The following is a 140,501-nucleotide window of genomic DNA, read 5'->3' as shown; positions in this document are numbered from 1 at the left end:
CCCTCAGGCCCACGTGGGCGCTGGACCAGAAGGCCCGCTGGCGTGCTCTGGAAGGCACCACGTGAACACTGCTCACAGCACGGCACACACTCAGGCTGGCACGCGTGTGGCACGCGTGCTGACATGCACTTGAGAATGGGAGCTTCCACACTCAGGCCTACGCTCCGCGCAACTCACGGGCTCGTCCCCTGTGGGCATTGTACCTTCTTTCTGTGTATTTTCACGTCAGGAAATATAAACAGCCCTACACTGTTTTCTTCTGACTCGTTCACTTTAAGTTGTTTCAGAAGCCACATTCTCAATGTGCCTGTGACATCGCTCCACTTCACAAAGGACAAACTACTGCATAGCCCTTATCTCATTTTGGATGAAAGCCGCATAGGAGCCTCCAAGTCAAGTATCAGCCTTCACGATGTAAGTGACAGGAAGATAGAAAACCGTGTGACGTAAACAAAGATTTCACAGACTGCTTTCAAAATCAGTGAGCTAAACGAAGTAACAAGATAAACTTTATGGCCCTGGCTCCAAAATGAAAGAGCTACGCAGTCAAGACAAGTGTTTTACCAAAACCTGAGAGGGCTTGCTTGAGCTCGTTCTTGTCGATCATGCCCGAGTTGTCCCTGTCGTAGGTGCGGAAGACGTTCTGCCAGTCCGTGATGTACTTCCAGACGCCGGTAAACTCGCTGAAGTTCACGCCGGCCTTGTTCTCTCTGTCAAACATGGCTGAGACGGAAGGGCGTGAATCAGCAAGAACCTAGAGCAGAGGCGCGCCCACACCCCCGGCGGGCCTGGCTTCTCCGGGACCCAGCCTGGTGTTCGGCCAGCGGGTCCCCAGGTGCTGGCGGTGACCCAGCCACAGCCCTAAATCGTGCTAGGTGGGCACGAGGCGTGCGAGCCGAACACCCTGGTGGAGCCACAATAAAAACGCTTTACACTGAAGGAGGTTCCTCAAAAGCATGACGGCGGCAGGGCGCACCCGCGCTCAGGAAGGAACTGGAGCCGCAGTGCAGAGCCGTCGAGGGGCCCACCCCAACCCTCCCAGCTCCGGGTCCCATTCCTGGAGCCTCCCCCTGTCCCCCAGCGGACCCGAGTCCCGAGTGGGGGCTCAGAAGAGTCCTCGGGCGAGGGAGGCCTCTACTCGGATGAGAACAGGACTATTGGCTTTAGATTATTTTAGTAAGGCCTGCCTTTCACTGAGAAAAAAATCAGCCTGATTCCAGGTCCAAATAAGAACGAACTTCTAACTACATTTACATACAACTGCAGGCACAATGGATAAAAACTCAGTGTGAAACACTGCTACAGAGAAAGTAATACACCGTTTGGTCTCTTTTCAGGTCATCTGAGTGTTCTTGGTTTGGTCACAAGCACATTCCACTGCAGAGACATTTCACATGAGAACTCGCATGCTTCCTCTAGTCAACAGGCATGCAAGACGTGACTGCGTGTGAAACGTAAGTATGTGAGATCATTAGACTGAGAAAGGAAGGACGGGTTGGACAGTCAACTCAAAGTCAAGACTCAGGGAAGGGCCAGGGCGGGTGGCAGTTCCGGAAGAGAAATCAGCTCAGAAGCACAGGCAGGACGGTGTTGCCCCTACTTACATATGATTGACCGGACGGTCACTGGATTAAACGGAGTCCAGGTGCCTGAAACAAAGAGCAGAAATTAAGAAAGAGAAGAAACTCTGAATCCCCAGTTGTAACCCCAGAAGCCAGAGAAAATAAGTCATTAGCTTTCAACATCAAGACCCTAGAGCCACGGTTCGTTCTCCGCAGGGGACGCCACCCCCAGGACGATGGGTCTGTCAGGTCCTATCCACACTGCCCGGGGAATCGCTCAGGTCCAGCCAGACATTCAAAGCTGCTCAGGAAGACCTGCACCTGGAAGCTCACTCTTGTTCACTTTATAACCAAGAGATGCTATTTTAATACTCACTGAACTTCCCAGGGCCACAGCACCAAGTAAGCTGAGAAGATGGCACTAAGCTGTGCTAAGAATGTCACCAGCTACCACTTCAGAAAGTCCCACCCCAAGGGCACCACCGCTCCCAGGACCGGGGCAGCTGCACACGTCGTGCAGCGACCCTGCTGGAAAGCACACCGTGAAACCATGCTTTACATTTTTCTCCTAAAATGACAGTCTGGGCAGCATACTATTTTCTCTGAAACTGTGAAAAGGCAGGACACACTGTTCCACAATTCACTGCAGAGCAGTAAAGGGGATGTTACCGAATATCTATCATAAAGGAGCCTGCTGACACCGATGGATTTGACGATTGGAACCATTTATCCACTGTGATGATGGACTGCTCACCAGGTACCCTTATGCCCAAGGATCTGTTTTCAGAGTGATTTGCACCTTTACCAATTTTTACACTCACTAAAAACAACGTAAAAACGTTTTTATGGGGCGGGAGAGCAGCGTCTCTCCCCATCCCCCCATTCTTCCCTCTCTACAGACGGTTTCAGCTCTGGGTGGCAGAGTCCCATCCCCTGGCCACACACGAGGCAGCACCCTTCCTGCCTGGCCGCGACCACTGGGCTCCGAGCACGTCCCCGACCTGGCCCACACGCGCTTCTCCCGACGCCCAGCATGGCCCCCCAAACACACGCACACCTTCACCTCAACCCCTGCCTCTCCTTACGCCTCCGTTTATACAAGGCTTCCTCAGAGGAGCCCTCCTGAGCGCCCCGCACCCAGGCCCCTCGGTCACTGCATCTGCTCCAGCGGCGCCCTGAGCCTGGCCCGCAGCGGGGACCCCTGGGCACTGGTGCGCATCTCTGCAGACTTTACAGGCGTTTGGGGGAGGGCAGGCAGGAGGATGTATATAAAGGTACCAGAAAAGGTCAGCATCGTTGGAAACCAGTGTACAAAGAAACTGTGCTACAGAGAAGCCAAGAGAGAGAGGGGGACTCCATGTGCACAGAAGGGTGTCGCTTCTTCACCGTTCCTGACTTTCTAGCTGCCCTGGCTGGTGTTTCCACAGGAGATAACCCACCAGGACCAGGAGCCCGAGAAACCAAACGCAGCCGCTGGACTCCTTCCCGCCTTGCCTCCGCCTCGGACGCAGGCTGTGACCTGACAGCCCTCAATGATCGCCCCGCTGAGCGGCCTGCGCCCACTGCCCATCCCGGCTGTGAGCGGGGCTGCGCCCCTGGCCACGCAGGCCACGGCCGAACGCGTTTTCCACAGAAGTGACACGAGTAAGATAGTCAGATGATGATGCAAACACAGGCACTTTTCGCGGTGAGGGCCAGGCAGAGGGAGGTGTGGACCAGAGGAACCGGCAGCCGAGCTGAAGGGCCGTGAGGCTCAGCAGAGTGGCAGGTCACCCCTGGCTGAGTCAGGGGTGGAGAGGAGACCCGCAGGCTGTCCAGCTTGGGAGGTGGAGGCAGGCTCCTGGTGCCTCCCCTGGCCCGCCCTTGTTACCCAAACGGGGCCTGACTCTCCAGGGAAACCAAGGGATAATCACAATAGCCAACAGTTAATTGACTGTTTAGCTCATGCCAAGCCCTGTGGCCTGGTTCTCAGACTAAACGTCAAAGCTTCACAGCCCCTAGTGAGGGCAACATTTAGTATTCCAGTTATACTAAGTGCTAAACACACTGGAGCGTCGGCCTGAAAATCTGCAGTTTTCTGTAAGAAAATGCACTGCAAGTGGACAAGCACGTCTAACAGAGCTGGAGATACAGGGCACACCGAGCAGCGCGGTTCCCTGCAGTGCCAGTGACCCTCACCCGGATTTTCCAGGCCAGCCCCAACTGCAGACACTCCCAGTAAACAGCATGTCTAGGAGTGTCACAACCAGCAGCTTGCCGAAGATTTCCTGTCAGACTTTTACTTAGAAATACAATATATGGTCCCTGTTCCTGTAAGTCTTGCCTCAATTTCATCTGAAAAGACCAAAGAAAACAGAAACATACACAGTATTTTCCATGTAAACTGAGTACACATAACTTTTTTCACCCATAATTTGGGTACGAGTGCGTCGCAGCTCCGTTGAGGGGTGGGTCAACGTCAGGACACTTAGCATTTTCCCCTGTAACCGTCAAGCACACAGATGATTTAAAGAATTTATATCTGATCCCTTCTCAAATGAGAAAAAACCCCACTCTGCTCTGTGATAGTATATTCTGTTTTTTTGCTCTCCAGAGAGTTTTGTTTCTTGAAATTGCAACCTGTTACCACAAACTTGGACTTCAGTGAGAGATAACGGGCTAAGTCGTCATGGCATCCAGCAAACGCACACTGAAATACCTGTTCATCTGGAATCTTTGGGGGAAAAAAACAGACTTTTTTTTACAGCACCACTGGCGATCTCCTTCCACTTTACTGCATCAGATCTGGGACTCCCAGCCCTTCTGGGAATTTCTTCCCGCAAGCGGAGCCAAGTAGGAAGGGGTGAGAGCAGTTCTACGGGCTCGCATGGAATCGGCCAGGACACTGGTGCCTCTTCAGGGTCACGAACTCTGTATCCCACCAGTCTCCCTCAACTACGGCCTCAAAGAGCCACGACTGGAAATACGGCCTTTCAAAAGGCCATCTGAACACCATCGACAGCCATAACAACACCTACAGCCTTCGAGCTGATAAACGCCACTTCTAGAAACTTGTTCTATGAAATCACTACAGTATCTACATCGAAGAAAATCAGAAACAACCTAAGTGTCTCACAGTGAAACTCTGTACACTCAGTTCTGATAGATGAGTGATGTCTCCGGTTCTGTACCAGGCGATGTGGGACCTGGTGGACATGGGCTGGGCCCGAGGCGGAGGGGCTAAGCCTCCAGTTGTCCCAGAGTGTGATCTGCCCAAGGCCAAGGTCGTGGAATAAAGCCAACCCTGTCTTCCTCTGCTTCCACCTGAAACACTGCTGCACAGGTTTCTGGGACGAGCAGATACAACAGGCTGTGTTGGGGGCCTCCAAGACCACCCCCAGGCTTGATGACTCGCTAGGACTCACAAAACTCACAGTCAGTTTATTACAGCAAGAGACAGAGAGTAAAATCAGCAGAGGGAAAAGGCACGGGGAAAAATCTGGGGGGACCAGGCACCCGCTTCCCGGAGAGTGCACAGGGCGCCCCTAATCCTCCACCGAAAGCTGAGACCACACCTCGCACGTGTTGTCAACCAGGGAAGCTCCAGGCAGCGAGGGAGCACGTGCCCGCCGCAGCTGCAGTGCAAGCATGAGCCGCCCAGGCAGAGGGGCAGCAAGTTCCAGGAGGCGGCCAGCAGCCACGCAGGCAGGCCCTCCTCGGGGACGTGCAGGCTCTGAGCACAGCAGGTGCAGGGTGAAGAAGGTAAAGGCCAGACCCTCCGCTGCCTCATAGGCTGGGCCTATGACGGAGTGACACTGAGGTGACCTGATGGGCAGTCAGCAGGGAACTGTCGGCTTATGTGGTCTGATCTCTCTCACTGCTAGTCAATATGGGATCCCCAGAAGAGATGAAATCTATTTTGCTAAAAATACCTCTAAAAGAATATATGACTTATTATTATTTAAAGTCCAGCTGAAAAACGCCTCCTCAAAATACATCAATGTTATGTCAACGTAAACCTACAGAAGCACAAAAAAAGAGGCTTGAGCAAAATTAATTTCCTGTAATTCCAAGGAACAATGCTGAAGTAAAGATTAAAAAAGAAAGCACCTAACTGAAGACAGTTTGCGACATGTCATTTCAAACGGCAGGCAAGACAGTCCTGTCTCTATTCACACCTCTTAACCGAGCAGTCATTCTCAGACGCGCTCCGGGGAGACAAGCTGCATAAAGGACTCAGTGTACAGGACCCACGAGTACTTCTTCAGGGCGGTTTCAGCTGGATTTTAACAGAGCGCGTCAGAGGCACAGATCTCACTGCAGAGAGAAACCATGCTACTTTGAACCTCCAGTTTTTCCACCAGTAACAAGCTAATTAAACTGATTTCCTGAAATAGCTTAATATTCTAGTCCTAATATGAAAAAAGAAGCCCAATCCTGGGGGAGAAATCAAAAGTCAAAAATAACTCCAATCGTATCAGCTATGGGAATTCGAGGACAGTGAAGAAAACTGACTTGTGTCCATCCTTGGTGACAGAGGTGACACGACACGACTGCAAACAAGAGGCCAGCTCGACCAGCTTCCTCCAAAAGCTGATGCCCGGTAGCCAGAGACTGCTGCAAAACGACTCCAGAGGAGCCAGGAGGAGGAAAAGGGCAGCATCCAGGAAAGGAAGGTGCCGCGGGTGCCTCGAGGAAAGGCAGGTGTCCTGGGTGGGAGGAGCAGAGCCCGGCAAGCGGTGGGAGCCACGGGGCACCTGTGCGTCCGGGGGCGCCAACGGGAAGACACAGGTGGGACAGCAGAGGGGTGGGGCGAGCGCCTAGCGGTGCAGGCGCACACCTGGATTCTGGTCCCGCTCTCAGCCTGAGGGCTCACCGCGCGCTCTGAGGCTGTGGAAGGACGAGAGATCTGTACCCATTCATAACCTGCCTTCCTGCAGAAAGGGCCGAAGGGAACGTACAAGATATTCACGGCACAGCAAGAGAAAGCAGACTCTGGTCATGCTGGATGGGAGGAGAAAAGCATACGAAAGTTAGGGGTCTCAGACTATCAGTAAAATTCACCTCTTCAAATTCTAAGCTCATGGGACTGGCGAGCCAGAAATTTAATTTAAAATTTTTAGCAGCTAATTTGAAGAGAAAATGTGACTGGTTACAAGATTCAGGTTAAGACAGACAAGACAAGACAGAACAGCCATCACAGTTGCTCCACACAAGAGGCACCACACCCCCAGGGAGGAGTGAGGCGGCCTCGTGGGGGGGAAGGGGGGCTGCCACGCCCGTCCCGCTCAGGGCTAGGCTACTACCCGCTTCACGGGGCAAGTTCTTACATCGCCCCAACAGAAGCTGAGGGAATCCCTCAGGGCAAATCAAGAAAAGTGACTCTACAGGGCCGCTGTGAGACGGTCCTGATACACACTTTTCGGTGGGCTTAAACCAGGTACCGATTTCCAAGCATCTTAGGAATGGAGGGCTGAACATCCTGTGGGCAATTCTGTTAAAATTCTCTCTCCAGGGCTTCCCTGGTGGCGCAGTGGTTGGGAGTCCGCCTGCCGGTGCAGGGGACACGGGTTCGTGCCCCGGTCCGGGAGGATCCCACATGCCGCGGAGCGGCTGGGCCCGTGAGCCATGGCCGCGGAGCCTGCGCGTCTGGAGACTGTGCTCCGCAACGGGAGAGGCCACAGCAGTGAGAGGCCCGCGTACCGCAAAAAAAAAAAAAAAAAAAAAAAAAAAAAATTCTCTCTCCAGCAGGCTCCTGATTCAAGGGCACAGAACCATCTGCTTTAACAACCAGCTCAACTGGAAGCAGTACTGACTCCCCCTAGGGAAAATATTACCTGTGTTCACCTGTAAATACCAATCCACCAGCAGTAACAAAGGGAACATCCGTGGTGTGCGCCACGCGCAGGGCTGTGAGGCAGCGTCCGCCTGCCACACCACCAGCTGCTCCCACTAGGCAAGGTGAGCCTTTCAACATCTTCATTACCTCTTAAAGTCAACCCCCTTCTGGCTTAAATGCCACACCTCTGGACGGCACCACAAACGTAAGAATCAGAAAAGACAGTGGCATCTGAGGGGTTAAAAAAAGGGCCACACAGCCAGGTATTTATGGAATCAAGGTCTTCAGTAGTACCTCCACGGATCAATCATGCTGAAGCCAGCAACAAGGCGACTCCACGGTGAGCTCCCAGCACCAGCACCAAGAGCTGTAACCCCCTCTAACCCATGTCTGAATGACTAGCATCCCCCACTGAGAAGCCCACCTCCCCGCGATCCGGCTGTCAGAGCCTCCAGTATCCTTAGTCGCTTCCCTATCGGTGTCTCTGGGGTCTTGATGCCCCCTCTCCAGAGGAGTCACAAGACGCAGTCACCTGTGAAATTCAACAGCCCTCGACAAACCTGAAGGATGTCTGCCCTACAAAGCCGGGCTCCCTGCGCTCCTGAAGCCGACACCCCAGCCTCCATTTCTCAGGCTTTCCCCGTGTCCATGCAGTTGCCCCACCCGCTCGGCAAGGACTCAGAGCGGCACCGACACAACCACCAGGAAACCACCCGACAAAACAAGCCAGAAGCTCCTCCACCACGGGCCAGAGATGATAACTAAGTCTTGGTGATTCGGGAAATAACTTAAGAAGAAAGTGATTCACTACGGGTGGTCAGCCTTGCGGTTTACAAGTCCAGACGGCCAGGTGCCACTCACCATTGGATAGCGCTTGTTGGAGCTCGTTGTCCGATATCACACCGCTCCTGTCTTTGTCAACCCTACAAAATTAAGGTCAGTTAAGCTAGCGATTCAAAGCGCAGGAAAAGCAAACGAGGGCAAAAGCAAAGGTTTGACTCTGCAGTCAACCCTAAATTAACTCTGGCCCTTCCTTCCCTGGGCCCTTCCCTTCGGCTGCTGGACCTCTCAGTCCCATGACCCGCTGGGGAAAAAGGAAGCGCGCCTCCTTCGCTGTCCAGGCACGCTCCCTGCCGAAACCCAAGCTGCCTCTCCACTTTCTCAGGTCTCCCTCCCTCGGCCTGGCTGAATTCCACCTGCACCAGGTTTTCTCCTTTTCACAAGCAGGAAAAGATTCTCTCAGATAACTAAATCGTTCCCTAATCATGAGTCACTCCACTTTGGGTCATTCGTTCGCTGGAAGGACGACCAGGGACGGAAGGCACTGCGGTGATGGTCACCTGCCCAAACAGCCGCGGCCCGGCTTCTTTCCCGGTTGCTGGCATTTCAGCAGCCGGGGAAGAGTCTGCGTTTCTGCTCCCCTAAACAAGCATCCCTGGGAGACCCTCCGCCCCGGAGCAACTCCGGGCACCGGCTGTGAGGGGAGAGGGATGGAAGCCGAGCCCCAGGGCGAGCGGGCTGCGACCCCCGGCTGGCTGCTCTGCACCTTGGGAGGGGCCTGGGGACTGCGGGAGACAAGGCGGGGGGCGGAGAGAAGGCCAAGGGTGGGGGGGGACGGAGCAGGGGCCGGCGTGGGAGAGGCCGAGGGGATCTAGGAAGGGGGCCGGACAGGACGCCAAGGATGGAGCGTGGGGGGACGGAGCAAGGGACAGGGGCCTGGGGGCACCAGGAAGGAGGCCGGACTGGAGGCCGGGGTCACGGGGCGGGGGAAGGCCCGGGGCTGAGACCAAGAAGAACGCAGTGGAGGCCCGCAAGCGCTTGCGCGGCCGGCCGCACCTCTGGAAGACGTTCCACAGGAAGCTCTGGTCCGGCAGCGCGGCGCCCGCGGAAGGGCCAGCCCCGGGGCCCGGGCGGTACGGGTAGGCGGCCATGGGCCGAGGCGCGACTGGGCTGAAGCGCTCCTGGGACACGGACGGCTCCGGGCGGCTCCACTTCCGCCTACGCCTAGACCGGGGCGGGGGCCCGGAGCACGCCACTTCCGGGGCGGTCACGAGAGCGAGCGCAGCCAATCCAGTCGCGGCCCTGTTGCCAGGCGACGCCCGTGCATCCGGCCAGCGTGTCTGGGTCCCGTGGGCATCGCGCAGCAGGTGGCCTAGGCCAGGGTACCCCTAGGGTCGCGGACGCGCGTTGGGAGCCGCTCCCTGCAGCGCAGAGTGGACCTGAAGGGCGGAGGCGGTTCCCTCGAGCATGGTCCATTCTTGCACCAAGAAGGTCGTGGAAGGACTGTGATGGAGGGGAAGAACGCGCCCGACATTCTTGTTTTTCTGGACTTACCGCCCGCCCCCGCTCGCGCATCTCAGCGTCCCTGCGCCCCGCTTCCCAGGAGCACATGAAGCCCCCCCTCCGACATCTGACAGCGCCCGCCGCTTCCCGGCTCGGCCTGCAGGTGCGTGGCCAAGCCCAAATAGCCCCTGCTGGCCATGGTGGGCGGCTAGCGTGTCCCTCTCGGCCAGTTGACGCCACCGCCTCTGTCTGGACACCGACTGAGCCGCAGGGAAGCCCAGCTTCATTCAGGGCGCTCCCGCCGCCTTCCAGCCTCTCAGGATTTTGAGCTCCTGATCCAATCATACGGACTCGTTTCATCCTCCTCCCCTACTTGGTTTGTGGAAGGGCCGAGCACCAAGGAAGCGCCTGACACTTCCTTCCTTGGACACGAATCCATTATTCAGCGCTTTGGCTCTGTATCTGACCTGCTGTTATTCTCCAGTTGTATTGTCCTCAGTCCCTTTTCTCTTCTAACCACCAAAGCATATGCTGCAGAGTTCTTTAAAACTCTTCAAAGAGATTAAGATACTCTGACTTGACACACAGATTATTATTCTACAAACCTCAACAATGTGGCTTTTTTCATGACTTAATGAATTCAAGTGTTTTCTAGTTTTATCCTCATAAAGCATTCACATCACTCGTTGACTAATCCTTTCTACAGTTTTCCACAGCTTTTTGATCTCTAGTTTCTGAAACCCATTTTTTCCTATCTCCCATCTCTGCCTCTTTTTTTGTTCTCTAGAAAGCTACAAAATTAGTAACTATGATTTTGCAACCCAATTTATAAGTTTTCCAGTACAGAGTGTACAGGGAAACTTCAGCAAGAAACTTCTCAGCGACTCCAGCTGGCCTCGGCTTCCCTCTCCTGACAGTGTCACGGGTTCCACCAACCCTTGATGGAGTCCAGCCTCGATTGCCGCAGCCAACACCATCTGTGGGGCCCAGGAGTGCTCCGTTCTGCTTTCCGTTTAGTTCCAGGGGTAGGAAATGATTCATTCAAGGGAAGAAGCATTTACTGAATCTACCCTAGTGTTTAAATATTACTATGTGTAATCCTCACACCAGCACCTCGTGGCAAGGTATCAAGGTCCACATTTTACTGATGAGAAAACTATGCTGGTCTAAGGTCAAAGAGGCAAGAAGAGATTGTAGCCCAGGTCTGTCTGTACTTTTCCTGCATCATCTCACCGGTGGCAAGGCTGACTCTTAAAAGGGAGATTAATTTAGGAAACGAAGATTGAAACAAAAAAAAAATCATCCCCCCTAATGTATACCCCTATATATGTACAAATGAGTCTAGGATTCATCAGAGACTGGCCTGGTGCTTTCGCAACTAGGCAGCCTCAGTCACCTCAGCCCTGATGCGTGAGAAACTGAGACTCTGAGAGGCTAATGGGAGTGCACACATGGGCCATGGCACCTGTGCTGTGCTCTAGGGCAGGGCTTAGCCTGCAGTCCTGGCCACAGACAGTTGCCATCTATTCTGGGCGCGGGGGGGTGGGGGAGGTGTTACCTGGAGTCCTGACACCACCTTACAAAGATGTACAGCAACAGTGGCGACCGCCTTCTTACAAGAGAAAAAGGCAGACCGTTTCCTGCCCCTGGTGCTGCTGACCCAGTCATTTAAAGTATTGATGTGCTTTTGCCACTATCTCCTCGCCTATCTTGGGATTCAGTTCCCTCCTAACCAGGTCTGTTCTAAGCTTTCCATTTATATAGTGCTTCTGCGTGGAGGAGAGGAGAAATGAACTGAAAGACAACACTCCCCTAATATTGGGCCAGCCTTTCCTTTGGTCTAATTTCTCTGAGCTAATTGGAAAATGCCTCTTATTATCCTTAGAATTTTTCTAAACATTGGCCCTAGACATAGGGTGCTAGCACTCCTAACACTTTTCAGTCCACCCTCTTGTTCATCTGTCTTTGGCACATAGTAGGCCCTCAATAAACATGTTAAATGAATGGACGACCAAGTACCTTATGTGCCCTCGTTCTGTCCTTTGTACGCTTGTGCACTCACACAATCTTGTGTTACCTGCCTCACCAGCTTCCCCTCTGAAGACACTCCGGCTCGTTACTCGTGTTTATCTTCTTATCAGGACCACTCTGGCATTTGGACTGGAGACTTTTCCTCTTTCAGTCACTTTCCCCTTTTACAGCCTGGTGTGGAATTCCAGGCACAGGCTGACTGAGCCCTGCTCTCCCCTTCCTTTCCAACCAATACTCTTGCCAGAATTCAGATGAAAGCGAATGACCTTCCGGTTTTGTTTTTCCCTCTGGCTTCTTACTGAGTAGCTGTCAATTTACTGAACATAGGATGTTTAGTATAATGAGAAACTACCAAACATCTACACTAGCGTTGGCCCACAGCACTTCCAATGAAGGAACTGCTCTTTATCAGCCATCCAAGTGTGGCTACTGAGCACCTGAAGTGGATCAAGGTGACTGGGGAGTGGAATTTTAATGAAAACAGCCATGTTGCTATGGCCGTTGCTATGGACAGTGCAGGTCTGAATATTTTACTGTATATCTTACCTTTCTGCTTCTTTTGATACATATTAGAAATTACATCTCTCTGGGCAGTATTCTATTTTGTTATTTTATTTTTTTAAGATTTTTTTGATGTGGCCCGGTGGTTCCGCACCTAGCGGAATTCCATAGGAACTTACATTTCCAGACTACCCACTCCCCAGTGGTTTTCTTAGTCTCAGAATGTTCATGAAAATAGTTTGAAGGTTTGTTTTTGGCTCAGAAGTCGCAGACAGACATGAGGAAACCACCCCCATCCATTATTCCTTTGCAACGATCAGCCCTCCTGTTACCCTCCCTTGCTTCAGGGCTACCTGTGCTAGCTTTGAATTCCCTGTCCTAACACTTCAACGCTGCTCAAATGCCCAGGTTAACACTCCCACCTAGTTTACTAAATGCGCCGGCGTCTACTTCCTCATTATACCCACTGGCTGGAATGAAGCGGTCTGAGGCTGTCAGCAGTCTTTCCGCCAGTTCTTTTCTCCTGAAAACTACCTCCTTCATATTTGTTAGGCCACATCACATTCCATGCAGGTGGTTTTCAACGTGTGGTCCCTGGACATGTTAGGAATGCAAATTCTCAGGCCCAATCCCAGAACCTACTGAGTCACAAGTTCTGGGGCAGGGCTGGGAATTCTTTACCGAGGTGATGTTGATGCATTGAAGTCTGAGAACCACTATATTAGGATTGCAAAATGGTGATCTTGAAGTTCTATCATTCCTCACTCATTCATCTGCGGAATTCCTCTGTAAAGTTCCCTGATCAACTAGGTTATCGTGAATTGCAATTTGTAGAAAAAGGCAGGATAATCATTTCATCATTTTCCTTTAATTGTCCATTTTCAGTGTCAGGGTTAGTGCCCTAGTTACTTTCAGGAGTGACCAACTATATTTCTTGTTCGGTTACTTTTGGCTTTCTAAAACTATCATTATGAATTCAGTTTTTAATATATTCCATCCATTTCAATCAGATATGGCCACCTGTTGTTTGAATTGGTAAACATCCAAAAGCTTACCATCATACTTTCTCTGCGAAGCTGTGGGAAACAGGGACTGAGACACTGTGGTGGGAATGCAGAATGTCACAGCCCTTTTGAAGAGAACTTACCAGCATCTAACAAAACGACAAGCGCATTTGCCCTCTGACCCAGCAACCCTACTTCTAGAAATCCACTTCTAAGCAACTGGCTAAGAAAATGACTTCACAGTTACTCACTGTGGCATCAACACAAATGTCCTGCCGGGGACAAGGTACGCCCGTGCAGTGGAGGAGGGCGCGGCCGCAGGATGAGTGACAAGGAAGGACCTCCAGGATATGCAGGCAAGGGGCAGGGCCGGCTGTCTAACACAACAGAAATACATACTTGCTTTCTGTTTTCTTAGGACACTGACTAGAAAGAAAAACAACAGTGGGTCCTGCGGAGGAGAGAGAGGAGAGCATGAGGGACAGTTAAGGAGGTGAGCTCTGAACACAACAGGCTTTGAAATCATGCCAATGCTTTACATGTTTACAAACTTTAAATTTTTAAAGGCAATCCCTAAACTACAAAAATAGAATCTGAAATGAATGAACTCAATTGCCGCGGACTGGATTCTACAGAAGCCGACCCTGAGACAAGAACTTGGCATCTGCATGGAGGTGGAAAAGGAAGAAACCCATTTGCACCCACATCAGTTTCATTTAGTATTCGGTCATTTAAATACTTCAGGACACACGTTCACATGTGAAACCATTTGCTTCCTAAGAACTAGGAGGAACCGTCTGTTTTCATTTGCTCTCAGGCACCAAAATGCATTTTCACTTAAACATACACTGCAGCAAAATTTCTGGATTCTGATGCAACACAATAAAAAGATAGTCACGTTTTATGTTTCAGGTCAACAAATATGCCTCAGGTCAAACAGTAAGATCTTAAAGGAACCTGGAAATCAACGCAAGTTTGTAACTTGTGTTTCATCTAAGAATTGCGCCCAGTTTTATTATCTCTCAAGAACGAAGCAGGGACAAAGGCAAGCTGAACACTTCCTGGCTGTTGACTACTGGCGAGCTGCCGGCCTCTGGTAGGAATCTCTGTCAAGCAGCATCCTCAGTCACTCGAGGACAGTTTAAGAAGGCAGTTACAATGTGAACACGTGCATGAGCTATTATACATAATTACAAGAGCTGGTAAACTCCGGTCTCCTCAGTAGGAGCGGATGGCTGGGGGGACAGTGGCGCAGTCAGCCTCGTTCAAAGTTCTGTCGATTACGGGTCTGTATTCCAGGGAGACCTAAGAAGAGTCGGTGATGAGTTAGCGCACAAAAACGTACAAACAACCCTCTTGTATACTTTTGGAAAATTAACCATAAAAGCAGATTTGCAGACAAACAGGAACTTAAAAACAAAGGTATTCACAGGAACATTTTTCAATAACAAACTCAGGACTGACTATGTAAATCCATGTATGGAATACAGCAATTAAAATAACACTGTACCAAATTCTCAATGCTTGAAACTAAAACTTAAACTGAAAATGCTCAAAAAGTGGGTGAAACCCTGTATGTACTATTATCCTTTATCCATAAATTATGTTTGTATTTGCAGTTTTTCCTACTTCTAAGTGAACAATTTTATATACATACGAAACTTGAAAGAAATATTTCAAAATGATAATAAAAGATCTCTCTGACTGGTGAGCTTATAAAGGTTGATTTTCTTCATTCTTCTTGTACTTTCTAAAATGAGCATGTATTTCTTTTACGATCATAAAAAAACCCAAACACTACAAAAGTAGGCTTGTATTAAGAGGATCGTCTGAATACACTGTCAGAAAAGAGCCTACATGAGGAACTATGAAAATTGCTGTCTGCCTGTATTAGACAATCGCACTACGCACTCTAGAAGTATAAGGACACAGCATAACTTCTGTAAACCCAGATAGACAATTAAGACTATCCCTTAGGGAGCTCTGAAAAGCTTACACTTTACATCTTAATTATTTCTGAGTCTTAATGCCGAGCAGAAAGGCCAAATGGGTGAGTTATGCTTTGCTGGGGTAAGACCGACGGGAGCCCCACTGCTCTCTCAGCTGGTGGTTTCCAGGACCCTGCTGGCCCCCTGCCCCTCCCAACTTGTTCCCTGCCCAGGGAAGTTAAGAGCTGAACAGCATCCCCTGGGCTTCCCTGAGGCTGAGGCTGCGTCCAGGTGGTCCAGTCAAAGGGAAGGGAGGGGAGAGGTGCCTTCCCGCTCCACCCCCATCCCTGCCCACAGCTCTCTGTGGGCTCAGAACCTCCATCTGCCCCCCTACAGCAGGCCTCTGGCGCTGGCCCACCCCTGCCCAGCACCAGCACAGTGGGGGCGGCCCTTATGGACCACCCGCCCACGCGGGGTTCTGTTTCCAGGCAGAAGCCTGACTGTGTCTTTTCAGTGGTGTCTCAAATCTGTCCACAGTCCGTTTAAACCCATGCTGCTTCTCCCGGTTCACCAAACACTGACCGGCATAACATGAGGGACGGCCCACGCGCCATGGCGTACGTGAGCAGAACCCGTTCCCCGCGTACCTTCCCAGTCCTGATGTCCACGTAGGAGAGCGTGTGCTTCCTCCAGTGCCCCTCAAACGGCCTCTTGTGCTGCCCCTGGATGGGCTTGGAGTAATCGTACTCGTCAACCCGCTCCTGAGGCCACAGAAAGTACGTTTATTTCAGACAGTGCCGTCAACAAACATTCTACACGGCAAAACCAGAAAACACGGCAAAACACGGCAAACTCCTTAAAAAGATACACGAGACTAGTCTGACATTAATTCCCCAGATCCCACTCAACAAGGAGGTCTCCATCGGCAAAGCGGACCTCGTGCAGAGCCAGGACCTTCCCAGGCCAAGCATGTCTCTACAATCCCCACCGAAACCACGCGTGCAGATCTGACCCGGAAGAGCACATGGCAAGAACACGCGCCACCGACCACCACACGCAGAGGAAGGCCACGAGACTCGGGATCCCTCGGCCAGTGGCCAGTCCTCTAGACGCACCCGTGGGCCCTCACTGATGACCTGTCAGTCCTCTGGACGTAGAGATAAGCCCTGCACTCTGCGCTGGCCCAGCCTAGGGCCCCCTCCCCTTTATTCATCCCATCTGCACCCCAGCAGTCTGACAAGGTCAGGCCCCGTGCAGCACAGCTGGGCAGCAGGCTGCAGCACAGTGGGACCCAGAGCTCCACTTCTGCATTTTCTCTCTACAGCTAGCAGACGGGTGTTGGAATTAAATTGATCTTTTATGCACTTAAAAATATATCAAATCCTTTTCCTGTCTTTTTGCTCTGTACTCTTGCAGAGTTTGACTTTTTTTTTCAGCCTTTTTTATTTAAATGTTCTAGTTTTAGCAATTATATTAAATTTTTCAGAAATTTTTAAAGAGAGGCTGAATGCTGCTAAGGAATATCTTGCACGTGGTAACAGATAAGACACACAAAAGCCTCTTCAAATAAAACCCAAAACATCCAACTACTTAGCAGCTTCTGCTGAGGGAGGCCAGGCTCTTGCCGGGGGCAATGGGGCGGGGAGCACACTCCCTCACTCCCGCACCTGCACCAGTGCCTCCGGGAGGGGAGGGACGAGCCGCCCAGGGTGAGCGGGCTCTGCCTGCACATGTGCAGTGATGTCTCAGCCGCAGGAACCAACCACGGGCTCTGGGAGAGGCTTCTCCCAGACCTGTACCTTTAGATGCCCTTTCTCCATGCTTGGTGCACAGGACGAGTGTGCTCACCAACCTCCTCCTCTAACCAAGTACTCGGCAACTGGAATCCAGCTCCAATCAGTGTCTCGTGGTGGATCGAAATCCAGTTCTTCTTGCCCAGCCTCTAGCTGAGCCACCCAAACACTGTCCCGGACCAAAGCCTCTGTGTCCACCACGGGAAAGCAGCTCAGCTCCTGCTAATGTGCTCCATCCTTAACTTGACCGCCCCCAAACAACCGCTTCCGTGAAAATCTTAACTACCACATGCCGAGTACTCTTCTCTGAAGAATCTGATAAGTGAGCTCTGCATAAAAACCAGTTCATTAAAACAACGGTGATCCAAGATGAGGCTCTATAATCCTTTCCCAAACCAGAGGTGGGTCTGAAACAATGAGTTACTCGTCACTTCAAGTCAGCAGGTGAGCACTTCCAGGCAACAGAACCCGCTGCACGCTAACCTTCGCCCTAAAGAGGCTGAGAGATGCAGCACCGGATACTGATCCAAAGCCAGAACAAGGTCAAACTAGTACTGAACTCGGTGAGAACAAAGGTACGAAGGTTATCAGAAGAGAAAAAGCATTCTTCTCAACTGACTTGCGGGAAGTGCAGAGAAAGTGCAGAGAAGTGAATGCAGAGAGTGCAGGGTCAGGGCTGAGCAACGCAGCGGGGAGGACAGCGGTGCACGCGGTGGCGGCAGTGGTGGGCGGGGGGCGGGGGGGGTTGGACATGAAGGTGCACCTTGAAATCCTCCCTGGCATGAGCGCCGCGAGACTCCTTCCGGGCCTCTGCTCCGTAGATGGTCTGCAGGGCACAAAGCATCAGGTTCTGCAGCTCCAGGGTCTCCACCAGGTCAGTGTTCCAGACCATTCCTGGGCACACAAGGCAGCCGTCAAAGACAACAGGATGCAGCCAGTGTCCACTCGGCAAGGACGAGGTACGTCAGCGCTAAACGGGTCGGGCTGCGCCCAGAAGCAGCCCGCCCTGCAGACATCCAGCAACAACCGTACGCAGGGGCCCGAGGAACCACTCACCCCTGTCAAACGTCTTCAGATGCTTTAGATCTCCATAGAGCTTGCTGATCTTCTCACAGCCTTCCTGTAACACGCTTCCCACACGGAACACTGCGGCATGACTTTGCATCGACTGTAATACAAAATATTTGTAAGCTTTTAATCCATGTGGAAAAGCCACACCAAGAACTGTTAAACCTTTAGGTTCTTTTTCTTATGCATTTCATTTTTTGTAAAATATTTATGTAAATAGAAAAACTAGGAAATTCAGACTGTGACTTTATTACTCTGAATTCTAAAACGAAGTTTGTTTGTGAGAACTTAAAAGACCTACTCTTCAAGCAACTTCCAAATGTATAGTACAGTAACATTAACTATAGTCACTATGCTGTGCGTTAGATCCCCCGGGCTTATTTTCATCTGGAGACTTGTACCTTTAGATGCCCTTTCTCCATGCTTCTGTTCCTTCACTCCTGCCCCCTGCCTTACCATCCCATGAGGCCTCCCCGAAGCCCAGTCTCGTTTGAAGATAGAACCACAGAACCACAGTCTTAGGAGAATGGCCATATTCACCTCTTCCCTTTTGGTGGTGTCTGTGTGGATGACCCAATGGAACCCTTTCAGGATGCAACTAAAGCAAGGGGCTTCTTTCCAGAAAATGCGCCCACACAGAAATTCTTGCAAATAATTTCAAGTGGATAAAGGTCTCATTCATGGACCAAGAATCCCGGTATTAAAGAATTTGATTGATTCCTAGCTGTTTTACTTACTTATTTATTTATCTAGAGAAGTCAACTGGTATTTTTAATTGACCTAAACCTGTGTTACCTCACGCAGTAGCCACTAACCCTGTGTGCCTACCTACATTTAAACTGAAATTGAATAAAATTAACTTAGACCGGCCTCACTTCCCGCGCTCCACCATCACGTCAGAAACACAGACCGTTCCGGCGGACGTGCTGACGCAGGTGAGCACGGCTTCCGCACGCCACCCACGCTCCCCTGCTGACCTCACTCAGGGGCATCAACAGGCCCAGTTTAAAGACATTTCCCAGAGTTGCCGTAAGTAGGGGTGATGATGGGATTATTCCTCAGCAACGAGACGTGCTGGGCTTGGGAAGCTCCCAGCTGGGAACCGAGCTTCTCGGACCTTCCACTGTCCCTCCTCCTTCAGGCTGGGACAGAAGACCAGGGCCAGAGACGGTCTGAGCAGGGAAGCTGCAGCAAACGCCTAGCACGTTTGACAGAAGGCCGAGTCCTGATGCTGCAGAGTTGCTGTGTCTGCCCTGGGCGGCCCTCTCCAGCCTTCAGTGTGGAAAGCACACCCTTTTATCTTACTCGGGCCTGAGCTCGCCTCCGTGACTCAGCAACCCCAGTGCAGGGCTACCAACACAGCTGGCCCGCTCATCCAGAGCGTGTCCAGGCTCCTACCTTCTGCATGTTCAGCCGTAGTTCCGATGTTCTTATGCTTCCGTTGGCAAATCTCAATTTGTCAAGATTCATGACAGATTCTTCCCCAGCATTTGGTTTAATCAAGGGAACTTTATCTCCTTTAAAAAAGACAAAAAAACCCCAAAAAAACCCACCAAATGTGTATTATACCTTTGCAGGGAGTTTGGAAAATGCATGCATAACCTGAGTTAATATTCCACCTGGACCACTCTATCCCTGAGGAAGCATCTACTGACCTGGGGCCAAAGAGTAAACAAAAAGACAAAATTTCTGGCAAAAAGTTGGTGCCCAATAAGTAATCTTTGAATGAACAAAACAGAAACCCTCTCTTAAGGTCAAAAATTAGATTTATGCAAACAAACCTTGCACTGCTACTCTGTGAAGGAAAAAAACTTCATCCTCCATAGCTATTCTCATTCTGCCCAGCCCCGTTCTGGTTCTCAGACCTGGTTGTGGGGGGGGGGGCGGGCGGCACCTGGCTGGAGGTATTTAACAGCCTCCTGCTGACCCTGGCCCTGCACCCCCTTACATAAACCTCAAGATCTTCTGTTCTTGCCTTTCTAAAAAGATAAACGCTTTGAGGGTTTTTAAGCTGCCCTGGGATGACATGTTTTTAAATGTATTTTCTGTAGAAGGTAACGCACGCAGGTGTGAAATACAGAAGACAAAGCCCTGCAGCCACTCTCTCTCCGAGGCGAGACCTGCCCAAGCTCTTCTAGGCAGGCAATTTTGCTAGCTTTTGTTTTTAATGCTTTAAAAAATGATCATTCCGTAAAATGGAGTTTTATCCTTAGGTGCACTGTTCTACAAATTTGAACACACACGTAGACTCCTGTAATTATCACGATCAGACTATAGAATTTAAGCATTTTAACGTTTAATATAGTCCCACTTTGGGGAAAGTAGTGGGGCAAACACTTTTCCTCTCCTTTTGTCTTTAGAAACTAAAGCATAACGAAGGTGTGATACCACTTTTAGTGCAGTTTGCTGCTTTTGACAAGCAGAGCTGAGTCAGCCCCACCACAAATGGACCCAGACCCTGGTGACCACCCACCGTCTCCTGCCCCAGCTTCCCTTCTCCAGATGCCACACACAAAAAATTGCACATATGTGGTCTCTTGCGTCTGGATCACACAGCCTAAGGCCCACCCGTGCTGTGCACGTGTGGGCAGTCTGTTCCTTTTTAATGCTGAGTTCCCAAGGTTTTAAACGCGTGCATTGATCCTTCAGAGAGAAAAGTATTCTCAAAACACTTCCTTTTTCTCGCTGTCAAAGAAAGGGAACCTCAGATTTTCTGTTTTGCTCTGAGAGATTGCTCCCGGGCTCTGGCGACAGCAAGAGGAGCACTAGAACTGTTGTGAGACCAGCACATGCAGCTTTTCCTCGGCAAATGACTTTAAGTCACCACAAAAGAAAATCACTGATGGAAATCCATTCTCTCACTGAGGGGAGAGAGCTGTGACCCATCTTCTATTTTGTTTGCATTAACTCCTCCCTTTCTCCCTTAACAGATTTAGTTATAGTTTGTTTTTAGTATTTTATTAATTTTCTCTAAGTACCAAAAAATTATATATTCATTTATACCTACCATTTAAAACATTTCCTTGGAGATAAGTCATACCAGACAAGTAGTATGTGATAAACCCCTATTAAATAATGCTTTCCCAACAGTGATTTTTCTGAGAACATGATGACTGCAAAAAAACCTGACTGAAGTTACTCTTCTAACTGCCCCACCTACCCTGAGTCTAGCCTCAGGTCTCTCAGCATAAAAATCTCTGACTTTCTGTTTCCTCCTTCCAGGGAGGGAAACCAGACGCCCGCTGGTGACCGCGATGCAAAGTGCCCTGAAACAGCCAGACCGCCGGAAGGAGCACGCACCAGGCTTGCAGGACTCCGCGATGCTCAGCGCGCACGCCCGGCCGAAGACGACCAGGTCCAGGAGCGAGTTCGCCCCCAGCCTGTTGGCGCCGTGCACCGACGCGCAGGCAGCCTCCCCACACGCGTACAGGCCGGGCACGACCTGGTCCTGGCCGCCCACGTGCTTCAGAACCTGGCGAAGAAGACTGAGATTACGGGGTGCGGTCTGCTCAGCCCCCCTCCCCTACAGTGGGGGGTCGGAAGGAGAAACGGTAAAAACTGGGCCTGCACCACCGACAGGGACCCCCACAGACACCGTGCAGCCTCCTTCCCTGGCCCCCGTGCCGAAGTCAAAGGACCCCAGGGCCACTCCACACACCCGGCAGCGCCTCACCCACCTCCCGACGTGCCCCTGCGCGCCCGCTCCGACGGTGGGCTCACAGCAGCGGAGCATGGCGGGCGGAGGGCCTTCAACGGGGAGGCGGGGGACTGGAGTCGTAAGTCAGCCTCTTACAACAGTCCCACCCAGCTTACAACAGTCCTGAGGACTGAAACCAGGTGACTAAAAAGCTCTTTGTGAGCCGCAAACCATCCAAAGGTGTTAACTGTAAAGAACACTTTGTAACACACAAGCATGCAGGAAAAACTGCAAATGACCTCATGTCTGTGACTGCGTACCAAGAAGGGATGAATCAGTTATCAGCGGTTACCTGAGGTGTGAACGCAGACACCGCAGCCAAGCCGAGGCCCCTGCCCTGCCCACCAGACTGCCCAGGGCTTCTGAGGGAGGCCCCGCGCAAGGGGCCTGCTGTGGCATGGGCTCGGCACCCTTACCTGCCCCTTGTAGTTGGTGGGGATGCCGCCCATGTTATAATGCACGGTGGGAAGCACAGGGATCGGCTCCTTGGTGACGTCCACACCCGCGAAGATCATGGCTGTCTCCGAGATGCCAGGCAGGCGCATAGCCAGCTGTTCCGGGGGGAGGTGGTGCAGCTGCAGGTACACGTGATCCTTCTCAGGGCCACAGCCTCTGGTGAAAGAGGACATCACGCCGTAAGGTCGAGAACAGCAATCCAGAAACCGTGAGGTCACAAAATCCTGGCAGCACACGAGGTTCCACATGCTTTGATGCTGGAGAAAATGCTCCCTTCATTAAGGCCACCTTTTCATGGCGTCTCTTCTCAGCACCCACCACGTGCCAGGGTAGACACCAGGTGCTGGGATGCAGCCACGAACACGACGGAAGCCCTGCCCTCACCGGGCTCCCACCTGAGGGTCGGGAGGTGCCGATTTGCCACACTCTCCCTGGTGGATGCATTACAGGGGTCTTTCACACCAGATGCTCCAAAGAACCACCTGACGTCTCCTTTCTTGTGTGCGAACGTGACGCCTCACCCGCAGATACTTAACCAGCGTCACCACAGCGGCACGAAGTCCGGCACTGAGGCCTCACGCTGCTTCACTGAGGAACAAACAACCCACCCACCTTGAGGGCCCCAAGCACCCGGGAGTTCAAGCAGCATACCAGCTGAAGCTCGCGCACTGCACTCAGGACAGGGGTGTGTCTTCTCCCCCATACTGTCTGTTTCTGTCACACACTCACTCACACACACAAACCATCTGAGATGGACTTACAGCTAACTGGCTAAACTTCTCAAATGTAGAGATCCTAAACTGACAGACAACAGTCAGAGGTAACTGCACATAGGCCTCCGGGGTGGGCGGGGTGCCGACACTCACACAGAAGCCCCCCAGCCCGTGCTGAAATGCAGACACAAATCACAGCCACCAGAGGGGTGGGGCGTGCAGACACGCTCAGACCCCTCTGGGTACACGCACACAGACCTTCCTTCACGGATCTCCAGGGTCATGGAGCGGGATACGACGTCCCTGGATGCCAGGTCCTTTGCGACAGGAGCATAGCGCTCCATGAACCTCTCGCCTTGACTGTTGATAAGGATGCCTCCCTCTCCACGGCACCCTTCCGTGATGAGACAGCCAGCACCGTATATGCCTGCAAACAACGAACTGATTAAACAAGTATAACCTAAGGACCGCTGGGCCTACATCTCAAATGCAGATGTTTTTCCCAAGATACTTTGGGAGGAGACAGAAAGGGTGTGCAAAGAGCACCACACTCACGAGCGTAAGAGAGGAAAAGTTAGGGCACAGCGCAATGCCACGGTATGAAAAAACGCAATGACCAAGCTGCAGAGAAGAAAGGTCGGCTGTGTGGACGACGCGGCTCTGCTCAATACTCCGATTACAACTGTGCTTTAAACTCTCAACGTGACAAAGTTTATGTTAAGTATCTCGGTTTTAATTGTTACTACAACCTTATCAGGTTTTAATTGCTGAATGTCCTTCTGCACCATGAAATCGTGTTGGCTCCTGTAGGTCCAGAAATCAGCTTGGAAATGTGGCGTATCAAGTAACCGAACAACAATACGGCAATGATCACTACACCCGATACTTGAGTTGCACCCGCTGTGTACAACCCTAAGTCTCACCACAACCTGTGGGATGGTCCCCCTCTGCCGAGACAAGCCCACCAATGCGACGCTGGGAGACGCAGAGCCCCAATCCAAATGTGGCAACGGGGAGTGGGGAGCTGCGCCCCGATTTCAACCGTCCCTCTGCGTAAGGAGCTCAAGGACACCTGGCACTGGGTGTTGCACGCCCAGCGTAGTTTGAAGGTTTTCACTTTTATTAGTGCACCAAAGGGTTACCTTGCCTTTAAAACAAGGTGCAAATTCCTGCATCTCATCTTCCAGTTTTCCTAGTTTCAGTGGCCATGTCTTCTGGTGGTTTATTTCTCATACGTTGAAAAGGAAGCAAAAGAAATGGAGCTCTAACTACAGAGGGAATTCCGAAGTCTCAGACATTGTACTGGTTAAAAACAGCAATAAGACCACCGCCTACTTCTTTTTACTACTCATCCCTGCCAGGGTCAGAAGGAACACACGGACGGAGCAAAGAGAAAAAACAGGCCCTGTTCTTTCGTACAGTGGCAGCTCCTCAGCTGACAGATCAGTAAACAGCCCAGAAACAAAGTTCAGGATGGGATTCACCAACTCCCCTCCCAGGCCCCCTCCCACGTTCGTGCACTCATCACCCTCACTTGTGGACATCTCAGGGCCCCGCCTGCCGTGCTCTGTCACTGTGGCAGCCTGCCATCTGTCTGTGCCACTTCTCCACTCAAATGCATTCCCTCTGGCTCTACTGACTGAGGCCCTACCATGTGCTGGGCGCTGCGAAGACAGCGGTAAATGAGACAGACCTGCCCCCACCTCCCAGGGGGAGCTGGCACCCTAGTCGAGGAGAGGGACACCAAACAGTCACGGCCTCGCGTCTGGCTAAGTGCGCCGAGACAAGGCGCGGAAGTAAGACGCTGGCCTCCACTGCCTTGGGGGACGCAGGGAAGAATCTCCTCGGGGAAGTCACGAGTTAGGATGTGAGATATGAGAAAGCAAGTGCACGTAACTGCAGAGGAGCCTTCCCACAGGTACCGAGCACCTGAAAGGCACAAAGAGCCTGATGCCATCCTACCTGTGGGGTGGAACTGAACAAACTCCAGGTCCTGGCAGGGAAGGCCTGCCCTGGTGATCATGGCAGTGCCGTCCCCGGTGCTGGTGTGGGCGGATGTGCAGCTGAAGTAGGTGCGCCCGTAGCCTCTGGAAAACAGACAGGCCGGCAGAGAGGTGACTGCACAAGCGTCCCATCAGGACCTCCTTTCTAATGGACTGGAGTGGACCAAGCACCCAGGCAGCACCTCTGTGGGTGCATGTGCACACGCTGCCCTGGGCAACTGGGACGGTAGCCTGGGGGGCAGAGAAGGCGCTCTCGCTTGTACCTCAGGGCGCTCTGTGCTAAGTAACTGATTTCCCTGATAAAAATGTATAAGATAATAAAACCTAAAAACATTTATGGATGCACTTCTTCAAACGGTTAAAATAACAGACTGACAGTATATAAGATGGAATTTACTTATTTTCCTCATGTGAACAAACAACACTCTTCTACCCCAGACATCAGCGTAAACACAGCATCCCTCAAAGCAAAGGAGACGCTACTCCAGACAGCATCAGACTCTCCAGGCCTGTCTCCTCAAGGGTCCTCCCAGCTATGAACTGCTGACACTTTCCTGCCGCCGTGAGGCAGGTGTCGTCCCTCAGGCCCACAAAGCCACCCCTTGCCGGGTGAAGTCACAGCCTGCGCCTCAGCCATTACTCCGGGACCCCCCTACTCTCATCAGAATAAATAAATTCAGCTCGCCTGCAGAGAAGTTGAACACGACTAAACCAGACTCTTACCCAGTAGCTACAACAGTGTTCTTTGCTCTGATGCGGTGGATGGACCCGTCTTCTATGCACAGAGCAATAACGCCTCGACACTCCCCGTTCTCCATCAGGAGATCCAAGGCAAAGTACTCCACAAAATAGCTGGTATCATATCGCAGAGACTGAAAAAGAAAGAAAAACAACCAAAAAAGGGGGTCCCACATTTGCAATTGCACTGTTAAAGCTAACAGATTAGAGACCTTGATCTGGAGTGGGCACAGCGATCAGGCGGACCCTAGCGGAACACTGGCTTGGAAAAGGAGCCACAGACTTCAACCCATGGATGGCAGTGCTGATGCATCGTGTGACAACTCAGCTGTACAAACAATGCACCTCAGAAGAGGATGCCGCACGTGGGACACATCTCTCAGCTCTACACACCCCGAGAGGCGCCAGAGAGGCAACGCTAGCCTCCCCTCAGAGCTGCTGCGAGAGCTGCGCCCGTGGACCATGGGGTCCCGACTTAGCCCAGGGTGTACTGCACGGCGTCTGCTGCCGTCTGGCCACTTAGTCCAAGTAAAGCAAAACGCTCAGCACATTTGTAATGACTATCAATTTAAGTTTTTAGAACAGATACTTGCAAATTAACAACTATCAAGTTACTCTGCTGCTCAAAAAGCGATCCCTGGGCGGACAGGCTGACACGCTGACCTGTCCCCGGGGTGGCCTGCTTCCCACGTCACCACACGCCTGGCCTGGCCGCGTCCCACCACCCTGTGCACCCAGGGCACCTCACCCTTCCATACAAAGTGTGCAGCAGCGAGTGGCCAGTGCGGTCGGCCACGCAGCAGCACCGATGGGCCTGCCCGCCTTTCCCGAACTTGAGGCTCTGTCCACCAAAGGCACGCTGGTAGATCTTCCCATCTTCAGTTCTGCTGAACGGCATGCCGTAATTCTCCAGCTGAGAAACAGAAAAACACCGAGCGCTAACGGGATCCAGACGCTCACGGCTAACTCACGCTAGAACACAACACAAATCTGCAAGCCCCGAACGAACACATTCTATGGAGAGCCCAGCAGCAGAAGACAGGAGCGTTCCCGTTAGAGCAGCTCGCTGCAACCTGCCGGCTGAGCACTCCCACCACAACCCCTCCTGCATCGGACAGCCGGCAAGGACGTTACCTCCACCACGGAGGCCGGGGCCTGCTCCGTCATGTAGTGGATGGCATCCTGGTCCCCCAGCCAGTCGGAGCCCTTCACGGTGTCGTAGAAGTGCCACCTCCAGTTGTCCTCCTCCATGTTCCCCAGGGCGGCGTTGATCCCCCCCTGAAACACCAGCAGCCCCGTGAGCTACAGCAGACTCACCTCCCCACTGCCTCCTGCCCGGAGCCAGATTCGGAAAAAGCCAGCTACTCGCGCGAGAGGGCCAGTGAGGGATCTCACCGTCCGGCAGACTCCGAAGCGCATCTCCTCCCCCTGCAACCTAGAGGCAGGGCCCAGTTACGGCATCCCCCAGCCTCAGGCGCCTCACCCATGAGAGGGACACGGAGCCCAACCCCTTGGGGCGTCATCTGGAGGGTCGGCAGAGGTTCCTCAGATGAGGCTTCTTCCTTACCAAGCCCGGCATGTAAAAGGGATTCAAATCTAATAGCTTCATGACAAACGTTCCCAATGGTACTGGAGTGCAGGCGCTAAAGGCAGAAGCGCTTCCTGCCGAGGGCTCAGAGCCCCAGCCCCCACCCCGCCCCGAGCCTGCCCCTCAGTCACAGAAATCGCAGTACACCTGCCCACCCCCCCAAATTAAAACTGCACATCTCTTCAGATAATCTTTCTCACAAGGCACGCTAACCTCCCTTTCTCCCAGTTGTTGCTCAGTCATAACTTTTGAGTCAGCACTCTCATTGGAATTTCTTCAGCTGTGGCTGCTGTGCGTCAGTTTCCCATGTTATGCTTGGCTACCACTAAACGAGTCACTAGCACAGAGCAAGGAACGCTGGACAGACACGCACCGCGAGTCACCACGTTCCTTCCTCCCTCCCTCCTCCATCCCCTCCAATCGTAAACCCAAACACAATCCTGATAAAAAATGTTAAGTACCAGGGCAGCAGAATGTAGAAAGCTGGTTTAAAATAATGCAGAAACGAAACTGCCTTCCAAAGGGGTTATATAAATTTATATCCTCACCAGCAATGTAAAAAAATGTGTTTCCCCATAGCCTTGCCAACAGAGTTTTGTCAAACTTGGAGTTTTGCTAATCTAGTAAGTAAAAAATAATATCTCAATAAATAAATAATACAAAAACATGTGGCCCAGTGCATGCAAAAATGCTGTTATCCTTCCCCCAATTAAACCTTCTTTTCTCGAGAACCAGCATTCAAGTTAAGCTACCCTTTTCTCATTCTTTTTATTGCATTACTATTGCACTACCTGAAAACTGCATTTTTTGCAATACCGTTCAAAATTACCTGCTTAGATCTATTCTTGCTTTTAGACAATGAATTATCCAAGGGTATTTATTACTTATTCTTCAGTTTAAAAAGCACAGCTTTCGAACAAAGTATCTAGGCAGTTTAGTGCGTAAAGAATGTGGCTGGACCCTGACTATAGCTATTCCAGATTTAACGGTGATGGGAGCTCTTGTTGCTTCGTACAAAGTCGGCACACCCTCTGTTGTCTCAATGGGGAAATGCGTTCAAATACCAGAAAAGATGGTCAAATGTGATTGCAGAATACTACCTGCATACCAGCTGGGCACTCCCTATAGTGTGCCTACAGTGAATAAACAAAATAATAAAGTCACATAATTTCCCACCTTACTTTTTCTTCTTCCCTAAATTCAGAGCATTAAAGGCCACTGTTTTCTGTGCTGCAGCTTCACACCATCATCAGAGCTCGTCACCACCACTCGAGGTCTGCCCTGAGGTTCCTCCGGCAGGTACAGAGCGAGCCCACAACAAACTTGTTCACATCGGGTAAGGGCAGTGAAGGAGCTCACACCATGATGGAGGCGGGCATGACTGGAGCAGAAATAGGAGTGACAACAAGGCTCTGGGCAGTGGGGCGGGGGCAGGGTGGGCAGAGACCTCCTGGCGAGGGAGCGCCAAGAACAGAGGGAGCCCAGTGGAGGGCGGCCCGCGGCGGGAGGCTGCTGTGGTGGAGCGCCGGGCTGTGCAGTGCCTCGCGAGCACCAAAAGGACGGAGAGAGCCCTTTCTCATACCTGGGCTGCGACGGTGTGTGACCTGGTGGGAAAGAGCTTTGTGACGCAGGCCGTGTTAAACCCTGCTTCAGAAAGGCCAAATGCAGCTCGCAGGCCCGCCCCTCCGGCGCCGACCACCACTGCATCGAATTCATGATCCACTACTGGGTACTGAGTAGAAATCTGGAAAAGAAAATGCCCCCTGTCAATCACTGGTTCAACTAGGCCAGACACTGAGGCTGTGGTTACGGTGAAAGAGAGTCATTGCCACGCCCAGAGGGCCTCCATCCTGTGCTGAGACTGCACACCAGGTACAATGCAGTAGTCACAGCAGACGTGGTGGGCTCACCCTCGAACTGAAAGGGGACGGCAAACAGCTCTCATCAATAGCAGAGCACCAATCCCATGGAGCTAGGGCACCCACCATTTGTTGAAAGGCCGAAAACTAAGTAGGGGACCAGAGATGCAGAGGAAAGCAACATCACAAATCAAAATACCAGTTCTAACTACGGTTTTTCTTTGCAATTATCCTTTTTACTTATCTTCTCTTTTTACATTTATACCCACATGCATGTACAAATCTAAGCTTACAGTGTAGTATAGATCATGATTTGAAGCTTCTCATGAAAACACTGCAATGTTGTTTCATTTAGATAAGGACAGTCCATTCACCTGAGTGATCATCCAGGAACCAAGGACACAGGTCTACTGCAGGTCCATGTTGTATTTACGACTGAGAAAGCGCCAACAAGCATTCCGTAACTATTGTGAGCTTATGAGATAGAAACTTAGAAGCAAATTTCAGTTTCTTCAACAGACCGCAGAAGGGCCTCGTAAACACAAAAGAGCCCAAGTTGCTACACAGTCCTCAGCTGAGGAGGGTGTCTGTCACCATCCATTCCAGTAAATACCGTTCATCTGACATTTGTATTTCATTATTTTTTTACTTAAAGTTTAATCTGGCTTACAGATATGTAAGAGCTACAAACAAAAAAATGTTAATATCTATGCTTGTATTTGTACTATAATTAAGTATTATTACACTAAAAATAATGAGCATGAATGAAAAATTTTTAAGTAAAACCTGTGTTACTCAAATACATTAAAACCTGGTATAGAACCCTACTCCGTTAAGTCAAAAAAATCACTTATAACAAAGTCATGAACTTACTGCGTCTGAAACTTTAGCGGACGACCTCTTACTGCTATCAACGGTGAAGTGAAAACTGCGGGCTCCTGTGTGCGATGCTGCTGGACGCTGCTGAAACACAGATGGAACACTAAATGTCTTCACGGAACAGGGGACTTGTAATTAAAACTTCCCTTCTAAGTTGACAACCTTCTTATGTACCCAGGTGCTCCCTTTTAAAAAAAAAAAATTAATTTATTTATTTTTGGCGGCGTTGCTGCATGCGGGCTTTCTCTAGTTGCGGCGAGCGGGGGCTACTCTTCGTTGCGGTGCGTGGGCTTCTCACTGTGGTGGCTTCTCTTGTTGCGGAGCACGGGCTCTAAGAGTGCAGGCTTCAGCAGTTGTGACATGTGGGCTTCAGCAGTTGTGGCTCGCGGGCTCTAGGGTGCGGGCTCAGCAGTTGTGGTGCACAGGCTTAGCTGTTCCACAGCACGTGGGCTCTTCCCCGACCAGGGCTCGAACCCGTGTCCCCTGCATTGGCAGGCGGATTCTCAACCACTGCACCACCAGGGAAGCCCGCTGGTGCTCCCTTTCACCCAGAAGCCTTACCTGGAAGCCTCCACTTAACCCTGAAGGTTAAGGCAAGGGCTAAGGACCCAGGGCAGGCCCAGGAGGCGAGGAGTTGGCACTCCAGCGAAGGCCCTTCTAGGTGAAGTTTGTTTCCAGACAGGACACTGACTCGGGAAATGACAAAAGGCACACTTTCACATTAATGTCTTAATTTATGGTACTTCGTGGAGAATGGGGAAGGCATCTGTGCTGCCTGAGTGGCAGTTTTGCCAAGAATGAAGTACCTTCCCGGGATCCATCCCAGCCCTCTGCATGCTGGAGCTCCCCTGTGAGGTTCTGCGGGTCACTGGAGGAGGCGCCAGGCAGCGCGTTGGGAGTGGGTGCTCCAGAGCAGGCTGTCACTGGGTGTGGTGACGTCCCTTCCCCAAAGACGAGAAGATTCGGCCCCAGAGATGCTCCTGGTCCTGCCTCACCACTCTCCACACCTGCGCTAGGCTCAGCCACGCCCCTTTACCTGGCATACTCCGCGCGCCGTTCCCTCTGCTAGGACACCTGTCCCTGGCAACCTCTACAACTACAAGTCTCAGCTCAAATGTCCCATCCTATAACCATTTACCCAAGAAAATGGTATTAATGAAATCACAGCCCAGCATGAGAGGCAACCTTCTCCATAGGCTAGCAATGGTCAGCAACTTAGGGAATGAGTTTTTCCATTCTGCTGACTGCATTTTACTAGACCACTGATAAAACAGTCTTAGAAATATCTTGAAGAACAGTTTTGGGAAATAAGTACATTCAACGATGACAAAAGGGATGCCTTCAAGTATTCTGCAATTGGAAGAGATGTTTCAATTCTGTGGGGAAAGAAATTATGCTACGGGACAAACAAGTGGGGATAACAGGGAGGAGAATTACCAAATACAAAATGAACTCCAACTGAGCTGTTTGAAGCTGGACAGACTTCCCTGTAAGTGAGGGACTCAGGCCGGAGCTGGACGACCTGACCGGCTACTTGCGAGCAGCGCCAGAGCTGGCTCCCCCTAACTCTGAGACTGAGTGGTAGCTGGCTCCCCCTAACTCTGAGACTGAGTGGTAGCTGGCTCCCCCTAACTCTGAGACTGAGTGGTAGCTGGCTCCCCCTAACTCTGAGACTGAGTGGTAGCTGGCTCCCCCTAACTCTGAGACTGAGTGGTAGCTGGCTCCCTCTAACTCTGAGACTAAGTGGCAGCTGACACAAACACTGAGTTGACTTTAATAGAGCCGATTCAAAAGTAGTTTCCTGGGTTTTTAAGTAGATCTGAACTGATACGAGTCATACTCTTGAATTCTCCATTTGCAATGTTAAGTACGTTTGTTTTTATGGACAAGACCACTCTTTCAGATATGAACTAAAAAAACAAATATTTTTCAGCTGTATAATTTTTAAATGGTAAAATCATATTTTAACAAAAAACTAAGTCCCTGAAAGAATTCTAATACAAATGTTCTTGAAAATTTCATAAAGAATAATATAAATACAGCTAATAGCACCAATAAGAACAGTACATTTTGATGCCAAATTAAAATTAAAACAGAAACCGTGAGATTCCCTGTTTATTTCTTCTTTCTAGGATGTTCACACACACACACACACACACCCCCCACAAGCACACGGTTAGCTTAAAAAGCAGTAGCTACCGTAAAGAAATCTTTAACAAATATCATATTATCTCTCTGTGGAAAACAGTAACATTATTTTTTGTATCTAAATCCAATTTGGGGAGTGATATTAGAATCTGGAGCCCAATTTTAATCCCATTTCTGTCTTTAGATAAAACTTGTATTATGTCACTTCTTAATCTAACGTTTTTTGAAGAGAAATTATCAAACCTTTCCCAAGAGGGTAACGAAAAAGAATGCAGAAATCTACCTAAGGTAGAATTAAAAGAACACAGAGCTCTTAATAGCATAAAAGTACAGGTGACTGAATTAGGAGGAAAAGGAGAGAAAAAGTGAGAAGGGTAGAGATACTGATGCCCTCCATCCAGCAAAGTGGTGCTGGGGGCTGTCCTCATCTAACAGAATACACCTGCGAATCATGAACAAGAAACCAATTTGTAAGCACAAGCTACACAATTACAAAAGTAGACAATAAAGCATCTGAAGTGGTTGCATAATTATATTGGGAGAACTGAGGATGTGGGTAGGAGGATGGTTTAAGTGAGCTAAATCCTCATTTACCAGCGAAAGTCAATGTCTAAACTGGACAAAAATGCACCTGCATTATCAGCTAGAGAAATGGAGGTAAACACCAGGGGCCAATACCAAAAACAGTTCAAAGTTGTTTCCACTGGGGAAAAGGTCTGGGGAAGGAGGTGGTCTTATACCTTTTCACTTATAAGGGCTTCTGTACTGACATTTTCTTTTCCAACTATGTGTAATTATTTTCACTAAAAATGTAAAGGTTTTTAAAACAGGGATGTTTCAAATACCATTCACATGATTACCGAGGGCAGGCTGTGAGCTGTGGGCCTGGCACGGAGGCCAGCTCTCCCAGGTTACCTCACAGAATCCTCATTCACCCCACAGAGAAACCGAGTCTCTTCAGGACGCAGCAGCTCTGGACTGGGTCTGCCCGGCTGGCTCCAAATCCTGTACTGTCCCCACCATCTAGGGACCCCTGGGGAAAATCTCTGGGACTCCAAACTAAGATGAATATCCAGGCTGTATGCCCAAACTGAGCCACAACTTTTCAAGTGAACCAGGAAGAACATGACACGGAATGCAGAACTGAAAACCAATGGCATTATAATTATCCCAAGAAACAAAACGTTACTACAGTGGCCTAAATAATGTAAATCTAGATACACCATTAAGACATACTCAGAATGATACATTCAAAGAGAAGAAGCTGACTTATTCTAGAACAATATCTTGTTGAAAATTGAGAAATCGCAACTGAAGGGAGAAGGTAAGCAACTGAAGTTCTTGGCTTTACCTTCCCTTTCGATTTAACTGTCAATACTTTGCAACAGTTTGTAAAGTCTGTCAGTGCACTGGGACAACGGGAAAGGAAACAAAGGCAAAATAGGTTTGATAATTTTGTAACTTTAAAGCAGCTGTAAATATGACTTGGAAACACCACAGAATTGAACAAAATGAGATAAAGAAAAATTTTGTAGACTTTATTCAAATTATCCTCATCAAGAAGGCTTTATGAACATTCCTCGGCTGGAGATCATGAATTCCTTTCTTTTTTTGTTCTGCTAATTTGATGCTTTTGTTCTTGCCAATCTGAAACTCCAATACACAGCTTGTAGACAGATTAATTTCCATAGACGGAAATAATTTCCAAAGCTATCTACATCAGAATAAAAAACCTTTAGAAACCCAAGACCATCTTCGGTAGACCTAACCTGTGGTTCAACTTTGCTAGCTCTACCTTGCCATCATGTTCACAACCACCTGAAAATGGGACCATGGTGAAGATTCAAGGAGACAGTGGAGCGCAGTGCTGGCAGCCAAGAGCGGGTTCAACCGAGATCACTTCCAATCAAGCCAATAGGAAAGGAGAGGTTTAGGCTCCAACTTGTGGTGCGCCGGAACTTTACTCTTACTTTCAGCTAAAAGCTCACAGCTGAATTCCTTCCAGCCCAGCTTGTGTAAAGGACAGCAATATTTTCATAAAATGGCAAAGGGCGAGGGGTAGGTGAAGGGTGTCTGCAGGATGGAATAAGGAACTCCTGGTTCCAGTCTGGTCTGAAGACAGACGTGTCAGCTCTTCCCCAGTCACCACCACATACCAAATCTGTCATCTCACCTAACGACAAGGGCCCACTCAGAAGTTTGCTCAAACCTTGTTGACTAGAACTACCGCACTGACCATGGACTTCATTTCCTGCTTATGGACCCCCTGCTACAACTGTGTCTTAGAGCCCAAGATTTGGGGGCTGGGGGAACCTCTGCTCAGTAAGAACCAGCAACACATGAAAGCATTTAAAATGCTTTCTAGTGTTGGTAGGTTGTCCGACTAAACCACCTCACATTTAACATTAACTTTTAATTCCTGTATTTTAAAAAGAAGAAAACTGTGGGTATAATTACAGGCATAAATCAAGTCAACATTGTTGAAAGCCTTGGTTCCCACTGGGACCTTTATTTTGTAATTAAATTACTAACTAGTAGGCTCGAGGAGTTCATGTAAAAGAACCAAATAACTAAACCCTCTAAATTCAGTGCTTCCAATAAAACCCCCCAGGGCTTCCCTGGTGGCGCAGTGGTTGAGAGTCCGCCTGCCGATCCAGGGGACACGGGTTCGTGCCCCGGTCCGGGAAGATCCTACATGCCGCGGAGCGGCTGGGCCCGTGAGCCATGGCCGCTGAGCCTGCGCGTCCGGAGCCTGCGCTCTGCAACGGGAGAGGCCACAACAGTGAGAGGCCCGCGTACCAAAAAAAAAACCCCAAATCGACTCTGAAGGCCTCACCGTCAGGAGTGCAGGGGCCACGGTCCAGCAGCCAGGCCTCGGGAAAGCACATCCCGGACCGACCCGAGTGGGGCTAGCGGGACTCCGTAGCCCAGGAACACACCCGCCCCGCGTCCGCCCCAGTGGCTTTGCGGTCAGTGCTCAGGGGTCACCGCACAACACCCAGAAGCAAGGTCGAGCCTAGTGCCGGGGCTCCGCTCGGATCCCACCCGCCCGGGTCCACCGCGATCAGGCCGCCCCGGGCCCGTCCCACCGTGTGACCTTGGGCGGCCGTGTCCTGGAGCGCGCGCCCGGGGCTGAGCGGGCTGCCTCGGCCGTCGCCCCGGGCTCCTGACCGGGCCCTGGGAGGGGACGGGTCCCGGGCGGCCCGCAGCGTCGTGACCTTCACCGCGCCGCAACTCGCTCGGCTGGAACAGAGTCCGGCGGGCCCTCCCCAGCCCGCCCCACCTCGGGGTCGGGGTCGCGGGACCCAGCGTCCGCCCTGCCCCACCCGCAGCGCCAACTCACCGCCCAGGTCAGCGCTAGGCGCCGGGCGCGAAGCAGCCGCGACACAACCCCGATCCCTGACACAACCCCGATCCCAGACATGTCTGCCCTCCGCCACGGTCCCGCCAGTCCCCGCGCAGACCGCGCCTGCGCACGTCGCCGCGCTCGGGGCCGACGGTGGTGGGGCGGGACGCCGCGCCTGCGCACATCGCAGTGCCGGGGGCCGACGGGGCAACGCGGCGCCTGCGCAGAGGGACGAGCGGACGGCGGCGCTCAGGGCACAGGGGCCGAGACCTCCCGGCCGGAGGTAGGTGGGGGTCTGGGGTCGGGGGTCTTCACGGGCTCGCCTGATTTCTCCTTCGGTCCAGACGGTGTTCGAATTTTCTCGAGTTTACGGCAGTTTTGGGAGATGAACCGGTGCTCGCAGGTAACGTGGTGTTCGCCCCGCTTTCCCTCCGGGACAGAGAGGGAGTTCCCGACGTTTAGGGGTCCCGCGGGTCCGTGCCGGGTTCCGCTGCTTTATTAGGACTGCGCGTTCCGGGAGGCGGACCCTGTAGGTTACCGGGGGGTGGGGGCGCGGACCTTCCAGTTCATGAGGTCTGGGGGGGCGCGAACTCCATAATATAGTTTACGGTGTCGGGGTGGGGGGCGCAGGCCTTGTTATTTATGGGATCGGGCGGGCATGAACCCTGTGGGGTGGGGCTGGGGGCGCGCGGACCCTGTCGTTTACGGCAGCGGTCCCCAGCCTTTTTGGCACCAGGAACCGGTTTCGTGGAAGATTATTTTTCCACGGGGTGGGGGGAGGGGATGGTTCAGGCAGTAATGCGAGCGATGGGGGGGGGGATGCGGAGCGACAGGTGAAGCTTCGTTCACTTTCCCGCCTCTCGCCTCCTGCTGTGCGGCCCGGTTCCTAACAAGCCGCGGACCAGTATCGGTCCACGGCCCGGGGATTGGTGCTCCCTGGTTTACCGGGTTGGGGGGAAGGGAATGCTGCTCCCAAACCTCCCCTATGAGGGTTACGAGCTTCACTACTTTAGATCTCTTTTTTATTCTGTGCTCGCCACAAGCTCCTTAAGTACTGAGCCTTTTTGTGTGTGTGTCATTGCTTTACTGCCAGTTAGAATTTTATATCTTTAGGTGTTGAACAAGTATTTATTGAAAAGCCCGTTAAGAGTCTTTGAAGTTGAATTAAGTTTCTTTTGACTATATTTGCTTCGTCCTATTTGTATTTCAGTTATTTGAGACACATCTTCTCCCCCACGGTTTGTGAGTTGCTTTTGTCTGAGGTCTTGTTTTTTTCTTTTAATCCCATAAGGCTCAGTGCTGTGCAGCGCATACCTAGATCTGAACAAAATTTTTTGAAAGAAAAAAAGTCTCACGGCCATGTAGGTGATATAATTGTGACCAATGTGTTTTGTTTTTTGTGTGTGTTTAATGGTTTTATTATTTACTTCAAGGTGTATCTCCATGAATAACTTAAATGACCCCCCAAATTGGAATATCCGGCCCAGTTCCAGGGCTGATGGGGGTGATGGAAGCAGATGGAATTATGCCCTGTTGGTTCCAATGCTGGGATTGGCTGCTTTTCGTAAGTCATCGTTTTCCTAATGTGTGTTTTCTGGGCTGAAAGTGTGGCGCTCTAAGATCTTGGGCTTTGGAACCTGACAGATGTTGACTGTAAAAAAAAATGTACAATGTGAGAGCTATGAAGACTGTAGCCCAGGATACAGTCTCTCAGATAGCTGTTAGGAACTGCTCTGAAGAGGCAGGGGAGGAGCCAGGAAATACATGTGGTCCAGCATACGTCTGGGTAAAAGATTAGTACTTGTCACAGAAACCCAGGTGTGTCAAGTTAGTGACTTCAGTGCTTACCTATGTATGGGAAGATGCAGGAATTTGGGGTCACTGAAATTCTTTCTTAGTCATGTATCTTAACGCTGTAGGGTCCCATGTATCCAAAACACAGAGTGCATTCACCCTGAATCCCTGTCCGGCTGAACTTGTAGGTCAGTGACTGTGGCTAATGACTTAATCATAAATGGCGGGCAGCAGTCTTTGTTTACAGAGATGCATGTGTACACCCTAGTTTTTTCGCATATGGTACATTGTGCGCAAATTATTTACCTCTGTGCCTCAGTTTCTCTGACCATCATAACTGCCTCAATGCAAGTGAGGGTTAAATAAGAAGATATTTAGAGGCATTTTGTGTGGAGTGAGTTCAGTAACTGTTAGCTCCCTTCAAGGCTGTACAGCTCTGAGGGGGGCTCCCTTCAGTTGCCCTCATAAGCACTGATGAGGCAGAATAAAACAGGCATAAAAGAAAACTGGTTTTGTATGTCTGTGTCATGTTTAGGAAATCAGTCTTTGGGAGGCTTCATCCATGAAACCTCTGCTCAGGCTGGCCAGAAATTCTCTCTACTTTGAATCGACTTTGTACCTCTTTGGGGAAATTACCAGTCACCGGTCAATTGTAGTTATTCCAGCTCTTAGCTTATATGCCTACTACATGATGAATTTCCTGATGTTTAGGGGTTGGTTTTATGTTTTGTCACTGTTGCAGAAGAAGAAACTTTCCTCTACCCTTTTAAGTTCTTCTGGCTGGTCTAAGAATTAAATTGATATGAGACAGATTAACAGGAGAGAATCAAACAAGTTTTTAACATGTATCCATAGGAGAGACTCAGGAAAATTGAGAATGGCATAATCCCTCACCTTAAATACCATCCCAAGCTTAAGACAAAAGAGGATGTTGAGGTTGGGGAGAGTTAGTTACCAGAGGAGACTAGGAAAAGTGCAATCATCAAGGGTAAGGTTGTTATGCAGATATAAGCTCTAGCCTTTTCCTATGATAAGAGTTTCCAGAAATTTGGTCAGCCTCTTCCTGGTACAGCCAGGGAGACACCCTTACAAATGCAGAACTCCCTTATAAATGTAAGTGTTTCTTACAAAAGGGTAACTCCTACTTGGCTTTCAAAGTTTCTCCCATGTCTGCTGTTTCTTAGAAAATAACTAGTTGAAAATAATCCGTATGCCAAAGAGACATGTTATTTCTTTTTTTGATAGGTAGGAAGTGGATTTATTTAGAGAGAAACACACTCCACAGACAGATTATGGGCCATCTCAGAAGGCGAGAGAGGCCCCGAAATATGGAGTGGTTAGTTTTTATGGGCTGGGTAATTTCATAGGCTAATGAGGGGGAGGGTTATTCCAGTTATTTTGGGGAAGGGGTGGGGATTTCCAGGAACTGGGCCACAGCCTACGTTTTGACCTTTTATGGTTGGCCTCAGAACTGTCCTAGCACAGGTGAGTGTGTCATTTAGCATATGCTAACGTATTACAATGAGCGTATAATGAGGCTCAGGGTCTACTGAAAGTCAACTCGTCTGCACTCTTGGACCTAGTTGGTTCTAACCAGTTTTTGTCATGTCCTATGGCTGTGTCATTCTTTTAAAGGTTGTGCCCTGCCCCCTTCCCTCCTGTTTCATTCCCCCGTCGGAGATTTTACTCCCATATTTTTGTGGGAAGCAGAGGGGTGATGGTCCATCTTCTGAAGTTGCTTTGAGGCTGAGTAGGGGCATCGACCCCGCCTGTCAGGGAGTAAAAATCTCTAGGATGCCTGATCTAGGGGCCCCAGGAGCAGGACAGCTCCTTGTTTTAAGTCGGTATGGGCTGGAATCCTTGCATAGCCATTGTCTTGATGTGGAAGTGTTGTAACTGTTTCCTTAGCCTTCCCATGAATCTTCTTGATGATGAAGCACTTTTTTGTAACAGCATCAGAGTACAACAATAACTATCTATAAATGACAAAAGACTTAAAAGGCGTGGTTAACCATCTGATTACATTTAATTTAACAGACGAAATAATCCTAGTTAAATGTTTTTCTTTGAGCGACCTCAGGGACCTTCTAAAGCACCCCAAAGTTAGCTGGAAGTCCAAAGAACTTTGATTAAAATTTGATACTGGGAAGTTTGTCAGAAAGTTTTAAAAGACTTGGTCAAATAAGGTCATAGGTCAGAGACAATACTTATTTCTTAACCAAGGTTAAAACAGATCTTGAAAGCAAATACAGATCCCTTTAAGGCGAAGTAACTCATGTTATTAAAAGCAGTCATTCAAGAAAACTTTGCAGGGAGAAACCAAATCCCGTCTTGCCCCAGCCCACTCCCAACAAAAGCCGTTTACCCAACTAAGTTTAATCCTATCTTAGAGAATCTTGATCATGTACAACTCTTTTTATTTATTATTTATTTATTTATTTTGGCTGCACTGGGCCCTTGTTGTGGCACGCGGGCTCTAGAGCGTGGGCTCAGTAGTTGAGGCGCGCAGGCTTAGTTGCGGCATGTGGGCTTAGTTGCAGTACGTGGGATCCTAGTTCCCCGACCAGGGATCGAACCCAGGCCCCCTGCATTGGGAGCTCGGAGTCCTAACCACTGGAACACCAGGGAAGTCCCAAGATCATGTACAACTCTTTTTTCCAGTATTTTTTTTCTCACTCTTTAACTTCTTTTACTGAAAACATACATCTTTCCTTAAAAGTTTTTTTTTTCCCACTTCAAGTTACTTTTCTTGCTGACAGATTTGCAACATACAATAAGGTCTTATTTGACCTCTAGTAAACCTAGGTACAGCAGAAGTACTATACTTAACATTGATGCCTCTAAAGACATACCTGTATTAATCAAATCAACAAGTTTAAGCCTCCTTCAATACCAGATATTAATTTAATGTTGAATATTTCCTGGATTGCGTGAACCTGAAATTCATTCTGGCCAGTTTTATATTTCTATTTATATAAGCACTTAATTTTTTAAGGCAATTAAGTAGAGCTTCTTTACAAATTAATTTTGGTAATACTATTCACCTACAACACACATAGACACATACAAAGACACACACACACACAGAGACCTTATAGTTCTCATTTGAAAATTTCAGCCCTCAGTCAGGTACAACAAGGTAAAACCCATCAGTTACAAGGGGTTGGATTCAAATTGGGCTTCTGGCAGACGGATCAAATCAAGGTCACCTGTCTAGATGGCTAAACCCTTTTTTCTAATGTTTACAGAAAAGACACTTAGGATTTCTTTTCGTCCTTGACAAGTCAAGTTCCAAATTACCTACCCCGTTTTTGAAATTTGCATTTTATTTTATTTTTTATTTTTTTAACCCAAATTCTTTTTTTTTTAATTTAATTTAATTTATTTTTGGCTGCATGGGGTCTTCGTTGCTGCGTGCGGGGTTTCTCTAGTTGCGGCGAGCGGGGGCTACTCTTCGTTGTGGTGTGCCAGCTTCTCATCGTGGTGGCTTCTCTTGTGGAGCGCGGGCTTCAGGAGTTGCAGCACGGGTCCTCTGCATTGGCAGGTGGATTCTTAACCACTGCGCCACCTGGGAGGCCCGAAATTTGCATTTTATTTATTTATTTATTGAAATTTGCATTTTAGAAGGATGCTGGAGATAAGGGTTCCTGGAGAAGATCTGGTAGACATTTGCATCTTAAAGGCATAGGCAAGTGAGGCAAATGCCTCCTAGGATGACTTTGTTCTCTTAAGGCCAGAAGAAACAAGGTTTTTTCCCCCTAAGAATTGAGTAGCCGCCTCAATGATATCAAATGACTGACACACCCATTCACCTATGTGGCAAGGTTTTACCTTCCCTCATTTAGCTTAGGAGAGGAATAGGCCTCCCCCCCAAACTCCTGTCAGGCCCCAAATGTCAGCTGTGGTTAGACCAGTGGCCCCCCATTTTGGTTACTGCTGGTTACAGGGATATTCCCATCCAGGTCTTAATTTAATCGTCACCAGTTGGATATTTCTGGCCAAGCCTAGAACCTTGATATTCTGCACTCCTACTAAGGCTTCTCTTGCAGCTCCAGATTTAATCTGTTACCTTCCGCTTCCGGTTAGAATCATTTGGTGATGAGGGTGGTTCCCTTGCCCCTTGAGAACCTTAGTAAGGCCCAAGGGGCCCATTTAAGGGTGGCATGTTGTGCTTCCCTACATCATACCCCATGGTTCTGGGTAGGCACTTAAGAATGTGAGAAACGGGAAAAAGCTGCCCTCTGTCGCAGGGGTGCTTTTATTTTTAAATTATATGGAACACGTCACGAATTTGTGTGTCATCCTCCAGCAGGGGCTCTGCTAGTCTTCTGTGTGTTTTTCCAGTTTTTTGTTTTTTTTTTAAGTATATGTGCTGCCAAAGTGAGCAGGCAGTGGTACTTTTCATGGAGTGGCCTTGTGTGCCTGGATTTCTTAGGTGAGCAGGTTTGAGTAGAGAAAGTGGAGGCTGACGAGTAGCATTTATCAGCTTCATTTGTCTGCCTTTACTTCTAGGCTATGCTAGGGGGCTACTTAACACCCATATGTTCGATATGATTTCTTAATCTTGCAATAACACATTTTTGGAGAATCCTTACAAGAAAGCAAAGTTACAAGTTTCCTCTGATCGCATTACCTAAGCAAGATAACCAAAAAGAAGAAAATACAATATTCCTCAACCCTTCTCAGGGACAAAAAGCATCATTTCAAAAGTATAAGAAAGCAGGAACTTCAAGAATAAAAATTACTATGAAAAGCTATGGAAGCTGGAGATGAGTCTGCAGAAACAAACGGAAAATGAAAGTCACCTCAGGGCCTCTCCCAGCCTCAACACTAATTAATGAATACGTCAGTCAGTGTAATACTTTTTCTTTGAATTTTATTTTATTTTTTATACAGCAGGTTCTTATTAGCTATCTATTTTATACATATTAGTGTAAACATGTCCATCCCAATCTCCCAGTTCATTCCCCCACCCCTGCTGTCCCCCCTTGGTCCATACGTTTGTCCTCTACGTCTGTGTCTCTATTTCTGCCCTGCAAACCAGTTCATCTGGACCATTTTTCTAGATTCCACATATATGTGTTAATATATGATATTTGTTTCTCTGACTTACTTTACTCTGTTTGACAGTCTCTAGGTCCGTCCACATCTCTACAAATGACCCAGTTTCGTTCCTTTTTATGGCGAGTAATGTGCCATTGTATATATGTGCCACATCTTCTTTATCCATTCGTCTGTTGGTGGGCATTTAGGTTGCTTCCATGTCCTGGCTATTGTAAATAGTGCTGCAGTGAACATTGGGATGCATGTGTCTTTTTGAATTATGGTTTTCTCTGGGTATATGCCCAGTAGTGGGATTGCTGGGTCTTACAGTAATTCTATTTTTAGTTTTTTAAGGAACCTCCATATTGTTCTCCATAGTGGCTGTATCAATTTACATTCCCACCAACAGTGCAAGAGGGTTCCCTTTTCTCCACACCCTCTCCAGCATTTGTTGTTGGTAGATTTTCTGATGATCCCATTCTAACCGGTGTGAGGTGATACCTCATTGTAGTTTTGATTTGCATTCCTCTAATGATTAGTGATGTTGAGCATCCTTTCATGTGCCTCTTGGCCATCTGTATGTCTTCTTTGGAGAAATGTCTGTTTAGGTCTTCTGCCCATTTTTTGATTGGGTTGTTTGTTTTTTTAATATTGAGCTGCATGAGCTGTTTATATATTTTGGAGATTAGTCCTTTGTCCGTTGACTCATTTGCAAATATTTTCTCCCATTCTGAGTGTTGTCTTTTCGTCTTGTTTATGGTTTGCTTTGCTGTGCAAAAGCTTTTAAGTTTCATTAGGTCCCATTTGTTTATTTTTGTTTTTATTTCCAAATCTTTTCAAAAAAGATCTTGCTGTGATTTATGTCAAAGAGTGTTCTTCCTATGTTTTCCTCTAAGAGTCTTATAGTGTCCGGTCTTACATTTAGGTCTTTAATTTATTTTGAGTTTATTTTTGTGTATGGTGTTAGGGAGTGTTCTAATTTCATTCTTTTACATGTAGCTGTCCAGTTTTCCCAGCACCACTTATTGAAGAGACTGTCTTTTCTCCACTGCATATCTTTGCCTCCTTTGTCATTGATTAGTTGACCATAGGTGCGTGGGTTTATCTTTGGGCTTTCTATCCTGTTCCATTGGTCTATATTTCTGTTTTTGTGCCAGTACCATATTGTCTTGATTACTGTAGCTTTGTAGTATAGCCTGAAGTCAGAGAGTCTGATTCCTCCAGCCCCATTTATTTCCCTCAAGATTGCTTTGACTTAGTCAGTGTAATTTTAAGCCTTCCACTTCACTCGCCAAGTTCATTGCCCTAGCCATAGGCAGCAGGCAGCCTTTCCCAGCATTTGGTAGGGGTTTTCAAGATGGCAGGCTAGTGAGTTTCTAAGTAGCAGCCCTTAGGGCTGCAATTGGGTCTTTCACTAAGACGCAGACACTGCAGGTCATTGAATCATAAAAACTACCTACTCTTGTCAGCCTCCTTGGGAGTTGATGTTCAGTTTTTGAAGAAAGTAAAAGGGTGGCGGTACCATTTTGCTTTCTGGCCAGCAGTGTATGAGGGATCCAGGTTCTTGGCATCCTCAACAGCATTTGGTGTGATCACTATTGTTTTTGTTTTGCTTGTTCTTGCAGGTGTATAGTGATAACCCCATTTTGGTTTTAATTTGCATTTCCATAAGGGCTAATGATGTTGGGCATTTTTTCATATACTTATCTGCCATCGGTGTATCCGCTTCCTTGAATCCTGTCTTTCAGATTCAATCTATTTTCTAATTGGATTGTTTTTTTAATGTTGAGTTTTGAGAGGTTTTTGTTTTGTTTGTTTTGCGTTTTGTTTTGTTTTGTTGTCACCACACAGCTTGTGGGATTTTAGTTCCTTGACCAGGGATTGAACCCTCGCCCTGGCAGTGAAAACGTGGAGTCCTAAGCACTGGACCACCAGGGAATTCCCGAGTTTTGAGAGTTTTTACTGAGTTCTAGATTCTAGTACTTTGTTGGCTGTCTTGTTTTCAAATATCTTCTCCCAGTCTGTAGACTCTTACTGGAGTCTTTCATGGAGCAAAAGTTCTAATTTTGATGAAGTCCGTCTCATCAGTTTCTCCTTTTATGGGTCATGTTTTCATACCATGTCTGAAAACTCTTTGCCTGGCCCTTGATCGTAAAGATTCTCTCCTGTGTTTTTTCCTACAGTTTTAATTCTACATTTTACATGACAGTCCATGATCCATTTTGAGTTCATTTTTCTGTGAGGTACGAGACAGGTTTTGTCTCTTCCTTTCCAGTCTGTTGGCCTCTATTTCCTTTTCTTGCCTTCTCGCACTGGCCAGGAATTCTGGGACGTCGTTGGATAGTTCCTGATCTTGGAGGAAAAGCATTCAGTCTTTTCACCACTAAGTATATGTTAGCTGTGGCTTTCATAGAGTATCAAGACAAGGAAGGTCCCCTCTGTTCCTATTTTTCTGAGTTGCTATCATGAATGGGTGTTGTGTTTCTGTGTCAGTCAATATGATCATGTAGCTTTTCTCCTTTAGGCTGCTAATTTGTTGGATTACAGCGATGGGTGTTTGAATGTTGAACCAGTCTTACATTTTTGAAGTAATCCCCACTTGGTCATGCCATGTCATTCTTTTTATATATTTGCAGAACTGTATTTGCTAGTATTTTGTTCGCATCTTCATGTCCGTGTTCGCAGGAGCTGTACTGAGTATCTTGGTGGGGTCCTCTTCTCCACACCTGTTTCACATTATGTTTTTTATTTCAGTTCCTACCTTTGTCAGTTTCAGAAGTTCCGTTTGCTTTCTTAAATATTTTCTGTTTCTCCGCTGAGACTTTCTGTATCTTTGCTTAGACTTTATATTACAATGGCTGCCTTAAACTGTCAGATGACACTAACATCTCTGTCATCTTGGTATTGGCATCAACTGATTACCTTTTAAGTCACCTTGAGATCTTCCTGACTCTTGTTATGAAGAGTGATTCCCAGCTGAAACCTGGGCATTTGCGGTATTATGAGGCTGTTCTTCATTCATATCTTCTTAGGCTGGCTTCTTGGACAGGGAGAGGTAGCACTGCCTCCTCACTCCCAGGTGGGAGTGGACGCCCAGGCTCCCCACTCGTCCTCCAGCCTGTTGACACCAAGGAAGGGTCCCCTGTTACTGCTGGGCAAGAGTGGGAGGTCCAGCTCCCCTGCGATCTGCTGATGCTTCCACACGGGAGAATCCCCACATGGCTTCCTCTGCCACCATCACCGCCCCTCAGGCTTTGCCCACATGGATGGAGGTGGGTCACAGTGTCTTCTGTGCTACGTAGCAGGGGCGGAATGGTTATTGTTTAAAAGTTTTCTGTCTTGCTAAGCCCCTTTGCTAGTTGTTTGGCCAGAGAGAGCAGACTTTTGTTGGGGCTTTTAAAGGAAATCTGCATCATTGGCATTTCAGCTTTAAGTCTGGGATCTACAAGGCAAAGTGAAGCCCCCAGGGACTCACCAGCACGGTGTTCCTTGGGTGCCAAGGCCCCTCAACAGTCTGCCTGCCGCTCTCCGCATTTCTGGTCGTCTTGTGTTAGTTTTACATACGACGTCCAGGTTTTTTGTTGTTCTTAGCAGGGAGAATAGGAGAGAGTACTTCTCTTCCATTTTCCCAAAAGCAGGAGCCCCAGCGCTTTCACAAGCCTTCTGAGACTGAGGCTCGAAAAAGTTGTGTCTGTGCAGAGTCATGAGGCGGGACTCCCCGAACGGACCAGAGCTGGGTGTCCAGACGTCCGGTCCACCAGCCTGCACTCTGGTCTCCGTACCCCCCGGCCACCTCCTCGCCCAGCCTGTCTCCACGTCCCTGTGCCACCTCTTCCAGGAGGCCTTCCTGATGAGAGGTGTTCTGTGGTCTGAGGGCCGGTGTGTGCCTGGGTGTGTATCGTGTGAGCAGTGTTGCCTTTGGGTTATTATAGCAGGACTGGCGCTCTGCTTCTGGCCTCCCGTCTGCCCCCTCCGCCCATGCCCCCTCATCTTCTCATCACAGCCAGGGCGCTGTCAGATCAGGTCAGTCCGCTTCCTGAGCGGAGTCTGGCTTTCCCAGCGTCTGCTCCAGCGTCTCCTTGGCATAAGCCCTGTGCCCCTGGACAGCAGCTCCTGGAAGCTCTCCTGTACCTGTTCATTCTGCCTAGAGGGACCTTTCCTGCCAACTCCTACTGGCCTTCCAGACTTTGTCCACATTCACCCAAAACTGAATTAGTCCTTCTCTCCTCTCTTCTCCATGCATACCTTTTGCCTGCCTCCAGGGCGTGTTGAGTCATACTATGGCCCCTTCTTTCCTGGTCAGCCCCAAGGAGGAGACAAAGCTGGCATGTGCGTTGGAGTAGGAGTTGTCAGCTGGGATAGGACTAGGGGCTGCTTTAGTTGCGGGAGGACGAGTTTGGTCTCCTGGTTGTAGAATCGGGGCAGCAGCACCACACGTGAAGAGGCTCTCAGGTGCGCGGGAAGGCTGTCCTCGCGAGGTGACGGCTGACGTTGTGGACTAGATGGGCTTCCCTGGGACCTGGGGAAAGGCCACACAGCAAGCAAGGACAGCACCTCGGGTGTTGATGGGAAGGGACCAGAGAGCAGCAAGAGAACCGGAAGGGGGACGGACGCCGTAGGGAGTTAGAGAAGGCAGGAGAGAAACGCGTGCGCCGCCTTGGCTGTGTTTGGAGAGCTGGGCATAAGTGATGCTTTAAGTTGCTGCTCTTGGTAACTTTGCCAGTTAGACTTGTTGGGCAATCCTTCTGTTTTCCAGAGGACTTGGATCTGTGCTGCGTTTTGCACGTACAGGCTGGACAGGTTACCATTGTGAGAAACGAGGACTCGGCGTAGCTGCCCCAACGTTTATGAAGTTACGGGCAGGAACGCCGGTACAGAACACGGTGGAGGTCCTGTAGCAGTGAAAGCCGCGCGCTGACGTTTATCTTGTTACCGGGACACACCGGCCTCTTATTGGCGGGACGGGGAAGGATTGGTGACGACACCCAGACCCAGGCACCTGCTGGCCGCAGGCTTTGTGGTCATCAGACTCCCTTTCTCTGTCCTTGGACTTTTCCGTGCAGCAGAGGCCGGAGGCCTGGTGGCTTCTCACTTTGGGGCAGAGCGGGGCATTACCCACCCCAGTTGCCTGCACCCGTCTGTCCCATGTTTGTTAGATTATGGTGGAGCCTCGTCTTAAGGCTGAACTTCCGACTCCTTATTTACATGACCCCCTGTCAGAACAGAAGCAAACACGTTGGGCTTCAGCTGTTTACTAGTGATGACCAGGCAAAGCTGAACACGCTTTGAACTTTACTCAGTTCTTAATAGCCTAGCCAACACTCTGTGAAGCACACTCACCCATCCTCATTGCTAACCCTTGCCAATAGTATGCTGGGGCACCGTAGCCAGAGTAGGCACAGGGTGGTAGGCTTGGGAACAAAGGAAGGCAGCGGTGGCTTTTCTCAGCCATCAGACGTTAGGAGGAGGCTGAAAGGGGTCTCTGCAGCCTTGTTGTGCTTGTCTTTGGGGAGCCCTTATCTGATTTTAAGATAAGAACTTTGCAGTTGTATAGCTTCATTCAAAATGTTGTCTTTTTTGTACCTCTTGGGACTTAAGATTTTATTGAAGTCCCGTCCTTAGCTGCTTTATGTTTTCTGTAAATAAATACTATAGAACTTGAGCTTTGACTTTTCATCGTGTGTGTTTTCCTCCTCCACTTTCTTTGTGTCAGGTTGGATTTGGTCTAGGGAGTCCCGAAAAGAGATAGAAAAAGAGAGGGAAGCATACCATCAGAGAACAGCTGCCTTCCAGCGGGACCTCGAAGCCAAGTACCGCGCCACGATCTCAGAAAGTCGGCGGGCCGTGGCACAGTTGTCCCTGGAACTTGAAAAGGAACAAAACAGAACGACTAGCTACCGAGAAGCCCTCATCTCTCAGGGGCGCAAGATGGTAGAAGAGAAGAAGCTTCTGGAACAGGAGCGGGCTCGGGCCCTGCAGGAGAAGGGGCAGCCCTTGCGGAGCGTGTACCTGAGCTACCTGGGCAAGGAGGAGGAGTGGCAGCGGAGGGCCAGGCTTCTGCTGAGAGACTTCGAGGACGCTCTCACGGAAAGACAGAGCGTCTACTGCAGTCTGCTTCTCCCTCGCCACAAGCGGCTGGAGATCGAGAAGAGCCTGCTGGGCCGAGCGTCCACCGACCCAGTTGCTGCTGACCTAGAGATGGCAGCTGGCCTGACCGACATATTCAAGCACGACACGTACTGTGGTGACATCTGGAACACCAACAAGCGCCGAAATGGGAGGCTTATGTGGCTGTATCTCAGATACTGGGAACTACTGGTCGAACTGAAAAAGTTTAAGAGCGTAGAGAGAGCCATACTGGAAAAGTAAGACGGGGGTGAATGGCTCAGCGTCAGACTGTTGTGTGTTCTGGGTTATCCGATGCTTTCCTTCTGCCAGCACTCCCTGTGTTGTGGCCACGCATGCACACGGCCACCTCTCAGCAGGGGCCTTCCACTCCCACCACCCTCCGAGCAGGACGGCGAGGCCTCAGGAGACTCTCCGTCCCCCTCAGCGGCTAAGGACGCAGTCTCTCAGAAGCGTGTTCTAAGCCGTCAATATTTTATTGAGCGGAACAGGATAACCTCATAGCTTTAGGGAAAAATTGTTTCTAAGAATGTGAAATATAATACTCATCCTTACTGTAAGTCGTTTTTTTGTCTGTTTTTATCACTCCCTAAATAAATTCTTTTTTTCCTCAAATTATTGTTCTCTCTCCTAAAATTACAGTTAGAAGTTGTCAGGTAGTGGATAGAACTGCCTAATAGATGAGAAAGGAAGGTAGTGATACCGTCAAGGTTTTGTGGTGTTTTGACGCTCTTTCCCGCCAAAGGGGAAAAAGTGTTTCTTATTTCCAGTTGATACCCTTGTGTGTGTTTATAAGCAATGACATATGATTAAAACACCTCAATTTAAAAGCAACAGTGCCACTTTTTATGTGTGTAATTCCTTACTCTTTACATTTTTAAACAGATTATCTCAATTTTTACTGCAAACTTAGACGCATTTTCCATAAAGTTAATATGACTCGGCCTTTGCGCACTTTACGCACATCACTCACGTCACCTTGACCCCTAGTGCTGTGCCCTGAGCACTGTTCTTACCCTTGGGCTCCGGGTCCCCAAGGCCACCCCACACTTGCTCAGGACTCAGCACATGGTTGTACTCACAGCTGAGACTCAAGGGACAGGCACATGGGCAACGCGGGGAGACGAGGTGCAGCTTCCAGTTCCCTCCCAGGGGTCACACGGCCATGCGGACGCTCTTCAGAAACAGCGTCCGGGGTTTCTGCGGAGGGCCGGTCACACAGGCACCCTCTGCCTGGCACAGGCCCAAATTCCAAACTCCCAGAGGAAAGCAGGTGTCCAAGCTGTTGGCAGGGTTTGGTCGCAGTGATCCACTCTTACCAGTTGATGGTGGAGGGAACCCTCCCAAATCCAGGTCCCAGATGCCAGCCGAGGGCCGACCTGTCAGCAGGCCTCTCAGGCCCACGGTCTCAGGCCTGTGGTGTGAGCCCTTCTCCGCAGCCCTCATTCTACAGGTGAGGGGTGGGAAGTCAACCTGCCCGAGGTCACACAGGTGGTCCTGGAGCTAGTATGAACCCAGGCAGCTTGGCTTCAGAACTGCCCTGATCCATGTGAAACCAGGTCCTTTTCGAGTGACTGAGCGGGTTTTCTGGGCTGATGCCAAAAGTGCTCTTCCCCGCCTGGCATACGACAAAAATAGCTGTCCTGCTTCCCTAGACATCAGGGCTTTGGTAGCAAACAACGGGGGTCAGTTCTGCTACTTACACAGTTAGGGGGCATTTGTTTTAAGGCTACCTTGTGGCACCTCAGGGCAAGGATGGAGAGTGATGGCCGGACCTCAGAGGAGAGCCAGAAATGGCTAGAAACCAACACTGGGAACCTTGCAGTAATGACCTGGCCTCAGATGTCTGCGTGTCTGTTTAATCTTCTCTCCCTGCAAACCAGCTTTCTCTCCCCGGGCCCCATGGTGAGAACAGCTGCCTTGTTCTACTCCCGTGTGTGGCAAAGCCTGGGAACCACTGGGTTGTGCTGTGCCGTGGCTTGTGAGCGCAGTGGGAGCAGAGAACCGAGAAAGCGGGGCTCAGACGCCAGCCACTGGCTCGGGCGCTCCGAAGGAGGCGGCAGGCCCTCCAGCAGATCGAGGATTTGCGCTCACCCGTGGGATTGCCAGCAGCTGGTGGAGAGAGAAGGGGATTCCTGGGATCTAGCGGGTGGCAGCTGATGAGAGAGGGAGCTGCAGGCTGACGTCTCCGGGTCTCTGGACACGGCCACTGCACAGAGGGTCTGCTGGGCCTGCAGGTGTCTCCTAGTCTCTGAGTATATAATTGGAAAGAACCGTCTGGAACAAGAGTTGCTAAGGTAGGAAAGAAAAGTGGAAGTCCCCGAATCTGCATCCCCTCCTTGCCAGGATGGTCAACAGGAAGCACTGCTGAATTCCTGGAGGAAGTGCAATGATAAGTCCACCACAGGGGACGAGGGGAGGCGAAGACGGTGGTCCCAGAGTGTCCATCATGGTCCCCATCATGTCCCCATTCAATGCGACTTCTGGCCCCTGGGAAGACCAGGTAGGTTTGTGCAGATGATAGCCCGCCCAGGCTCACCGGGAGGAGCCCAGTCAAGTTTGCCGTGTGGCATATTCACGCCCTCCTGGCCCTTGGCACTCTGTTCTGCTCTTCACCTGCTGAGCGTGTTTCCTTTTCCCAGTTTGCCTTTGCGTGAGAGCCACGCCGTCTGCAGCACGAGAAGCACAGGAACGCTCCTGGGCCCTGACAGATGCCCACGACTGCATTCGCAGCCAACGTCACCTTGGGCATCCTCAGGGCCAACAGTCTCGGGCTGGGCAGGTACAGGTAAAACCCATCGTGGCTGCAAGTGGCACATTCAGTGTTGGGGCTGAGCGGGTCCACAGGAACAAGTGAATTACATGCACTGGGGTGAGTGGGAGGCGTGGTCCCACTTGGGCTGCTCCGTGTGCCTCAGAATTGCTCCAACGAGCCTCCCAGCCTCTCCAGCTTCACAAGAATGGGTTATTCCTCAGCGTGGGGCAGGGGCTGTCAGGGACATTCTCCACTAGTAGACACCTGTGTGCCCAGCCCTGCCCCAAATTTCAGGTCCTGGGTCACCGCAGCATCCCTGGGCTCTTCTCCACCACAGCTGCTGGGCCCAGCCATGCCCATGCTGGGTCCTACCTGCTGACCACCCAGAGGCTGGGTCTCATCAAGAAAATTCCACAGACACAAACAGCAGAAGCTACTCTACTCTTTAGAGTTAAAATCAAACCATTTCCAAATTTTGCCCTGTGCCTACTCTCTTTCCAAGAGCTTCTTGCAATAGCAAAGTCCATGTGGCTGAAAAAGGGTTCCAGCATAACACAGCTAAGGAGATATGCAGAGGTGAGCAAAGAAGGCAGAGCCCAAGAGCACAGGGAGGTAGAAGCCACCACGTCCCTCCTTGCTCCTGCCCACCTGGTGGCGTCTCTCCTCTCCTGAAGGCCCAGTAGGAAGGTTACTGCCTTCCTCAGCAGACAGATCCTGAGAGGACTTTCACTCCATTGTGGGGGGAAAGGCACGGGCCATATCTGGGGGAGGGGCTGGCACAGGAGCACCTGCAACGGGGACGTACCTGCGGAGACGGCAGCATGGCGTTGGACCTGAGGGCAAAGCCCACTCACAGGGTGATGCAAACCCCCAATGACCACTTGGGTGGTTCTAGTGTGAGGAGCATTTGGCCACATCAAGCAGTAGCCACTCTCTTGAGAAAATGTTTTCTTTTCAGACACTTACATCCTTTTTAAAATTCTGAATTACATTAAAATGTCATTTGAGTAATCAAAAACCTTCCAACAAACAAAAGTCCAGGACCAGATGGCATCACTGGTGAATTCTACCAAACATTCAAAGAAGAATTAATACCAATCCTTCTCAAACTTCCAAAAGAGAGAAGAGGGAGTTTTCCAAACTCATTTTACGAGGTCAGCATTACCCTGATACCAAAACCAGATAAAGATGCCAAAAGAAAAGACAATTACAGGCCAATATCCCTGATGAACACAGATGCAGAAATCCTCAACAAAATACTAGCAAACCAAATTCAACAATACATTAAAAGCATCATATATCAGGAGCAAGTGAGATTTATCCCAGGGATGCAAGGATGGCTCAATACCACAAATCAGTCAATGTGATATACCACATTAACAAATTGAAGAATTTGAAAATCATATGATCGCTTCAATGAATGCAGAAAAGTCATTTGGCAAAATTCAACACCCATGTATAATAAAAACTCACGACAAAGTGGCTATAGAGGGAACGTACCTCAACATAATAAAGGCCATATATGACAATCCCCGAGCTAATATCACACTCAACGGTGAAAAGTGGAAAGCATCCCCTCTTAAGATCAGGAATAAGACAAGGATGCCCACTCTCACCACTTTTATTCAACAGCATTGGAATTCCTAGCCACAGCAATCAGAAAAGAAAAAGAAATAAAAGGAATCCAAATTGGAAAGGAAGAAGTAAAACTGTCACTATTCGCAGATGACAATACTATATACAGAAAACTCTAAGGACTCCATCAAAAAACTGTTATAACTAATAAATTTAGTAAATTTGCAGGATACAAAATGAATACACAAAAATCTGTTGCATTTCTATACACTAGTAATGAAATATCAGAAAGAGAAATTAAGAAAACAATCCCATTTACAACTGCATCAAAAATTCTGAATAAATTTAACCAAGGAGATGAAAGACCTGTATGTTGAAAAGTACAAGACATTAATGGAACAAACTGAAGAAGACACAAATAAGTGGAAAGTCATTCTGTGCTCATGGATTGTTAGAATTAATATTGTGAAAATGTCCTTCCTACCCAAAGCAATATACAGAGTCAATGCAATCCTATCAAAATTCTAATGGCATATTTCACAAAAATAGAACAAAAAAATCCTAAAATTTGTATGGAACCATAAAAGACCCTGAATGGCCAAAGCAATCTTGAGAAAGAAGAACAAAGCTGGAGGGCTTCCCTGGTGGCACAGTAGTTGGGAGTCTGCCTGCCGATGCAGGGGACGCGGGTTTGTGCCCCGGTCCGGGAGGATCCCACATGCCGTGGAGCGGCTGGGCCCGTGCACCATGGCCGCTGAGCCTGCGCGTCCGGAGCCTGTGCTCCACAATGGGAGAGGCCACGGCAGTGAGAGGCCCGCGTACCGCAAAAACAAAAACAAAACAAAAACAAAACAAAAAAGAACAAAGCTGGAGGCATCACATTCCCTGATTTCAAACTATATTACAAAGCAGTAGTCATTAAAACATTATGGTACTGGCATAAAAACAGACACATAGATCAATGGAACAGAATAGAGAACCCAGAAATAAATCCATGCATAGATGGTCAATTAATTTACAGCAAAGGAGCCAAGAATATACCATGGGGAAAGGACCCTCTCGTCTATAAATGGTACTAGAAAAACTGGACAGCCACGTGCAAAAGGATGAAACCGGGCCACTATCTTATAACACACATAAAAAGTTAACTCAAAAATGGTGGCGCAGTGGTTGAGAGTCCGCCTGCCGATGCAGGGGACACAAGTTCGTGCCCCGGTCCGGGAAGATCCCACATGCCGTGGAGCGGCTGGGCCCGTGAGCCATGGCCGCTGAGCCTGCGCGTCTGGAGCCTGTGCTCCGCAACAGGAGAGGCCACAACAGTGAGAGGGCCGTGTACCGCAAAAAAAAAAAAAAAAAAAAAAATTAAAATGGATTAAAGACTTGAACGTTAAGACCTAGAAGAAAACATAGGTGGTAAACTCCCTGACATCAGTCTTGGCAATGATTTTTTAAAAATCTGACACCAAAAGCAAAAGCAACAAAAGCAAAAATAAACAAGTGGGACTACATCAAACTGAAAAGATTCTGCATGGCAAACAAAGTCATAAAACAAAAAAAAGGCAAACTACAGAATGAGAGAAAAATTGCAAATCATATATCTGATAAGGGGCTAGTATCCAAAATATATAAAGAACTCATACAACTCAACTGCAAAAAAAAAAAAATTCAATTAGGAAGTGGGCAGAATCTCTGAAGAGACATGAAAAGATGCTCAACATCGTTAATCGAGAAATGCAAATCAAATCCACAAAGAGATATCACTTCACACCTGTCAGAATGGCTGTTATCAAAAAGACAAGAGACAAGCGTTGGCAAGGAAGTGAAGAAAAGGGAAACTGTGCGCTGCCGGTGGGAATGTGAACTGGCGCAGCCGCCGTGGAAATCAGTATGGAGGGTCCTCAAAAATCAAACTTAGAACTACCATAGGGTTCAGCAGTTCTACTTCTGGGTGTTTATCTGAAGAAAATGAGAACACTAATTCAGAAAGATATCTGCCCTCCCATGGTTAGTGCAGCATTATTTACAATAGCCAAGATATGGGCAACCTAAGTGCCCGTCAATAGATGAATGGATAAAGAAGATGTGGTATATGTATACAATGGAATACTATTCAGCCATAAAAAGAATGAAAGTCTGCCATTTGTGACAACATGGATGGACCTGGAGAGCATTATGCTAAGTGAAATAAGTCAGAGAAATACAAATACCACATGATCTCACTCATATGTGGAATATATATCTCCAAGTTAATAGATGCAGAGAACAGATTAGAACCAGAGGTGAGGTGGGGGGGGGGACTGTCTGTGGGGGGAAGGGAGAAGTGGGTGAACTGTTTTTGTTTTTGTAAATAAATGAAATTATTTAAAAAAATAATACAAGTGGGCAACAAGCATATGAAGACATGCCCAGGGACTTCCCTGGTGGTGCAGTGGTTAAGAATCCGCCTGCCAATGCAGGGGACACAGGTTCGAGCCCTGGTCCTGGAAGATCCCACATGCCACGGAGCCACTAAGCCCGTGCACCGCAACTACTGAGCCTGTGCTCTATAGCCTGTGCGCCACAACTACTGAGCCCACGTCCTGCAACTACTGAAGCCCGCGCGCCTAGAGCCCGTGCTCCGCAAGAAGCCACCGCGATGAGAAGCCCGCGCACCGCAATGAACAGTAGCCCCCACTCGCCGCAACTAGTGAAAGCCCGTGCGCAGCGACGAAGACCCAACGCAGACATAAATAAATAAACCTATAAAAAAGAAAAAGACATGCCCAGTTTCATGAACATCTGGGAAACACAAATTAATGCAAGATATTTTTTTCGTCCATTAGATTGAAAAAGAAAGAAAACCACATCTGAACAAGCCACACTTTATTCGTATTTAATTACCCTAATACTCAGCACTGCACAAATCAGATCTCAGCAGAAACCAAGTCCAGACGTTGGCATTAACCACTCCTCAAGCACCAGGACTCAGACAGCTTCGCGGAGGAGCCTTCCCGCCCTCCCCGCAGCAGCAGCCCCCGCCCGCCGGGCCTAGAGTCGGTGGAGGTGGGAGTGGGGGCGGCGGCGGGCGGGGCACCGCGGTCGTGCCCTCAGAGCCAGAGGCCGCCGGAGCCCGGGGCTCAGCCTGGCACCAGCAGAGCGCACGCCTGCCGCCCAGTGGCCCGAGGGCAGGGGCAGAGCCGTCAACTACCAAAGCCCATGTCCTCGCTGGACGGGAGTTTGTAAACATCCAGACAGCGCAGCGCCGCACACCCGCGACGGGAGGGCGCCGGGCCGGCTCCCTGCCCCCCCGGACCCAGCCGCTGCGGCAAAGGGATGCGGCTTGCCCTCGGTTTTACTCTCTCCTCAGCTGCTCGCTTTCATCGCTGTGCCCCGGGAGGTGTCCTCTCACTTCCTCCCCCGCTCACGCCGGCCGGTCGTCCAGCCGCCCCGCCCCCTGCGGCCCGCACTTCACGCGGCTGCCGAGGCGCCGTGACCGGGACGGCTGCTCGCCGCGGGCTGCTTCTCTGGCGCCACCGCCGTGCTGGGCGCTGTGCTCCGTCACAGCTCCTGGGAGGCAGGGCCGTCGCTCCCGGAGCGCCTGAGGGATGCGCGTGCAGCTGCCACTAGGAGATGCGTCGGTGGTGGCGGGGGCGGAGGCTCCGTCCCAGCGCCGCCGCCGGGACCCGCCTCGTACAGTCCAGGGCCTACTCCATTTGCTTCAGCGCTCTGGAGAAGTTTTCCAGAGCAGTTTTGAAGGCTTGCAGCAAGAGCGTTCCGAGTTCATTGCTCGTTTCTTGAATGTCCGGGTCGAAGCTTCCGAAGAGGGGCGTGGAGACCCGGATGTCGTCGCGGCCGGCCCGCAGCAGCAGCGCGCGCAGGTCATCTGCGATCGCGCTGTATTTCTGCTGGTCGAATTTGGACATGGCCAGCTCGTCCTGTGGGTAGGCGCTGCCCTCGGGGTAGCAGTCCCTGGGCACCGGGAACTCCACGCTCTGCAGCCGGGGGAGCCCACAGAGCGCCACGAAAAGGCGCCGGAGCGCGCGGGCCGACATTGGGTTCCCCAGGAAGCGGAGCTCCTGCAGCCGGCGGCAGGGGCCCAGGGCCAGGCTCAGCGCGCCCACGTGCCGGTCCGCGAGGCCGCACTCCTCCAGGGTCAGGGCCCTCAGCGTCGGGGCGGCCTGGCCCAGCAGCCGGAAGAAGGTCGAGGGGAACAGGTCCACCAGGCAGTGCCCGCTGAGGTCCAGCACCTCCAGGTGGGCGGCGTGGGTGCAGTTCGCCAAGAAGGCCATGTCCGCGTGGTTCAGGGCGCAGTTGCCCAGGTCCAGCACTCTCAGCGGAGTCCGGAGGGGGCTGCGGGCAGGGCAGGAAACAGCGCAGTGAGAGCAGGCCCGGCAGGCGCTCTGGGGGCCACACACACCCTCCCTTGATTGCATTCAGCCCGAGAGCTGAAATGGGTTTTACCTTTTTAAGTAGTCGAACAAGTCAAAAGAAGAAGAATATTTTGTGATACGTGAGAATTATATGAAATTCAGGTTTCAGTGCGGGTAAGTAACGCGTAATCAGAACAGCCACGACCTTCATTTACTTCCCGTTTGTGGCTGCCCTGGGGCAACGGCAGAGCTGGGTCAGTGTGAGACCATGCGTAGCCACTGGCCGCTGTAAAGACTTAACTTCACCCAAAGACAGGCCTGGCCTTTGTCCTCAGCAATTAAAGTGATCGATCTGTTTTGTCAGCAAGGCGTTGTGTGTTCCCAAGCTTGCTAAGGGGGCAGTGAGTTGCCTGTGAATTGGCAGGAAATGAAACACTGGCTTGGCTCTGCAAGAAGAGCCTGAGCCTACAGGATCAGGGCCGGGAGGGCCCTTGGAGCGTCCAGTCCACCCTCAGCACTGCCTGGGACCTCAGAGACCCTCCGTGCTCTCCTGTAGGTGTGTAGGGGGCGGCCACGCGGAAACGCACAGTCGGTGGCTCCCTGCCCAGAAGTTCTCAGAGTCGGGAACAGACCCACAGTGGCCCTCCGGGATCCTGGGCCTGGGTCTGGGGTCACCTGGCTGGGCACTGAGTGCCGGGGCCGGGGGGGTCCGCTCTCTATTCGCCTGCTGAGGCTGCCGCTCCCACCACCTCCTGCACCTGTACTCTGGGCGCTGAGGGTCGCGGGCCCACCCGCCGCCTCCACAGTCCACGCCGCAGCGGGCTCTGTGTCTCCTTGCCCGGCTCTGAGGAGGCTGTGGCTCAGGTCCTGAGCTGTGGGGCGTGTTTCCACCTCCATCTCTCACGCCCACATCCATCCATGAGGGACCCTCTCCCCACCTGCACTGCTCGCAACCCCTTGGGGGGCTTCCTGTGTGGACAAGGGTCAGAGGACAGGCCTGACTGCGAACCGCGTCTGGGAGCTTGGATTTGGGGAGGGTCCCTCACTCAGCTGATAAGGGGTCCCTGGCCTGAGCTGTCTGCACAAGCAACGTGGTCCCTGCTGACACCTGCCTCCTCTGGGGTCTGGAATCTCGGCACATGCCAGGCTGAGGCGCCCACCCAACCAGCCCCCGGGAAAACCCCTGGCCTGGGTCTCTCATGACTCCCCCGTGGACGGCACCTCCCACGTGCCATTACAGTCCGTGCTGGCTCCACTGCGACAGGACCCTGGACTCGTGCGCCGTCTCCCCGAACCCCTCCCCACAAGCCCTTTCCCTTGGCAGATTCTGCCCCGTCCGTCTGCTGTAATAAATCTTAGCAGTGAGTCCTCCCAGGGAGTCAGCAAACGTGTCTGCGCTGTCTGCCACTCTCCCTGCCCCTCCAGCTGGGTCTGCTGTGTGGGCCAGGGAAGCCAGAGTGAGCTCTGTAATATGAAGCTGATCACCCACTGCCCTGCTCAGAGGCCTGGCTCTTCCGTCCTTCTCCTCGGCTCCCTGCTCCCTTCTTCACCTGCCCAGGACCACAGCCCCCGTCCCCGCTGCCCCAGCCCCGCCCCACCCCTGCCTACGGCCCTGCCGCACCCCCAGCTCCGGGCAGCCCCGCCCCACCCCACCCCTGCCTACGGCCCTGCCACACCCCCAGCTCCGGGCAGCCCCGCCCCGCCCCACCCCTGCCTACGGCCCTGCCGCACCCCCAGCTCCGGGCAGCCCCGCCCCGCCCCACCCCTGCCTACGGCCCTGCCGCACCCCCAGCTCCGGGCAGCCCCGCCCCGCCCCACCCCTGCCTACGGCCCTGCCGCACCCCCAGCTCCTGCCCTTCACCTGCGGGGTTCCTGCCTAGCACTTGCTCTCTGGGCCCTCCGCTGGCTCACTGTGCCTGGTCTCCGCTCAAAGGTCACCTTGGGACCTAGCCTTCCCTGACCACTCACCGATCTCCCTCCCACTTAGGCCTGACACACTCCACGCCTGGACCTTCTGGGGCCTTGGACAGGCTCTCAGCAGCCAGCTGACTGAAGACCGAGCGTGTAGAACAGGTCAGAGTGTGACAGGCGATGTCAGGGCCGAGCTAACAAGATAGCCCTGCAGGCTTGTGACGTGTCGTCTGGCTTGTGGAACACGTTTCCCCAGAGCACAGGCACCTCTGGCTGAGGGCCCAGGCCAGCCAAACGCAGTACTGTCCTGAGGGTCCCAGGGAGCCGCCACATGGCAGAGTCGTATTTGTGTGTGGGCTCGAGGACCACCCCTTCCCCAATTGGGCGACTGGGTTCCAGGCGGGGAGGAGCAGGGATGGGGGATGGCGACGGGATCCCAGGTGCCCCCCAGGGGAGGAGAGGCAGTGTGGGCCCTGGCCAGCTGCGGCCAGCTACTTCTGGGTTTCCTTTGTATAGAAGAGAAATTCCTGTAAGCCACGGACTCCCTAAGCCAGAAAAGACATCCTTAAACCCACTCAATGAGAAATGAGAAGAAATGAGAAGTTTGATTCTCATCAAATTTCTCAAGCAATGAGAAGTTTGATTTCCCATAAATTTTCATGAGTATATTCACAGCTGGTGGCCGCCAAGGTGGCCCAACGGCCCTTGGGTATTGGGACCCTCGGTGGAGCCTCCCGTGGCCCAGTGACGGGCCCGCACCACGCTGTGTGCCGAAGCATCAGCACAGTGCTCTCCAGGGAAGGTCACGGGAGGCGGGCCTCCCTCCGGAGCGCCTCTGGCCCTCTGATCCGCAGCCTGTTGGGGGTCCGCGGGCCGGGCAGCCGAGGCCGCCTGCCGACAGCCATGAGAATGAGCGTGCAAGTGGGTGGCTCCGCTTTCCCGCCCCGACAAGCCTTCAGGGGAGACCACAGCTGCCCCCACCCGGCTCCTGTCTTGCCCTCGTAAGCCCCAGCACTGGGGTCATTTGTTACAATGACAGGTAATTAATACAAGGTAATGGAGTTACTTCTACGTTGTTTGCTTGCTAATGAGGACTCTTCTCTTTTTCTTACGAACTGGAGGCGGTCTCCTTTGGGTTCTGGTGCTCCCGGGTTGCACCCGACACCAGCCCCAGCTGGGCCACCTCCCCCTCCGTCTGTCCCCTCCGGCTGCTCTGGGCTGGGCAAAAACCGAGGGGACGGGGGCTCGTGGCCTTGTGAGTGACCAGGTCTGTTTTACGGTCCCCTAGTGCGTCCTCAGCCCAGGCCCCGAGTCGCCCTGACCTGGGCTGAGGGGCTGTGAGCAGATGCCCTCCCCCCGCCGCCCTCCTTCTGCTCACCCTAGACTCACCCGAGCAGTTTCTGGAGCTTCCCGGTCAGCGTGGAGAAGGCCACGCTCAACTCGGTGAGCTGCGTCATCCGGCTGAGCTCCCGGGCGATGGAGGTGAGCAGGGCGTCCTCGCCGTCAGGGGCGGGGGTGCTGGTAGGCGGCGCGTCGAAGGCCTTGGCGGGCAGGGTGAGCGACACCAGCCGGGGGAAGCCCAGCTGGGCCAGCAGCTGCTGCACGTGGCCGGCGTGCAGACGCACGTTGTGCACCACCTCCAGCCGGCGCAGCTCGCCCGGCCCCGCCAGACGCAGCACGTGCAGCAGCTGCCCGGGGCCCAGGCTGTCGGCCCGGAAGGAGAGGCAGCGCACGCGCAGTGGGGCAGGACCATCTGGCCCCAGGGCCCGCACCACCAAGTCGAAGTTACCCCCGGTGACGAAGATATCGGCGAGGACCTCTACGGGGCGCCGGGCCGCAAGGGGCTCCGCCTGCAGCTCACAGCAGGTCCTGGCCAGCAGCTTGGTGCGGCCCCACCTGCCCAGCGCCCTCCCACAGGGACAGCCCTGCACCTGCACGTCTCGGATGCCCGTGAGGTCGGCCACCCGCAGACGCCGCCGGCCCCCGCCCCAGAGCGTGTGGTCCGCGAGGCCGCGCACGCAGGCCTCCAGGCAGGCCCTGCAGGCCCGGTCCCGCAGGTCCCCGGGGTGGTCTGCGCTGGGGCCCAGCAGAGCACCCAGCCGGAACTCCTCTAGCGGCCAGCGCTCCAGCAGAACGCGGATCACCTCCGCCTGCTCCAGCAAGTAGCTGGCTTTGAAGAGCAGCGGGTAGAGGTTGTGGGCCACCCCGTCCAGGCTCTGCCGGGCCGCCTGGGGGTGGGACGCCAAGGCCTCAGCAGAAATGAAGCGTAGTGACTGCATCATGCCCACCTGCAGCGGCTGGAGCCAGGACAGCGCTCTCCCCTGTGCTTCTCCCGAAGACGCGTCCCCTTCTCACCTATTTTTAGTTGCAGCTGCTGTGAGCAGCTTGCCTTGGACTGCGGTGAGCCAGCCCTCTGGTCATCTGACGGCTATTTTCGTCCTGGGTGCCTGTATAGCTTTGGCTGTGGAGGCGTCTGGTGGTGGCCGGCTTGTCCTGCTGGCGCTCAGCTGAGGAAAGCAGAGGTGCCTGAGTGCTTGGCTAGGGGGAGGGGGCTGGGCCCCTGGAATTACCGCCGTGTCCACTGCAGGGGTGGCCTGTCCGGGGGGTACCTCACCCCTCCATGGCGTGGGTCTGCCCCAACCCTGGGCCATCCCACAGGCCGGGAACTAACAAACCTTTTCTTGGACTCCCTTTGCCCCACGTCCAGAGTTAGGGACGCGGCAGTGGGCATGGGGTGGCACCTCTGATAACTGTTTCCTGACTTCAAGAGAAGCTAAATAAAGGCCCCATGAGGCGCCCGCACACTGCTTGGCACCCCCCTTCCTTTATCGTCACTGAGGACCGCGGCCGAGGCTTCCCCACCGTCCATGGGAGGGAGCTTGGCGCCCTCCAGCTGCAGGCCTCCCTGGGCTGAGCCCCAGGACCCACGCAGTGGGCGGGGCTGCAGATGACGTGCGGGGAGTGGGGGGGGGGCCCAGGAGCCGGAAGCTCGCTCGCACGGCCTGGTGTCTGGTTCCTCGCTCTGAAGGGTGGCAGAGCATGTGCCCCAGACCACGCCGCTTTGGCTGAAGGAGTATTTTGAGCTAAGGGCGCTTGGCCCCCCCGCACCCCGTTTCTTCCTGAACGGAGATGGAATTCCGGGCAAGCCACCCTCCCTGAACCGGGAGGGGAGACATTCTCATCACCGGAGAGGGCGTCAGGATAGTTCACTGTCAAAGTTACTGTCCTGTGTGTTGTAGTTACTTTTCCACAATCAATCAATCACCTCCTCGCTCAACTTAGTCCAGAAACACTTAGGCCACTGGGGTCTTCGTTTCCTTATGACGGCTCCCATGTCATCAAAAACTTATATTCAGTAAATCTGCGTGCTTTTCTCTCATGAGTCTGTTCTTTGTTACAGAGCCCCAGAAGAGAACCCAAGATGGACAGAGAAAAATTCTTCCTCCCTCCAGCTCCAGCTCTGACGGGTATTCGATCATCTCTGAATGACTTGACCTCCGCCCCACCCCCATATCACCATCATTGGAGGCAGGGCTGGAGCACTTAGCCTGACAGGCTACCCGGACAAGCGCTGCTCTGGGAGGGACCTCAGTGGGACAGAGAGAGAGACCGAGACAGTAAGATAGGGAAAGACAGAGAGACAGAGACCCACAAAGACAGAGATCAAGAGAGGGAGGAGGGGAGAGGCAGACAGAGGCACTAGGAGGGAGAAAGAGTCAGGGGCCAGGGGACACGCTGGGCTGTGTGTAGGGCTGTGGATATGGACGTGGGTGCAGGGGGTGCAGGTGCCGCTCATGGGGACCCACACGGGCCGGACCCCCCAGACCCCCCAACCCTACACTCAGGTGGGACCCTCCGTCAGACACAGTCCGGCTTGCCGTTCCCTCAGAGCCTCAGCAGTGCCTCCCCTAGGGAGGGGGCGGCATCGTGCTCCAGGGGCCCCAGCGTTGCCAGGCAGGCCAGGTGTGAGCGGAGACGGCGGGAACCCCCCCTGCCCTCACCCCCGATGGGAGGCAAGGACGTGCACCAGGCAGACCCCAGAGGGCGCTCTGCTGCCCACGCCCTGCCCCCTCAAAGTCGCAGGGGCTGCGCTCCCTAGGGGAGGCTTGTTGGTGACGTCCCTGACACAACAGAACCCCGTAGAAGCAGCACGACCATGTGGTAGAAAAAAATGTCCCATTTATTTATGTTCCTAAAGTTCGGAACAGTCAGCCCTGAAACAGGGTAACAAGGAAGAGAGTTCACAGCAGCCGGCAGATCACAAAGGCGAGGGCCGTGCCCCAGCCACCTGCTCCTGTTCTGGGTGGATGGTAGCTGATGTCGCCGCTGCCCCAGGATGGGGTCTGGGGGGAGCACCTGTGGCAGGAAGTGCGCTGAGTCCTGCATCTACCCAGGCTCTCCACCCTTGGGTGAGGGGGGGGCCCTCTCAGGGCCCCATCCACACGACAGGACCTCCCAGCACAGGCTGGATCAGAGCTTCCGGCCCAGCTGCTGTGCCCCCAACTCCACCTGGGGTCCACCTGGGACGCAGGGACCCTTGTCCCAGGTGGAGCCCAACTCGAGTGCCGCTGGCCACACACAGCTTGTTGAAAAGAAAACGAAACCGAGATTCCAGCTAAACTCAGGAAAGCTCCCCCTGTGTCCGGGACGCACCCCGTGGGGGCTGCACCTGGGGACTGCCGTCCATGGCCTGCATTGCCTGGAAGGCGGGGGAACACGCTCCCAGAGGGCCCCCTGCTCTGAGACACCCCACGTCCATCGTGGGACTCTGCTCGGGGGTCCACGTGATCCTACCCGGGCCTCTTGCAGCCTAGGAGTGTGGGAGCGTCCAGGGCATCACAGGGCGTCTTTGTAGGCAGGACAGCGGGGGGCCCATGACGTGATGCCCAGGCCCCGAGGGGTGTGCTGACTGGTGGCCCCGTGCCTGGCAGAGGACGTGGTCAGGAGCCTTGGCTTGAGTGTCTCCTTCCCAGACCTCGTGACCTGCTGTGCACACGTCAGGGTCGAGGTTCCTCTGCTCTGAGGGGGGTTCTCCCTGAGGGGCCACATCTCACCCAGATGCGTCACAGCTGCCCAAAGAAGGACCTCTCTTACTCGGGTCCCCTCCTCCCCCAAGGTGCTCTCGGGCTCGGGACGTGCATCTTCTGAAGAAGCAGTTGGGGCCCAGCAAGGCCAGGGATAGGGCCCCAGAAACGAGTGCGTCCTCTAAGGCTGACACCCACAGGTCTGGGCGAGTGAGTGAGCAGTGTGCCGGCTGCAGCCTCAGCCGGCAGCCCTGGGCGTCCGAGTCCCAGGGGAAAGAGGTTCGGGCCCTGCAATGTGCCAGTTCAGTGTTTGCCGTTCTGACCCAGCACGTGAGTGTGAGTGTGCGTGTCTCCCCACGTGTCCCGCAAGCAGTGACGGTGTGAACGGGAGCACTTGGACAACTTCGCATGTGGTTTGTAGGAAACGGTCTACTTGACAGGCACAAGGAATCCACCTTTACCGGCAGACCTTCAATCAGATCTGGGCGCACGTTCGCAGCTGCAGGCCCTCAGTGCAGCCCAGCGCAGAAGCAGAGAGAGGGGCTGTGGGACAGGCGGGCCCCTGCCTGGGACGGTCTCCTGGCGCCCTTCACAGCCCCCCAAGACGCCCAGGCTCTGAGACCTCCGCGGAGGAAGTGGCCTCACAGATGAGGACCCTGCAGGGCCTCTTCCTAGAGACGGCGTGTGTCCCGCGGCTCCCACCCAGGGCGGTGCCGCGCACGGTGCGCGGGGTGTGTGGGGCGCGTGCGGGCTGTGGCGCACGCAGGGGACTCCCCCGCTGAGTCGGGCGTGGGGAGGGGTGACAGTGCCAGCTGCGCCGTCTGGCGAGCAGGGCGGGAGCCTCCTCTCGGGGGGGAGTCGGGGGGATGGGGGAGCAGCCAGGCCTGGCCCGCCGCCCCCTCCTGGCGTGCCGTTAACATCCGTGGTGCATCCGCGCTCTGGAAGCATCGGGACAAGGTGGAGACACGGTCGGGCAGCCTGGGTGGTGGCAGTGTGCCCAGCGCCTCAGGGATCACGGTGGAGCTTGTGGCCTTCCAGTCAAACCACCGTCCAGACGCCCGAGACGTGAGGGGTTTTGTCCTGGCAAAGGGATCAGGTCACTGTGAGTGACCCAGGGTGTGAGCACCAAGGACTGGTCCCTGGACTCTGGCTCAGCACACACTTAAAATCGGACCTCCCCTTCTGGTGCTGCCCAGGAGGGGGCCGGAGGCATCGCCCCAGAACCTGGGACGTGCCTGCAGAGAGGAGAGCTTTACGACCCCGTGTGGGTGAAGGCACTGAACCGGCAGGCCCGGCTGGTGACGAGTGGCTTCCTGTGGGATTGGTCCCCTCAGTCTCTCCTTTTCAGGGGATGATGTCTCTGTGTGTGCGTCCAGGGTTTCTGGGGTCTCCTGTGCTCCCTACTTGCGGGGTTAGGTGTCATGGCTCTCCTGACACCCCTGAAGGTAGAAACACACGTCTGCATCAATGCAGGGAAATACTGCGTCTTGCCCAGGACGCGATCCCGTCAGAATGCGGGACTGGGGGCCGAGCAAGCGTCCCAGGGAGGGCAGAGCCCCTGAGCCTGGTCCATCTGGGGCTGGGTTCAGAAACCTCCTTGGCCAACCAGTAGCCCTCCTTCACCCAGGACTGCAGGGGCTCTAACAAGGCCCGCCTGGAGTCGGGGCTCGGACGAGCCTGGAACCAGCACATGCCAGATGGCACAGGTGCAGCCTCCGCATGGCAGGCAGAGTGCGGCTGATGCTTCAGGAGGCCTGCAAACCTCTCTAAGTGACTCAGAGTCGCTGGAGACGGAGCCAGGCCTCTGGATCACAGGCAGCCCGCTGGGTGCCGGAGTGTGCGTGTGGGGTTGATTCACACACAGGATGGCCCACGAGGGGGGCTCTGTGTGGTCACCGGCAGCCCAGCATCTCTTGGGCGGCTACTGACCCCCCCACCCAGCACCTGGGCCTCTCTCGTGGGGGCCTAGAGGAGGGGTACTCACGGCCGTGATGAACTGGTCCCCGTCAGGCTGCTGCCGTGAGCCCTCCCGAGACACCCTGACAGTCCTCGTCAGACGACAGCTCCGCGAGCGGCAGGGACGGCCTGCGAGGCTGGGGCCGCTGTCCCCTGACGGGAGGTGGGAAGACTCGGAATTCCCGGTCTCTGCAGAGAGAAGCCCAGTGAGGACCGTCCTCCGGCCTGGCCGGCTGCCCCTCAGGCCTACTGTGCCCGGCACTCTGGCCCTGAGGCTTTTGCACAACGAGAATGACTTACAAGGCACAGATTTATAACCAGATGACCCGTGATGCCGGGCTAAAGCAGCAGGACGGCACTGCCGGAGGTCAGACACCACTTTGCTCATGAACAAGAGGTCTGTGACTTCGCTTTTCTGAAATCAGGAGGCCCAGTGCAGCCGGAAGGGGAAGGCCGGGAGGGAGGTCGACCCCTCCCCCAGCAGGAAGCCTCACCCTGGGCGGTAAGAGTGAGCCCAAGCGGGGGACAACACAAAACGCGGCAAGAAGGGCCACGCGGCTTTGACAGAAAGCGGGACAGGACGGGACGGGAGGCGCGCTCCCAGGGGCGTGTCCTGTGCCACCCCAGACAGAGTCGCGGCCGCAGAGCCCAGGCCCGTGGGGTCACTCCCCAGGGTGGGGCCCCTGCCAGGGTGCAGCCACAACCTCGAGTGTGGCTGGCGGGTGGCTTCTGCGGGCCGTGCTGGGGATGGCAGACCTGAGCCCTCCGACACCCTTCCGCCTGGTCTTCCTGCCGGGAGAAGTCCCGCCTCCAGATCCTGGTCTGACCAGAGGCTGCCGCAGCCCAGATGGGGGCCACCCGCGGTCCTGGAGCCTGAGGGACGTGTCCAGGAGAGCGCGGCCGCTCTGGGCGGGCGATGGTGCGTGCTCCCCGTGGCCACTGCCTGTTCTGAGCAGCTCCCGCCCAGCGCTTCGCGCAGAGGCACCTCTGCGGTGGTCGGGACGCCCTCAGGGGTGACTTCACGGTGGCAGTGGTGCATTTTGGGCTTTGGAGGGCACTTGGTTTGCTTTGTCTGGTTTCTCTTTTTGCTTGTTTTAAACTTGTTCCCTGTTCCCTTGTCTTGAGTGGAAATGGAATTTTTTTTTTTAAGTAAATGAAAATTTCTAATCTGGAAACCTTTGGCAGCGTACGAAATCGGGGAAACGATGAGCACGTACGCCGGCCCCAGGCACTCATGCACTCTCACGCACACACGCACTCACGCACTCTCGCACTCATGCACTCACTCACGCAGGGAAGGTCGGCCCCGCCTCCTGCTTCAGCTCACCCTGCTCCGTGCAGGTGTGCACGCCGCACGGACAGGGGTAGCGGGCGGGACTTGTGGGCGCGGGCGGGGGGCAGCGGCCCCCGGGCAGAGGAGGACCGGCTGCTGGAGGAGGACGTGCTGCTGTCTGAGAGGGTGGAGTGCAGTCTCTTGAGGGGGGCGGTGTGGTCACAGGAGGGCACAGCTGTGGACGCTCGGGTCCGTGCCTCTGGACGGGGACAGAAAACGAGGCTTTTGGCCTCTGCTGTAGAGGTGCAGCCTAGATTCAAGAACAAGATGGCCAGCCAGAAAACTACTAGGTTCCTTCCCCCGCGGTCACATCGGGCCTCATGGGGCCGCCACCCGTCCAGCCCGACGTGTTGGTCCGTGGGGCCCGGCGCACTGCGGCGCCTGCGTCTGAGCTGGCGGGGCCGAGCGGGAGCTGGGGCTGTGGCCGCTAACCTGTTCCCTTCCCGGTGTAACTGATGGCCCGGTCGCTTATGGCCGCGTTGCTGGGCTTGACGTCCATGGATGGCTTGCTGCCTATCCCAGTGGACACCATCTCCTGTGTCCTGAGTTCTAAGATAGGAGCGTGTGGGGGAGTTTTCTAAGCAGCTCCCTGGGTTTAATTCTACCCTGAGTGTCTCTGGGGGACTGGACAGGCTGAGGTGCCCGTTCCGGCCTCTCTCAGGGAGCCCAAGGGGGTGAACCAGGAAAAAGGAAGACGTGGGACCATAGAAACTGGGTGTCCAACCGGGAGGGGCAGGTCTCCGTCTGCGGATGAAGGGACATCCACTTGAAGTGGGACAGAGGCCTCCAGGCAGGGCATGGCTCCGGGAAAGACAAACTGACAGGTATCCGCCACGCTTGAAACTGAGAGGGGATCCAAGCACAGGGTGAGGGCCTGAGCACGAATGAATGCTCGGTAAACCAAGCAAAGAGAGAGGATGGCGATTACAGCGGGGGTGCCCAGAGGGAGGGGACACCAGGCCTTGGGGACGTGCTGCTCCTACCGGGCGCCCCGAGCAAGGCTGCTGCGTGCGTGTGTGCACACGTGTGTACATGTGTCTCTGGGTGTCTGCATGTGTCTCTGTGAACATGTGTGTCTGTGCATGTCTGTGCATGTCTGTGTGCCTGTGTCTGTGTGCATGGGGGGGTCCATACTTAGAAGGACGTGGCAATGAGGAGGCCGTGGGGCATCGCTGGTGACAGGTCAGGGCCCTGGCCAGGGTGGTAGCCTCCGAGTGCCAAGTGGTCGTGTTTGGATGTCAGGGTGTTAGCATATTAGGGTTTCTCAGGCCCAGCGGGGTGGTCAGAGCCGCCAGAAGGAGGGCCAGCTTGGAGGGGTTGCGATGAAGATGGCATGTGTGGCAGCCAGCCTGGATGAACTACCACTCTGAAGTAGACAGAGGTGTCCCAGTGATGAACTCAGGGGAGAGGAGGGACTGGGGGCAGACATGAAGGAGGAGGGAACGAGGTGGGGGGTCTTACCTGTGGGGAGACCACAGGCTGGCCATCGGCGCAGCGTCCAGGAGGCCGGGGCCTTGACCACAGGGAGAGCAGGAAGCTGACGCCACGGGTCTGAGGGCGTCTGGGAGCTGGGGCTGAGACCTCTCTCGGAGCGTGGGGGCCGGGGTCTTGCTTGTTGTTTTAAGGAGAAGTAAGTGTTCGGTGCTGATGGGCGGTGCTAAGGAGCCCCTCGGACCGACCACGAGCCCTGCGCCCAGCCCGAGCCCAGCCCGAGCTGGCCCTGCACGCCGAGCGCCCTCCAGCCGCTCTGCCCACCTCGGCTCCGCAGAGCCTGCCACCACAGGACCTTCCCTATCACGTCCGTCCAGGAGGTCTTGACCTCCGCGGAGCTCGCCTGGCGAATGTAGGTGTCCTGGGATTTCCGCCGCCTGCGGAACCAGATCTCAAACCTCAAGCCACTGTCCCCGACGTTCTCCGTCATCCTGATCTGTGCCATCTGCAGCCACGAGCACCGCGAGGGACCTCAGATCCTGCCCTCTGGACAACTGACCGCTCTCTGGCTGACGCTTGACCCCAGCGCCTCCGTGCCGGAGGTCCCCTCACCCAGACACCGAGTGGTGTGGACGAGGCTGGGCCGGGAGCCCGTCGCCCCTGCCCCCCCGTTCCCCCTCGCCCCCACCCCCGCCATCCACACTGGCTCCCTTGTGAGGGCTCAGTGCCCCCCCCAGAAGGGCTCCCTGGCACGTCATCACAGGACCCCTCCGATGAGCTCGCTGGCAGGGAAGGGGTTGTGGTGGGGCCTCTCCCAGGAGACTTCGCCCCCAGGGCCTGTCTGGGGGGAGGGGTGAGGCCCTGAGACCGCCCAGGGGAAGGCTGCCTCTGTGCTCTGCCCACCTTCACCCAAACCTGAAATGGAGTCACCGACGAGGAGACATTTGTTTTCTAGCCCCTGGACTGGCACGTGGAACACGAAGGACAAATGGCTCCTTGCGGCTTCTAGAGGCCCCAGGCTCCAAAATTCAGCCTAAGAGCCGCAATAGCAAATAACCTGGCGTTCCCTCCGGCCCCCAGCGCCCTCCCTGACGCGGTACCTTGAAGGACTGCTCGTACGCGTACACGTCGTGGCCTCCGTCCACCTTCTGGGTCTTGCTGAACAGGATGAGGTCTTCAAACAGGAACACACGCCTCAGGTGCTTCTTCCCTCGGCAGCAAACGAGGAACTCGTCCTGGCATATCAGCCGCCCCTGTTCCTTCAGATCCACCTGCAGGCAGGCCGGCCTCTCTCAGGGGGACGGGGCATGACCTGATCCCAGCCCTGCCCTCGCGCCCCTGTAACGAAGCTTCCACAAGGCGACGGCTGCGTGAGGGTCAACTGCGCCCAGCCAGGCCGCCCCTTCATGGGAGGTGCCCCCCTGCCTCCCGTGGACGGCCCTGTCCTGGGTGACGCCTGGGCTGTCCCAAATCGCTGGGCTGAGCTCACTGGACAGAGGGCTCGGGGGCCTTCGGGTCTGCGGTGGCCGCCTGGGGCCGATCTGTCGTCTTGGAACTCTTACTAACGCTGCTCTAACAAGGCGACCGCGTCTTCACTTGGGACGGGGAATTCGGGGCGGTCCTGCCTGACCGGGAGGTCCGCTCTTCCTCCTGGCCCTGGGCGCTGGCCCCACCATGGCCCCCACAGGGGGCGAATCGGTAGGCTCAGGCCCACAGCCTAAGGCCAAGCTCAGTTTTTCCCATATCCAGTTATTTCAGAGTAGCCCCAAACACCGACGTTTAACATTGAGAGCCCGCCTGCCTCTCCTCCCGTGGCTCCCGCCCCAGCAGCCTCTCCCGGGCGTTCCCTTCCCTCTGGGCGGGGGTCTGGGGGGTCTCAAGTGTGGGCGCCTCCCCGCAGGCCTGTCCTATGGCCCTCAGCTCGCCCAGCGCCTGCTCACGGGCGGGGCAGCCGCCAGCCTCCTGGACCAGGGCCCGGAGCAGCAGTGCGTACTTGCCCACGCGCTGCACGGGCTTCAGCAAGTAGGAGGCCAGGTCCATCTTGTCACCCAGCTCCTGCTGCTTGTTCTGCAAGGCCGGGCGATAGGGTCAGCCCGGGCCAGGCCAGGCAGCAAGGCTCACGGGCGGGACGACGACCTTGAAGAAGGCGTTGCCGTGGCTGCAGAGCAGGGCGTCCGCCCGGGCTTGTTCTTGCTGTACAGTGCGTTCCTGCCAAGCTGCTCCTCCTGCGAAGGGAGGGCTGGGGTCAGAGGCCGCCCAGCTCCGCAGGGTCTCGCCGCAGTCGGGAGCGGGCACTCGGCTCCCCGGACGTGGTGGGAGCCCTAGACTCAGTCTCAAAATACCAGTTTTCAGGGAAGAGGCAAGAGGGGTGCTCAGGGGGTGGGCGCGAGGGAGGGTTTGAAATATTCATTAACAGTCAAGAACCAACTTTGGCTAAACATTTAAAATTCTCAAGATCACTGTCAACATAAAACAACACGGAAGCTGCACACAATGGCTAAAAGCATTTTTTAAGAAATAGCTGAAAAGACACAACATGTGGGACGTGCTCCAGCACCGGTGCTTTTGTCATATTCATTGTTAACAATGCTGAACAAGGACTGTCAGCTGCCCCCGGCACAGACGCTGCCCCGGTGCCCCAAACTGTGTTTCGTAACTAACTACTTGTTGAAAGAACCTTCTTTTCAGAGTAAATTAAGAATTTTATAAAGACTCAATATTCATGGTTGAGAAGAGACTTATCAAAACCTCAGGTCTCCTCGGAATGATCTATACATCCATGCGGCTCTCAGAGCTGGTCAGGAGGGTCTGGCGCTCCTCTGGAAGGGGAGCTGGGCAGGCTCGCAGGAAGACCGTGACGGGGACCAGGTGGGCTTCCTACGTGCAGGGAGCAAACCGATTTTGGACGCTGCTTTGCGCCAGCTAGCTGTGAGGGGTGGGTTGTGGACAGATTAGGTGTGATGACACAGGTGCAGCCCCAGTGCTGAGGGGCTCTCGACCAGGGTGCCGTCTGCTGACCCTGAGGCCCAAGTGTCCAGAGCCAGGTCATAACTGGCAGGGACGTATCTCCTGACCCGGACACAAGGGATCCACTCACCTGAAACGTGGGCCGCTCCCAGCACGAGTGGGGCTGGCCTCACCCTGTTCACACAGTGGGCTGGGGACTCACATATCTCAGGAACGCGTGGCCCACGGCCCAGGGGCGGTGCCGGCAGTGCTCCAGCCCCGGGAGGAAGCGCCCGTGGTGGAAGGCGTAGAGAGTCTCCCAGTTCCCGAAAATGACGCTGCGCTTCCCTCGGAAGTCCTGGGGCAGGTCCGTCCTTTCCATTTCTGGAAAATAGTTGTCGATGACATATCCTAAGGACCTAACATACTGCCTCTCCGTGGAGATCATCTCGGCCATCACGTGCTGCGTCGGCTGCTGAAAGAGAGCCGAGGGGACGCTCAGGCCTCGCGTCATCAGCGTTATTCCTGCCTCGGAGGAAACCAGAGACTGAAACTCCAGAGTGATGAACGCGGTATGCACAGACGGGAGGCGCACAAAAGCACTGTCTCCCGTGGTTTCCCGTCTTTGGGGACGAGTAATTTGGAGGCGCTTCGCACCTGAGCTGTCCTCTCACCGGTACTGGAGGCGCTCCTCTGGCGTAGCGGAGCGCAGGGAGGTCACAGCAGAAGGAAAGCTGTGGCGACGTTTCCACGCTGCCGACCACGGCCTTTTCAGAAGAGAGATCCCTTCGGAAACTGGAAAGGAGAGATTCGCAGGCTCCCTAACTCCAACCCTGAATCCAGACGGCTTGATTCCAGCACCGTCTTAGCGGGCAGCTCTGGCAGGAAGAAGATTCGCACGCCCGCAGCAGGGAGCCCTCTGCCAGGAAGGCTGTGCTGGGGATTTGCGGGAAAACCGGTTTCTGGCGCACACCGGCGGCTAACCCACCACAAGGCGTCCCTGAAAAGTCAGCTTTACTCAGGGACCTCTGACCCAGATGCACAGAAGCCGCTGCAGCAGAGGACGGAGCGTAGGCCTGGGGGCCAGTGTGCTGCGGAGATGGACAGTAGGCGGAGGGGCCTGTCTGGGCTGGAGGTCCCCACGCACACTGCGCGTTTCTTCCCTATTTGAGAGCATCCCACCAGCCACCTTCTGAAACTACTCCATCCTAATGACACCAGTGGGGGTTGGTAGAGTTTTTCCTGCCATTATCTGTCTTTACTTTTTTTTTTTAATTGGAAGACAAGCAGCTAACCATAGGAAACGCACCGTGGTCAGAATGCTGTGAGTTCATCCTGTTTGCAGCAGACCCTGGACGGCCCCCTCACGCCTGCAGCACGGATTTTACAGGTGCTTCTTGTTTCTGGGAAGACGGCGCCTTCTGGTGGTGGGGGCCCTGGAGCCCTTGGCGGTGGCAGTGCCGACAAACACAGCTGCTGCCACGCCAGGTGCCCTTGTCACACCCTCGCACGGCCGCTGAGTCACCTCCTGTAGACACTCGCCGAAAACAAGTGTTCTTCTTCAATATCCAGAAAAAAAATACACACTAGCATGGTCTGGGCATCTGGACCAAGTAAATGGAAATTGACTCATAAAGGATGGAAAGTTCTGGGGAAATGACTGCTGGCCAAGCGGCAGGAGCTCCCTCCAGACAGCTGGGTTTCCGGGAAGACGGGGCGGTCCACGCAAAGCTCCCGCCCTCGTCCCGGCATGTGGGAGGACTCGCTCCCTTGAAGGTTGTGTGCGAGGTCCCCACCGCCAGGCCTGGGCTTGGTGGGTCTGAGGCCCGTGAATGGCGGGAGGGGGACCCATCCCCAGCGGCAAAGGCAGGACAGCTTCGCCAACCTGCTCCCTCCCAGACCCAGGACGTGCACTCTGGGTGGCCAGGCGGCTCCCGGTGAGTGGACCACGCCTACCCCTGCCTTCTGCTGCCCAGACACCTTCAAAATGAGCTGGAAGGCCATCCACAGACACGCAGCTCTCCCTGCGCCTGCCCACACCCCACAAGGTCCACCTTTAACAAGGTGGTTGAAGGTTGTTTCAGAAGAGCATTTTGTAACCGTCTCAGTTCAGATTCGAGCTGCTCTCTGGAGGAAACACACGTGGACCCATCCGATGAGCAAAGGACACCAGGGGATGCCCCTCCAGCCAGGGCTCACTGCAAACAGGGACAAACAACCCAGAGGCTGGGAGGCCAGGCTGGTGTCACGGACTGTCACTGGGGTGGGCGGGGTCCTTGACCACTTTTTATCCAGACAGTTAACAAGAAGTATCTTTTTGCAAACATCTTCCTAAAGATTTAACAAAATAAACGGACATCTTCATTTGGGCAACAGATAAACGGGCACACACCTCTCACCTCAATACTTAGAGACTTTTTTTAAAAGCAATTTTTAAAGTAATTTCTTCACGTTGTGGGCTTGGTTTGCTTATTGTAATTTTCTAGAAATGGGCTCTAAACAACTAGAGTTGGTTGTTTAACCATCAGAGCGGGTGTGCTAGGTCACTACACGCCCCGAAAAAGGAGGCGGCGGCTGTCAGAGATTCTGTTCTGAGCACAGGGAGATCACTAACGCCTTGTTTAAAATCAGACGTGAGTGCTTCAGCCTGGACCTGACGCGGAAGGCCCGGGGGGCGTCCGTGGGTTTCCCACGCTGGGGAAGGGCATTTCACGGCTCTGGGTCTCTAGACCCCACTGACCACTAGGCCCACAGGTTGAGGGCATCTGCCTCACCTTCCAGCTTGCCCTTCCCATCCTCCTCGGAGGGGTGGGTCCTGGAGGGAGAGGACAGACTCCGGTTCCGAGGGAGCCGAGGGCTGTCGGCACGTGGCCTCAGCGGGGGCCGCTTCTCTGAGGCCACAGCAGTGCCGATCACCTCCAGGCCTTTGATGAAGACCCCAGTGTGGCCCAGCCGGAGGGAGTCGCTGGGGCCACTGTCAAGCTGAGGAGTCGCGAAGCTTTGTGCTTTCTTCCTAATTTTCTGCGGGGGGTGCTTCCTGGGGTGGGCGGGGAGCAGGTGCCGCTGCTGTCCTGTGCGTGCACACCTGGGCGCAGGTGCTCGCCCTGCCCACACACAGCAGCTTGTCCGGCGAGGCCGGGCAGCAGTCAGGCCCACTCCCCAGCTCGGCCCTCGGGGTCAGCAGGAGGGGTCCAGGAAGGCTCAAGGGGCTGCCCCTCGGGTCCCTGGGCAAGCTCGTGCTTCAGGGGGCTCCAGCCCAGAGGCAGGGTGCCGGGGCCCGGGGCCTCTTCTCCAAGGGCCTCTTGCCAGTGGCGTCGGGTCTGCCGGCTCTGCAGCCACAAGGTTTGGCCCCGTGGCAGCGCCCACTGGCCGCCGGGGCCCACCACCACCACGCTCGCCCTGGGGAAGCTCTGCACGGCCTGCCGGCGACACCGCTTCAGATCCTCGGTGACCAGCTCTGGGTCCGGGTGCTCTAGGCACTGACTGCACCGCAGCGTCCGCCCGCTCACCTGCCCGGCACAGGAGGGCACCGGTCAGTGCAGTGAAGGACGGTCACGGCCAAGGCGGCCTGAGCCAGCACCCTGAGTAAACTCAGGTCACGCTCTGCCTGCTGACCAGGTCGCCCAAAGTGAGGACCAGGGTGAGCCAGAGGCCAGAGTGAGAGGAAGACCCTGTGCTCGCGGTGGCAACTGCCGGCCGGACTCGACCGTGGGCATCAGGGCTGGAGAGGCCGTGAGACGGTCCGCCTGGTGTGCGACCCATGGGCCAGGGACCTCGGGCCGAGAGTTCCAGGCCTGCCCTGGCCTCTTGGGTTCTGTGCTCCTGAGGAGTCTGGCCCTGGCGCCCTAACGGCAGGCATTCTAGGGCGCTAGCGAGAGTGCGGGTGCGGCTGTGCTGCAATCGTTCTGGGATCTTTGACAGTAAGTGGACTTTTATAACTGAGCCGGTAAACAGAAAGAACAGTTCACGAATCCTCGTGGCCTGTCTGTCCGGTACAATAAATAAACCCCTCACAGGTCTACGGAGAGCCTGGCGGGGGGGCGCCCACCTCGCAGCGAATGTCCGCAGCAAGGACTGGGCAACGTGTGCACACCCTGGGAGGGACTGGGCCGGGGCTCTTACCGTCTCGCAGAACTCGGACCCGAGGGCCTGCCTGGCCAGCTCGCCCTCCCTCCGCTCAGCCAGGCCGGCCTTGGCGCTCAGACTCCTTCTGAAGTCCTGGGTCCCTTCCTCTGCACCTTGCAAGTCCTCTTCCATCAGCCGCAGCCCTTTCGGACGATATTGCTGCGGCCCAAGGAGCAAAGAATCAGAACAAGCCCCAGCAGTGCCCTGGGTGTCCCTGCATGTGTCCTGGTGGGCACCCACCGTCAGCCTGTCCGGGAGAGCCTGGGACGCCTGCCACTGCTTTGCATTCCCCAGAGACAGCAGCTCCAAAGGCCCGAGGAATTTCTCTCTTTCCTTTTCAAACCACGATGTGATCTACGTAGGAAAAGAAGGTTTTACTTTTAAATGTGCTAAGGAGTCCGGCCCTAAGACTTCGGAGGACAAAGGAGGTGTCAGATGCCGCCTCGGGGCCGGTGCATCTGATTCCTACAGCCACACGCCTCGTCTGAACGGCGTCTCCTGAGCGCATCCGAAGGCTACTCGGCCTCAGTCTGATCCACGGTTCTCACTTGTGACTTTTCAATCTGTGAGTGGGAGTGACGCTTGGGTTGGAGAGGGACTGGGATGACCACAGACCTCCACGGCTCACGTTTATAACTTTTAATTGTTTGGAGGTGGAAATTAAGATCATTGAAAAATGGATCCAGAAGTTTCAGTTTCAAAACTTGTTACTATGCTACACAAACTCCAGAAACATTCCTCAGGCTGGTGGCACCTGGGAGGGACGGAGGGGCGATGGCAGGCCTGCCTGCACCTACACAGTCCGATGTGGTCACGGTCATCACTTTAGAGACGCAGTTCCCATGGCAACAGCACTACGCTCACTGCGGGCACGTCAGAGGCAAACCCTCACAGGGCAATGCAGGGGCATCCGGTCGTTAGACACCCAGGAAGAGGTTTGCTATTAAAAAATGGAGCGATTGGGCTGTATCTATCAGGACAATAATTGTATTTAATGAACTCAGATGTACGAGCAGAGGAGAGAGACCAGAGTACATGCTCTTTGTGGACAGAGTCATGGAAAAAAACCATCAAACCTAGATTTTTGCAAGGAAGCACCTGCAGTCCTAGAACTGCCAGGTAGAGAAGAGGAAATGGTCAGCAGGGCAGAGGCGCCTCAGAGGTGGAGTCCCACTTCCGACCTCGAGAAAAAATAAATTCCAGTCGGTTTGAAAAATTAAATGGAGAAATTCAAACCATGAAAGTCTTATAATGGAATACATTAGTCATTCTGTAACCGAAAGACAGGAAAAGCCACATAAATCATAAGCAAAGTTAAAGGACAAATTACAAATATCTGCAACACAATCAAAGGATTAGAAGTGACATAATGAAACTATTACAAACTGTAGGGAAATTGGCCAAGTACACGAAAAAGCAATTTATTAGGGAAGTAAAAATAACCAATAAATGTAGGAAGAAAAGGCTCAACTGCAGCATAAAAGATCCGAATGCAGACAATGATGAGACACTTTATCGTCACCTGTCAGATGGCAAACGAGAAAGCCGGCCTCCGAAGGCTGCCGAGAGCCCAGGCTGGGCCAGCTGTCTGGAAGGCTGCTGGAAGATTCTGAAAACCTCAGGAGGTGCGCCCTGACCCTCCAATCCAGCCTAGGAATTTGCAAACAATCACCAAGTGTGAAGGATGTGCAGGTGGCGATGTGAAGGATGTGCAGGTGGCGATGTGAAGGATGTGCAGGTGGCGATGTGAAGGATGTGCAGGTGGCGATGTCTGTAATAGCGAACAGCAGGGCAGAGCCCCGGGGACTCCCACCGGCGTGCGTGCCCATGCAGCCCCACCTCAGGGCCCGCCAGAGGAGCGCATGAGGCAGGATCTCACTGTGGTTAAAACCTAGGTCCTCTCTAGTTCTTCCACAGTGTGCGTGCAATTGCTTAGGAAAAAAAAGCAACTTAACACACTATATAGGATGATCCCATTTTTAGGTTAAAGTGTATTTAGTTTTGGGTGAAGACGGCAGGCTAAAACTTATCTAACTTTGATCCCTCCTGGAACACTGCTAAAGCTTCAGTAACCTCTTTCAAGGTATAAAGGATGGGGACAACAGACAGGCTGGGAAGGAGGGACACTGGGGGCCCTGGGCATCCTGCGCAGGTGGCGCAGCTGACGAGGAGGTGAGGGAGACCTGGAGCTGCGAGAGGTGGGGGCCCCAGTGCACGCGCCGTCCACCCCGCAGCGCCCGGGTGCTCTCTGCACAGGGGGAGGCAGGCAGAGGCCACGGGAACACGGAGTCTCACCTCCTCCCTGACGTGCAGCCAGGCCCTCCCCTCGGGGGTCGGAGGCCGCATCTCTGGAGGAGCCCACGAGCCCAGGAGGTGGGCCCAGCAGGGGCCTCCAGCGGCCCCGCCCCACTCGGCAGCTGGGCAGGCAACCTAGGATCACCAGGAGAGCCTCCAGCATGAAAAAGAGAAGCCAGGACAGGCCTGCAGAAGCCCCCTCGGAGGGGAGAGAGGCTGGGCAGACACCACGACCAGTATTTCAGCCAAGAGTAAGTCAGGTGCTGTGAAGAAGGTCCATTGAGAGGAATAAACAAACAAAACCCCCATGGAAGTTAACAACGTTAGAGCAGAGGCAGAAACACACAAGTGGGGTTAGAAGATAAAGTCGATAAAATCTACTCTGAAAGTAGAGGAAAAGGCCAGCGACATGGAAAATGGAAAAGGAAGAAAACGAGCGGACCAGCAGGAAGCGTGGAATTTGGGAAACGGGGGTGCTCATCAAGAAACCCCAGAATCCCCAGAGCCTAGGGAGGCAAAGGAGGAGCCTCTGCTCACCAGGCGGAGGCGGCCTGAGGACCAGAGGTGGACGAGGTTCCCGGGAGAAAGCAGGGCCCAGCCCAAGGCCGAGAGTGCAGCAGAACAGACTCTCCACCGCAACCCGTGAGGCTAAGTGACCAGTACGGTGCCTCTGTCCCGGCGGGAGAATAAACTACTGAGAACCGTGAAGGAGAAGAGACAGCATCGGATGCGCAGGTCTTAGAGTTTCCCTCCTGCCTCTGGGAAGTCCTGGAGGGCATTTTATAATAAAATACATAATATATAAGAAACAGTAGACCCCATAGGATGGAGGAGGCCCCAGAGGCCAGGGAATCGACCCTACGGGTAGACGGGGGACCCCACAGGATGGAGGAGCCCCAGGCAGGGCCCACCCCCAGGCTGGGGTGTCTCGAGTCAGCCATGCTCCAGGCTGCCACCACCGGGCCCAGGTGAGCTGGTCAGCCCCTTGTCTGTGCTTCCCTGCAGCCTGGATCAGCTGGGTCACCATCTCCCACCACCCAGGCCCCCCACTGGCCCGTGGCTGGGCGCCAGGGCTGTTTGTGGGGAGACCAGGGAGGGAAAATACACAGTGTGCAACCCCACTGTGACTGCTGGCTGTCCTGGGGACCAGCCTGGGGTGCCCTGGGGGTGGCGCCCCTCCCACCCTGACTGCCCCACGGTGACCAGACACTGGAGGACGCAGGGCCAGCTGAGGGTCCAGAGAGTCTCCAGCCACTCTTCACTGCCCCTGTGCTGCTGGCTGGGCGGGGGGCCCTGGGTTCACATTCACTAACCAGGAAACAATGGCTGATGAAATACTAAGGATTTTACTTGAAAAACATAAGCTTTTGGAAATCGTTACATGCACATGAATATAAAGAGGATCTGGATTCAGACAGCGAGTGTTACACTGGTTATGTCAGGCAGCCCAGTGCCATACCTCCTGGAGCCCTGACTGTCACCTCTCCCAGGACACTGACCTGGTAGCCTCCCCCCTGGAGCACTGACTGTCACCTCCCCCTGGCTCCCTGACTGGTCACCTCCTCCTGGAGCCCTGTCACCTCCCCCTGGAGCCCTGACTGGTCACCTCCCCCTGGAGCCCTGACTGTCACTTCCCCCTGGCTCCCTGACTGGTCACCTCCCCCTGGAGCCCTGTCACCTCCCCCTGGCTCCCTGACTGGTCACCTCCCCCTGGAGCCCTGACTGTCACTTCCCCCTGGCTCCCTGACTGGTCACCTCCCCCTGGAGCCCTGAATGTTCACCTCCCCCTGGAGCCCTGACTGTCACCTCCCCCTGGAGCCCTGACTGTCACCTCTCCCAGGACACTGACCTGGTAGCCTCCCCACTGGAGCCCTGACTGTCACCTCCCCCTGGAGCCCTGAATGTTCACCTCCCCCTGGAGCCCTGAATGTTCCCCTCCCCCTGGAGCCCTGACTGTCACCTCCCCCTGGAGCCCTGAATGGTCACCTCCCCCTGGAGCCCTGACTGTCACTTCCCCCTGGCTCCCTGACTGGTCACCTCCCCCTGGAGCCCTGTCACCTCCCCCTGGCTCCCTGACTGGTCACCTCCCCCTGGAGCCCTGACTGTCACCTCCCCCTGGCTCCCTGACTGGTCACCTCCCCCTGGAGCCCTGAATGTTCACCTCCCCCTGGAGCCCTGACTGTCACCTCCCCCTGGAGCCCTGAATGGTCACCTCCCCCTGGAGCCCTGACTGTCACTTCCCCCTGGCTCCCTGACTGGTCACCTCCCCCTGGAGCCCTGTCACCTCCCCCTGGCTCCCTGACTGGTCACCTCCCCCTGGAGCCCTGACTGTCACCTCCCCCTGGAGCCCTGACTGTCACCTCCCCCTGGAGCCCTGACTGTCACCTCCCCCTGGAGCCCTGACTGGTCACCTCCCCCTGGAGCCCTGACTGGTCACCTCCCCCTGGAGCCCTGGCTGGTCACCTCCCCCTGGAGCCCTGACTGGTGTCCTCGCTCCTGGAGCTCCTCCAGTGCCTGCAGACACCTGTTGGAGGCGAGGACCAGCCTGTGGACCTCTTCGTCTACTTGGTCGTACAGCCTGCAGGCAGCCTCGATGGTGTCCCTGGAAAGAGAAGGCAGCTGTCGGAGTGTCTGTTCACAGCAAGCCCCGAGTCGGTGACACCTGGTTACAAACACCAGCTGCACTCTGTACATCTGACAAAAACGGAAGCCCCCGAGGAGGCCCACAGCCTGAGCAGAGCATAAACACGCCTGTGAGCTGCAACACCCTGCCAGCCACAGGTGCGGGCACCCCGGAGGCGGCAGGGAAATGTGGGTGGGTGGACCCGGTGCCCGGGAGGCAACAGGCAGGGAAGCATTTGGTTAGGACGGATGCTGAATCCCAGGAAGTGACCCTTCTCCACTTGAGCCTTCCAAGGAATCTGCTAGGCTTCCTTCAGTTACAAAGGGAATTAATCTCTGGTCGGTCACAGTGTGTCCGTCAGAGGAATGGAGGTTTGAACTCCTTGGAGACACTGCAGGTGATGAAGACGGGCTTCCCGTGACTGGGCAGAGCACTGGGAATCGCCCCGGCTGGGCTGCGGTCCAGCGCTGCCCCAGCGGGACACTCACTGGTAGTCTTGGCCGGCGCCGTGCTTCTCCCTCCTCAGCCGTGCCAGCACGGTGCCGCCTTCCAGCCGGAGGGCCACCAGCCGCGCGTCTTCCAGGACATGCTGCATCATCGCCCTGTGCTTGCCGATCAACTCTGCGACCTCCTGCCCGGGGTAGGAGAAACGTGCTTGGAAGCCCTCCTCCAGTCCTCCCAAGCCTAGCGCTAATGGACACGTCAGTGTGACCCACGTCCTTGCTCTGTCAACCGAGCTAAAAGTGGGTGGGCTTGGCACACCCCACACGCCGCCCAGTCCCCGTAGGAACGTAGCACAGCTCCAGATGCCCTTGCCCAAGGGAAGGGAGATCTGAGGGCAGAAAGCAAGAGGGAAGCTTAAAGGCGGCAGCAGGAGGAGATGCTGGCATTTAGACGAGGCCGTGGATTTCACCGCGCACCCTGGGACCGGGAGGCATCTCCAGGGCCCTGGTTCCTAGGCTGTCAAGGTCCCTCCAGCCAGTCCACCTCTGTGTCTCCTGACAGCAAATCACTTGTGCCTCGGTGGCATGTCAGCAAATGTAGTGGTGATGTTTCTTTTCTGGGCAGAGTGGGATTTTTTTGGTCACAAGGGAAGTTTTTTGCTAATTGAAAGGGATCTATGAATGAAAAAGGGCTTGAAAATTTTTGCTGAGGATGATGGTTTTGACCCAACTGTTGTGTTCCCACCTATCTGTCAAATAAAATAAAATACACGAGAACCTACCTGTGCTGTGCTTGGGGTCCTGTGGGTGTTCAGGGGGTGGACTGAATTTTGTAGGAAAACAATGGCTTCCTCGCAGTTTGAGGTGAAGGGCTCCAGCTTCTATTGAGGTTTGAGAGCCAGGAGACATAAAGACAGGTTCTGTTAGATGTTGAAGCAAGCAGCTGTGAGTTCCCACATTTAAACCCGTCTCAGGTTGCAAAGCCTGCCGTGCGGCCACCCGGTGACCTCTGCACATCAATAGAAGTTCCTCCCCTGCCCAGGGAGGGGTTTCAGTGGCATTCTCAAGGGTGCCATGGTGTGGCTGTCCAGAAACAGACTGTTGATGGCGACTATGACAGGTGTGACACTTGGTGGGGGGATGCCCTTTTCTGATTTAAGTAAAAAATCCATCTAAGGAGAAGCCCCGGAGACTGGCATGTGCAGCAGCTGTGAGTTGCACCTTACCCGACGGAAGCAGATCCAGGCACTGTGGCTGTAGGGAAAGGAGCCCTCGAGGTCTGCAGTCAGCTGGGAGCTGTCGACAAATTTGTGCAGGGCCTTCAGGGAACCCACCAGCTCACACTGCCAAGGAAGGCATTCACTGGTTGGTCATGGCCATGGACGCAGCTCTCGGGAAAAACCACTAGAATGGCTCACTCCTGGGAAAACTGCTGGGTTACTCGGTTGAGAGGATTGAGAAGCAACTTTAGGGTTCAGCTATCCTGCCTGCTGGTGGCATTACTGGAGTATATGTGGGTGGACACAGGAATCTAACTGAGACGTGAAAGGAGAGACAGCAAAGAGAAATAGAGGAAAGACCAAAAGAATGGAAAAGTTGGGGAAGAACAGACGGCAAGATGTTAACAGGAAAAGGGAAAGGGCAGGACGAGGAAGGGAAAAGTGAGAGGATGAATCAAGGATGAGCTACTTCTGGTTTGGCAGAGTTGAACCTCCCCAGACAAAACCAGACTCTGGATAAAGTATAATGACAGCCATCCGAAAGCTCTGGAGGGTGAACAAAGCCACCATGGAGGCAACTGAAACTGGGTAAAGGGACTGGCATGGGGTGGCTCCCTGTTTTTGTGGCTTTGGCCTGAAGGCAGGCTGCCAATATGGTGAGGCTGGAGTGGCTGAAGCTCTGATAGAAAATGGGCATCTTTCTGGCCTAAACAGCCAGAGGATAGAGCTGGGGCAGAACGTGAAGGTCAATATCCACCCCACGGAGAAAGCTGGGGAAAGGGAGCTCCAGTTGTGTGCAATTGGACCTACTCAGTCTAATCAAGTTAAATGCATGCTAAAACAGCATTCTGTGAAGGTTTATAATAGAATCCAGAGTCTCTACAACAGAATATTCACAATGTTCAAAAGATAATCCAAAATTATTTGACACACAAAGAATCAGGAAAATGTGACTATTCTGAAGCTTCGGGAAAAGACAATCAACAGAGATCAACCCAGGAAAGACCACAGATGTTGTAATTAATTACGACAGGACTTTAAAACAGCTATTATAACTATGTCAGTGATGTAAAGGAAAAGATGCTTGCAATTAATGAGACAATAGGAAATCTCAGCAGAAACATAGAAAATCTATTTTAAAACCCACTGAAAATTTTATAGCTGAAAAACACAATATCTGAACTAAAAAACTCACTGGATGGGCTTAATAGCTGAATGGAGTCAGTGACCTTGAAGATAGGTCAAGAGAAACAATCTGATCTGAAGAAAAGAGAAGAAAAAAAGTGAAAAAACCTCCCAGATTCTCAAAGACTTATGGGACAATATCACTACTGTATGTGTAACTGAAATCAAGAAAGAGAGGAGAGAATGAGCAGAAAAGACTCGTAAGAAATAATGATTGAAAACTTCCTAAATTTCGTGATAAACATAAACGTAAATGTTCAAGAAGTTCAGCCAAACTTAACAGGATAAATAAGGAGAAAACCATGCCGAGTCACGTTATAGTCAATTTGCTAAAAAAGAAGGAGAAAATCTTAGACGTGGCCAGAGAAAAATGACACATTCCCTATAGATGAACTTTTTTACTATGAACTTTTCATCAGAAACTAGGAAGGCCAGAAGACACCAGAACAACATCTTTAAAGTGCGGAAAAAACAAACAAACTACTGTCAAGCCAGAGTTCTATATCTAGCGAAAATATCCTTCAAGAATGAAGGCTGGGAACTCCCTGGCGGTCCAGTGGTTAGGACTCTGTGCTTCCACTGCAGGGGGCACAGGTTCGATTCCTGGTCAGGAACTAAGATCCCGCAAGCCACGTGGCATGGCCAAAAATAAGTAAAGAAAAATAAAGAAAAACAGAAAAGAAATCTGAGGGGAAGAGAGAACATTTTAAAGAAATGAATGAAGGCAAGGTAAAGACATTTTCAGATAAAAGAGAAAGAAGCAAGAAGAGAAGGAAAGAAAACAAATGAGGCGGAGAAGAAAAACCAGATTCTTAAAAGTTTTCTAATGTCATGCTCTGCAGGGGTCCTGCAAGCATTCAAGGCATTGGAGACAGGTTTCCAGGCTCCTGTATGGAAGCAACTACATCTTACAGAAATTCTTTCGTGCGTTATCTCATCTAGGTGCCCTAATATTTAATTTTATGCATCACTCAGGGTCTATCTGTCAGAGTCATCAGTCAGTCTAAAACCATTACCTGAATTGTTGCATCCTTGTCAGGCCTAAATGCTGATTCTTTATCCACCAGCAGCAAAATACTATGAATTAAGGGAGGAGATGTGTTCTGAAATAAGAAATACTGATTAGCTTTCTAATTTTTAACTTCATTGAGTTAATAAAATTGTCCAATTTTTATTGGTTCTACTTTGATAAGTTCCAAAAGTTCCTAAAATGCATAAAATGCAGTTGCCTTTGCTGTGGATATAAATTATTTGCCCTTATGAATTTTAAGGTAATCAGGTTTACTGATTATAACTAACACAGGATAAATTCACCCTTTTTTGCGTGCAGCTCTCTAAGTTTTGACATAACTTATAGTCGCGCAGCCGCCACCACAGTGAAGAAATAAGACAGTTTAGCACCCCGCACATCTCTTCACGTGCCTTGTGGTCCAGCCCCGCAGTCCCGGGCAATCACCCAGCTGTTTTCTGTCTCCGTAAACTGCCTTTCCATATATTGTATGAGCGGACTCATGCAGTGCAGTATCGGCTTCTCTCACTTAGCACACTGCCCTGAGACGCATCCCCATTGCTGGGAGGTCAGTAGCTCACGCCTCTCACTGCTCATCATGTTGCCTCGACTGCAGGCACCACAGTCTTGTCGTTCACTCAGCAGATGAAGGACATGTGTGTTGTTTCCAGTCTCTGGCAATCATAAACAAAGCCTGTAAACACTGTGTTTTCATTTCTTTTGTGTAACTATCCAGCCATTGGTTTGCCGGGTGCTACGGTTAAGTGTACGTTTAGCTTGTGACTAACAGCCAAACAGTCTTCCCGAGCGGCTACACTGTCCTGCATCCCACCAGCAACACCCCGGTCTTGTTCTTGTCAAGTTTGTGGTTGTAGTTGTATGTGTGATCTCATTTTGGTTTTAATTTGCATTTCTCCAGTGACTAAAGACGTTGAACATATATATTTTTTTTCTTTAGCGGTACGTGGGCCTCTCACTGCTGTGGCCTCTCCCGTTGCGGAGCACAGGCTCCGGACGCGCAGGCTCAGCGGCCATGGCTCACGGGCCCAGCCGCTCCGCGGCATGTGGGATCTTCCTGGACCGGGGCACGAACCCGCGTCCACTGCATCGGCAGGCGGACTCTCAACCACTGCGCCACCAGGGAAGCCCTGACCATATTTTTATGTGCCTATTTCCCGTTCATCAATTGTTTTTGGTAAAGTCTGTTCAAATATTTTGCCCATATTTTACTGGACTTTTTTTCTCTTTCTATTGAGTTCTGAGACTTTATATATTCTAGATACAAGTCTTTTATCAGATATGTGTTTTGCAAACATTTTATCACAGTCTTGGCTTTGTATTTTCATTTTAGTAACAATGTCTTCTGAGGAGAAGTTTTAAATTTGGATGAAGTTCAATTTATCATTTTCTTCTTTTACGGATTATGCTGTTGGGGTCAGAGCTAAGAAATAGTTGACTAAACCAAGGTCATGAAGATTTTCTGTTTTCTTCTGGTGGTTTTGCAGTTTTAGATTTTACATGTAGGTCTAAGATCCATTTTCAGTTAATTTTTATATATCATATGAAGTATGTGTTGAAGATTTCTTTTTTCTCTTTTCTTTTGCATACAGATGTGCAATTGTTCCAACTCTATTGGTTGAAAAAAATCTTATTTTTAGAGAGTGTTTATGACTTTAATCAAACTCCTGTTTCTGTCTGCTAGATTATACTGAGGCCAGATCATTCCACAATAAGATGCTTTTATTTACCCAGTGTTTCTTCATTCATATTCCCTAAGGCTTTACTTTTTAATACTTTCTTATAAACAAATTTTAGGCTTTTTTGTAATCCCCTAGTTTGAAATGAATTTACTGGATGAGCCTCAGGACTAACTGATATCTTATCTATTTCAAGTTCATCCTATGTACTTATATTTTTGTTAAGTGGCTTCTTGTGGATGACACTTTGTAAATATTTGTTGAATGAATAAGCCATAGAAAAGCCACAGAAAAGAACAATCTTGTTTTCCTATTTTAGAGCCATATTCTATTTCTCTTACTCAGTTTAGCTAAAATTTTGAGTTATCCTGCATTAAAACTACAGACAGTTTGGAAAAGTGTTTTATATTTCTTATATATTCCTATTTGAGTGAATTTTTACTATTAGGATTTGTTACTATTCCAAAGAGAATTAATGTTAATTCTCAGATAAGAGAGAACAGTTAATGATTTATGACAATTACCATGTTAATAAGGTAATAGTTACCTACTGTGAGCGGGGTAAGGGATGCGCAAAGTCTCAGGAGTTTCTTCCACCAAGGGAAAAAAGTCACTATTCCCTTTTCAAAATGGAAAGCTTTTTATGGTATCTGAACTTTAATAATTTAACAAATTTGAAGTATACTTACTTGAGGTAGATATGAAGAACAGCTGAGATTTTTTGCCCTTTGTAAAAATATTTAAGTACTTTTATACATCCCTCAAAATTTAAATTGAAAATGGACACATGATCCTTAAATTCCAGCTCATTTCCATTCCTCTCATTTGCATCGGAAATCTTGCTGTCAGCTGAGCCAAAAACAGGGCAGAGGTCTGCAGGCCAGCTTTCTCTGCAAGGCCCTCAGGGCTGTCTGAAAGCCAGCTTTGTGGAACAGTTATGTCCAGACATGGAAAAGAATTGGATCTCCTCTCGTAACCCCATCATGAAGCTCCTTAGACTATTAGCGTGTCATAAAAGGTCCCAGACGTAGCTGACGTTTCCCCAGGTCCTAGCTTCTGCTCTGGGAGTTGCGTGGGTGGTCAGGGACCACCTCTCTCAGGCCTGACTCCCGCATGGGACCCGAGTGGCCCAGGATTTAAGGGAAGTCTGAACAAAAAGAAATGCTGGGGAAACCGGTAAGTGGCCAGGTCCGATCTGCCTAGATCTCAGGTCAACAGCTAGGGTGGGGAAGCGCGGCAGACTTTCTGCGAAGGGCTCGCTCGTCTCTGCCTGAGGCTGGAGCCCTGATTTCCACGGGCTCTTCATGGTTGATGATATTCACGTTCCCATCGGATGCCAAAGGAGCAGAGCTGCCAGTCCTCCCGCTTTAGGAAATGCCCGCAGAGTGTGCAGACGTGCATCTGCGTCTTCCTGGCTGTCTGGCCCTGCTCTGCTCCGTCCCGCACACAACACACACGCGGTACAGCACGCGGCACGGCATACAGCACGCTGTGCCCACCTCTCCCCTCGCCTGGAAGTTCGGAGCCTCTCCCCAGGCCGCTCCAGCCTGGCCTCCCCCGAGCCCCGCCCCGTGCAGAGCCTGTCTGCTGGGCCCCTCTTTGCGTTCCCCAGACTCTGCTCTCCAGCTGGTCAGACTTGCTCCAACCTCACTCACTAAATCTTTCCTTGAAAGAACTTCTGTTCGGCGTCCCTAAAATGCAGGCGCCTGGGTGAGAACAGTGACCAGTGGGAACGGTGCTCAGGAGCCGCCGGAGCAGCTGCAGCTCCAGGTGCCTCTGAGAGCCCGGACCCCAGCACAGCGCTTGGCACACAGGAGCCCTGTGTGCACACATCTGAGGGAGACTGAATGTTCTCAGGCTCCCATCTGGCCCTGGGTCCCTGAAACATGCAGTGGTGCCTCTCTCCCTGTTCCAGGGACTCCCTGGATTCTACTCATGACCTGGAATCCAGGCTTGGGGCTTCCTGAGGCCACCGCTAGACCACCGGCCTTGACCCCGTCCCAGAGGGCTCCGGGACTCCTGGCCGCCCAATGACCAGGGCCCGCACCCCACAGTGAGTGGCGGCCGCCCCTGCAGGCCTCCATTCCTGTCTGGGAGGGTGACTAACTACCCTGCAGCCGGATTTAGTCGGACAGGAGACATGGAGACGGTGTGAAGGGACGTCATCACCGTTCCTGCTGAGTCAGAGCACAAAGCAGAACGTCTGCACGGCTGACCCTGGCCAGCTGGACTTGAAGGTCTGCAGCGAGGCCGGGAGGGGGCAGAAGCAGGAACCTGCTTTGCTCCTTCCACCTCTAAGCACAGGCCCCTCCCCACGTCTCCAGATTCACACGAGGGAGGTGGCGGCCGCTGACCCCCTGTGCCTGGAGAAGCTCAGCGCCCCAGGACGGGACCCACCTGCTCACCTGCAGGGCTGCCAGGGCCTGGGAGAGGGCGGGGGCGGCCAGGCTCTTGCGTGCGTCCACCAGGATGACCAGCCCCAGCTCCCGCACCTCCTTCCTGGAGAAAGAAAGACAGGACGTGTTAAATCTTGTCCAGAGCGAGCTTCCCTGTCTCTCCACGAGACGCGTCCCCACCGAGATGCTCTTGGCTCTGCGAGTTCGGGACTCTTGGCTTGATACACATCCGCCTTCCGCTTCCTGAGGAATCAGCTGCTTCTCAGTTGGAGGTAGGGCAAGCGGGACTCACTGTGGTGGACCAGCGGTGGGGAGGTCTGCTTTCTCTCTCCTGCCCACCGACATCCACGCAGGTGCAGCTCTGGGTGAGTGAAGCAGGGCCTTCATCCAGGAGCCAGAGGTTCCTGGGAGTCTTTGTACTCGTTTGTGTGTTTGGGTTGATGCAGGGCTGCAGAGCATCCCCTGAAACTAAAAATCTCGCCACGTGCTTTTGAAAACCCCGTTGTCTGTATTGTGTGATCAGAAGCTTCAGTTCCAGATTCAATAGGAAAGAATAATAGGCCGGGACAAGTTGGTATATTCATTCTTCAGAACTTTCAGTGTCCCCGGGAACCGCCTTCCACTGTAGCTTCCGGTGTCAGCGAGTGTTCTAACTCAGCTGCCTGTCTGGACGCTGATCTCTAGATGCACACGCAGCAGTGCTGAGCCCGGGCCCTGATGCCTGCTTACACAACGCTGCAGAGCTGCACAGCTTTAGTGCCATGTTCCTGTTCGCCCCCCAGTCAGGTGTGTTCCATTTGGGGTAAAACTGCTAAAGAGCATTTGAGGGGTGTTTCTTGGGGAGGCCAGGTACGAGGACGGAAGTGGGGCTGCGGAGGCCAAGCTGACGCGTCTGGTGCTGGCGGCTCCTCAAGGCCCAGGTGGGAGCAGGCAGGTGGACGCTATGTCTCTGCCCAGGGACTTCTCGGTGCCCACCTGCTTGGCCACACGGGTCCTGGTCAGTGCTGTCAGGAGCTGGGCGAGATGCTGCATTTCGTCGGAGGGTCTCGTGTCCACCCTGCCGGTCAGACCGGAGGCCTCCAGCAGGGACGGCTGGATCTCGCTCTGTCGTCGTGGGCCTCCCTTCTCTGGCGCCCCCGGCCCTGGGGTTTCCCTTCATCTGCCAAGTCAGTCGTGGCCCCAGAGCCCGGCAAGTGGCCTCACCAGGACCACAGGGGCAGTCGTGCTCAGTGACTCACAGGCTCTCCTCTACGACATCACCCACTTGGCGGCTGGCAGGACAGCCCCGCCCTTCCTGGGGGCTGTTCCCGGGGTCAGACGGCCGCTGGACCCTGGTCCTGAGTGGCTGAGACGGACCCCTTTGCTCATTCCTGCATCCACATTGGTACCAACTGGAACCCCAGAGCAGATCCCCTCCCCTTCTGCCTGCCCCTGCTCTGGATCCCCTGACGCCTCTGCTTCGCCCTCACTCCCAGCGGCAGGCAGCCTCCAGGCCCCCCAGTCTGGCCCCTTGGGGTCCCTGATCCACCCCAGGCCGCTGTGCAGACCTGCCTGGATGTCTCGGTCTGCATTTCTGCGGAAGCCTCCGAACTGTCTTCCTGAAGCTGCAGGCCGCTCGGCCTGCCACACGCCATGGTCTTCGGCCCAGGGGGGCCTGCTGTCTTCACAGCGTCTTCCGTCCTCACAAAGTGCCCGACGGCTCCAGGCCTTGTGTGTGCTCTTGCTTCCCCTCTTGTCTGCAAACCCTCTCCCTCCTCCAGGACACAGTATGTCTGGGAAGTCCCTCTCGGCACTGTGGGCTTGTCTCACCATGGGAGCTGCGACAATTCGGGTTCACGTGTGTGTCTCCATCAGGGCAGGAACTTCTGCTGTTCCCTTTTGTATTCCCAGGTAAGTGTGGATGGCAGGATGGATGGGTGGATTCCTGCATGGCGCAGGAGGGTGCATGGATAACAGCCAAGATCCTTTCCGAGTTTAAGGTTCTGTGTATCTAAGAGTTTGATGGTAGTCCTTTCACGAGGCCAACTCATGGGAATGCGGGGCTCCTTGTAACGCACCTGCAGGAACCGACGATGAGACTCTCCCGGGCGCTCCCCCCAAAGGTGCGGCATCTCAGGTGCCTCTTCCCAAGAGCTGAGGGCAGTGGCTTCTCCCGGTGCCGCTCTCTATCAGGACGTTCACGGTTACAGCCCTTGTTGGGGAATAACCAGAGAAACCTTCGGGCTCCAGAACAAGCTCCCCTAAGTCTTCAGAAACATTCTTCTCCCAGGTCTTCATGTGCAGGTGAGCAGCGGCGCACTGTCTGCACCGTCTGTGGCAAAGTGGAAAAAGCAGGGGTCTGGACGTCCAGCTCAGCCCCGGTCCCACAGGCTCCACAGCAGTCTCACTCCTTTCTCTCGGGGGGCCCTGGTCAACCAGGACCTCCCTGCAGTGGTCAAAGGAAAGCTTCTGGTAAATAGAAAATGTCATTATTCTAGGGCTTTGAAGGTGTTTACCTGAGGCTTATAGAGTATGAACTAGTGCAAGGATGAAAGTAATTTTTTTCAGAGTCGTTTCCTTATATTTTGAAATCTCTGCTGAAAGATAAGTTTGAAACCCTAGGCTCAGCGCAGTGAAAGTAGGCCCTGCAGATAACTGCGAGCCTCGCTCTGCGAAGGAGCCTGGGGGGATGCAGCATTTTAAGTCCTTTCCTGCCTGTGTGTCCCACACTGACTGTACCCGTGCTACTTCAGAAAAAATTTCAACAGAAAGTCAATACCCCACAAACAAGCATGAGGTCATGGGTGGGAACGCTCCCACGTACCAGGAACGCTCCCACGTCACGCGAGGGCACACCAGGTAGCATGTTCCCACACGTGCGCACACGTGGCCATGAGTCACCCAGCACGCTCTCACGTGAGGTCATGTGACTTCACTCTAGGGACTGCAGAGAGATTATTTCTAGCCCCTCTAGCACACCCATGAGACATCCCTCCATCACGGCACACTACCGACTCCAGCCAAGGGCAGGGCTGGGACTCGGGGCCGGGATTCAAACCTGGGCCGTTGACCTTAGGACTGAGCCCTGGGGCTACGTCCACCCGGCACCGTGGAGGCTCTTGGTCTGATGGCTGTGAGGGAGCCCGAAGCCCGTCTGCACCCGACGGGGGTGAGGGGCCCCAAACAATGCGCGTGACTCCGGTTCTCCATCCGCCCCCATCTCTGTCCTTGGTCCGTGGAGAGCCCTGGGGAGGGTCACCCAAGCGTGTCTGCTTCCTTGTGTAGGGCGCAGGAGGCAAGGTCCCCTGGAATCCCACACCAGGAAGGTGCGGCTCTGGAGGGGCTGGTGCACTTTCTTCCTGGCGCGTGTGCTGCTGGCTGCCCGGAGGCCCAGCGATGCCACAAGGCCTAGTTCGTGGTCAGTCTTTCCTGCTTTCTGGCACCAGGTACCTCCTATTTGTACAATTTCTTCACCCGGTTATACTAAATATTCTGTTTCTATCAGCTCGTGTCTTTAATCAAGGTCACTTCAAATCTTTTTTAGAAAGACGTGGAGCATAAAACATGTAGACAAATAATGCCTAAAGCCAGTACTGCACAAGGAAGAGCAACGCAGGACTCAGGCCTGCATTCGGAGCACAGGGGCCCAGGTGCACGGGAGGGACGGGGTGCGTGGGGGGCGGCACGGGAGAGCCCGGCACGAGGGCCCGGAAGGAGGGGGAGGTGGGAGACGGGACCTGCCGCAGTGACGCGCCAGACGGTAGAGCCCGGGAGCCACCCGAGATTACACCTCAGCTGGGTTTATCCTCAGAGGGTCTGAAAACTGGAGGCTGGCTCAGTCCCACCTGGGGATGGTGTGGAGGTACTTCAGCAGACGGGTTAGCTCGGCACTGGACATGTGTTCGCTGGACCAGAGTGGGCCCCTTGTACAGACCTGCACCACCGCTCTTCCCTGACGGTCTCGGGTTCCTGCAGAAACAGAGGTGCTGGAGGAGGTCACTGAGAGGATGCGACCGCTAGCCGACCCCCGAGCTGGACCCAGGCCCCTGTGCTCCTCCGCCCTCCTCGTTCCCGGAACCTGCCTCAAGACGCACCTTGGAGATAACGGTGTGGCATCGAGACCGACTGGAGAGTAACATGACTGAGCCCAGTTAAGGCCTCCCTCCAGGTGAACTTTAAGACTCTGGCGGGCGGGGCGGAGATCTTGAGGCCGCCCATACAAGCCTAGTGTACAAGTTACCTGCCACCTGCCAATGTGGAGCGTGGCCTCTTTCTTCGGTCTCTCTCTGCCCTCTGTGGGCAATTCCAGATTCCACCCGGGAAGGTCCCAGAGGCTGTGAACTAACAAGGGGCCATCGTGAAAGGGGGCAGCCCCCACAGGGACACCCGCGGCTTCAAGCTCGAGGAGATGGAGCCAGGATCTGCAAACACTATCTGAGTTACCGGCTTAGATGTGAGATCTGCTGGGAGGGTAGAGCCCGGCATTCACCTGGGCAGATGACAGCCAAGCTCACCTGGGAGGGTGAGGCCCACTGCCATGCTCTGACTGTTTGTAACCCCCCAAATTCATATGCTGAAATCTTAATACCTGATTTGATGGAATTTGGAAGTGAGGCCTGTGGGAGGGGCTTTGGTCCTGAGGGTGGAGCCCACATGAATGGGATTAATGCCCTTATAAAAGAGACCCCTTGCCCACCTGCCATGTGAGGACACGGTGAAAAGGTGCTGACTGTGAACCAGGAAGGGGCCCTCACCGGCACCCACCACGCTGCGCCTTGACCGTGGACATCCAGCCTCTAGGGCCGTGGTAAGTGAAGTTGTGTTGTTAAGAAGCCGCTGGCCTGTGGTGTGTTGTTAGCAAGACAGCCATGCTCACCTGGGAGGGTGACCGCCCCGGACTGCAGTAGCTCCTGGTTGAGTTCCAGCTCCTGCCTGGGCGCCCGGCTGGGCAGGTCTCCTGTGCCAGGTGCCCACGCTTCACCCTCGGGGCACAGCGGCTCAGCAAGCAGGTCCGAACACCGGCTGGGGCTGCTTCCTCGGACGCTGCTGCCCTCTGCAGAGACATCAGCTGCACAAAGCAAAGAGACCTGGTCAACGATAACGTGCTTCTCTGGCCTGAAGGCAGCTACAAATGCAAGGAGAAAACAGGAGACCTGTGAACTTGTCCCATTTCTGGTGGGAAAGGTCAGTGAGCACATCTGCAGGTCAGGCTTTTCCTGAGGAGTAATGAATAAATCACATAACTAAACGGGTTCTCAGATCCTGACAACCAGAAAACACCCAAGGGAGAAACATTTTATACCGAATGATGTCACGGATCGTGACCGCAACCTCCTGCATCACCCCAGAGATTGAGGCCTCGAGCTCACACATAACCTCAGAGGGGGCGTCCTCACCCTCCACGCTGTGTAAAAGAAGGGATTCTCCCTCGGCCATCATGTCAGAAGGGGGCCTCGCTTTCACTCGTCCCCTCAGAGAAAGGGTCCTTGCTTCATACATCAACTCAGAGAGGAGGCTTCGCCCTCACACATCTGCTCAGTGAGAGGAGCCTCGACCTCAGGAATCACCTCAGACAGGTGGTCGCTGCCTCACACGCCTCTCCACAGAGGGAGGCACCACCCTCATGCATCTCCTCAGTGTGGGGGTCTGGCCATATACATGCCTCAGAGAGAGCTTCCTCGCCTCACACACCTCTTGAGAAACGGGATCTTCACGCATGTATCACCTCTGAGACGGGGGCCTCATCCTCCAAACACACCACTTCAATGAGAAAGGTTTCTTTTCGCCCTCACACATCTCCTCAGAGAGTGGGTCCTCGAGTCACTTGTCACAAAAGAGAATGGGGCCTTGCCCTCCAGTGTCACCTCATAGAGGGGTGCCTGGACCTCAAGAATCACCTCAGAGAGGGGGGTTGCACCCTCACACAACACGTCAGAGAGGGGTTCCTCATCCTTAAGAATGATCTCAGAGAGGGTGTTTCACCCTCACAAATCTCCTCAGACAAGTTCTCACCTCACACATCTGCTAAGACACAGGGTCCTCGCTGTCACACGTCACCTCAGAGAGGGGGGCCTTGTCCTTATGCATCATCGCGACTCCTTTTTGAGCATCACCTCAGGGAGAAGGGGCCACGTCCACCAGTATCACTCAGAGAGTGGGTTCCTGGCCCTCACACATCACCTCACAGAGGGGGGCCTCACCCTCACACGTCACCTCAGAGAGGGGGGCCCCCTCCTTGAGAATCACCTCAGAGAGGGGGGCTTCACCCTCACACGTCACCTCGGAGAGGGGGGCTTCACCCTCACACATCACCTCAGAGAGGGGGGCCTCCTTTTTGAGCACCACCTCAGAGAAAGTGGGGCCTCAGCCTCACACATCTCCTCAGAGATGGGTCCTCGCTCTCGTGCATCTCCTCAGAGAGGGGGGCTTCACTCTCACACAAATGCGACCTTATTTGGAAAAGGCTCTTTGCAGAAGTGAACTAGTGAAGTTTAGGGTGGGCCCTAAATTGAATGATAGGTGTCTTTACACGAGAAAGGAGAGGGAGCTTGGAGGCACAGTGAGACACAGGGTGAAGGGCAATGAATTTGGCCAAGGGATGCCTGGGGCTCCAGTAGCCAGAAGAGGCAGGAAGGACCCTCCCCTGGAGCCTCTGGAGGGAGTGAGACCCTGGGACACCTTGATCTTGGACTTTAGGACCAGAACCGTGAGGATAATTTTCTGCTGTTCAGAGCCACGAAGTCTGTGGTACCTTGCTGTGGCAGCCCCGGAAATGAATACATGTAAACATTTTCAACAGTTGATACGGACATGGAGACAGGCTTCTACTGAATCAAGTGACCAGACCAATTGTCACAGGTGGGAGAGGGGAGGAGGAGGAGGGGAGTGTGGGGGGGAGGAGTGGGGGGGAGGAGAGTGGGGGGGAGGAGAGTGGGGGAGGGGAGTGTGGGGGGAGGGGAGTGTGTGGGGGAGGGGAGGGTGAGGGGAGCGGGGGTGGACATTTACCTTCCTCTCCTGTGCAGCTGGGACTCTCCACAGTGCCTGGACAGCTGGAGCCTGTGGTTCTGGTCCCCACAGCTTGTCCTCCCAGGAGACCCCCAGGCCTGGTGCTGGCTAAGTGCTGGGAGGCCCGCCAGGTGTCACCTCGGGAGCTTCTGAGGGACCTATCCCAGGATCGAGACCTCCTGGGAAGGGTCCTCCCTGCAGCTCCTGGACCATTCTCTTGTCTCGGGATCTCCTGGGGGTCTCCCGCAGGGCCACGGATCTCTTTCTGGGTAAGACTGGCCGCTGCCCCGGCCCCCCTGGCCCTGCGGCCGTGGGTCTGGGAGCCACAGGCCTCATCCCCGATGGATTCCTCAGAGCTGGAGCCCAGGGGCATAGGGTTCTGCAGGGCCTCCATGTAGGACTTCCTGAACCAGCGTCTGGCCTCCACACTGGCTGGGGTTCTGGGCGGCCGCCTCCTAGAGCTCGGGCTGCCCCCCTCTGCGTGGAAGGCGAGGGCCTTGGAGCCGTCCTTCTTGTCCATGGGGTCCAGCCTCCCTCCTGGTCCTTCAGGGCTCTCAGGACACTCCCAGGGGTCCTGCTCTGAGGGGCCAACCCCCCTGAGGCCTCCACTGGGACTCCCGGACAGGGTCCCGGGGCTTTCGCACTCAGCCCTTCTTGGGGAAGGAAGACGGCGGGGCTGGTTACTGCTGGGATGCCCACCGCAGTGGGGCAGGGTTGGGGTGTGCTTGGAAGGTGTGCCGCCCTGGGGAGCGGGGCTGGCCACGGTTGGTGCCGGGGCTGGAGCCTCCGAGGCGCTGTCGGGTGGCGGCTGCTGAGGCCCAGGACCGCTGGGGCAGCTGGGCAGGTTGGTTCCGGTGGTGGGGACAAAGACAGGGTCTGTGACGTTGTTCCAGGGGGTGCGGTAGACCACCGAGCCCGAGGTCAGCAAGCAGTTTTGCAAGGGGACGCCGTTCTGCTCCCCGTTCACCAGTTCCAGGAACTCTCCCGTGAAGACACAGCCGTACATGGTCTCAGGGACAATGACTTCCTCCGAGCCTTGTCCAAGCCGGGAAAGGCGTTTCAAGACCAGCCTGGCGGGCTGCCTCCCCGCCGCCACAGTGATCTGCAGGTAGAAGTCCCCAGGCCTGAGCCTGACTCCGCGCAGGGGCGCCAGCTGCACCACCACCTTCTCGTGGATGCACAGCGGCCACCCTTCGTGCAGGAAGAGGAGGCCTGCGTACCTGGCCTGGGGCAAGAGAGGGATGCAGGGAGGTTAGCGCTGACGCGGAACCTGTCAGAGCCCCTGGCCTCTGTCCAGCAGGAGGGTGGGCGACTGGCCCCAGCGCCCCAGAACGACAGAGGCATCAGGACTGAAGACGGGGCGGCAGAAACGCATTTGTACCCTGTTCCTGGGTGGCTGGGGGAGGCGGGCAGCTGGGGATGGGGAGGCACCGCAGGCACAGTCCCAACCCCGCTCCCAGGGCCGGCCCCACCTGGGCAGGGCTGGGCTTTCGCCCTCTCGCCCCTGCAGCCCTTGGTCTAAGCTCGCGGCACCCACGGGCAGCCCCCAGCCTCTGGAACTGCAGGGTGGGGACCATGGTGAGAGGGCACGGGTCTAGGGCCCCGATCTAGGGCCCCCACATCACGCCAGCTCCCACCCACAGCAGCCGTCCTTTCTGCTTATTTGAAGGGGTCACTGGAGTTTGCAACCAAGCTGTCGATGATGGGGTGAGTCCTTAACCACCTCTTTGAGAAGAACTTGCTCTAGAAAAAAGGTTTCGACTTCAGGATGGATGAGCCAGTGTCTCCGTGGGGCAGGAGGGTGTCAGGCTGTTAGGGAACAGCGGTGGGACGCCCACCTGCCAGAGCTGCAGACACAGGTTCTGAAACGGCATCACATTCTCCTGTTTGGGTTTAGTTCCAGCATTTGGGTTCGTGCCCCGGTCCGGGAAGACCCCACATGCCGCGGAGCGGCTGGGCCCGTGAGCCATGTCCGCTGGGCCTGCATGTCCGGAGCCTGTGCTCCGCAACGGGAGAGGCCACAACAGACAGTGAGAGGCCCGTGTACCGCAAAAAAAAAAAAAAAAAACTCATCCTAATATACCTCTAGAGACTTTTAACTTTTCTGTGCCCTTATCCACTGTTTATTATTATTAGTTATTTAAACTGCAATAGTAATGTAGACAGAATTTGGTATTCTTGTCAGCAGTCACCGTAAGCGAGCACTTCTGTTACTCAGTTACCATCCTCATGGCCACTTAACGATCCTCTATTGTCAGAACCAACAGTGCTTCTGTGGATTTCTATTGTAAATTAAAAATGCAAGGAACATGTTCATGATATCATTTTCATGAGATTCTTTTAAATTATCATTTTCTGGGATTAGGATTACAGGATCAAAGGCTATGAATGTCTTTTATGATTCTTGACAGTATGACCAATTTGTCCTCAAGAGACATACTGTCAGCAGTGGGGTATCACAGTAAGGTATCACCATGCCCACTGATTAGCAGCGTAAGGCTTTACATCAAGAAACTGTTTCCTGAATTAACACGTATGCTGTGGAATATTGTTGTTTTAATTCACATCACGTGACTGTGAAGCCAACGGTTTCCTGATGCTTGTTTTCTGTGAATTCTCATGTACTTTTGCTCTTTCTATGAATTGTGGTCCTATTTTTGCCTTAGTTACTGCGAGATTTTAAAAAAACATTTAACAGACAGTAATTTTTTTGCCCTCATCGTTAGCGGACACGTATCCACCACAGTTCTGAAAGGCAAACTCTCTACAGTTTTGATTGTAAATCTTTCTACTCCTCTGGAATCCAAATTCAACAGATGCTATAAATATAGTCATGTTCTGAATAGTTCCAGTTCTGAGAAAACTCCAGGTTGAAAAGGAGCTTTCTTTCTCCCATTTCAACGCCTTCTCTAAATGGTTGTTTGAGACTTCCCTGGTGGTCCAGTGGTTAGGGCTCCATGCTCTCACTGCTGAGGGCCCGGGTTCAGTCCCTGATCAGGGAATTAAGATCCTACAAGCTGGGCGGTGCAGCCAAAAAAAAAAAAACCCAAAAAGAACCCAAAACAAATCAAAAAAAGGTTGTTTGAGGTGTTTCAAGGAAGAGGTGTTAGAACCAAAGCTTTTTTATTCAAAAGGAGGTGGGTGGGCTTCACTGTTTAAGAGCTACAGTTCAGCTGCTAAAAACAAGTGCAGAGTCTTTCTTTATAAGGAGCTTTCACAAAGCGGTTCAGGAACCTGCATGTCACAAGATCACAGCAGGTTTTCAATCATCATAGACGCATCACATCAGTTATTACAATATTCCAAAAATCTCAGCATTCCTTTCCCGCTTGGGTGACTAAGAACAAAACAAAACAAAACTTTTCTGGTCCCTTGGAAAAGCCAGAACAGGGGCTTGGCTGTGGATTAAATGTGAAAACTACTGCTGAGCTTCCCTGGGCCCTTGACAGCTTCACACACTGCTGCTCCGTGCAGACCATCCACTGTCCAGGCTGTCCTGGGCAAGGGGGCAGGCGACCTTCCTGGGCCTGACTGGGCACAGCGGGACGAGCTTCCCTCTGCGTGTGTCCATGGAACACTGTCCCAACTATCTGCCTGTTGGGGTCCTGTCTCCCTGACCCTGTGGCAGAGGATGGTGCCCAGGTGGTCCGCTCAACAACGTATTACCAGGCTCCAGAAGCACCTGAACATATTTGTTCAAATTTCAGGAAGACTGACCAGCCTCCCAGATGGTGACTAGGTGTTCTCCAACGTGCCCTTGGCCTGAGCTCTGTGCATGGGGTCTGGCTGCCACATGCAACTTGCTGCCTCCTCAGTGTCTGTATGTTTCAGCCAGGGCTGAGAATTACACACCCAGGTCCGGAGCAGTCAGTTAAGGCTGCCATGGGCTACAACATCACCTTTTATCTCCAACTTTTTAGGGTTTCCTTTCTATCTTGCTAATTGGGGGTGTTTCCAAAGTGAAGGAAGTAGAACAAGCAGAACTGCCCTGTACCTGCACGCACGGGCCTCCAGCAGCACAACACGCTGAGGTCACGCATGTCCTCTTGTGCTTGTTTTATTTATTTATTTATTTGTGGCTGCGTTGGGTCTTCCTTGCTGCGTGTGGGCTTTCTCTAGTTGCGGCGAGCAGACTCCTTGTTGCGGTGGCTTCTCTTGTTGCGGAGCATGGGCTCTAGGCACATGGGCTTCAGTAGTTGTGGCACGTGGGCTCAGTAGTTGTGGCTCGCAGGCTCTAGAGCGCAGGCTCAGAAGTTGCGGCGCACAGGCTTAGCCACTCCGCGGCATGTGGGATCTTCCCGGACCGGGGCACGAACCCGTGTCCCCTGCGTGGCAGGCGGACTCTCAACCACTGCGCCACCAGGGAAGCCCTGGACCTGCATTTTAGATCACTTGCTGTGGCTAAACTTTCTGAGTCAAATTGTGCATGACAATTTAAAGATTCTGCATTCATTAAAACAACTGCTTTCCAGAGAGGTCATCTCAATTTTCACCACGATGAGAAGAGCGTCACCTTGTCTATCGTACTGAACTCTCTCTGCTCTGAATACTAACCTGTCTATTTTTCTGCTCGTTAGTAAGAAAAATCTGTGTCTTGTCATTTGCTTTGCATTTCTCAGACCACACGGTCTGTCTGTTCTGATTCTTTTACTTCCAGTCTTTGGGTTGTCTTTGCATTTAAAGGGCAATTCTTATAACTAGCATTTAGTTGGTCTTGCCTTTTTTCCAGTCTGACAATCTCTGTATTTTAGTTGGAATGTTAAATTCACTTAATGACATTTAATATAATTATTGACATGGCTGGATTAAATCTATCATCTTGGCATAAAATTTCTATTTGCCCTATCTTTGTACCTTTGTTCTTCCTTTTATCTCCTCTTCTATTTTTTAGATTCCATTTATTTCCTCTATTGAACTTTTAGTTATACCTATCTGTGTTATTTTTAGTGGTTGTTCTCAATATTACGATATGCATCTTTAACTTATCACAGTCTATCTTAAAGCAATAGTTTATTATTTTAAAACAATGTAAGAACCTTACAGCAGTAAGGTAAAATAATGACGTTTCCAGATAAATAAAAGAGTAGACTAGCACAGATGCTATGCAAGAAATGCTAAAGCTATAATTTCAAATTTATAACTTTAGCATTATAAAGCTATAATGCTAAATGCTATAATTCGATTTACTCCCTTCCGCAGTTTGTGCTTTTGCTGTCATATGTCTTATTGCTACATTTGTTATAAATCCCACAATATATTGCTTTAAGTGGTCAGTAATTTTTTGTGTGTGTGTGTGGTCGCTAATTTTTAAAAGAAATTCACACTTACAAATTTAACCTTTCTTTGTGCTCATTTTTCTGTAGATCTGAGCTTCTGCCTGATACCATATCCCTTCAGACTCTAGATCTCCCTTTAGCATTTCTTGCATAGCATCTGTGCTAGTCTACTCTTTTATTTATCTGGAAATGTCATTACTTTATCTTCCTGTTGAAAGATATTTTTTGCTGTATATAGAATTTTAAGTTGACTTTTCTTCCTTTAACTTTTTAAAGATATTTTTCCATTGTCTTCTGAAGTCCAATGCTTCTGATAAAAAGCCACCATCATTCTTATCGCTGCCCCTGTATGTTAAGATTTCCCCTTGATGATGGGTTTTCAGCATTTAATTACAATGTGTCTAAGTGTTGTTCTGTTGGTATTTATCCTGCTCCGGGTCTGATGAGCTTCCTGGATCTATGTGTGAGATCTGTGTTTTTTAACAAATTGTTAAATTATCCAACAATATTTCTTTAAATATTTTTTCGGCCCTATTTTCTCACTCCTCCCCTTCTGGGAATCCTCTTGCACATGTGTCTGACCTGATACTCCCGTAAGTTACTAACGCTTGCTCACCTTTTCCCCTCCTCTCTCTCCTCTCTGTGCTTCCATCTGCTTCGTTTCTTCAGGCATGTCTTCAAATCATGTATCCTATCTTTTGCTGCATCCAGTCTGCATTAGTCCCATCCAGTAAGTTTTTTTTTTTATTGCAGATACAGTATTTTTAGTTCTAAGATTTCCATTTTGTCCTCATTTTACAGTTTCCAAATGGTTCCTGAAATTCTTCATCCACTTCATCCATATTTACTTGTAGATTATTTAATATGTTTATCATAGTTTTTAAAAAATCGGCCTTATAATTCCAAACCTGGGTAGTCTGTGAGTCTCTTTCTATTGACAATTTTTTCTCCTTTTTATGGGTTGATAATCTGGTGCCTTTGCACATTTTGTAATTTTTAAATTTTATGCCTGAACTTTTGCCTAAAGCTGATAGTTTTTAGAAAGAGGAAAGCTTTACTCTGTTAGACAGCTAGGATGAAGGGTTTATCGGTTTAAAGCACTTAGAAACAGAGCAAGTTGGGGGTGGGTTGTGGCTTTAAACTCTCCAGGAGTGCAGTGAGGTATCTCTTCACTTTTCAGCTCAGCCCCGACTCTCTTGGCCACCAAGAATAGCTTATAAAATTTACATTGCTTGAGGCTTGGTTCAACTTTCAGAAATTTCGGTTTACCAACTGTTTCAAGTGCTCCAGTGGTTGGGTTCACAACTCTCCATCCAGGGAGGCCTGGTACCAACTGCTGCTGGACTTCTGAACTGGGACATGTTAAAACTATGAGACGAAAATTTTAAGACCGTGAGACCATGAGACCATGAGACCGTGAGAGTTGGAAATCACACTTTGAAACTGTGTGATTTTAAGATTTTGATATATTTTGCTTTCTGGTCCCACACCTCGGTCTCCACTTATTCTGTCAGAGAATTTCTAGGGTTAGTGGAGAGGATCATCGTTACATTCGAGGCTCCTCCAGACTCCAACCTGGTGCTCCAGCCCTGAGGTCTCTGAAGCCCGGTTCCTCCTGGTCTGAGCAGAGACGGTCCTTCTCTGGCAGCTCGTCGCCCGTCCTCCCTGAAGCCTCAGTGACTCGCCCCAGGGATGAACGTGTCTTCTGCTCTTTGCTCACTTAGGAAGGCACTGCCACTCCACGGTTAAGTTCTTTTAGCTCTTTGTGTATCCACAGGTCTTGGATGGCTTTAAAGGAAGGTGTAATTGTTTGGTTCATATCAGAATTTCTTGTTGTTTTGGCAAGAGTAAAGGTCTTTCATACACTTCTACATCCTAGATGGAAATACGACTCACGTGTTCATCAGCTCTGTTTTGCCAGTTTCCTTTGTGGTTCTCTGTTAGGAGTACCTTTACAAATTTCCAAATAGAAGGGTGCCTTTTAAGAACTTGATTTCTAGCTTTATTGCTTTGTGGTCTTAAGAAATCAATTCTTTGGTATTTGTTACCATGTTATTGCTAATGGTCAATTCTGGTCAAATTTGGTAAATGTATATGAATGCTTAAGAATGTATGTTCTTTAATATTCTCTAATTGTATACATTCTTGAGATAAATGTATATCTTCTAATGGTAAAACTTGGCTAGAATTTTATCAAACTTGGTTAAGTTTGGAGAAGGTTCCATCTGTGCTTGGGAACTATATGTATTCTAAAATTGCTGGGCTCAGCGCTCTGCGCATGCCCGTTAGCAGAGAGAGATACCGTGTTCAGATGTTTATCTTAAGTAATATGTGGCTGCTTTTCCTCTTTGCTTTGGAGGGAGGCGAAATCTCCCACTTGTAATTCCCTCAGTTTATGCTTCAAGCATCTCAGGCTGTGTTGTTAGTTTACGGACTGTTACACCTTCCTGGTTGTTAGCAGCATTATTATCGAATGGTCCTCTAGCCCTATCAATGCATTTGCCTTTTACTGTATTTAGTTTGTTATGAACATCGCTACATCCATGATCCTTGGTTAGAATTCTGCTGGCCTACCATTTTCAACCTGTTATTATATATGTTGTACTTTTATTTCCATGTTTTTATCTTGTTTATTCCCTTCTCCTTTTCTGATTTCCGTTTGATTTCCTTTTTTAAGTTCTAATCCCTTGCCCCTGCTTGCCCCTTGTAGAAACATTCTGTTTTATATCTTTCTGATTACTTTTCTTTTTTTTTTTTTTTGCAGTATGCGGGCCTCTCACTGTTGTGGCCTCTCCCGTTGCGGAGCACAGGCTCCGGACGCGCAGGCCCAGCGGCCATGGCTCACGGGCCCAGCCGCTCCGCGGCATGTGGGATCCTCCCAGACCAGGGCACGAACCTGCGTCCCCTGCATCGGCAGGCGGACTCTCAACCACTGCGCCACCAGGGAAGCCCTCTGATTACTTTTCTTTAAACTTCTCCAAGCATTTTTTTGACACAAACCGTGATGAAACAAAGTTACAAATAAGTCAGCCAGTGATTTTAAGCCTGTCTGGTTTCTACAGAGGGATGGGAAAATAGTGGTCATCGAACTCTCAGGTTAACATAGAAACTTATCTTAAAATTAATATGATTAATAATGATCTCCAAGCCACATGCTTCGATGACACTTGGTAAATGAATAAAAAGTGCATTGAATTTACATTAACTAAAGTATTTTTATATTCACAGTTGTCAAGATAAGTTCATTTTCTCCGATGTCATACAGATGATCAAATTTTAATTTCTTAATTAAAAAGTAAAAAGCAATATAAATATGAAAATAGTAAGGCTGTCCCTAAATTTCATTTTATGCTTTTTAAATACTTATAAATATGCATCATATTAAAGAGTAACATTATTCATATGGCTTTTTCAGAAGATAAGCAGTTTGGAAGTGGAAAGGGTGATGACTTGTTAAAATGGAAGGAAAAAGAGTATTAGAAGAAAGAAGACAAAACATTAGCTCAGAAAAGCTCTTCAAGACACGCCTTTGAAAGGGAGCAAGTGTTTTCAGATCCAACTTAACGCAGCTTGGCTGTGTGTGCTGCTTTTATCTCCTGACAGGCAAATTTCTCTGCTTCGTCCCTATCAATAAACACCCTTTACATGTGCAAAAGGTACATAATCATGAAGGAAATACCCTCTAGGCAGACTACTGCAAACCAAGAATTAAATCGAGGATATCCATGGTCATTTCTCTACCACACTCAGTTAAAAGACATTCAAAGAGTTTAAGAAATCAAAGTAGCCCAGTGGTAGTTTTTCCAAAAGCCCTAATTCAATATGAATGGAGCAGTAGAAGGTGCTGATTAATAAAGGTCTTACTTTTTAAGATCTCGCCATGAATCTCTGCAGCAGTTCACTGCAACACACCTGCAACGTGGCTGTCATTAGTTTTAACACGGCCTCAGAAACAACCTACAATAAAAATATCCTCCAAATAACTAAACACATAAGAGATTCACTCAGCAGGGTCTGTCTGTGTTACTGGAACTGCTCCTGTACGTCCTGAGATGACCACTCAGGAGGGGGACTCAGTCCCTTCGTACATAGACTGCAGCGAGAGTCCCCTGGGGCACCAGAGAGAAGCCTGCGGACGGTGGGCTCCATGCTCACTGGCAGGTTGAGAAGCCCTGTTTCTGGGACATAGGCCTTATTTCACCAATTATTTGGAACCAGGGAAAGGTGGAGCCAGAAGCCAAAGGGAGTAAGCGGAGCCAGTGCCCAAAGGACCAATGGAACAGAGGAAAATGGGACGGTTTCCCCAGTCATGTGTTTAAATGCTACCAAAACAATGGCTGAGACTACAATTTATTTTTAGTTTTTAATAATACCCTGCTTTCTTTCAGAAAGAAATCAACAAATGCTCACTTGAAGGATGTCCGCTTAGCCCCTGGATTAGTCTGAAACGCACAGAAGCATATCCTCCTCCTTTGCTTCCTTCACCAGTGTATTCCCCTGGATCTAAAATCCCTACGGCTCAGATGAGGTATTTTCCAGCTACCAGATTAAAACCCTGCCTGTCTCTTCTCCCTAGTCAAAAGTGAGCGGGCGGGCCTCACACGGGCCCCATCCCCGAGGAGGTACTCACACGGGCTCCATCCCCGAGGAGGTACTCACACGGGCTCCATCCCCGAGGAGGTACTCACACGGGCCTCCCGCTGCAGGTGCTGCAGGGCCCTCTTGGCTGGGATGAGGAAGTCCAGGAGGCAGCGCAGCCCGTCCCCACCGTAGAGCTTCTCGGCCACGCTGAGCAGCTGCCAGAGCACTGTGGCTGCCGTGGCCTCAGAAGGTGGGTAGAGGGCAGAGAGCGTGTTCTGTATGTAGGTGTCGAGGGATTCCAGGTCCTGAGGTGGAAGAGAGGTTTGCGAAATTTAATACATCTAATAAGACAGGTGCACTGGACACCTTCACAGGCTAGCACTGAGGTGTCCACTGTGAAGGCACCTGTTGTATGTCCGGGGACGTGAGTTATCTTTGTGAAACACAGGAGGTATGGGCGAATCCCCAGCACAGAGAAGAGTTCCTGTCGGGGAGGATCGGTTGGTCCTCACGTTGTCACAGAGCAGAAGCATCTGAGGAAGTGCTCATGTCTGTAACGGGTACACCTGACACCTGTGCCCACGAGGGGAACCCTATCTAATGCCTGTGAGTGACGGCTGTCATTGTTATCACGGGAGGCACCACCAAGTTTGGTCTGACATAAGTTCCATCCCATCAAATTCTGAAACATGCACCTTAAATGATGCTTTTTAGGATCTTCCGTGGAGCGTGGGGAATTTCTCAGGGGCTTCCCCCTTCCCCAGCACTCCTGGCTCTGCATAGGGAATGGGGGGCCCTTGTGGGGAGGACAGAGCTGGTCCATATGCCATTTTATACTCAGAAAAGAAGTTCATCCTAGGAAATACATTTTACTTGTACTGATGATTTTTTTTAAATTTAAATAGAAACCATTAGGGCATCCTGCATCATAATCCCAGAATTGTACTCATTCAGTCATTCCAAAAACAGCTATCATTGGTATCTGATTTCCCTTTAAATTTTGGTGCAACATGCTTTTATATAAAGACAGAGAGCTTTTAGTTTAAAAAATACTTAATTCTGTTTTTAGATGTAACATTTCCTGAGGAATGCCATAAGGTTTATTTGTTTGGAGAGGAAATGCAAGGCCATAAGTAACAGTTAAAAGCCAAAGAGGTTAAAATTGCGTAATTGATTTTTAAAGGAGCAATGATTACTGTCTGAGACTCCTCTGAATGGCTAATCATACTTTCCCAAGGAAACTGAAAATAAAGCAGTGCATCCTCTAAGTCTGCAGTAAATGAGGACTCGAAGAGAAGCCATCTGTGCTGCCCGAGAGCCGAGAGCCGGGAGCCGGGAGCCGGGAGCCAGCAGCCGGGAGCCGGGACCCGGAGCCGGCAGCCGGGAGCCGAGGGCCGAGAGGCGGGAGGCGGGAGGCGGGAGGCGGGAGGCGGGAGGCGGAAGCCGAAGCCGGAGCCGGAGCCGGCAGCCGGGAGCCGGGAACCGAGGGCCGGGAGGCGGGAGGTGGGAGGCGGGAGGTGGGAGCCGTGTGCTGCAGGGTCGGTTCTGAGGCTGGAAGCCCTCCACCTCCCCGTCAGCCTGGTGAGGCCCCCAGGCCCGCACAGGCCTTCCTGCCACGTCCTGTCCCCCGCCAGACAGGGCCACTCCCTTGTCAGTAGGAATTCTCTAAATACTGATTCTTCCCCAAAGTGCCACACGCTCTGGCTTCCAAGAACTCAAATCACACCTGCGCCACAGACAAACGTCAGTCCAGGGACTGAACGGAGCTGGTCTGGAGTGTCGGGGGGAAGGGAACGCTCCTTGAGATCCCACAGCCTTGGTCACCCACGGGGCAGCAACGGCCTCCCCGGCTGCTTCTCTGCCCTTCGGTTCCCGTGGTGACGGGGTCTGGGCCCGCACTCAGCCTGGGGGACACCCCTCCACCAGCCCCCATGCCCTGTGCGGTCCCCCCACTCGGAGCCTGGTCCTGGCAAGAGCTGCCCAAGGGGAGCTGCCTGCCGTCCGAGAGGCCACTTCCCAGGTTAGGTCAGTCGAGGAAGCCTCGGGAAAGCCAAGGGAGCGGCTCCTCCAGACTCTCCCGCGCTCGCGTGCCCGAGGGCGCTGCCTGCGCAGCCCTGTCCGACTGTCGCCGCTCTCTGGGAACTGCTGTGGGAGCCCCCTGCCACCCTGATGACGGGGCTCACTCCTGTCCTTGGGAAGAGAGTTCTGATGCACCAGCCAGGTTACCTGACCGGAGGTGGACATCCAGGGCCTGCAGCCCAGAACAGACACGAACCACCCTGCAGCCTGAAGGGTGCCCCAGGCTGGCGTGCTCGGTATAGGCAAATGTTCCTACTTGCACACAAATTATAGCAGGCGGCAGCAGACATACAGGAGCCTGAGAGCAGAGAGGCAGGAACTATTACATTATAGCAAAACCACATTACCTTGAATACATTCAATTCTGCTTAAGAAAACAGCAAAGTATACAGTATGTTTCAGAAAGATTTCCATAAGAAATTCTTAAAAAGAGAACATTGTTTTAGTATCGTAAAGGGTGAAGTTCCATCATCTGGTACATTTGTCTGTTTAGCAACGTCTTCCGTGATGTTCGCTGGGCTGTGCGTGTGTGTGTGTCTGTGTGTGAGCGTGTGGGGTGTCTGTGTGTGTGTCTGTGCATGCGGGCGTCTATGTGTGTGCCTTTGTGGGGTGTCTCTGTGTGTGTGTACACCTAGGTAAGTAGGGAGCCAAGTGGGCAAATCCTTAAAATAGTCCCCAGGCCTCTGGGTGCAGAGGCAGAGGAGGGAGAGTGGACACAGGGAGGGAGGATGTCCGTTGAGCATTTCTGTTTCCACCTGGCCCCGCTCTCCATACGGTACAACTCACCCATTCACCAAAACCTGGCAAACCAGCAAATCATCCCAAGTAGACAGGAAAGGGCTGACTTCTGAAACGACTCAGGATTCCCGTCTGAAGCAAATGCACATACGGACATGGCTGGCTTCAGAGCGTAGGCCTATGCCTGTTTACTTGATCATAAGTCTAACCGTGCCTTAGACTGTGACAAGTGTGAACACACATTAGTGGGATGGCTGAGACAGCACTGGTGTGAAGACATTTGATTACCATTCCGCTGCACTGAGAATCCTGTGTTATCTGGCCGACAGCAGAACTGCTTTTTCCTTTTAACAACAGAAAATTTACATCTGGAGAAACATTGTAAAGCTTCACTCTTGACGAAGGATTCTTTTCCCCCCGCTAAGTTTAGTAAAATTGGGGTGACATGAGAGTGACTTCGTGGCAGTAAGCTCCTCCTGCCCTGCGCCTGCAGGAGAGGACGCAGTCTCGGTGCACAGGCCCGCCCCGTGACCCTCTAAGCTCGCGTGTGCTGCAGGAGAGGAGACAGAGGCTGGGGCCTAGTGGCGGCCGGTCGCAGGGACTCGGGAAAGATGCCCGCTGGAAACAACCTGCTTCTCCCTCCCGGGGGCAAGCAACAGGCAAATGTCACAGCAAACGGAGTTTCTTCTCACTTGGAGGCTTGTGCTGACTGAAGGATGCCAGCTGCACGGGCGAGGGACCAGCAGGGTGCCCGTCCAGGGGCCGGCTGGCTGCAGAGATGCAGCTGAGGCTGGTCCGCTGTGCGGTGCTCACGTTTCAATTCAAGTGCAGCGTCCCTGAGGATGAGTGAGGGTGTGAACCCAGGATGGAGCCGCAGGCCGTCTGCAGCCGTGGCAAGGCAGCGCACACGTCAGGAGAGGGTCTGCAGGGGCCACCCCAGGGAAGGCACCCAAGACGACAGAGTGCTGGATAGAGAGGGTCCCCAGCAGGTGGCGCACAGACCAAGTTCCGAGACCCTCGCCCACTATCCTGAACAGACATGCGCTGGCCTCTGACCCAGTGCAGCCCCTCACATCGCGATGGGGACAGAGAGTGCAAGGAAGTCAGAGGCATCGGCACAGCCACCTTGGGGACGCCTGCCCTGCGGCCACCCTGACGACCAAGGAGCCCAGATGCCCAATCTTGTGGGTGACCCCTTGACGTCTGGGTCATCACGCCCAGGGACAGTAGGGCGCGTCTAGGACACAGGACGCGGTCTTAGATGGGGTAAGGGGAAGACCGGGCAGCCAGTCCTGTCCACACCCCTCAGCCAGGCTGGGGGGCTTCTCCAGGACACAGTCATGTCACCTCGCTCTGAAAATCCACAGTGTGCTGATGTCAGGGTGCAGAGAGCAAACAGAAAGTGGGCTGGGGCACCGTCCCAGAGGCACCATCCCTGGGTGGCTGGGTGGGGGGGAGGGCAGTGGTCACAAAGGGCCCCCTTCTCGTCTGGGAGTCGGCCCCTCCTGCATCCCCATGACCAGCCCCCAGCCACACCCCGGATGGCGCACAGCCTAGGATGAGACCATCGGAGCTGGGGTGCCTGTCAGCCAGGCACTTCCACCCCAGAAATTCACCACTGTGGCCTTTGCCTTGGCCAGATTTTATAAAGAAAACTCAGGCTGTAAGGGCGGCAGCAGGTACCCATCATGGGACACTGGAACCCTTCCGGCAGTCCGTCCGAGCAGGGGCCCCGGGGGTGGGAGGGGTGCCCACAGTGGGCCTCCCTGTGGCCCACTTTCCATCAATGGCCACTTTCTCAGCCCCATCGGCATGAATGAGGAGGCTGGCATGCAACCCACACTCCCCCGGAGGGCTGCTCTGGGCAGCCGACCTGGTTACAGCCACTCAGCTACTCTTAACAGAGGCCTCCTTCCTGCAAGGGCCCAGTGACGGCCCCCGGTGTCCTGTCCAGGGCCCCGATGGCCATCTCTGATTTCCTGTGTGCAGAGACCCAGAAACCACCTTTGAGTCAAAGGAAACCTGTCTAGGAAGCCTGGTCCCCTTGGCTGGGCTGGTGTGCTAGCCTGTCTATACCAGATCTGGCTGCATCCAGCCTGCCCACACCCGGCCCTGCTCTCCACTGGCCAGCGGCTGTGTGTTAGGGCTTCGTGGCCCTCCCGGCTGTGGAGGCTGAAGATGCTTCTAAGCCCAAACCTGTACAGGGAGGGAAGCGTGGGGAAGGGAAAGCGCCTGGCCTCTTGAGGTCCGCGCTCTAGGCTCCCGGAAGAGTTCGGAGGTCACCGAAAGCATCGTGCGCCCCAAATCCCGCTGGCCTAGCTTTAGGGGCCCCGGGCCTTGGTGAGCAGCCGCCTCCGGTACACGTCTAGCTCTCCTGACCCGCGTTCTAACGAAATTGGCACAGGAAGCCTCCGGGAGACTGTGGATGCCAGCAGCTGGGGAGGGGGCTCCAGGGAGCCCTCGACTGCTGAGACCCTTTCTCTCTGAATTCCACAGCCCATCCAATAGCCACCTCTTAAACCTCAGTTATAAGTGAGCCCAGGGTGGTGACTGTGCAGGAGGGGCATGGCTCTCACTGCAGTGCCTGTCCTCCCTGAAGCCCAGGGACACTGGCCCACCTGGGACCCAGGTCTGATGCTACAGTCCCACCCAGAATTCTCAGGACCTGGGGGTGGCCTGGCTGAGCACTGGGCCTCGTGGTGACGTCTCATGCTGGTGACGGACACCACTGTGATCTGGCCAGAGGCCCCCTTCCCATACTAGGCTATGTCCTCAGGATGCCCACGGCTGGCCCAGCTCCTTCCCTCTGTCCACACCAACACAGCCAGCAAGCCCCTGCCCAGGGAAACTCTGCCCTTCACTAACTCACAGTCTGCAGGGGAGGGGATCCCCAAAATCTGACCCCAGGGAACGAGGCCAGATCCAGGGGCAGGACATGCAGGCGGGAGCACAGGGCAAGCAGACAGGCAAGCCTGGGGTCCAGGCTGGCCTTGCCACGGAAGCAGGGGGCAGCTGTGGGCGAGAAGTATTCCAGGGATCCCTTCTCTCTTCCTGCGATAGCCAGGTGCTATCCAGGAACCCACAGCAGGAGGACAGGATGCGGCGAGGGCCCGAGGGCCTGGGACGGGAGATGGGCAGCTGAGAGGGGCCAGGGCCCAAGTGCCTGGGACGGGAGATGGGCAGCTGAGAGGGGCCAGGGCCCGAGTGCCTGGGACGGGAGATGGGCAGCTGAGAGGGGGGGTTCAGCAGCGTCCAGTGGGCCAAGGAGGGTGTCTGCGTGGGCTAGGTTCCCAGGAGGAAGTGTCCCGTGGACGCCAGGGCCTGTCCTCGTGGGCACACGCCCTCCTCCAGCAGTGAGAGAGGCTGAGGCTGGAGCTAACTTTACAGCTGCCGAGATTGATGATGAGCCCGTTGTGTTTAATTCCTACAGCCTGAGAGAGGCAGGTCTGCGTCAGCACGTCCCAGTGGGCAGGCCCCAGAAAGCCGCATATTCCAGCCTGCTGCCTACAATCCGCACTGAGCAAATCTCAGAGCACGCCAAGCGGACAGGACTGCGCCCCGTACCTCGGCCTTCCCACATGCACACACACACGCACACATGCATACACGCCCACGTGCACACACGCATGCACCCATGAGAACTGTGCCCTGCACCTTCATCTCCTTCTCACGCACAATGCACACACGTGCACACACACCCTCGCCCCACTCCTGCCATGCACCTCCCTGGACTCTGTGTCTCACTTCTGCAGCCTTGTTTTCCATCAAGATCTGCTCTGGATCCAGCAGCGCGTGTAGCTGGCAGAGAAGAGGCATGAGAAAACACTCTCTAATTTGAAACTTTTAAAAATGCAGTGCTAAATATTCATTACATTAAACATTAAATACTGCTTACAGATTTTTCTATCAAACTAACAACAAAGGTATTAAAATAAATAAACATGCTAGTATTAAAAAACAACAACTCTTTGTATTTAGGCCTAAAGTGTTTTTAAAATCCCAAAAGGAAAATTTCAGTCTAAGGACCAGGACCTTCATCTGAAGAAATGAGGGGGCTGGACGTGGACCTGCCCCAGTGTCTCCACAGAGCAGCCTGTGTTTCCTCAGGTCACTGAAAATAATTAAGGAAGGAACCACCTTATGCTATTCCTAGCTCTTTCATATTCAAACAAGGGTCCTTAAATTTCATGGCAGTCAGCAGAGCCTCTAAGAGAGCCTGTTCTCTGAGCTGCGGTTGGCTCTCCAGCCCTCCCTGTCTTTTCTGATATTAATGACTTGCCGGTTTAGGGTCTTGAGTGAGCGTAAACCAGGGTTCCTACACCTGCGATTTCCTTCCTGAACTGGACCTTCCACAGCTATCTGTTAGAGCGCCCCAACGTTGCTAAGGTTACCGGCTGCAGAGGAAGCAGCGGGCCTAACAGATGGGGGTCTCTAGTTAAACCCCTTGCAGGTGTCAAGACAGATGCAAAAGGCGGTTGTTTCCAGTGAAATTCTGGCTCCTCTGAGCAGATGTCCAGGAGTTGGGTTCTAAGGGTTCAGTGAACTATGAAGCCAGAGCAGGGTTTCATAACAAGGGGCAGGAATACCGCTAGGCCCGCGGGAAGCAGCCTCGGCAGCTCCTGCCACCTGGTCGACTCTCAGGTGCCGATGGGTCCCACAGTCAGAGATGCACATGGGAACCAGCTCTAGTGAGGCCCTTCATGTGACGATCCCGAGGTGGGGGGGCGAGGCATCCATCCACGGGGAACTGGAGGTTTAGGACGGCCTTGCTGCAGCTGCCTCTAAGCGGAGGGCCTGGGGGAAGGGAGGTTTACAAGATCAACATTGGTGTGACCTGCCTGTCCTTGGCTGGGGAAGCAGGAGCTGGACCGCTCCATCCAGCCACCACCTTTGGGCCTTTCCTGGGCTGCGGCGGCAGCACCTGCCACCTGTGGGGTGAAGCTCCTCTCCCGGCCAGTGTCCCGGCCAGTGCTTCTTGGGCCCTGACCCTTGGGCCATTGTAGCTCACCTCACACTCTCCACAAATGCGTCTCGGCCTCCCTAATCCAGGCGAGCTCAGATCGCTCACCTAGCACTTAACTGTCTTCTCGTCCCGTGTCTCCAAAACCAGGGTCTGCTTTCAGCCAGTGCACCGTGTGGCCCACCCTGCCTGTTGATGGAGCGGAGTTACAGCCACAGCATCTTTAGAAGAGAAAGGCAGAGGAATGTTGGACCAAACGTTTATGACAAAGAAGCTCGGACTCTAAGAGAGCTTAACTTACATGGAAAGATCCCTCTGGGGGGCAGTCAGTCTCCAGGATGCTGGACAGAGCAAATGTGTTCCACTAAGGTGCCGAGCTGGCAGAAAACAGGGCAAACCCTCCGTGGGGCTGTTGTTCAGGGACCCCTGCTTCCCCAGGGAGGACGGTGCGCCCTGCCCGCCCGCATCAGGCGTGGCCGCGTGGATGCCAGTGCTGGCAGAAGCTCTGCAAGCAGGCTCGTGCTCCACCTTGAACCTTCCACGAGCCGCGCAGCACCAGAGGGGGGCCATTCCATGATTTACCTGATCACAGATAGAGTCGATGTGATGATTCCTGGGACTCAGGGTCACTGGTGACCACAGCGTCCGGGGGACACCTCCCACGAGGGCGGGCAGGGCACACGTCTCCACCGAGGGGCCCCCTGGACAGGTGTTCTGCAGTGCACCTGCAGGGACAGAGCTGTCTCCACAGTCCTGAGCTGGAGCTTCCTGGGTGACCGAGCCCCGAGAGGCGGGGCCGGGAGCAGAGCCTCATGAGGCATCGAGAAGCCCCCAAACTCGGGAGCTGTGAAGGTCTTGGGGGGGTCTTTCACACAGCATCCGTCAGACAATGATGGACGCACATGGGAAGCCCGATCACATGTTCACTTGGTCTTTACCCAGGACAGAAGCAGCTGTGAACACAAAGTCCCAGACCAAAGCCTGCCCTGGGCTCAGGAACCCATTGCACCAGCAGAGCCTGCCCTGGGCTCAGGAGCCCATTGCACCAGCAGTGACCAGGGAGCGACCCCCTGCTTACTGTTCACCTGCTGATCCCACGGTGGTCAGTCCGACAGACATGGTCCTGCCCTCAGCACAGAGGGGAAACGGACCTCCCGGGGAAGCAAAGGAAGGAAGGGCCAGAGGGGGCTGGTGTGGAGGGGCCAAGGAAGAGGAGTCTGGCCAGGTGGTGGAGGGCATCCCCTGGCTGAGGCGAGGGCGTGTAAATGTCAGCCCTGGTCTATAGCAGCTGTGGCACAGCACAGAGTCCCCGAGATTTCTGCACTTCTGGTTTCTCCATTTGTAAAATGGAAAGGTTACGATGAATCTACTCCACCAATTATTCCACAAGGTAACAACGTATTTCATCTCAAAAGGACTTCAGAGCTTTTCATTTTTTAGTACAAAATGCAAACTGACAATGAAATGTTGGCTTTTAAGGCATTTTGGCTGAATTTAGCTCTTAGTTCATTTAGTTCTTTGAAGGTGTTCGATAAAAAGTGTGCAGAACTGCCATTAACCACCATCAGTCCAGATTGGTGTCCTCGTGATGAAATATGATTTCAGCTGGAAGTAAGAGTTTTGTTCATTCTAAACCAGAAAAGGTCACGTCAACTTAGAAAAATCTCCCGTAGTCTTCATTACAGCAAACCAAACTTTTCTACCCCGGGTCCTCCGTGGAGACCCAGTCCCAGCAGAGTGTGCGCGAGCTTCGGGGCCTGCAGACGAGTTTGGGCTGCTCGGCCAATGGACACCGTTTGCCTCTGCAGCCATATTTACAGTTCTTTCGGAGAAAAATTGATAGGAGCCATTCTTTCCTGCTTAATTTATCTGGAAAACCCTTTGTCAGGAAAGAAAAGTGCTCTTGAAATTTGTCAGCTCAATCAGACGTGTGGCTTCTCACGTACAAAGATAAAAACTCATTTTCATCCCTCCAAGGTTTTGTTGTCCTTTTTTGTTCACATCACTGTTAAACTGAGCCAAAACAAAACACCTTCAAAAGCAGGTTCCCTTTTGCCTGAGTCCAGCTGCTTTGCGGGCGTCTGCCTGCCTGTCATCCTGTCTTCAGCCAGCACACCTGGCCTCCCTACACCTTTCGCATGTTTCCAACAGAGAAAAAACTAATTCTAGACGACACTCAATGGATGACTGAAATTAATTTTTCTAAATTGTAGATCTGACAGCCGATTTCACCTAAATCACCAATTACATGGTTTTTTTTTTCTTTGCTTGCTTTTCTTTTTACACTTTTGGATTACATTCCTACATAAATAAAGAAGCAGCAGGTACAGAGACGGGAAGTGGGAGTGTGATATTGTATGTTTGCACTACTAGGTTTAAAGTGTTACCTAACATCTTTCCAAAGCATCCTCTGAGTGGGGACCCCCGACCACAGCTGTGACACAGCAGCTGCGAGGAAAGTTGGGAACTAGTCTGACTGGGGTTCTTCAAACAAGGGTGCAGGAACCTGGAAGAGTGCCCCTCAGGCTGGCCCTGCTCCTCGCCTGATGGCGCCCTAAGGTAGCTGCTACCGGATCCTAACTTGATACTAACCACTGAGGCAGGACGCCCACAACGTCTGGGCTTTTCCACGTGGCTCCTGTGCTTTCTTAAAGGACCTCATGATTTAGCCTTAATCTTTAGTTTTGGTGGGACAGGTGAAGACTGCTGACACTGGGCTGAGGTTGTTTGGGAATTGGGGCTGGGCCTGGGCCTGCGCTGGAGCACCTTTGTTTTTTCCAGAAGGAAGGTGGGGTGAAAGCTTCAAGTCTGCAGACATTCTAGCAGGGAAAGCGCTACAGGGACACCTCACGAGGCCATATTGGAGTGCAGGAATGTAGAGGTAAGTGACAGCACGTTTAAGCAAAATTTAAGGTATTTGAAGGGAAATGCAAACTCTATATGCATGATTAGAAGAACAAAACAGATATTCTAATAAGAAACCCGTACTGTGTGTACTTGCAATGCTAAACGGTGCTTTTCATGCACCCTCCCTGCCACCGAACTGCCCCAAGAAAGTGACCACAAAGCATAATGGTCCCAGGCACAGACAGGCAGGGCATGTGTGGCTCCTGCCATGTGAATGGGCCCTGGGTTTCCTGAGAAAGGGACCTGAGAGGGACAGAGAAGGACTTGTCACAAAACTGGGAGGGATGTCGACTCTGAAGATGAAGCTAACCCTGGAGCCCCAAAGCACACTCTGAAAGGGCCTGGCAGGCGCTTACAGCTCCTCGAATTACACAACAGCGGGAGCCCTGGGGGCAAACACAGTAGAGAGGGGGTGGTGCTGGTGGTGCAAACTAGAAGCTCCCAGTGGCGGCCAGGCTCAGACTGCGAGGAGTCTGACGGGCAGAGCCGGACAAGTGCCGGCTGGTGGCTCTGCTGGGGGCCGCGTAGGCAGCATGTCTGCACAGCCTGGCTCTCGGGCGCTCACTGGGAGTCACACGCCTGGTCCACAAGGGAGGTGGGCAAACACCTGTGCATGAGCACTCCTCACCCACGGAGAAGAAAGACCCCAGGAGGTGGAGATACCCCAAGCCACAGACCGGCAACCAGGGCAGGGTTTCCCACACAGTTTGGGTTTTCACCTGTGGTCAAGGCAACAGCTCTCTCTTTCTCCTCAAAGTGTTCGAATTTGGACAATAAATGATATGGCTAGTCTGCTTATAACATGTGGGTTTCCTTGAGCCCATAAGGGGATAGCTCTCAGCTCAAGTCCCAAAGTTTAATCCTGAATTTTCAGTTTGATTGCTACTATAAATGGGTATACCACACTGAACAAAAGGAGGGAGTGAGTGAGTGTGGAGGTGAGTGTGGAGGTGAGAGTGGAGGTGAGGGCGGGTGGAGGTGAGGGTGGAGGTGAGGGAGGGTGGAGATGAGTGAGGAGTGGTTTTTTTTGTTTTAGTTTCCATTTATAATTCTGTTTTAAGCCGATTCAGGATATGTTGAACCTCACTTTATGAAGACTCTGTGCTGGGTCCGCCCATGTATTCAATGGCTCAGGAATTTGATGAGACACTAGTAAATATTTGACATCTGTGCCCTCAGAGGACAGTGTTTCAGTAGCAGAAGGCCTGACCCGGGTTACTGAATCCTCACAAGGACTGGCGGCAATTCTGCAAATAATGGCAGTAAATCCAGAGTGAGGTGGGAATGTAGCGCAGGGGTGTGTGTACTCGAGCAAGTCGCAGGGGTGTGAAAATAACACCCCTGCGTGCAAGGAAACCGGAGAAACAGTGTGTGAGGTTGGGACCCGCACCCGGGTCTCTGATCAGTGCTGTGCAGAAGCCCCTCTCCTCCCAGAGCGGGACCGCTGCTCTCCCCCCTCACTTGCTACATTTTACTGACCGTGTTTGAATTCAAGAGGCAAAACACATGGGCCCTGAAATATGTCACTCTGTGAACTAAGGGGGAAGGAAAAGGCAGAATGGAGATCAGTGGAACCCTACTCACGCAGGGCTGGGCCTGGCAGGGATGACGCACTTCGGCAGGAAGAGCGAGAGGCGTCAGTCTCCACCCAGCAGCTTGCTGTAAGTGTATGAGGTTGGGGGTTACCAGAAGACCCCTGATGCCGTCACAGAGCAGTGACACCCAGGTCTGTCCTAGAGCAGCCGGAGCAGGGTCCAGAGAGGAAGCTGTGCCGCCACTCGGAATGGGAGGCCTTTACCAGATTTGTCCCTAACAACCACCCCTCCAGGACTGCAAAGGGAAAAGCCACGTGCAACACCACCACCTGGGCAGCGCTCGGAGGCTGTGAACACCTAGGAGATCTAAGCCAGCAGTGAAGAGGCTGCTGTCCTAGTATAATTCCCGCGCACAGAGGTAAGTGGGCCAGAGGACGGTGGGTGCACAGGCTGCACAGAGCTCAGGCGTCCTGAGGATCTAGGGCCCAGGGAAGAACTAAGAGCGCCACCCCTCTAAGGCGAGGGGCAGGAGACCAGGGGAGGGGTTGGCCACTGCCAGCACCCCATGCAGCCTGCCCGAGACCCCCAAACTCATGGTGGTTGTGAACCATTTGGAGTGTGGTTGGAAGGCATCTGTTTCCTCTAGCTGGGAAGAGTGTGATGGATCTAGATGGGGTGACAGGAGGGACAAAGTATTAACTGATGTGAAAACACGGAAGACAAAGCTTACGGGAATATTGAAATAACATCTGTACTTTTTGGCAGCGTGAAATTGGCTAATAAAAGCATCTATGAGTGTTGGCATTTCAGGATTTGAGAGGTGGGCCCTCGTTTGCCTAAACACCATTGAAGGGGCTGCCGAAACCCACAGCAGGGTCCAGGTGCCTCTCTCCAACTGTCGCTCCAGCCTGGACCAGGTGCTCTGCTTCCTCTCCCCTTGTGGTTTGAGCAGAAATCCCACAGGAAGCACAGCGTCAGGGGACACTTCCTCCCAGGCCCGGTCCCGATGTGCTAACCCTGTGTTTCTGCTCTTTCCTCACTCCTTACCTGTGGTCTTTCTCATGATACACTGGTCACAGAGGCACCACTCTCCTGGATCACTAAATATTTTCCACTCTCACCACCAAAGTGCATTTACGGAGTACCTACTGTGTGCTAAGCACCCTGAAGGATACAAAGATCAATGTCCTGAGCTGATAGCCTAGTAGCGGGTGTATCACAAGAAAGTGAAAACTATAGTACTGAGGCGGGTATTGTCACAGGAGAGGACGCAAGCACCTCCTGATGCTTGATTGTACCCCGAAGACAACACGGTGGGAACGCGTGAGCTCTGGTGCGTGTCAGACGCTGCTTAGGCATTTCACACGGATTAGCCTCATCACACCCCTCCCCAAGGGGCTTTTTGCCCAGTGGCTACATCCTGAAGTCCTAGCCTTCTGCAGATTTCCTAGTAATTTTATATTCTGGCCTTTGACACAAACCTGTTTCTTAAAGAGGTTACTTCTTGTTTCAAAACATACATTCTTAAGAATTAATCTTCTACAATATAATGAAATTTTAAAGCAGAGTTATAAAATTTGTTCCAAATTCTCAACGAAATACTAGGAAACCATATCTAACAGCATATTACAAGGGTTATTGACCATGACCAAGTGGGATTTAGTCCAGGAATGCAAGGGTGGTTCAACAATCAGTCACTATAATACTCCACATGAACAGAATGAAGAAGAAGCCCCTACGATCATCTCTAATGATGCTGAAAAAGCATTTGACAAACTCTAACACTTTCCTGATAAAAACACCCAGAAAACTAGGAATAGAAAGGCTCTTCCTCAACATGATAAAAAGGCACTTATCAGTGCCCACAGCTAATTTCATACTCAACAGTGAAAGACCAAAAGGCTTTCCTCTAACAACAGGAACAAGGCAAGGATGCCCACTTTCTCCACTGCTATGCAACACTGCCCTGGAAGTTCCAGCCAGAGCAATTAGGCAAGAAAAAAATTAATGGCAAATTAATTTAGAAATGAAGTAGTAAAACTATCTCTATTTGCAGATGACACGATCTTATATACAGAAAATCACAAAGAATCTACAGATAAAGCTACTAGAGCTAATAAGTAGATTCAGCAAAGTTGCAGGATATGAGATACAAAATCAACATGCAAAAATCAGTTGTGCTTCTCTACACCAGCAATGAAGAACCCAAAAAGGAAATGAAGAAAACAATTCCATTCTATAATAGCATCTAAAAAGAATAAAATACTGAAGAATACATTTAACCCAAGAGATGAAAGACTCGTACACTGAAAACTCCAAAACATTACTGGGAGAAATTAAAGAAACCTAATTAAATGGAAAAACATTCCTGGTTCATGGATTGGAAGGCTTAACACTGTTAAGATGTCAATACCATTCAAAGTGATCTACAAATTCAATGCCATTTCTATCAAACTTTCAATTGCTTTTTTTCTAGAAATGGGAAAAAAAATCTTCAAATTAATATTGAATTTCAAGGGGTCCTGAGTAGCTAAAGGAATCTTGAAAAAGAAGGACAAATTTGGAGGACTCACACTGCCTGCTTTCAAAACCTGCTACGAAGCTACAGTAATCAAAATAGTGTGGTTTTGGCATAAAGACAGACACACAGACCAATGGAATAGAACTGAGGATTCAGAAATAAACCCCCCAAACTACAGCCAACTGACTTTCAACCAGGGTTCCAAGACTATTCAATTGGGAAAAAATAAGTTCTTCAAAAAATGGTGATGGGGCTTCCCTGGTGGCGCAGATGGTTGAGAGTCTGCCTGCCGATGCAGGGGACACGGGTTCGTGCCCTGGTCCGGGAAGGTCCCACATGCCGTGGAGCGGCTGGGCCCGTGAGCCATGGCCGCCGAGCCTGCTCATCCGGAGCCTGTGCTCCGCAACGGGAGAGGCCACAACAGTGAGAGGCCCGCGTACCAGAAAAAAAAAAAAATGGTGATGGGAAAAGTGGATATCCATATACAAAATAATTAAGTTGGACCCCTATCTCACACCACACACAAAAATCAACTAGAAATGAGTCAACGACCTAAATGTAAGCACTGAAGATACAAAATTCTTAGAAGAAAACATAGGGATAAATCTTCATGACCTTGTATGTGGCATGACCTTGTATGTTTTCTTAGATACGACACCACAAGCATGAACAATGAAAGAAAAAATATATAAATTAAATTTTATCCAAATTTAAAACTTTTGTGCATCAAAAGATACTATCAAGAAAGTAAAAGGATAGCCAACAGATGGGAGAAAATATTTGCAAATCATATATCTGTTAAGAGCCTAGTGTCCAGAGTAAAGAACTCTTAGAACTCAACAATAAAAAGACAAACAACTCAATTTAAAATGGGCAAAGAACTTGAATAGACATTTCTCCAAAGAAGATATGCAGATGGCCAACAAGCACATGAAAATAAGTTTAACATCAGTAGTCATTAGGGAAATGCAAACCAGAACTACAATATCACTTCATACCCACGAGGGTGACTATAAAACTGGAAAATAAAAAGTCTTGGTGAAGCGGTGGAGAAACTGGAACCCTCATACATTGCTGGGAAAATGTAAAATGATTAGGCTGCTGTGAAAAAAAAATCTGGTGGTTCATCAAAAAGTTAAACATAGTTGGGGACTTCCCTGGTGGTCCAGTGGTTAGGACTCTGAGCTTCCACCGCAGGGGGCATGGGTTTGATCCTGGTCGGGGAACTAAGGTCCCACATGCCACGCGGCAAGGCCAAAAAAAAAAGTTAAACACAGAATTACCATATGACCCTGAAGGTATATACCCAATAAATGAAATAAATGAAAATATATGTACACACAAAAACTTGTAAAGACATAATCATAGCAGCATTATTCATAAAACCTAAAAGATGGAAACAGTCCAATGTCCATCAACAGATAAATGGATAAACCAAATTTATGGTCCATCCATACAATGGAATATGAATTTTTTTTAACTTTTAAAAAAATATTTATTTTGGCCGCGCCAGGTCTTAATTGTGGCGTGTGAACTCTTAGTTGCCGCGTCCATGTGGGATCTAGTTTCCCGACCAGGGATCAAATCTGGGCCCCCTATATTGGGAGTGTGGAGTCTTACCCACTGTGCCACCAGGGAAGTCCCCTACAATGGAATATTATTCAGCCATAAAAGGAATGAAGTTCTGATAATGATACAACATGGGTGAAACTTGAGGACATTATGTTCAGTGCAGTAAACCAACCATAAAAAGACAGATACCGTATGATTCCACTTACACTCAGTGGTACTTAGTGTAGTCACAATCATAAGGACAGAAAGTAGAATGGTGCTTGCCAGGCTCTGGGGGCAGGGCGGAGTCAGGAGTTACTGTTCAATAGGTGTAGAGTTTCAGATTTACAAGACCAGGGAGTCATGGGAATGGACGACGGTGATGGTGCACAACAATGTGAATGTACGTAATACCACTGAACTAAAAAATGGTTAAAATGGTAAATTTCATGCTATATGTATTTTAACACACAAAAAAGTCACATATTTTATGATTCCACTTATATGGAATATTCAGAGTAGACAAATCCATAGAGACAGAGAGCACATTAGTGGTTCCAGGGGCTGAGCAGAGGGTGGAATGGGAGAAGCTGCCTAAGGGGTGTGGGGTTTTGCTTTGGGCTGTAGGAATGCTCTGGAACTAGACAGAGGTGGTGGTTGCACAGCATTGTGAATGTACTAAATGCCGCCAGATTGTTTGATTTAAAATGGCTACATTTGTGTCATGTGAATTTCACCTCAGCTGTTTTTTAAAGAATTAGTTCCGGTATCTTCCAGTAATTGTGATGGTAGTTTCCTTCTCATATGTGGCTTTTGTTGCTCTGTGCCCCCAACAACGCTTCCACATGCTCCTCCTATTTAAACATGTGCTTTCGGGGGAGCTTATACTGGGCTTTGAGGCTCATCTGCTCGGTTCACATCGCCGTGATTCTCTGGGTTGCCGTCTCTGGACGGGCGAGAATCAGTTTGAGAACCAAACGCTCATTCCTTACCCAGCGTAGTACTCTGGGCTGACTAAATGCTTCTTCCAGTTACCTTTTCTTTAGTCTCTTTGAATAATCCATAGGGAAAGCTCTGGGACCCTTGAACTCAAGTGGAGCTCATGACCTATTGATCTGGGCACTTTCACAAAGCATTTCTTTAAAAAATTCACAAATACATTGTTAAAATAGCACATAATTGTAGTTGTAACTCCTCTCCCCTGGTGATATCTTTGAGCATCAACATACCTTGAAGATAACTTCAATGAATATTTTGCCTTAAGTGATTCAAGGAAATATTATAACTCCATCGTTTTTCTCTCTTATTTGTATGAAAATCTCTCTTCCTCTCTACCACAGTCACAGAATAGCCAACATTTACTGAGCACTTACTGTATGCTAGACAGTATTCTAAAAACATCGTAATACTATTATCTTCCCCATTCTAAAGATGGTGAGGTTGAGGGGCTTACCTGCCCACCCACTCAGTGGGGGAACCAGAACTGAACCCAAGCCACTATGGCCACATAGCCTGCATCCCTAACCACCAAGCCCACTGCTTCCATCCACACTGCCCTGTGTCTCATTCTAGCCAGAGACAGAGCCCAAGAGCTCTCAGAAACTCTTTCCAACCTCTTCCCTCTCCGGGCAAGGCCACCTGATGGCCCGCAGCTAATTCCAAACCACTTGACAATGAAGGGAAGGCTCAGCCTTTTCCATTCACTGAAAATTCAGTCAGGCACTTCTTCTCTTCTGCACCGTGCACTACCGTCTCCACCTCAAAAACTACATGCACAGCTCATTCACTGTGTCGCACCAGATATTGCCAAGCTGTTCTCCGTACTGGCCTTGAACCTGCTCTACTAGATTGCACTCAGGCAGGTAAAGCTTCCCAGAATCAGCTGTAACCTGGCTGCTCCCTCTGAGGCCGCTACTTTATTCTTAAAAATCTCAGGAATCGTGTTAGCTCAGGCCACCGGGCAAGCCCTGCATCTGTGTAGCCCCGTGAGGTTGCGACTGGGCGGGGCAGTGACAGAGAGCTTCAGAGGAGGGGATACAGTTGCCGCCTTGTGACAAATACTTGTTGAGCACCTACTGTGTGCCATGCACTACTCCAGGCACCAGGGAAATACGGGGAATGAAATAAAGCCGGTGCTGCCTGGGGAAGCAGGCTACTGAGGGTAGTCAGGATAGAGTGATGTCAGTTCAAATCACTGTGGGGCTGGGGGCTGCGGCAGCATGACCCAGGGGAGCTTTCTGAGGCTAACGCGTACCAGGGTTGGGGGTCCCACGTTGGGGGGCTGCAGGCAGGTGAGACTTCGCCAGGGGAGGTGCACATACTCATTACCTGGCAGACTTGCACAGTTTTAGTGCAGAACTTCAAATTAATTCCTGTCCCAAACTGTTGTTGGCATTAGATTTAATCCCTATCCTAGGTCTCAGAAACATAAGTAGTTTTAAAGTCATATAAGATAAACTCACCACAAAGTGAGTTTTCCACAACCTGATTTTCTCACTTTTGGGGAAAGTTCTGTAAGGTTGGACACTTGTCTAAAAGTATCTGAAAGCTCTGTCTTTGAGAATTTGGGCCCAGGTGTGAACTGAGGCACCTGGAAAGTTGTCCCAGATATCAGGACAGAGACAGCCTTCAACTCAGGAACATTCAGCTCGGTGATGACCTGGGTTTCCTTTCGAGAAGCATCAACTCATCCACTTTAAAATTAGACGCTATGGTGCTCCAAGAGGTGGGTGGCCACAGGTTATCCTGTAAGTGAACAGACTGAAACTCCAAGAGGCTGAACCACCGGCCCAAAGGCTGACAGATAACAGCGGGTGGATGTGGGTGCACATTCAATCCAACACCCCAGGCCTGTTCTCTGGGCACCAGGTGGAGGTCCAGAGCCTCTTCTCCACTCCCAAGGCACCTGCCCTCCTTGACCCCCTTGTAGGGTAAATGGCAATTGTGGGATGCCTTCTGCTCACAGGATCCCAGATTCCCAAGGCTTCTCAGGACCAACAGGTTCAGGGCAGGATTTGCCACCTTGCAGCCCACCCCTCTGTCCCACCACCCTCCTGACCCCTTCGGAAGTGTGCTGGGCTCTTAGGTCAGACCAACTGTCTCTCTGGATCATTTTTCTTGGCTGGACCAGTGAGCACTGGCTGCTGCACACCTGCTGAGTGCCAGGCCCTGTGAGGGGCAGAGGGATGCAGGTAAAGAAGCTGCAATCCCGAGGGAACCTCCCATGGCGAGCAGGGCACAGAAGCCCTGTTCTGACAGGGCAGGAGGATCAATACAGAGCAGAGGCACCACTGCCCCTGGCACAGCCGTGTGGAGAGGAAAGCCACCGCTTCCAGGCTGCTTCCTGGCTGGGAGCCACAGGTCAAGTGCGGAAGCCTGGCTTTCCACCATTTGTAGAATGGGTACCCTGTCCTGGAGGATGGCTGTTGGGGCTGGATGGCTCTAAGTGACTTGATTTTTGTTCAAGCACAAAGAGAGGACACATTAGTTCTGTTTGGAAGGAGGGAGGCATGGGAACTGGGCTTGAATGATTCTCATTAAAAGAATGCCTTGATCTGGGAGTCTGGGGTCTCCTGTGTTTGCCTGGATGATACAACCTGTGAACACACATCTCAGAGTCTCGGGGCAAATTCAGGCCGACTTTCTTTCCTTAGACCAGCATTTTTGGGATGCTTTACAAGTAATAAAGTATTCAGGTGAGACCACCACCAAGCTCATGAACTACAGACACAAAGGTCCACATTTCACAAAGGCGATTTCAGACTAGACCTACACGGGGCCCCTCTAACGGGATAAAACCACAGGTCACCTGCACCCAAGCCCCCAGTCCCCTGGAAAGGTCAGGGCTCTGTTCTCTGTGGCCCACCTGGGCAAGTCCACTTGTGATCCCAACCCAGACCACTGCTCCTGTTTGCAGACTGGATGCCAAACTATGAGATCAAAACGGGGCATCTCCTCAGAAGCAGAAGTGGGTGCATTATCTCCGTGGGGATGCCCAGCCCTCCAGTGCAGGGATGTGGCCCCACTAGGAATGCAAACATCTTCGAGTTTGAAGGTGTCCACTGAGAGCAAACGGTGGCCTCCGAAGTTCCTCCTGATGCAGAGAGCCGGGGAGCTGGAGGGTTAGGGTCAGGAAGCCAAACCTCACTTCTGTCCACTTTGAAATCTCTTTTCAGGACGCTGAAGCCGACCTGATGCTCAGTTGTTAATTATGCAGTTTCAGCTACCTTCAACTTATTTTTTAAATTATGTGTTTTAAGTCTTAATTAGACACCTGAAAGTACCAGCTAAACTTTTAAAGTGAAAATGCTGTTGGGTAACAGGAGTAGAGTGTAATTACTGTACCAAAACACTCTGTAATCTAGTTCACAGGAAAAAGGGAAAGACAGACCCGACGCACTTTTTGCAGTTCACAGGAAGAAATACAAGACAGCTTCCACCACACTATTCTAGACCTGAAATCACTGTCTTCTTTACTAGGCAATGTTCATTATTTAAATCGACTGCCTTTCCAGTATAAGTCTATCCTGAATTTTTTAAGTAAAAGTTCTTTGTCTTCGTGCACAAAGTTCATTGGTTTGTCCCACCAGTTTTGAGGTAATGAATAACTCAGGAACATTCTCATTGTTGGCGACAACTTCACAAGCGTCTTTTTGTCCTAGCCCCCTCCCCTGCACTCCCTTCACACCCCAGGAATGCAAATCTGTCTTGAAAAGCATACTTCTCTCATAAATATTCATGAGGTTAAGGGAAACGTTTGCTAACCCTTCGTTTAAGTGACCGGAAAAAGTGAAAGCTCCCTCCCGCCGCCGCAGCCGCGGCCTCAGGACCCTCCCCACAGCCGCCGGCCGTCCCCTACCTTGTTGCCCGAGCCCCGGTCGCCCCGGCCGAGCGCCGCGCTGAGGGCCATGGTGGCGCCGCCTTTGTCCCGGCCGCGGGGAGGACAGCGCTCGGAAGGCCCGCCCGCGGGGCGTGGGAAGGGCGGCGGGCTAGGGGCGGACCCTCCCGGCCGCGCCCCCTGCCCGCCTCACAGGTGGGGCGGGGGCGGGGCCTGGGGCCTCGGGGGACGGGGAGGGGCGCCTCTCCCCTAGGGGCTCCGGCGCGAGAGTGGGAGGGGGTCCCACCCCGGGGGCTACGGGGCGGGAAGAGGCCGACCCTCCCGGCCGCGCCCCCTGCCCGCCTCACCCGTGGGGCGGAGGGGCGGGGCCCGGGACCGCGTGGGGACGGGGAGGGCCGCCTCTCCCCCGGGGGCTCCGGGGCGAAAGTGGGAGGGGGGTCCCACCACTGGGACTTCCGGGGCAAAGGTTGGAGGGGGTCTCACGCCGGGGGCTCCGGGGCGGGAACAGGCGGACCCTCCCGGGTCGCGCCCCCGGCCCGCCCCACAGGTGGGGCGGAGGGGCGGGGCCAGGGACCGCGGCAGGGGCGGGGGGAAGGGGCCTTTCACCCCCAGGGGCTCCGGGGCGAAGGCTGGGGCGGCTTTCATCCCCGGGGACTCCGAGGTAGGAGGGGTCGTCTCTCCCCTGGGGGCTCCGGGGAGAAGGTTGGGGGGGGTCTCACTCCCGGGGGCTCCGGGACTGGGTGTTGGAGGGGGTCTCATCCCCGGAGGCTGCTGGGCGAGGCAGGTTGGGGGCGTCTCAGCCCGGGGGTGTGGGCGGCCTTGTAGGTGCCTCGGGCCGCACCCTCACCTGGGAGGAGACCCCGCAGGGACAGAAGGCTGGGGGCGAGCTCCTCCCTCCCCGAGCAGGGGCGGGGGCGGAATTCTTTGTGACTTTTATTCTCGCAGAGCCTGGGGACCTACCATTTTGTTCGCAGACCAGTGGCAGTGGCGCTGCACCCGGTTTCCGTGGGTGTAGACAGACTGGACTCTGATTTCTGCTGGTGAACGCTATCGGATTTTGATTTCCCCCAGTGGAGATAGATTCACACCTGACATGCAACGGTGTAGACAGACTAGTGAAGATAACTGGACCCTGATTTCCACTGGTGTAGGTGGAGCGGACCGATTTCCGCCGGTGTGGAAGGACCGGCCTTCTCTTCCCGCCAAGCGAGCTCCCTGGCTTATGGGACGCTCTCTGCCGGGTAAACAGAACTCGTGAGCCTCTGGGCCTCAGCGAGAGGCCACGTTCCCCTCCTTGGGGAGTCGGGCGCGCGGACAGTTGAACAGGCTCTCACTGGCTTTGCAACTGGAATGCCTGGGTTTCTGGAGAACCTACAGAAACAAAGTACCCCCACCTCCAGCCCCAGCCCGGGGAGACAGACGCCTTCCCTGTAGCTAGGCGACTGTAGGGCTCTGGCTTGAGGAGCACTTGCTGTGTGCTGGGGATGCAGCCGGGTTCTCAGAGGAACCCGTCCCCTCGGCGGGGGGGCGTGTCTCCCCACCCTTGTCCTGTACTGTGTCCCAACTAGAAACAGGGACACTGACTCAGTCCCCCCACTGCGGACAAACGCCCTCATTTAGAGATAAAGTTCAGTTGTGCTGGAGCTGCATGGCTTCAGGTACAGAGTGAAAGAAGCTGAGGGCGGCGGGATGAGTTCTGCCCCCTCACCCAGTACCGGTTCTTTGAATTCCTCTGTGGCTCCTCTGTTCTGCTTCCTGGAACCTCCAGCCCTTCCCACTGGGCCCAAGCAGACTCAGCCCCGTCTCAGTGCTGGGGTGTTACTCATTGTCTGCACCTCCCTGAGGCCCCCTGCCCCATCCTCTTCTCACCACTTACCTGCCCATGACACTCCAGAAACAGGAGCCACATACACCTCAACATAAACAGGCGCTGCATAAATCTCTGTGGTCCCAAAGCACCTGCCGGGCCAGACCTGGGCTATGTTGGCATGCTTCCAGAACAGGGGACATTGTCCCTGTTCAGCGCCTCCAGGATCCGGGAGCTGACGTCAGGGGAGGACAGCAGTGGCCTGGATGCCTGGTTAGGTTGCAGCTCTGGAACCTCACTCTTACCGGAGATTTTGGGGCCCATGGGGTTGTGCCTCTGTTGCATCTAGGCAAAGCTGGGCCTGCACTGGGAAAGCCCAGGAGTCCTCATGCGCCGTCTCCAGCCGCAATTTCTAAGGATCTGATTCTTTGCTGTGTATCCATAGAGTCAGGGATGTCTTCTAAGAAGTTTTCCCCAAAACGTGGACTATTGAAATGGCTCAGTTTATTCAGAAGGTATTTATTGGTCACCTACTTCTGGCCAGTCACTGCATGGCACCTGTCAGGCCCCTTGGGGATCTGACATTCCAATGGAGAGAGACAATAAACCAATGAACAGAGAAATACCTCTGAATAAGGCAGATGGTCAAGCCAGAGAAGACTGTTCAGGGACCCGAAGAAAGGGAGGGAGGGAGCTGCTTGTGATTTCCAGGCAGAAGGAGCCACCTGTGTAAAGGCCCTGAGGCCGGAATAGATCTGGTGTGCTTGAGGGACAGCAGGAAAGCCGGTGTACCCAGGAGCACGGTGAATGAGGGCACGCATATGCGGAGGAGACAAGGCTGGAAAGGCTGAAGGGATAAGTAAGTCCTAGTGATGAGTTTTGTTTTATTCTGAGTGTTGTGGGAAGCCACCGTGGAGAGAGTTTGGAGAGGAAGCAATTATCGGATACATTCCAAACATCTCACCTGGCTGCAGTGTGGACACCACAGCTGCCTGAGGCAGGAAGAACGGTCAGGAAGCCACTGCCAGGATCCTGGTGAGCGCGATGGGAGCTGGCTTAAGGTAGGAATGCCAGAGGTTGTGAAAAATGGTCAAAGCAGGATCTATGTAAAGGCAGAGAGAGCTGAGAGGAGTGACCCATCTCTGGCTCTGGGGAGTGAGGGAGAAAGAAGCTGAGGAGGAAGGTGGCAGGCAGAGAATTAGCTGATCGTGGCCTCTGCGAAACGCTTCACATGCTCCCCTGGAGACCGCCAAACTACATGCCCCAGACATTACAGATGTGCCTGTTCTTGCTTTTCCGTGCACCACATAAGACGTGAGAGGAGCCACGGGAGTAGTGGCTGTCTCAGCAGATTGGCAGTGGAGGTGATTGGTTCCTCTGGGGCAGTTCACGTCTTGTCCCTGGCAGCACTGTTGTCGAGCAGAAGGGAACAGGGCAGTGGGGATTTTCCTAACACAATCCTATAGCATTATCCGTAGTTCCTCCAGGTTGCTGACGTTTCTGGCTATTCCTGGTTCCCTGACCCTCTCAGAGATGGTATAGTCCACCTGATACGTTCTTTTTTTTAATGGAAGTATCGTTAATTTACAATGTTGTGTTAATTTCTGCTGTACAGCAAAGTGATTCTTTTTCATATGCTTTTCCATGATGGTTTATCTGAGGATATTGAACGTTCCCTGTGCTGTACAGTAGGACCTTGTTTATCCCACCTGATATCTTCCGTACTGCTTAAATTAGCTACAGTGGATTCTGCTGTCTGCAGTTAAGAATCAGCACCAAGACAGCAACTCAGGGATTTGGGGCCTGATCAGCAGGTGGAAGGTGATACCATTTCCTGAGATGGGAGAGACTGGGGGAGAAGCAGATTTGGGAGGAGAAGACACATTAACACTGAGATGCTGTTAGACGTGTTGAGTGGACGGATTGCTGTGTGAGTTTGGCACCGAGAGGGGAGGTCAGGTTGGAAATCAGATCTGGAAGTATCCACACATAGGCATGTTTAGAGATCAGGGAACTAAATGTGCAGACAGAAGGGCAGAGGGACCAGGGCTGAGCTGAGCAACATGACGCCACAAGAGCAGATGGTCCTCCTTCTGAAACTCTTCCAAAAAACCGAAGAGGAGGGGATATTTCCCAGCTCATTCTCTGCAGCCAAAGCATAACAAGAAAAGAAACCTGCAGGCCAATATCTCTGATGAATAAAAATGCAAAAAGATCAATAAAATTGTAGCAAATAGAATCCAATAGTATATTAGAAAGATTATTCACCATGAACAAATGAAATTTATCCCAGGAATACAAGGGTGGTTCAACATAAGAAAATCAATCAATGAAACACATCACATTCACAGAACAAAGGGGAAAAAATGATCATTTCGATTGATGCAGAAAAGGCATTTTAGAAATTCCAACATCTTTTCACGATAAAAGCTCTCAGAAAACTAGGATTAGAGAGAAAATTCTTCAACAGATTAAGCAGTATTTACGGAAAACCCACAGTTAACATCACACACGATGGTGAAAGGCTGAAAGGTCTCTCCTTAATAAGATCAGGACTCAGACAAGGATGCATGCTTTTAGTACTTCTATTCAACATTGTACTGGAACTTCTAGCCAGTACAGAGAACAGAAAGAGCTGTTACAGATAGCAAAAAGAAATAAAAGGCATTCAGACTGGAAAGGAAGAGGTAAATTGTCTGTATTCACAGTGACATGATCCTATATATATAGAAAAGGCTAAAGAATCCACAACTAATAGACAATTCAGCGAAGTTGCAGGGTACAAAATCAACACACACGAATCAGTTGTGTTTCTGTACACCATCAATGAAAAATCCAAAAGAGAAATTTAAAAACTAATTCCACTAATATAGCATCTAAAAGAATTAAATACTTAGGAATATATCTAATCAAGGAGATGAAAGACTTGTATGCTGAAAACTACAAAACATTGCTGAAAGAAATTAACGATGACCTAAATAAATGGAAAGACATCAGTTGTTCGTGGATAGGAAGAGTTAACATCATCAGGACGTCAGTACTACCCAAAAATGATCTACAGATTCAAGACAATTCCTATCAAAATTCCAGCAGGCTTTTTCACAGAAATGGAAACTCTGATCCTCAAATCCACATGGAAATGCAAGTGGCTACTAATAGCAAAAACAATCTTGAAAAACAGAAAAAGTTGGAAGACTCACAGAACCTGAATTTGAAACTTACTACTGAAACTTACTACTATGTCTGGCATAAGGACAGACATATAGACCAATGGAACAGAACAGAGAGCCTAGAAATAAACTCTTACATATATGGTCTAATAATTTTCAACAAGTGTGCCAAGAACATTAAGTGTGGTAAGGACAGTCTTTTCAACAAGTGATGCTGGGAAGATTGGATATACACATGCCAAATAATAAATTTGGGCCCTTATCTCGTACCATATACAAAAATTAACTAAAAAATGGGTCAAGGGGGAATCCCCTGGCGGTCCAGTGGTTAGGAGTTGGCACATTTACTGCCGGGGCCCGGATTCGACCCCTGATTGGGGAACTAAGATCCTATAAGCCAAGAGGCCAAAAAAAAAAAAAAAAGAAAGAAAGAAAAAAAATGGGTCAAAAAACCTAAATGTAAGAACTAAAGGTATAAAATTCTTTTTTTTTTACATCTTTATTGGAGTATAATTGCTTTACAATGGTGTGTTAGTTTCTGCTTTATAACAAAGTGAATCAGTTATACATGTATAATTCTTAGAAAAAAACAGGGATAAATCTGAATGGCCTTGGATTTGGTGGTGGTTTCTTAAACTGACACCAAAAGCACAAGCAACAGAAGAAAAAAATATATAAATTGGACTTCATCAAAATTAAGAACTTTTGTCCATCAAAGGACATTGTCAAGAAAGTGAAAAGACAACTCACAGAATGGGAGAAAATATTTGTGAATTATGTATTCTATAAATTATTAATATCCAGAATATATAAGGAGCTCCTAAAAACAACAGGGACAAATGACCCATTTACAATGTGCAAAGGACTTAAATAGACATTTCTCCAAAGAAGGTATACGGATGGTCAACAAGTACATGGTAAGGTGTTCAGCCTCATCAGTCATTAGGGAAATGTAGATCAAAACCATAATGAGATACCACTTCACACCCACTGGGGTGACTATAAAAAAGGGGGGAATAATAAGTGTAGCTGAGGATGTGGAGGAATTCGAATCAGTGTACACGGCCCTTGAAATGTGAAATGGTTCAGCCTGCATGGAAAACAGTCTGGTATTTCCTCAAAAAGTTAAACACAGAGTCACTATGTAACACGGCAATTCCATTCCTAAGTATATGCCCAAGAGAAATGGAAATATAAGGTCACACAAAAATTTGTACACAAGTGTTCATAGCAGGCCTGTTCACAATAGCCAGAAGGTGGAAAAAAATCCAAAGTCCGTTCATAGATGAACGGTAAACAAAATGTGGTCCATTCATACAATGGACGATTATTCAGCCGTAAAAGGGAGCGAAGTTCGAATGCACCCTACAACGTGGATGAGCCTTAAAAACATTTTGCTGACTCAAAGACGCAGGCACAAAAGCCATACATTGTATGATTCTATTTATGTGAAATATGTAGAGTGGATAAGTCCAAAGCAAATGATTGTTTGCCAGGGGCTGGTGAGAGGGCCTGACGGGGAGCGATTGCTAAATGGGTACGAGGTTTCCTTTTTGGGAGATGAAAATGTTCTGGAGCTAGAGAGTGGTGATGGTCGTGTGACATTCTGAATGTACTAAATGTCACTGAATTGTACACTTTAAAATGGTTAAAATGGTGAATTTTATGTTATGTGCATTTTACCTCAGTAAAAATAAATTGCAAATAAATTGAAGAACTAAATATGAGAAGCAAAAGCTTAAAAAAGAAAAGAAGAACATTATAAAGTTGGGACAGGGAAGTATTTAATAAATGATGAGGCACAAAGCTCAGACAATGAATAAAATGATTGATGTATTTGACTACATTAAAATTTCATACTGCTGGGTGATAAATTTAAAAGGTGAGCCATAAAATGGGAGGTGTTTGAAACTGTCGTAGCCAACTCGTGGTCAGAGTCCAGAATACATAAGGGGCTCCTGAAAACTTATAATGGGAAAATCGGCAAATTATGAATTGGCATTTCAAAATGTCAGTCTTGAAGTTGGCATTAAACCCTAATGCTCAAGAAACAAAAAATGTTCACTCTTTCTAGTAATTAGGAAAATGCAAGTGTAAACAAGCTTTCATTTCATACCTGTCATTTGGCAAAATACTGAAGGCCTAAAAATATTTAAAGTTAAAAATATTTTTTCTAAAATGTAATATAAAGCTAAAATATTTCATATTTTTTAATACTGAGATTTAAAAACCCCAGGTATTTTGTTTGCTCAATGTTGGCGGATGTGGCAGTGAATTCACGTCAGCAGATCGCCTCAAGGCTCACGCCTGCGAGGGCAGTGGAGTCACAAGTCCTCACCCAGCACCACAAGGGCTCAGGGTCAGAGGCATCCTAAGTGCATCAACGTGAGAATGGAAAAGCGAATTGTGACCTGTGTGCAGCGGAATACAGCGCATACAGTGAATGAACACAGAGAAGCCTCAAAAGCAATGTTGAGTAAAACAGACACCAAATGACAAAAGGATCAGAACGGTGTGGTGTCATTTAGGTAACCCTAGAAATACCCGCAAAGCTCTGGGACTGCTACCAACACACGCCCATGCGCTTAAAAGCATAAAATTGTGCGTGGAGTGACACACAAGGTTTTATTCCAGGAGCACCCAGTGCTAGCGTCTGCCCAGATCTGCTTTTTCTCTGTGTGGGATGTTGCATGAGGAACCCCCAGGCTCATTGAGAGCTGCACTGTCTGGGGTTTCTGCTATGGGAGCTGCCGAGGGCTGGGCTACGGATCAAATTGCTTTTCAACTTTAAAACTCTATTCTAGTCTGCATTTGCTCTGGCTTTCATTTTAAGCTGTAATCAGAAATTATCTTGGGAAATATACTGGCCACAGACACCAATTTTATGTGAAACAGGTGTGTGTCTTGGGAAGGCAGAGGATGGGTGGGGAGTGTATCAAACGAGACTTCCATAAAGGAGCAGCCCGTGCCACCCTCATCGGTGCGGGGCTCCTGCCCAGGGAGCCCCTTGAGGGAGGCTGCACACGTATGGGGTGTGGTGGAAGTTCCCTGCAATGACAGCTCCACCCTCAGGCCAGAGGAAACCCTGTGCGGCCAGCTTGGGTGCACTCCTTGGAGCAGCTGTGTGCACTGACCAAGGGCAACGCAGACCTCAGCAAACCGTGGTGATGCCAGCGCCATCCCGGTTCAGTTCTTTGTGCCTTCCCACATGGACCTCCCGCCCCCTGCAGGCTCCGTCACACCCACCTGGCTTCTTCCCAGCCTCCCTTCCTTCCTGGCCCCAGGGCTCCTCTGCGTCGGGCGGCTCGCCCCATCTGTGCTGTGAATTTTTCACCCCTTATTTCCCAAGGTAGAGGAAATGCAGAGAGTGGTAGACAGAGGGGAAGTGTACTCGGGGAGTGGGTGTGGGGGCCATGAGGTCTGCCTTCCAGGGAAGCAGCAAGGAGACGAGGGAGGCGCTTGTGGGCCCAGTCGCCTCTCCTGTGCACCTGCTCTTCTTTGGGTTCTGAGTTGGTCACAGGCAGATGCGAGCCCTGCCCTCAGAGGCCTCCAGTCCCAGTGGGAGAGAGGCGCCAACCAAAGAAAGGACTAAACAAGTTGTGAGAGCGCCAGGAGGAGACAGGAGGGAGTGGGGCTGGGGTCCACGTCAGGCTGAAGGGAGAGAGCGGCTCACCGCCCAGAGGTCAGAGGCCAGGCCCACCTCGCAGAAAGAGCAGCCGGCAGGGTGTCCCCGAGGCAGGATGAGCGCAGTGCGTTCCGAGCCTGCCAAGAGCCAGTGTGACCCAGAAGAGAGTCGGGGAGGGGCTGGGGACCCGGCCAGTGTGGCCTTGGGCGGCCCTGGGGCAGGCCCGTGGCTATCTGCTGGCTGTCCACAGCAGGAAATAGGGAGTGTCCGGGTGTGGGATGGGTGACAGGGCTCCAGCCCTGGCAGGCTGTGGCCACAGCTGCCGTTAGCTCTTAGTGTTTGAGCTTTTAGGTTCTGTTGTTTGTTCATTTAGAAGTCTTAGACAGACATTTTGAGCATGTTCAGTGACCCAGATTAGTTGTGAACTCTTCAATAGCTTGTTTGTAGAACATTTAAACTTTTCATAGTTTTCGTTTTACAGACCTCACTTACATTCAAAAAGTGGAAAATTCATTTCGTTTTGTTTCAATCCCTTGTTGTTCCAATAGATTATAGCAAAGAATATGATAACGGGAAATATGTCCGCGGTCACCAAACATCACAGAGCAGCCCTGCCAAACGGACGTGACGGCCATTCAGGGACACAGCGGCACAAAGATGGACTCTTCTTGGACCCAGCACGGGACTTTCCTTTTGAGCCCATGTGCCCTCGACAAGGGGCCAGCTGCCGACCCTGTTGACGGGTCACCAAGCATGCTGGCCGCTGGCTGTGAGGGGAGAGCGTTTGTCTCCCCGGCAGCCCTGTCCACACAGCCCTGAGGGGAAATCCCCATGTCCTGAGTACCTGATTCTTCTTTTCCAGAAACACTTAAACAATTGCTTGCTGTGGACAAAGTAGGAAAGCAAGGATGATCAACAAGTGCCTGTGTGAAGCAGCTGAAAGTTTTACTAAAGTACAACAAGAAAAGAGCTGCATTTGTTTAAAAGTTTTGCTGCCGTGTTTACATGTTTTTTCCTCAAACTATTGGCATTTGAAATTTCAATAACGATTAGAATTCTAAGACCACTGAGATAAAGCATTTTTAACATGTTAAAAGTTTCTAACACATTCATTTGCTGATTCTTCCAAGAAAAAAATAGTAGCTACCCGCCTTGGTCACTAGCAGTGCATCTTGGAGCATATAAATTAAAATTATTTTCATTTCAGAAAGAGTCAAAACCAAACAGTATGAAATCCACCTGCTGTAAACCTGCACACCCGTCTCCAGGGCACTCAGTGGGAGACTCAGGGAGCGGTGTGCTCACACCAGCCCCGCTGATGCACCAGAGCCAAATGGACATGTTCCTCGCTCCCTGGAGTGGGAGTTTGTTCAGAGCAGGGCCACACGAGAGGACAGGAGGGCCCACGTGCGCGCAAAGCATGGCGTGGGCTCAGAAGCTGCAGGCCCAGACACCGAGCGCCAACCAGCTCTGGGCTTCAAGGACATGGCAGGGCTCTGAGGTGCTGCGGGAGGCGTCGCAGCCTGCCTCTTCCTGCTACAGAAGCTTGCTGACTGCCACGGAGCTCGGTCTGAGCTGCCTTGGGTGGAGAGTGAGGGGGAGGGGCTCACAGAGCCGGCAGGACACCCCACCCCGTCCTGCAGTGAGGACAGCAATGGCCGGCAGGCCAGCTGTGCCCATAGGGACTCCACACATGCTGTTCCCCATGCTGTTCCCACCATCGGGACGGCTCTCTCCCCACCATGCCCCACCCAAGTCTTGCTCATCCGCAGGTATCAGCTTCAGCCTCCTTTTGCGAATCGCTGGGTCCCTCCGGAAGGCTCTCTCTGCAGCTGCTGCTGTTCCCAGTGTAACTTTGCATGTTATAACTCAGTTGTCCGCCTTCCCCACTAGGGCTTTGCTCCGGCAGGGCAGCACCTGTCCCCCTCCCCGTCCCCATACCCCAAGAGCCTACAGAGGAGGGACGTACGGTGGAAAGAGGGCCTTCAAGCAGCGCCTCCAGTAAGTCTGCTGAGCTCAGGGAAGCCAGCTGGCACCGTCTTCTGAGTGAGGGACTAGAGCAAGGGCAGTCGGTGCAGGCGAGAGGCAGGGCTGGCTGCAGAGTGACGTCAGGAACGCACTGGAGAAGACCTGCCATTGGCGCGCTCAGCGCACTCTGCCTGCAGGGCTGCAGAGGGGCCCGAGCTTGATGCTGGAATCCACGGGAACCTGGCATTAAACCTAGGACAACGCGCAGTGCAATTCCTCTAGTATGAAAATAGTATCGTGAGTTCCTTATCAAGCAAAGCAGGTGCTCCGGGAACATGGCCACGGGAATGGAAAAAGCTGCCAGAGAGACACTCTAGGCCCATGGGGCTGAGAAGCCCAAGAGGCACCCCCGCGACTGTCCTCACTACAGGATGCTGGGGGGTGTCCTGTGTCCTCCCAGTGTCCTCACTGCAGGACGGGGTGGGGTGCCCTACGTCCCCCCGGTTTCCTCACTGCAGGGGTGTGATGGGAAGCAAGCTGTTAGGGCCTCACTCCTGTTGCGTCCAGCACTTTCTGGCCCGTAGACCATTTCTCTTGTCCACCAGAATGATCGCTACTGGTCCATACACTGCCTTTGGTGCACAAGATCCCAGCCCAGCTCCAAGCCGGCAACTGTGCTGAACTCCTGCGAGGGGAGCCGGGCCCCCATCCCTGGGCGAGGGCCTAGAAAGGGAATAGGAAGCAGGCTGGCATCTGAAAGCTTCCGCTAGCTGCATATAAAAAGGTAAACAGAGGTAAACATAAACAGATGAAATATATTTTAATAATATATTTTCGTGTAACTCAACATGGAGAAAACATTGTACTATAACTCCTTACTGATCAGGGTTGAAATTACTGAGATATTTTGTGTTTTTTTCTGCACTGGGCTTATAAATCCATGTGTTCCTCAGTTCCTCCGAGTCCAAGCTCGTACCGCTCACCTCACCACACGGCAGGCCAACCAATCGAGAGACAGGTGTTGTGGCACAAAGAGCAGCGACTTTACTTGGAAAGCAAGCAGACCGAGAAGACAGTGACATCCTAAAGAAATGTCTTGCCTAGAGTTGGATGTTAGTTTCTTTTATGCTACGAAGAGGGGAGGGGTGGGAGGAGGTATGGTCCTTGCACATGTCTTCTTGGTGCCGGCCAGACCCCGGAGGGGGTGTGTTAAATTCTTTGTTCTTGCAGCCATTCACATGTGGGCCTGGTCAAGATATTCCTGTGAGCTAAATGAAGGTATTTTAGCTTAATGCTCGGGCATGGGAAGCAGGGTTTCCCGAAAGGGGCCATTATGTATGCTTTAAGGTTATAGGCAACATGCCTTTAGTGATTAACTTGCAGCAAAAGCAATAGAAATACAAAGGTTAAAGTAAAAGAAACAGATCCAATATGGAGTCAGATTTGTTCTTCCCTATTACACATTCACAGGCTCTCACTTTGAAGGAGCCACAGTTCAACTGCTCGACCGCCACGTGTGGCCGTGCCTCCTGCCCTGGGCACTGTGGGCTTTCAGGTTGCCCGTTGCCCTCAGCCTGCAGCCATAGAGGGGCCCCCAGGCCACATCAAATTGATCTGTTCTTACCTCTTGCTGCATTGAGGGCCAGGTGTCCCACCTGGGATCCTGATGCCCGGCTGGGCACTGAGGCCGTGTGGACCGCCTGCCCTGCCTTCCTAGCCTGGCCTTGCCCTCCGCCAGGTCCCTCCCGCTGCCAGCCTCCAGGATCCCCCCCCGAACGTACTGACACCTGGCCCTGTCAACGTGTCAGAAAGGAAAGAATTTCCATGAAGTTATTTATGAAACCTACCTTGACAAGTCAGTCTGCTGCTTTGAACTAAAATACAGTGTAAAAGCCAACTAAGTGCAATGTTTTGAGATTTCCTGCAATCTGACCATTTTATTCATGGAAGATGAGTTAATGAATTCCATTAAAACCACACTGTTCAGTAACTGCAAGCAGTGCTCTGGAGATAACTCTCATTGATTCCTTTCAAAATGGCCCCTCTTGAACATCTTGATTGTTTCTACTCTCGGAACCTTGGTTCCAAAGAGACCTTTCCCATGGATTCCTGACGACAGTGAAATCTGTGGGGTGCCCTGAAGGCGGGGCTGCAGGATGGAGCCTCTGGGCTCAGCCTCTTTGATCTAGCATCTCCTTGTTAAGATAAGGCACTTTAAGATCATAGTGCCTCCTGACTAGAAAAACAGGACCGAAGTGTTCTGTGGTGGGAGCTAAGTTCAGAGATCTGACCTGTGAGTGACCCCCCGGGGCCACACTTTCCACAAGAGGTTTGTTGTCCAGGGCCTGCTGACTAGTGACAGGAGTTAGCTCTTCGCTGTGAGGTTTCTCCTAGATAGAACTTGGTTTTTTTCCCTTTTGCTTACATATTATTTATTTTCCCAGGCAGACAGATTTCTATAGTTTTGACTAAACTGCTGCACTCTTTAAACTGGCTTTGCTTTGGCATGTGTGTATTTCTGGTTATCTTGATTTGATCTATTGTATCCTGGCCTCTCAATTAAATTTGAGAGACACCTTTTTTTTTTTTTTAAGTTAAATTTGCTAGACACTCAGATTTCTTGGTAAAGATGCAGGGAATGTCCTTACCCCTTAAGCTGTCAGACCTCTCAGGAGGGATTATTGCTTGGTGGCTGCACTTAGCAGGGTTATGTTGACTCTTCTGTTCATCAGAGGGAATCTCATAATTATATATGACTGTCTTCAGGAAAAGGTTGAATTATCTTGGCTATTTTCTCTTTTCTGATGTAGAAAAGTCTTATTTCTACGAGCCCTGTTTATGCCCCGCAGGTCTGGGTGGTCAGGGCAAGGGAGGCCCAAGCAGAGATAAGGGCCAGGAAGGGAGCTGCGGTGGCTTTAGGGCTCACAGTTTTATTTCCCTTCTCTCGGGGATTACAGCCCTGCCGTGCCCATTTTCCAAAGTCTCTAAGCAGCTACTGCTGTCTCGTTCAGTTTTCTCGTTGCTTACATGGTTCACAGCTCAGACCAACAGCAAGACCTGGAAATCTTGGTTCCCTACCTACCTCCTCCCCAAACACAACACGTTTTGTGAGTTTCTGGTGAACCCTTATTTTGGAAGCAAACTATGCAAATGCCCACACGGACCTTCTCATTCACTTTCTTTTTTCACAGACGATAGACACTGTGTGGGCTGCCCATCACCCTGCTTGTGTCTTGGGGAGCCCTCCACTCTTCCACATGGGGACCCTCCTCTTGCCTTTTTTTTTTTTTTTTTTTTGCAGTACCCGGGCT

General features: G+C 52.1%; 5 protein-coding genes across 8 annotated transcripts in view; 1 reads left to right on the top strand and 4 right to left on the bottom strand.

Moving 5' to 3' along the window:
• PDCD6 (programmed cell death 6) overlaps positions 1-9,371 on the bottom strand; it is a 15,980-nt gene extending 6,609 nt beyond the window's left edge. The window contains exons 1-4 of one of the 2 annotated variants that reach the window (XM_082651370.1): positions 9,217-9,371; positions 8,242-8,303; positions 1,605-1,649; positions 565-723 (exon numbers count right to left, since the gene is read on the bottom strand). In XM_082651370.1, the coding sequence (XP_082507496.1) occupies positions 565-723; positions 1,605-1,649; positions 8,242-8,303; positions 9,217-9,311 (361 nt within the window). In that variant the 5' untranslated portion in view covers positions 9,312-9,371. The remainder of the gene's footprint in view (positions 1-564; positions 724-1,604; positions 1,650-8,241; positions 8,304-9,216) is intronic. The other variant, XM_082651371.1, reaches the window with a different exon arrangement.
• A 3,686-nt stretch (positions 9,372-13,057) lies between these two features.
• On the bottom strand, positions 13,058-35,528 carry SDHA (succinate dehydrogenase complex flavoprotein subunit A). 2 transcript variants are annotated; one of them, XM_082650818.1, is made up of 15 exons: positions 35,413-35,528; positions 29,916-30,005; positions 28,766-28,927; positions 26,730-26,873; positions 26,344-26,508; positions 25,581-25,729; positions 24,817-24,941; positions 23,113-23,281; positions 22,102-22,297; positions 21,289-21,460; positions 19,387-19,505; positions 17,977-18,088; positions 17,684-17,814; positions 15,775-15,888; positions 13,058-14,504 (listed from the first exon to the last, which is right to left on the bottom strand). In XM_082650818.1, the coding sequence occupies exons 1-15, from the start codon at positions 35,491-35,493 to the stop codon at positions 14,418-14,420; spliced, it is 2,016 nt and encodes a 671-aa protein (XP_082506944.1). In that variant the 5' UTR covers positions 35,494-35,528; the 3' UTR covers positions 13,058-14,417. The 2 variants fall into 2 exon arrangements, with proteins under 2 accessions (XP_082506944.1, XP_082506945.1); XM_082650819.1 differs by having other exon boundaries at positions 29,916-30,002; positions 35,413-35,522.
• Positions 35,529-35,624: 96 nt separating this feature from the next.
• Positions 35,625-49,090, top strand: CCDC127 (coiled-coil domain containing 127). 2 transcript variants are annotated; one of them, XM_082651593.1, is made up of 3 exons: positions 35,625-35,698; positions 36,849-36,979; positions 47,966-49,090. In XM_082651593.1, the coding sequence occupies exons 2-3, from the start codon at positions 36,859-36,861 to the stop codon at positions 48,619-48,621; spliced, it is 777 nt and encodes a 258-aa protein (XP_082507719.1). In that variant the 5' UTR covers positions 35,625-35,698; positions 36,849-36,858; the 3' UTR covers positions 48,622-49,090. The 2 variants fall into 2 exon arrangements, with proteins under 2 accessions (XP_082507719.1, XP_082507720.1); XM_082651594.1 differs by lacking the exon at positions 35,625-35,698 and adding an exon at positions 35,738-35,818.
• Positions 49,091-55,914: 6,824 nt separating this feature from the next.
• LRRC14B (leucine rich repeat containing 14B) lies at positions 55,915-61,821 on the bottom strand. The gene is made up of 3 exons (XM_082651275.1): positions 61,644-61,821; positions 60,358-61,475; positions 55,915-57,037 (listed from the first exon to the last, which is right to left on the bottom strand). The coding sequence occupies exons 2-3, from the start codon at positions 61,248-61,250 to the stop codon at positions 56,392-56,394; spliced, it is 1,539 nt and encodes a 512-aa protein (XP_082507401.1). The 5' UTR covers positions 61,251-61,475; positions 61,644-61,821; the 3' UTR covers positions 55,915-56,391.
• A 7,648-nt stretch (positions 61,822-69,469) lies between these two features.
• Positions 69,470-126,692, bottom strand: PLEKHG4B (pleckstrin homology and RhoGEF domain containing G4B; the record flags this gene model as incomplete). Its single annotated transcript, XM_082652006.1, has 20 exons — positions 69,470-69,553; positions 69,813-69,983; positions 70,510-70,779; positions 70,866-70,937; positions 71,882-72,130; positions 72,333-72,453; positions 72,559-72,709; positions 74,433-74,695; positions 74,815-75,167; positions 75,781-75,942; positions 80,542-80,680; positions 81,190-81,533; positions 82,371-82,487; positions 88,661-88,754; positions 90,709-90,816; positions 92,476-92,599; positions 93,507-93,698; positions 95,846-96,860; positions 105,600-105,797; positions 126,642-126,692. 20 exons carry the CDS (start codon positions 126,690-126,692, stop codon positions 69,470-69,472), a joined length of 4,278 nt encoding a protein of 1,425 aa, XP_082508132.1.
• Between the last annotated feature and the right edge of the window lie 13,809 nt (positions 126,693-140,501).

This window comes from Grampus griseus (genome assembly GCF_964374135.1).
Source record: "Grampus griseus genome assembly, chromosome: 3".
Lineage (NCBI taxonomy): Eukaryota > Metazoa > Chordata > Mammalia > Artiodactyla > Delphinidae > Grampus > Grampus griseus.
The sequence above is the reverse complement of the archived record's forward strand: the minus strand, read 5'-3'. Positions and strand labels throughout refer to the sequence as shown.

Coding starts and splice junctions, on each gene's coding strand:
- SDHA (XM_082650818.1), bottom strand. CDS start 35,493: ATGTCTGGGATCGGGGTTGTGTCAGGGATCGGGGTTGTGTCGCGGCTG. Junction 22,298..23,112: donor CTGGAGATCCGTGAAGGAAG/GTCTGTGTGCGT, acceptor CTCTTTCACCAG/AGGCTGTGGCCCTGAGAAGG. Junction 19,506..21,288: donor CGCGGAGTCCTGCAAGCCTG/GTGCGTGCTCCT, acceptor TCTTTTTTAAAG/GAGATAAAGTTCCCTTGATT.
- LRRC14B (XM_082651275.1), bottom strand. CDS start 61,250: ATGATGCAGTCACTACGCTTCATTTCTGCTGAGGCCTTGGCGTCCCAC. Junction 57,038..60,357: donor AAGCTCCAGAAACTGCTCGG/GTGAGTCTAGGG, acceptor CCCTGCCCGCAG/CCCCCTCCGGACTCCGCTGA.
- CCDC127 (XM_082651593.1), top strand. CDS start 36,859: ATGAATAACTTAAATGACCCCCCAAATTGGAATATCCGGCCCAGTTCC. Junction 36,980..47,965: donor GCTGGGATTGGCTGCTTTTC/GTAAGTCATCGT, acceptor TCTTTGTGTCAG/GTTGGATTTGGTCTAGGGAG.